The sequence below is a fragment of the Triturus cristatus genome, chromosome 9, assembly GCF_964204655.1.
Source record: "Triturus cristatus chromosome 9, aTriCri1.1, whole genome shotgun sequence".
In the NCBI taxonomy this organism is placed as follows: Eukaryota; Metazoa; Chordata; class Amphibia; order Caudata; family Salamandridae; genus Triturus; species Triturus cristatus.
The window spans coordinates 1090115204-1090259382 of NC_140592.1; the positions used below are offsets into that span (position 1 = coordinate 1090115204).

The following is a 144179-nucleotide window of genomic DNA, read 5'->3' on the forward strand; positions in this document are numbered from 1 at the left end:
ATAACCGCTCCTGGCACTAAATCAATACGGCAATCGTAATGCCTGTGTGGGGGGGGGGGGGGTCTCTGCTGTTTTCTCACATAACACGTCTTGATATTCTAGATACCAAGCAGGTAGCTGTACATTTGTTTCTGCGGCAGTCGCTACTGTATGTGCATTCCCTGGGCTAATTACTGTCCTATACTCTTCGTTATTACAGTGTTCTCTACACCATGGACCACTAAACTCCACCCTGTTGTTCCTCCAATCAATACCCGGGTTATGTAACCTCAACCAAGGAAGGCCCAGAATTACCCCGCATTGAGGTGCTTTAATAACATTGAAACGCAGCCGATCTGTATGCCCTTCCCCACAACTCATTTGCAAGTTATCTGTATGGTACTAAATAGGGCCTGTACTTAATGTCTTTCCATCCACAGCCAAAACCTCTTCAGGGGTGTCTTTGGCAATCAACTCTAGGCCTAACTGCCTGGCAGTCCCGTGGTTCATAAACAACCCCGTGGCGCCAGAATCGACCATGGCCTCACTGGTCTGCCATCCTCTAGGAGTCTTGAGTTTAACTGTTAAAAACAAATGTTGAGATGACAAGGCAAGTGCATTCATGGTAGAAGGGATGTGAAACCCACCCAAGGATTTCCCTTCTGTTTTCCTTGGGTGTATCAGTTTTCCTGCGGGCCCTCAAAGTACATTCCTGACACCCTTTTAACCCCTACGCTAGTTCGGGGTTTGGCCATGCATTCCCGAACGAAATAGCCCTTTTTTCCGCAATACATGCATAGGCCTGTCTGTCGCCTGCTTTCTCTTTCAGCTTGGGTCAGTGGGGCTCTAACTGTGCCTATATCCATAGGTTCTACTACTGGTGCAATCCCCACCCCAGGCCCCCTATTTTTCTCAAATCGCATAGTCTGGCGCTCTACTCTCTTCCTATCCCCTCTGCGTTCCCCCATAGGATAATCCAACCGTAAAGTGAGGTTGATATGGTCTATACAGGTGGAGGGTTGAGGGTCTATCTGGGCTAACACGTCTTTCATGTCATCCCTCAGCCCTTGATAAAAGAGAGCAGCCCGTTTTTCTTCTGGCCATTGGGTTTCTGCTACCAAACATTGGAAGGTGTTGATGTACACCACCAATTCCTTGTTACCCTGCTTAAGGTCTAGCAGTTCTCTGTCTGCCGAGAAGGAAGCCGCCCTACGGTCGAACACTGTTTCGAATTCTTTCCGAAACGCTTCCCAATCATACAAAAGTGGGTCGTCACGACGCACATATGGTACCCCCCATTGGGCCGCGTCTCCTGTCAGATATGAAATCATAAAGGCCACTCTAGCTTGATTAGTGGGAAAGGCCTTGGGTTTACAAGAAAAATGTAATAACACCTGTCATATGAAAACTTGCACTTTAGAAGCCTCCCCAAAGAACCGCTCAGGGGCTGCCAAAGGAATGGGCGTGGGCATCTCCACCGTAAAAGGGGAGGGGACAGAGGAGGTTCCAAACTGAAAAGTGCTCCCACCCAAACCTCTACCTGACTGTGCGTCAAAGGGATTTCTTTGTAGCCTATTAACTGTTTCCTGCAAGACTGCGGTTTCCGCCCTAGAAGCCGCTATTTCCACCCTGGAATCTGTGATCTCCTGTTGTAGTGCTCCTAACGTGGCTATGTGACGGGGGGGGCAGCGCACTCCTATTTATTCGAGATAGAAAATAGATTTTGTCACTTGTGACTAAGGTGCTGCAGTGGTATGCTCGCTGTCAATCGAGCATAATGTCTGAAATAAAAAGAAACTAACCATGCGGTAGTTGCCACTGCGCATAGTGCTGGGGGTGACTATGACCCTTGATTATTAATCACCTTTTCAAATGCAAAGTAATCAAACAAATCAATTGAATTCAGAAAACATATATTAATTCATATATGTAAACCATTTCCACACATATACATATAGTTCATTTTTTTACAGAACACATCACTTGTAGTGCATCCTAATACTGATACACTTATGTCAGTAAATGACATAAGTGACAGGGATCATATACAATTGAGGCCTCCGTGGGTTAGTAGTCGATAAGTAAAGGCGTGTGGCGTCATTTATCCATTCGTTGTCACATGCCACCTTAAGGAGGTTATTAAGCATATCTTGAAGTTGGGCAGTAGGATCAAAAGGAAGTAACATATAAGTGTTGGTGTCCGCAACATGTGATGATACTTTGAGATGATAATACTCAGTATCCATAACCACTATGGCCCCTCCTTTGTCAGCAGGTTGCAAAGTAATCGATGGATTGTTGGCCAGGTTTTGAATGATATTGCGGTCGTACTTGGAAACATTACTGTAGTTTTTTGGTCGATTATTACGTTTTTACCATGGTGCACGACTTTATTTGGTGGCGTGGTTCTTTCCGCCTTCATTTCAGCACAGTAAATTGTTGTAATCATACACTCCATAAACTGGGTCTTGTTTCACTACTGATGTAGTGTGGCTAATAATGTTGAATCATTTGTAATGGCTTTCAGTGGGTACAACCAGTATGTGTTTGATTATCAGTAATGTCAATTATTATTGTGTTTTTGTCTTTAGATTGCCCCTGACGAAGGGACGTGCCGGTCCCGAAATGCATTGGGCTCATCTTTATCCTCTCATGTACTAAACTGTGTTAAACAATAATATACCTTGTTCATTTACTGACATAAGTGTAACAGTATTAGGATGCACTGCAAGTGATGTGTTCTGTAAAAAAATGAACTATATGTATATGTGTGAAAATGATTTACATATATGAATTAATATATGTTTTCTGAATTCAATTGATTTGTTTGATTACTTTGCATTTGAAAAGGTGATTAATAATCAAGCGTCATAGTCACCCCCAGCACTGTGCACAGTGGCAACTACCGCATGGTTAGTTTCTTTTTCTTCCTAACGTGGCTATGACATACTCCAAGGTGGCCATCGTAACAACAAACCGACCGGGAGAGGTACATTTAAGTAGGCAGATTATTCTGTCAAGGTCCCTCGGAGGCCTCTCAGGATCGGTTTGTTGCTCAATTGGGGTCCACCTATTGACAACCTCAATCTCCGTGTTGCTATAAAAGCACGGACATTAGAGGGGGTCAATCGGGGGAAGGAAAGGAAGGGAACAGCGGGGAGGGAGACCTGTGGAGAAAAAATGGTGATTAAAACACTAGACGAGTGGCACCCCTTCAGTTTATCTCACGCCTTCCTTGTGGCAACACAGCTGTATCTACCTGTAAAGTAAAAGAACTCTTTGGTGGCAGCTACAAATAGAAGGACGATTGTATCATCATCAGACCCTCTAAGGCTACCTGGTTTTGTCTGTTAGTTCGTACCACATGTAAGTAATACTCAGCAGAGAATTTTGAACAAATAAACATTCACCGTGCTGTTGTTACAAAAACTCCGTTACAAGGCATACCTTACCCACCATAAAGCGTGTGACTGGGGGCCTCACAAGGGAAGAAGGGATTAAGATATATTCTCAGCACCTCTCATAGCTCCCCTGCTAAGACGAAACAATACACACATAAAACACTTATGGGTGGATGAATGCATTCATTGGTCATGCATCGTAGTCACAATAACGTGGAATATAGATATACCACCTGATAGGGATATATAACATTCACTGTCCCAAAAGAGAAATCGCTTAGTTTGAAGAAAAAGATGTGCCGTAGATTCTATAGCCGCAATGTTGCGGAAGTGCAGCTCTTGCTAGATCCTTTATTAGAATTTGACTCTAGGCGGTGTCATTGACACCCGTATTCAAAGTATCTGAGTTTTCTGCTCAGCTGTGATATCAAAATAGCGCTGTATGTAAGACAACCAAGGAATGACTCTAGGCGGGGTCTTTAAAGTAATTCAACACAGCGGTGCGAGCCGATAACGCTGTGTAGCATGAAATGACTCTAGGCAGTGTCACCGACACCCTTACCCCACTAGGGTGTTCTGCGGCAGAGATGCGTATTTTCCTCGGCGTTCCTCATCGAGTCAGGAATAATCTGCCCCGTACCTTCGGCGTCTCCGACTTATGTAGCCGGCCGGACCCTCGCTACGTCACTTCCTGTGCGTCGCGAGGGAGGCCGGGAAGGGTAGTGCGGATCGGCGGTCCTCCAAAACTCACATCTCGCGGAGATGGAGCACGGTTCTCAGCCAAAAGGCGCCGTGGTTCGTGTGCCGTATGGATCGTGCAGCGGGCGAGACTTGGCACACGACAGACTATTCGAGGCGTTCTGGCTTGAGATCTTCATGTGGAAGGAGATCTCGTTCTCCTTGGAGATCAGTGTTGAGATCTTCCAGCAGTCGTCATAGGTGGAGGACCAGCAGAGACCCTGGAAAAAGAGTACGTTTGTGAGAAGTCTGACCCCGGGCTTCTTTGTGGAACTCTCCAATGCAGGGCTCTCCAATGCAGGGCTCTCCAACGAGTAGCTCGAGAGCTACTGGTAGCTCACCAGTACCTTCAAAGTAGCCCTCTGAGGTGAAGTCAAGTCCAGAATCAATTAATTTCAGAATAGATGCCTATTAAAGAAGGCAGCACTGATCATCTCAAGACCCTAAGAGTGGAAGCCAGCCAAACTTATCTCAGTAACTCATACTAGCACTCAAACACACACTGTGCCAGCTTATAGGACCTGCTACATGACAGTCTGTATCCAATCTCAATATAAATAAGCCACAAGGAGATTGACCATGTTGCAGTCCCTCCTTTATCAGTCACAACATGTGTGTGAACAGTGCACCATCAAAAAAGTATGGCAGCAGTAGCCTGAGCTGTAATCAGTGCTGACCCACCAAAGTGCAGGACTGCAGGAGTCAGAGTGAAAATGTGTCAGATGCATGATCAGCTCAAGACCTGAGGAGAACAGGGTATGATCCAGACCAGAGAAAATTAAGAGATTCATCAACATTTATGTGTGTGCCCATAATAAACACTATTGCTTCTTGAAACTATGCCTGGTGCCAAGAACCACCAAGTATATATGCTAGCCCCATCATAAGAGTGTTAGATTTGGCATAATTGTGTCCATTCCTGACATAATAGTGCCAATGGCATAGTTATGGTCATCCTTGACTATTTCAGTATTTTTGGTCTAGCTGTGGTATGCTGGCAGCCATCATAGACCTACTCTGAGCATGACTGGCCTATATGTACCTGTTCCTGGCATATTAATAGCTATGACTGATATGTGGTCTTATTGTTGATCCTTCTGGTTTCCAGCCTTGGCGCAACTGTGACCCTAGTATAATGGTGGGCATTACTGGCATAATCCAGCCATCCGTGGTGCTATGGTGAGCATCCATTATGATATAATGGGGTAACCCACAATTGTCCACGGACCTGGGCATTGATTGGTATAGGAAACAACGGTCCTAGACTTCTTTAAAGCTACAATTCATTTATGAAAAACATTCATTAGTCAAAGGGCATCCGGTACATATAGAATTAACATTGTATCATTAATGTACCACCATTTTCTTTACAATGCAAACAAGTATATCCGCAAAAGACACAAAGGCACAAGTATCGCTCCAATAGTGACTGTTTATTATTTAGTTACTTTTATAACAGATCACCATATTCAATGCTCCAAATAGAGAAAGAGGTTGCTCCAAGGGGAGTGTGAAGAAGGAAAGTGCTCGTGAGGTAGGAGGGGAATCCAAAAGGCAAATTCAATAACCAATTACACATTGTGGTATCCTTAGTAAAACTGGATGTGGTTCATAGTGGCACCAGTTTTACAGATAGGCCAGTCCCTTATGGATTTACAAATATTCATTTCATGGTTTTCTGATGATGCACAGAGAACATTCTTCTGTGAAAAGGCAGGCTGGGATGATATCAGGTACAGGCCCACTGGGGGGGGGAAGAGTGTCGACGTTTCGACCCTGGTGCAATGAAGGTAATTTATATCCTCTGCAGGCGGGTCTTCCCCAGGGGCTGTATCCTGACTGTACCTCACCCTAGGTTGCGTCCCCTCCCCCCGTCCGAACTTTCTCCCAGCATTTCTGCTGGTAACCGCACTTGGTATACTTGGGTGGTAACTACAGAAAATCTTGCTTTGGGTGGTCATAGTGTAGTAGTCACTATTTTACAGGTATAAATTTGCTAGTAGCTCAGGAAGACTTTCCTTGAGCAAAAGTAGCTCACTACAGAAAAGGTTGGAGACCCCTTCTCCAATGTGTGACACTATGCAACCATTTTGGAGATAGATTAATAGGAGACGTTTGCTTTTCTGGAACCGGAGAGACCTCTGGTGTGATCTGTACAATTCTGATGCCTGGGGAGGAGGGTGTTTCTCTCGACATCGACATTCTGGATTTCAACATCGATCTCAGTCTTCCCTCTGCCTCAGTCGATGGCGAGGGAATCCTTGGAGTCGTGATGGCCATCGCCGCCATAGGATTCTTCGGAGACGAAATCGCCATTCGCGGCTTCTTTGACAGCGGTGAGAGCTGCCGAGGGGTAAGACTCGACATCGGGCCTCTCAACGCCAAATGTCGACCTGGAGGCGGCAACACAGATGCTCTTGACGCTGATCACCTATGTCCCGTCAGCATTCTAGATGTTGACATGCGCCTCAACGACAGCAATGCTCTCGACACCGACCGTCTATGCTCCGACAGAGGTGGAGTTCTGGACACAGACTGCTGCAGACTAGTCGCTGAGTGGCAATGAGGTGACTTTCAACGTTGAGCCTAGTCCGCTTTTCGGTGTCTATTTGCACTTGGCAGGTCTTACGTCTTTCGAACCTGCTACTGCGAGGGGTCTCTATTTCGACTTGTCTTCCGTCGACGGAGGCGCTGATTGCCTCGATGGAGACTTTCCCTTCGACTTCACTGCATGTCACCTATGCTTCTCCGACATTAATCATGACACGAAGGAGAACAATCAGGTACTTGCCTCAACGGAAATATTTTTTGTCAACGGCGAGGCACAGCGATGTCTTCTCTGTTTGCCCCTGTGCTCTGGTTTGTCACGAGAGGAGGGCTCTTTGAAAACATGGCTGCCCCCAAGGCCACTTGTTGATTCCTTTTCCCTTTCCTGCAAGGTATGCAGCTTGATCTTCTCTTTGTCTCTAAGTGTCCTCTTGGAAAAGCGATGCCAGTAGGAACACTTGTCAGAATTGTGCAAAGATGGTAAACACACAATACAGACGGAGTGTGGATCCGATTTACCCATCTTCTTCCCACAGGAAAGGCATTTACTGAATAATACTGCATTTCTGACAGGATCCTAACAGTAGGAGCCGGAAAAAAGAACTGACCCGTTACCCGTGGGGCATGATGGGAACAGGGAGGTCTTGGATGTCTTAAAGGCACGGTGTCAGTTTATTACTGTTGTGGTTTTATCTATGCAGCCTATAGGCAATTGCCTGCTATTACTTGCCTTTTTCTTTGAAAATAAAAGGCTATGTTGAAACACTAAAGGAGCGCATGTTCTATTTTACAGACATGCTATATGGATTTATTTTTGTTTTAAATGAAAAATCCAATGCAATTTTGGCATCTTAGCCTATTGAATGGTTTTAGGCTGCAGGTTTATGTGTATATATCTATATATATATATATATATAAATGTATGCTTGAAGGTAGCACACACATGTTTTTGGCTAAGCATACATATATTTATATATATATGAATTTTGTATATGCGCCGGGGTCCTCGCACGTGGGTGGGACAATTCAGTGCTTATGACTATTGATGAGTATCCCCTGGAAGAGAATTATCAGTTACTCTCTATGCTTAGCACTCCAGTCAATAGCCAAAATACTCTTATAGCATTTAAGTACTTTAGTTGAAATTAACATAATTCCCTAGTTCAAAGGGATTTAGCAAGGGTTAGTCAACCCTTTATATTGTTATGGCTTTGGCATTACTGGTCCACAGGGCACTGATTCCAGGTTAATAACCATTTTATTTCACTTTTTCCAATCTTACCAATGTTTTGGATTGCATGAATCCATTACTCTGGACCAAGATGTTAAATATGGGACCTCCCAAAAATCTAATCAACGTGATTGTAGATCTCGACTTAGATATGTGGGCCTGCACCACTTCTAAAGACATGAATCAAACAAGCATTGACAAAGCCAATCGGTCTTGTGTTTGGGATATATTGCTTTGCCAATGGTTTTTGCCATGCTGCATATCATCCTGGAAGCGAAGCCGCATGATTAATAAACAAGAAATAAGTATACACAGCCAGCTGCGTCATTATGTAAATGTACAAAATAACACAAGAGTATTTTTGTTTACTGATCCGAGTTGGATAGGTAAATCAAAAAAAGTTAACTCAAGCAAGTGAGAAGGACAGAACGAGGGGGGGGGGGGGGGAAGAACGAGGGTGGGGGAAAGAACACAGGTGAGGGAAGTTACACTGACGGAGCAATAACCGACGGAGAAGAAGCAACAGGAGGGTGTAGACTTGTGAAGCTAATCAGTCCTTGGATGTTTGCTTCTCAAATACATTTTGCAATAGTATAACTAAAGTGAGGTCAACCACTCTCGCTTGCCATCCGCAGTCTCCATTACCTGATCGGCTGGGCATCTCTAAGAAGTCTGCTAATGGGATAGCACATGATTTGCTGAAAGTAACTTAAAGTATCAGTAATATAATAAAGGCACTCTTTGTGGGGCCACACCAGCAACTTTGACTATTTTGAACAATATATCTCTAGCATCTATAATGTCTGAAACGTGATTCAGTGATCAGTCAGAGCCAGACATCTCACTCACATGGTTGTCTGCACTTACCATTTTGTAGAAATAAAGTTCTGGACAGCGAAAGCAATTGAGTACAAGCATTGGCATAGCCAATAGGTCTCACCTTTGGGACCTTATATGTGTTTAGCCATGCAACAGTTGATGTTGTTGGACCAAAGATATTGTGCTGGATAACCAAACACTTATAAGTTCACAAAGACGAGACCTATTGGCTGTGCCTAAACCCTCTACTACAGCCGCTAGAGGTGTGGTGGGGGTTGCACGGAGCCAATTGGCTGATAAGGCACTAAAATGTTGACTCTTGTGAGCTTCGTCTGTCTTCAGGTTTGCAGAACATAAAGAGCTGAGGCGTGTAGGCCTACAGCTGACAACTGAGCCAAGTGCGTGAAGGAGACAGATGATTGAATGAATAAAATGTGGAAAACCAGAAAAGTAGAGGCATCAAACAGATAAGAGGTACAGAAAAAGATAAGAAAGTAAAAATCAAAGAGGGAAGAAAAGAAAAAGATTGCTAAATATAAATGGTGAAATGAGGAAGGGAAAAAAGGAAGGAACGAGGAAGGATACAAGTATGAATTGAAGGATAAAACAAAGAAATGTGAAGAGTGGAAGGAAGTGTGAAACAAAAGAAGGGTGCAAAGAAGGAAGAGTGGAAGGAAGAATTAAAATAGGGACAGAAAGAAAGGGGGTTGGAGGAAAACAAAGAAGGGTGAAAGAAGGTTTGGAAAGATGGAAGGACTAGTGAAAGGATGGATGAATGAAAAGAGGACTGGAAGACTGCTGGAACAAAAGGATGAATGGAAGGGTGGAAAGATGGAAGAGTGCATAGAAGGGAGTTGTGTGGCTGGATGAGTTGAGAATGGAAGGAAGAAAGGATGGGCGAATGGATGAACAGAGAAAGGAAGACTGGGAGGATTGATAAGAGGACAGGAAGGAGGGAAGGGTGAAAGGATGAATGAGTGAATAGATGGATATTAGGTGAAAGGATAATAGAAGAGAAAGTGATCGATAGAAAAATGTGTGGGTGGATGGAAAGGTGAAATAGTGGATAAATGGGTCGTGGATTGATGAACAGATGATTGAAGAAAAGGATTAATAGGTGAATGGGAGGGAAAAGGATGGATGGGTGTATGAAGTGGAAAGGACGAATGGATTAATTGATGAAAGGAAGGGTGGAAGGGAAGTTTTGTAAGGAGGATTGGGCTAGCTTGCTGTGCTCGCTGTCATTGGACATATGATTCAAAGTGGTAGGTATCTTAATTGTATGCCACTTTCTTGGTTTAGAGTGAAAGTATCTTGTAGTCAGGACCGGCTTTAGCACTGGTGGTGCCCTGTGCGACAAAGATGGTTGGCGTCCCCCACAAACTCCCTCACTGCCAACCTTTCACAGTGCCCCCTCAAGTCTCCATAATCACTCTCTCGCACATGTATTTATTTAGTTGTATGGTACCTCCTATACCACTGTAGGGTGTCAGAGCACTTTACATCTCACACACACTACACAGAGAAAATCAATCATATGTGTGTAAATCAGTGTATAGGAAATGTTACATAAGCCAGAAGACTACAAGGTGTAGGAGTCACATGTCATCCATACTGGTAGACATTTTAGTTTAAGAGTGCTTGGTCTGGAGAAGCACAGACTCCTAATCGAAATCATAACCCCATGGTTTGGGGTTACATTTAATAATAGAGATTTTTTTATTCTTACCAAAATGAACCCTTTTTGAAACATTAGAATTATGAAAGACAGAGGAAAAATTATAATGTTCTACTCTATATCTTGCAGTGTGCATGTAGCTCTTTGATAGTTATTAGCTCACTGTTCCATGTTAGGATTTTAACATCTACACTGCCAGTAACAAAAGGCTCCCTCTGTCAAAAGCACTGACTGATTTAAAATATATGCACTTTCTGATCTGCATGGTACACATTCTTGGCAGCAGGCATATAAACCCTCTGTGCTACCATACAATGAGTTAAAACTTCCACTAGACAAAACGCCTTCTCTCTCCAGGAAGAACATTTCTCACCGTAGTTATCTTGACATTTTTATTGCTGTATGAGAATTGCCGGAGGCTAGCAATGCAGCAGCAGGTGCTTTTAAAGCTATAAAATACTTCCAAGGACGGCGCCCCCTTGAAGAGTCAGCACCCGGCCGGCCCTGCTTGTAGTTACTGTGAAGCAAAATCTCGCAGGGGCAAAAAGGTAAGTAAACTAAGAAACTTTGCAAACTTCACAAATAAAAAAAAATTGCAAGTTCTGCTAGGTGTAGGAAATTGCACAGTTGTAAGTAGCATCTCGTTGGTGACTAGGAGTGGTTAGTGCAAACGTTTATTTATTGAATTTTAAAAAAAGGGTACATTTAGCACAGTGTGCACTATAGAAATGAAATGGTCAATTGAACCAAGACAATAATATACCAAGAACGGTTCATGAAGCCGGGGCTGGCATGTGTGCCTTCTGAACAGAGTGGATAGAAGACAAATGTAAGTAAGCAATGAGAAGCGCGAGATTTCAAACCACTGAACTGAGTAGACAAAGCACCACAAGCCTTGACAAAGCCAAAAGGTTTCGCAGATGGGAGAGCTATTGGCTTTGTCATGGTCTTTTACCCATGTTGTACAGCAGCATGGCTGCCGTGTAGCATGACTGAAAGAAAAAACAAAAGTGGTATAATGCGGGCAGTGCTGGCTGTGTAATAACTTTTGTCAAAGCACTACAGTGCAGCACTGAGCTATTTTTTAAATAATTTTCATCCATGCAGCATGGCTAATAGTTATGGGAAAAGTGCTATGACGGCAGGCACTGTTTATTATGTTATTAGAGCAAAGGTTTGAAACACGTGTAGAAGGTGTTAAAAGCACAATAGACTCAGAGGAACCGTTGGGCGAGAGAATCTATAGAAAAATAAACCACAGTGAAGGACATGAGATATCCAGACTCGTCCAGATGTAGAAATGGCCACCACAACTGTGAGAAATATGGTGAGCAAACAGGAAATGATCCTTCAGATGTTTAGCCACAAGAACAAATGGTAAACCCCGCTTAGCAACATACTAACAACCAGAGACCCTACAGAAAACAAAATGTAAGTCAGGATACACAAACGAGATATAAACTTAAGACCCTGGAAAAAAAATCTGCAGTCTGGCCACAAGAAAAATTCATCACAAAAAGTGAAAGAATGTGAAAGCTCCATAAAACCTGAAACCGCATTACAAAAAGGAAGTTAACACGTGGGGCCAAAGTGAAAGTGATCGCGGGGAAAAAATGCTACCACCGGCCACAGCTTGCAGTGCATGTGCGTGAGTGGTGCGTGAGTGGTGCGCGCGTAGCAGTAATCACGCCATATGGTGCCTCTGCTCAAGCGCGCGCCCGCGCACATGCACTGCAAGCCGTGGCTGGCGGTAGCATTTTTTGAAGCCCTTACTTAATGTCTCGCCAGACCAGCGCAAGCACTGGGTCAGGTGAGACCTAAAAAACTATGTGTTGTAAACCGCTCAAAGCCCACTCAATGAAAATAGGCGGTGTGACATCCTCTGAAACATAGCAATTATTATAAGCCCAACAGCCTCAAAATCAATATTGACCTTTGTTATTTACTGTCGCAAGGATATTTTCATTTCAAATTGAATTTATGAACTACTGTACCTGTAACGTGGGATGTCAGAATTCATAGTTCTACCCGATTTCAATTTATAACATGGTATCTACTAGTAAACAAATTGAGGAATTGCTTACTTTGTATAATGGAGTCTGTATCTGTCATGCAAGTAGAGAAACCTGAATTCCAGTGTTTTGCCCAAGTTCTGAATAAGCCACTCTAGTTCAGTGACATGACAGAAGACAGACGAGCTGAAAAACGCAGATAGTATTTAAAAAAACAAAAACTTGTCTGTTTACAAAATGTTCCAAGATAATTATTTAAAGAAACAGCTGACAAAAAGTTGCTAGAAAGTATGCTTGAAATAATCTTAGCCCCCCCATGGATTATTCTGGGCCGCATTTCGGTACTTTTTTTTTTTGCACCCACAGACATAGGCCAGCCATATGAAAAATCTGCCTTAGCCCAACCACATAAGTGAAAGCTCAGCCCAGACTGTTAGGCCATGTCCACCTGCAAGGCTACACAAGCAACCTTGTTTGGACTAATCTGTGGGGTACAGCTGGAGTCCTATGGTACAGCGAGCTATGGGGCCCCATGCTTGAACATACTCACTGCACTTATTGTGTCTCACTGGGATGAACAATAAAAAGCGAATGATGGAATGTTTCAAATAATCTCAGTGACTCCCCATCACATTTCAGTCCATCTTTTTATTTTCTCACTATGGCCAATAGGCCTCAACCCCGCTGCAAGAGCAGACAATTATCAGAGAGTGTGACGAATTCACGAATTTAGACCTATCACTTTATGGCTTTGCTCAGTGAAATGAAATTAAAAAGAGCATGAATTATTGTGCGGATTAGAAACTAACATTGTATCCTGAACAACCACCAAATCATTGCTAGAACCACATATTAGAAAACTGTAGCATTGCACTAGCACGAGTTCTTAGAGAGGACTTATTTTCTGGTAAACCAAAAATCTATTCCGATACAGTCGGCTTCACGTAGACTTTGTGGAAGAAAGGAGTCGTTTTTTAGGATGCTCATGTATGTGTCTAATCTTTCTAACCACTAATCAGCAGAGCAGCTTATGAACTCATGAGCCTCACAGAAACACATCATACTGCAAGCAGTTTAACTTGGTTGCTTCGTACTTCATGTGGACAAACAGCACTTTTGTGGATAATTTTACCAACTTTATTAGAGAAATATTTTTATGGTAGAATGCAGTTTTAATCCGCAGTACACAAGAGGTTGGTATTTGAAAACACAAAACACAAATACTGATTCAAATATCGATTCAACAATATGCCAGAGTTGTACACAGGTCCTAAATTGCATTGAGTACACACAATGATGAATGGGCTAAAGTAATTAACTTTTTATCTTCCGACTTTGCCTAGTCTGTAATCTGTTTTGGGGTCTGCAATTACTGCTTGAACAGCTACAATAGCTTCATTAATTTTTGTTTGGAGATCTCGAAGCTCTTCAATGTGGAGTAATCGAAGAATTTGAGCAGCTTCATTAAGAACAGCATCTAGATTGACATTAAATAAAAAAAACAAAATCAGTATTCAACTAAGAATTTATTTAGATAAAGACATTTCCACATCGTGCAGTGCATGCCTAGGATCACATAACCAGAAAAAGAAAGGTTATCTACCTGTAACAATAGTTTGACATACAATACTAATATACATGGTGGGCATCAATCCTGTTATCTAGTGGCTTAGCAAAAAATCTTTTCATGAGCAACAATTATTGTTCATATGCACAGTCAAATCAATTGAGACTTGAAGCGCACAAGGCCCCATATACTTAGTGTTTTCCTCAAATGTTTTATGTTTTAGGTTAATAATGGTTTCAGAATGTAGTGTGCTGCACGCATTTTAACAGCTGTGGAGGTCCAAAATCGTGATAGTTGATGTTTCAACCACTTATAAAAATAAAAAAAATAAAAAACGTAGGTAGTGTCTTCCTCAGGACATGATTAAGCAACACCTTTGGACGCAACGCTCCCATACAAGGCTAAAAATGTCAACAAGCATATGAAGGAAAAGGTGTTTAAGAATTCATGCAGGATGAGCAAACCTGCCTGAAAAACCAATACATTTTGCAAATCTACATCAGTGGCTTGTGCAGATGTTTAAAATAGTAGCACAATGGTAGAATAACTGGGGGGCACCATCCCTATAAATAAGATGTGGCCGAAATGTTGATTATAGACTTTGGATTGTTTTTACAGGCCAGTGTAGGTTAGGAACAGGTCTAAATAACTGAACAGTAGCTCTTCGTTGTTTAGTGCATATACATTCATCGCCTTTTATGTTTTGAATAGTGCGTTACTGCAATTTTTGCTAAGGGGTTTATTACGAGTCTGGCGGTCCGAGAGGAGCTGTGGTCCAACCGCCCTATTAGGACCAGGGCGGTCAGGCCACCCTGGGACCACTGCAACCACCAGAGATCCCTGGCGATGGTGCAATGGTCTTGAGGCTGCAATATGCTTGATGGGGTCGCTGCAGCCCGTCAAGGATATTACAAGTTTCCTCACTGCCACACTTTCCATGGCCGAGCGACGGCCACGAAAAGTGTGGTGGTGAGAAAACAAAGGGGCCCTACAGGTACCCCTGGTGCCTCACACCATGTGGATGCACACAGGGGAGGCACAACATGTGCCCCCCTGTGTGCATGCACAACAGTACCTGCCGTGCTGGTACTGCCTTTGACATTTTCCATTGCAGTGCCTGTGTCATAGGCACCGCATTGGGAACGCCCGCAAGACCAGGAGAAATCTCCCGATCTGCAGGTGGTTTGGTTCCTACACGGGTTTGGCAGTGTGGGAGCGAGGCGGTCCCGCTCCCGCACCGCCAAACTCATAAGGCCCTAAGCCTACATGTAGTATACCACAAGACGAGTGCACCGTCATACTAGCATCCATTTAGCTTGCTACCTTTGAACTCATTAGATTCTACTCTGTCTTAAAATACAAGTGACAAATACCTCACATGCCTGCAGTTATTTGCATGTTTTTTATTGAGATATCTTATAGATGAATATCCAAAGATTGATTGTGTGTTTCTATAGGTTTCTCTTGATAACTATGATTGCCCTCCGTGAATAGTCACTGTACAATGAAAAAGGTCAGACCATGGCCAAGCCCCGGCAATGTCAAATGATGGGGTATTGTACCATAGATGTATTCAGCGGTTCCTCCAGACAGGATCCCGCTAGCCAGATGATTAGGAGAATAGCCCATTTATAATTTTTACTCCAGTTAGTCCAGTTATGGCCAAATACACGTTTCAACATACATGTGCCATGTCCTGCTCCTTCTATTTTATCTAGGAAGGAACAGCAGTGAATGAACTTCCTTTGCTGGCTTTCCCAGACTCCACAACTACCAATCAAGAACTCAACAAGCATAGAACCAACTATAGAAACACTGTGTCGAGGGCAAAACAGGGAGCCAGCTCTGGCAAACAAGTTTCCGACTGAGCAGGAGCGGCACTGGCCAGAAAGAACGGATGGTCTGCTTCTCTGCCATTTTCCTATACGTTAATAGGTGCTCTAGGCCTTGTGAACACTCTCCATTACTCCCGGTTTTTCAGATGCATAGTATTTTCAAACCTTGAAATGGTTTGGGGATACACTCCTAATTCCACATTTCCATTCATTTTAAACATCTTCAATTCCCTGGATTCTTGGACAATCATTTAATAGCAGCTAGAAATGCAGGGGAAAAGACATTGATTTACCTTGAAGGGAAGACTAAACAAGGTGTATAATAAAATACGAATAAACGAGGACTGCCTTTGACTAGGCATGAATGACCATGATTGTTGTAACATTGCCGTCTCTGTACTTGGTTCCATCGAAGTTTGGTAGGGGACTATGTATTTTTGCACAAGACGTTAGCCAAGATTAAAAAACAAAAAAACAAAAAAAAAAGGACAACTTATTTTTCAAATAAAAAGTTTGGTCTTTCGGATTAAAATGTAGTTAAATACTGACTTAACAGATGCTGGAAAACAGTAGAGGAGGTAGAGAAAATACAAGTGACTACTAGTATCCTGAAGGAAACCAGACTCAACCTACAGGCCTAGGGATTCAACAAAATGGACTGAGTCAGAGTTTGATCAATAGTTCGAGTAGATTTGAAAGAAAACCTGTTTGAGAACATATCATGGATGCAGAGTAAATCTATTAGACGGATATTCAGCACTGTAACAAAACATTTTCCTTGAAATCTGTGGGAATAAACCTGAACGATTAAGACTTTCCACAGGGACTACACAATAATCACATACTTAGCTATGACCGTCGTGAAAGGACGCACTTTTTTAATCTCTTAAAGGGCATTACCAAAATCCATACAATTTGCATCAAGTGATAGTATTCGGCGTTAAGAAAAGTCAAAATGATTTTGAATGCAACTTTAAAAAAAACTTTAGCAGGCACGAACAAAATCTCTTACCTCCTGTATCAAAGCCAAGAACATGCTTTTCTAATGCAATAGGCATGCCCTTAAAGAAAGAAGAATATTACAGTTTGGAAACATGTTCAACCTAAAATATGATGTCACTTAAATAGCCTTCAAAAGCTTTTTTTCTTTTTTTTTTTACATTTGTGAAACTCCTTGCAGCATAAAAACTTTATCTGTTAACAGAAATATGGTTTATATAATATTCCAGTCTCAATTCTAAGCTTACATGAAGAACAAACTTACACTTGGTTTAGCGCCAACAGTTGTTTAACAGAAATAACATAAAAGGCAGACTAACGTTGCAGGCAACTTACTACATGCAATGAAATGCCTCTCTCTCTATTGGTCGAATTCAAAAAGCTCATTTTCCATCAGTAGGTGTGAATAGATTCATACATGCTTTGCAGGGGAAAAAAACAAGAAAAAAAAACCACTGTTGCATAAAATGGAGATCTGCTAAGTACATTTTTTTTCTGTTATGCGAGACAGCCTAAAACCTTCTGATGACACCTCTGACTGCAAAGTTTTTTCAAAGATCCCTTCTAATGGAGGGCTTAACCTGCATCTCAGAAAAGACTGATTTTAAAGGAAGGTCTAGTTGAGCATTTACATAAATATTTTTATATGCAAAGGTTTGAAAAGCTATTACAAGTTATATGCAGATTAGATAAATGTATCCATATATCAACTGTAATACTCCTACAGATTCTTCAGTCAAACAAGGAACTAGAATGTAAAGGAATAAGTTGCGGTCAGTGCTGGCTGCGTCACAGTGCTTTTTTCCCTTCTAATTGCTGGGAGAGAGGGCAGGAGGCAACACAATGGGAAGGCATGTGGGAAAGAGACCAAGTGTGAAGAGGCAGCCAGCATACTGTTCTTTTTGTATTGCGGGGTGAGGCGCAGTGGGAGGCAACACCAAAGGGTGGGGGGCAGAAGGCATAACCTATAGAGAGGGAGGGTTCAGGAGGCAACAGGAATAAAGGGAGGAGGCGGGATGCATAACGGGGGGTTGGGGGATGGGAGCAACACACATCGGTGAGCTGCAACACGGATAGAGGGAGGCTAAATGAATTGGGGGAGTGGGAGGCAACATGAATTGGTGGGTGGTAGGCAACAAGGATAGGGTCAGGAGGCAACATGAATTGGTGGGTGGTAGGCAACAAGGATAGGGTCAGGAGGCAACAAGGATAGGGGCAGAAGGCAACACAGCTAGAGGGAGGGGCAGGAGGCAACACAGCTAGAGGGAGGGGCAGGAGCCAACAGATAGAGGGAGGGGCAGGAGGCAACACTGATAGATGGCAACACGGATAGAGAGGGGGCGGGATGCAACACAGAAGAAGGGGGAGGGAGGCAACACGAATAGAGGGAGGGATGGGAGGATACAGGAATAGAAGGAGTGGGGAGCAATATGGATTGGGGAAGGGGCTGGAGGCAACACAGATAGAGGGAGAGGGCGAGAGGCAACAGACAGGTTAACAAATTAGAAGCAAGCAAATTAGAGTGACAATGAAGTTAACAAATGGCAAGCTTAGGCAGGCCCTAAGCTCTGTGTAAGCTAACAGAATGTCTCGGAAGAGTCAGCGCATGCAAGGTCTCAGGTGACACTAAATAAAGGGCGGACCATGCGACGTTCCCATACTGCACCCACACATTCAACCTCAACCTCCTTCACATCGGTTACCCAAAAGACCTGTGGTAGAGAGAGATGACGACTCCGCCCAGTCTTGCCCAGTTTAAACATGGGGAAGCAAGTCACTTGACACATTTGATTATGGGTTCATTTATTATGTGGCACTGCCATAGATTACTGTGATTATTTAGCCTAGAATGCATAAGTGATGAACACAATTATTCAGACACCCTAACTCCAGCATTAGTAAACAGGTTAACTCAAGGATTAACAAGAAAACCTACCTCTTTGGACTGATTTGCCTTTGTCACAGCTTCCGGACTCAGACGTTCATGTACAAGGATTCGAATTGCCTGAAGAGAAATACAAAAGGTTAAGCAACTATTTGTAGTACTAAAAAGAAAAACACTGTCAACCTAAAGAAACCCAATAGTTGCCAAACTGTTGGTGCTCAAGCCAAGAACTATTGGAACTAATACCCCTGAATTTATTTATGCTAGTTTTTCTTTTTTATGCTAATGTTCACATTAAAGCCTCGTTTCATGGGGCTGGTTTGAGGTACACTTTTGGTATTCCCTGTGGTAGTAACCAGGACCAATATAAAAAATATATAACATTTTGCAAACCCACGTCATGTAGACTCATCGTACTGGCTCTGATCATCTACCGGCTGGACTACAGGAACTCCCTATACCTAAGGTCCCCACACTATGTTAAAAAGCCGCTCCAGAGCTTCCAAAATGCACCCGCCCACCACCTTCTCAAAATTCCCAGGCACCTGTCCACAAGGAGGGCTTTGGCTGACCATCACTGGCTCCCAATAGAGCAGCGGATGCGGTTGAAAGCTCTTTGCATCACTCATAGGTCCTCCCACAGCAATGGACCCCAAAAACTAAGTGCTCTCATTGAACCATACAATCCCGGAAGGTTCGAAAGATCCCCTACTTCTCTCTTTGCAACAACATAAAAAATGCACAGATCCACATGGGGTGGCTACTCCTTTAAGTCCCTTGCGCCTGAACTATTAAATTCCCTGCCACTCGAACTGCGTCAAATAGAATGTGAATCTGCCTTCAGGCAGTCTTTGAAGACAAGGCTATTTGTCAAATAGTTCTCTCATCAGCACTCAGGGAGATCAGTTCTAAGTTCTGCTGGTTAGGGTTAGCGCTAGGAAGCCGTGCGCTCTACAAATCCATTAGATTAGATGGAACAAGCTTGAGAGGAGGCGACTGTCTGAAAAGAATACCAAAAAAAAGATTTACACTTCTTTTGAGCTTTCTGAAAATGGGATTTTCAAAATTAGATAATATTTTTTTTTAATAAAATAAAGCAAAAGCTCTCAATTTTAGATCCCTGCAATGTCTTGTTTATGCTATTTCCGTTTGTGAAACTAATAATATATATGTTGTCCCAATGTTTTGACTTACAACATAATCCAATTTGACAGCTTTTCTGAGACTCGGGTACAGTTTACACAGCAGAGCCAGAGCCTACATATTTTTCCACATGGGCTAAAAGCATTCTTCATAAACCATCCGGAAAAAAAAAAACAATCTGAAACAGAATGACTGCAGCACATCTCAGAAAAAATACAGATGACTGAATTACAGATCGGCCACTGAGCTACAGCCCAATAATGCAGCATACCGCTACAAATGTAAGAAAAGACATTGAAGTCTTATCACGGTCCTATCCAACGATGCTACCAACGAAAATGGTTAAGATGTATAGGTGTTATTGGGTCACGGGATAAGGAAACTGCCATAACAGCAGCAAATGTAAGCTCGACTTCAACAAGATTTATAAACCCAATTCCACAAATGACAGATTTGTAGTTTCCCAGCAGATTTAACCTTCACCCATGGAACTAAGGAAATTACATTTCTGATAAAGGGACATTTAGGGAACCATGGAATTGGTTTTATAGATTGTTTCTACAATTATTTCAAACTCAAAATGTTGTAGGACATGCAATATGATGCCTATAACACTATCTCCTATTGACGTACGAAAAGTGCCTGAACTCACTGTTGACAGCTTACATTCAAGCACCCTGTGTTCGCTTACCGAGGTTATGTCACATACTAGTGTGTGTGTTCTCGCAGGAGAAAAAAAGCATATGACCGTGTGCCCACATTCTCTCCTCACTCCTGACATACGACATGCTAACACTTTACCTCAGTTCCTGCAATCTTCTGCAGACACGAGAGGACGCATTGAATTTGTGTAAAAAAAACAAAAAAACAACATCATAGCATTAAGGTGCAAATGTGAATACCAGGTGACCACCCATCAAATGAATGAGTGACGAGGAACTGCCACTCAAGAACCTACGCATGTACGCAGACCAATGTGCAATCGAGGGACTGTCCAAGAGAATACTCTGCCAGGAAGGAAAATACCATATGGTTCATAGCAATTTGAGATGCAATACATTTTGGGGTATTGTAGGTTCCATGCAGAGCAGATAATCAAATTGCAAACTAGTACTAGGGGATCAGCTGGTGTGGGCGTGGTGAGCGTGGAAGCTCTGCTGTCGTCGCTGTTGCCGCTGAGAGAAGCGTGGAGAGGTTTGAATGCCGCCACCAGCCCTCTTGGCAGCACAGTCATCTTGCCGAGTCCCGCAGCACCCCTTGTGACGTGCATCGGGTGTGCAGCAAGTGGTCCGGCGAGCAAGGTCCGGGTGCTCTGTCGTCAGCTCAGGACGCCACCGGGATAGGATTGGGATGCAGACCCGGAGTCAATTAGGCTCTGGGCCTGGGGCCCCCAGCACAAGGTTCAGCTCACCCAAAAACCCGAAACACCAGGAGGAGGCACGCTGCAACGCACAGCAGGCAGGCAAGTGGGGTACCTTTGAGCGTGAGAGCGCGGCCGCCCTTAGCGGCGGCTGCTGAGTGAAGTGCCCGGGTGTGACCGCGGAGGCGGCCCAACTAGGTTGGGTGCAGCTTGCGGCACCCCAGGGTGCCCTGTTCTGCGTCCTCCATCACTCCCAGCCCACGCCACAGTCATCCTTCACTGCCACACCCCCCAGGTACCCGGGCCCTCGCAGTAGCCAGACGTCACCCCCTTAGGGGGGTCTCGCTGCCTTCAACCTCAACTTCAACCGGAAACTTAATACACCCTACACACCACCCCCGCTGTCGTTCCTCAGTCACCCTGCAGTCTCCTTTTGTTGCTGCTTCATCTGTTCTAGTTTTTTCTCCGCTAACGGCAGTGGTTGGAGTGTAGGTCCCGTAGGCCGCTGTTCAGTTCATTCCTGATTCATTCGTCGAGTAATTTGTCGATCCATTCTATTACTCTCTCCAACTGCTAACTGCCAACGGCCAACTCTTTAACCCCGGGCCTTCACCTGCCGCCAGCCGTCACAGACCTATCGAACTGCACATGGCACCTGCTAAATCCAAGTGTTCTGTTAAAGTGCCAACCAGCACGCAATACCTCAACCAACGACTGCGGATCCTCACCGGGAGTCTCCTAGAAGTCCAACCCCCGAGGTTGGTGAGCACTAATCGGGTAGGAGGTCAAGGAGAACAAGAGGAGGGGAGAAAAAAGATAAAAAACCACAACCAATACCCAAAAGGCAAAGGAGGACCTCCCGCCCACCGATACAGACCAGATTAGTAACTCTCCTGGAATGAACCTCTCAGCCCAAGGTGTACCAAACAAAGAAGATAAAAAAGTATGGCAAGTGCCAACAGGAGCAACTTTAATAACAGCAAGTGTCGAGTCAACCATTGCAAAAAGTGGTACAGAGTCTGCTCCACACGTCAACAATGAAGGAAGCAAGAACGCTACTCTCTTAGCCCCAACCAGGCACTACTCATGCCCAAATAGCAGAAAACGGGCGTTGATTACCGATTTCTTAATAGTAGCCATCAAAACTACTGAGAAAAACCGGGGCCACAACGATCCCAAGTCCTCTAAAAGTATAAATCTAACCAATAACATCCCAGACCCCCGAAGTTAGACCGATAAGATTCCTCCTTGCAACACAGGTTTTAATAGCCGCAAAAACAAAAAGGAAAGTATCTCAGGTCACGGATGACAAACAGAGCAGTCCCAAGCCTGCAACTTCTAACAATCAACGTTCTTTACCCCCAGGAAACCTGTCAAAGTTTTAACCCCCCAAGTCACCGAGGCACTAATTCATTGCCGTTTGCCCTCTTTAGACTCCCAATTCCATCTGCAACAACAAATTTCACCCAGAAATAACGGACACAACAGACACAACAAAGGTAACTCAACATCAGATGAATACAAATATCCTGAGTCCTTTTGGTGAGCCATACATGCCCTCGGGAGTCCCATCCCAAGATGTCCAGGGGTTCACGAAACTGAACACCAATAATCAAGATAAGTTTGACTCATCATTCTTTTCCTTGGAAATGAATCATCAACTTGGCCGGGAACTCTGTCAGTCCAAACCACACGTCCAGACCCATATTACATTAAAAAACTTGGAAACTACGATGTCACCCTCACAAAAATACGATCAACCCAGCAGGATTCAGGGCTCCTTGGGCGACTCATCACCGGAGTTTACATCCCACCTGGAACAACTTGTTCGTTCGTCATTTGCAGAACCAAGTAGCTCCCCAACATCTTCAGTTTGGCTGCACCTGTTAAACACCATGGACACTTTTGGTAAAGCGATGAACTATCACGCAGATAAATTAGATACGCAAGTCGATCTATTAAATATCTTAGCAACTCATGTTCAGGGGGTCGAACAGAAGTTGCTTAACTTTAAGGAGATGATTATGAAGATGCAGCGAGATCGAGAAAAATTCCAAATTTGCCACGGTCATTGTACTCAAATAATTGATAAATTAGCAACAGTTCCAATCTTACTGACATAAATACTGGGGACAACCAATCCAATCCAGTCCGCAACATCCACTGAGAAAGAAAACGAAGTATCAAGAGAAGTGGATATGGTATGCCCCAGCCCTTCTAGGGGCCAAAATACAACTGAAATGGGGACGAACTCCGCTCAAGCACGCTCATTTTCACCAAAACCACCTATTGTATCTGGGAATTCAGGAGTTCTGGACACTTTACTCACTGGCCAACACAAGGCATCACCTGCAAAGCAATTTAAAGCACTTAAGCCACTAACAAAGCGGGAAAGAAAACGCCAGAGAAAGGACAGAAAAAGCAAACAAATCAACTCAATCGCCGTTATGACCGAGCAGGACAGGAACCAAAGTGAAGATAACATAACCCAAAATATCCAGGAAGCAGTAAGCATTAATGAGCCACTGACTCCATTAATCAATATCTAGTAGACAGAATCAAGACAAAAGGGAGCAATCTCCGCCAGAAAATGTTTACAGCTTATTTAAGCCTTCTGCAAGGAAATGGAAAAAGAGCTCAAACACTCCGGTTACACAAATCGCGAAACCCATATCGACATCAGGGCGCATTACGCCAGAAGCCAGTACTACCCGCCTGACAGAGGCCACTTTGGTAACGACAAATGATGGCAAAGAAAGATGTAACACAGAAACAACTCATAATTATGGGTCAGGAGGCAATGAAGTTACATACGTAAGGAACAACTAAATCTACTCACATAACATACATGTTCTCCCGAACCCATCTCCGACTTACTCGGAGCACATAGCAGTGGGTAAAGTTACTGTAAGGAGCCCAGGTTATGAGCCGCAGCATGACCTTCCTAACAACAACAACAAACTGGATTTCATCCCCCACTATGTCTCAAGGGGAACTCATGATATCCTCAACATTAGTGTATTACTTAAACTATTCAAAGTCCTTCCCTCCTTGAGCCACATTAACACAAGAAACCTAGAAAGCATTGAGTTCAAACAAAACTCTTACCTCACTGGTCAAGAAATCACCACAGTTACATGTTTTTATAACTCCTTTATTGAGTAGATCTGGCAGCAGAAGGACTCATTTGCCAAATGGCGTATTGAGTTAATAAAGGTCGCACCTCCCCATTACCCAAGCCCGCTGCACCCGTCAAACCATACAGAGTGCCTGTTAAAGGGAGCCAAAAGTCTGAATCATCCCAGTTCAGTGAAGGGCACAGATTATACAGCAAGGAAAATCACCATCACCTTTGCTCACCCAGAGGCAACCAAGCCTCTGGGTTCCCGACAGTCGAACACAGCTGGAATTACCTTCAAAATGGCATGAAGAAATTCATCAATAGCCCTTAGATCAAATCCGGGTAGTAACATCTACTCATGGAATGTGTACGGCCTATGCACAAAATTAGAAGAACCAGATTTCATGGAATTTATCATCAAGTATAACATTCTTCTCTTCCAAGAAACATGGCAAATAAATCCCTCACCGATAGTAGGCTACAAAGAATTTTTGAATCCAGCTAAGAGAGCCACAAAATACAGGAGAGCAAGAGGGGGCCTTTCTATTTTTATTTCAACAGACATCCCATGGCATGCTTCCGCCATAGAGCTGGACTCTTCCTGGATGTTATGCATTAAACTGGAGTATCCGCCTTTTAACAGTCTGTTAATACTGAACATCTATATTCTTCCCGCATCCAAACAAGAGGTCAAGAACTGAGAAACAAATAGCTACATTAGTAACACTCAAACTTGCCTACCTCGTGATTTTAACATGAATTTACTGCATGACACCAAAAAACGTACAACAGGCCACCCACTAGCCCCCAATCGACGTGATACACACGGCAAGAGATGTGCAGCCCGTCTAGATGACCTTTCAATGTGCGTGCTTAACGGACGAGGCCAGACAGATTGCCCTGCAGCATTCACAAGGGTAACTCAAAAAACAGGATCAACCATAGACTACACATTTACAGACAAGAATCTTCTTACCCACATCTCGAATTTTCAAATAATTGACAGGGCGAAAAGCGACCACCTACCGCAAACCTTCACGCTGCAAAGAAATATTGCAAAACCAGCCAAAGACAACGCGGTGTCCTTACCAACTCAAAGCTACAATCAAACACTTCATCTGGAAAAGTGAATGCATTGACGATATCATGAGTACATGCATTAGTCTTCTGGAGAGACTCAAATCAGTACCACTGTGTATAAAGGCCAGGGAGTCTTTTATTCATGAACTAAACAACAAATTTCTAAATCAGGCCAGCGGCCGTAAAGTCGGAAGACAAACAAGGGCAGCTTAGTTTACTAACAGCTTGAGGAAACAAAAGCAACAATTGAATAAATACCAACATTAATTACGAACCCGGGGTCCAGAATCCTCCCAGGAAATTCTGTCCGTAATATCCAGAACAAGAAAAGAACTAAAACGGGACATTAGGGTGGCCAAGAAAATGAACATACCTGGGCGAAACTCCTCCGCGCCAGCAAACAAAGACTCTAAACTCTTCAGGAAAAACATCAACCAACTAACAAAAGGCAGGTACCGACATTACAATTCTGACATAATGGAGGACACCTGGAGAGCTCACATCGAACTCCTATACAATGTAATTCCATCCCCAGGCACCCCAAACCAAGGAATACCAATAAGGAAGGGGGATTCCAGTGCAGGCCTAGTTCATGACACCCCAAACTCAGAAACACCCAAATTCTCCCCGCGGATTTCACAAGAGCAAGTCCTCAAAATCATTAAAAAAAAAACATTTCTCATATCACAAAAAGTATTACTTGACGCTGCTGCGGTTGGGGGCATACCCCACAAAGGACCTCGCAACGAAATGGAAACACATGGCCAACCAAAGAATGCCGCCTCTGCGGACAGGGGGACAAGTCATTATTACATCGCCTATGCATCTGCCCTGCACTATTAGAAATCCGGAAAACTGTCCTACGGGAGGCATTAAGGAAGGCACAAATAAGAACATGCAGAGCGGCAGTTATAAAATGCCTTGGAGGATCGTCGATTCAACTGTCCTGCAGAGCCACAAACTTCTGGAAAACTGTGGCAAAAGAAATGGACAAAATAGTGAATTAATCCAAGTATCTTCAAAATAACCCGTTTACAGTTTCCCAATTGCACCGATTACAATTTTTAACATTTCTTACTCTACTAACTGTACTCTATTATACTTTTTAAACTCCTAAACTGCCTAGTTGCTTATCGTCCTAGGACACGATTTTGTTGCATTTATCTTTTTTTTCCCTCTTTTCTTCTTTTTAAATTTTTTTTTTTTTAATACACCAGGTTTTTAAATGTTGATTCAATGTCTTATGTACCATGGTGGTATTCCCACCCTTTTACGATTTTAACGAAATCAAATAAAAGTATTTTTGACTTGAACTAGTACTTGAAGGCCCATTTTCAGGTGAAGACAAATATAGGAATCCTTTCTCTTCTGGTGGAGGGTGTTGGCAGTGTTTTTAGCCTGATTACCCTTTGATGTGGCAGTGTTATTTCAGTCCCCCTCCTTCTGCCAGGCAACCCTTCAGGGCTGGGCTCCCCATAGCTGCAGCTGTGCCCATCTGAAACGAAGGAGGCAACTGAATGGGCACTGTATTGCTTTGCACCCTTTATGTAGAGCTTCCTACCCTCTTGTAGGGTGTCGAAGCGCACTATCAGATGAGTTTAGTAAGAGTCCTATGGGGATTTGTACTTTGTTTTCAAGAACACTGTATGCCGAAGATGGCCGTCAAGTAGACTCCCAACAGTCAGAGCCTACGCCTTCATTATTATGCTATATAATCCTGACAGGAAAGGGGCTGAGCAGACTCCCTGCATAACCAGGACACCGGGGATGCACATGGTGTGGTCGCTGCCCACATAAAAGCAGCAACAGGTAGTGAGGCGCCTTGAAGAGGGGAGTTCGGCACCCCTGGAGACCGCCTCATGGAGCTGGTAATTCGCAGATGACAGGAAAAAAGACGCAGTTGCAAGAGACTTACCCATGTTGGACAAGAGAGGCAGAGGTTTGCCTGGGAACCTGGGGCGGAAGCGCAGTCAGCAGGTGAGCTGGCAAGAAATACTGAAGAGCGACCGAAGAGATGTCGACTGCGGTCCCGGTGAGTGGGGGATGGCAGGCTGCATTGCCAACATGCTGCTGGGGCCTCCAAGGTGGCTTGGGAGGGTTCTTTGCCAGGCGGCAGTCTGCCGCAGTCCTGCCTATTGTGGTGTCTGAGGCCCTGGTCACTGTTCAACACGGTGCACCACGAAAAGTGAAGAGCGCTGTCCGAGGGCCAGTGTGACTGGATCACCAACTACTGAAAATGTCAAACTTCCCCATGGGAAAGCTGCGCCCCCACTGAGCGGGGACTCCAGCGGAGCGGATGTAAAAGATTTGGGCAGGCCAGCGGGGGATCGCGGAGCAAGCATATGAAAGACCTCGAAAACAAAGGCTGAGGAAGACACTGAAAGGCACATAAAAGTCCATCGGGTGCAGGCAACTCTTTTTTTTGGACATGACCCGACGGTGGTATGAGTGCAACCCAGTACATGGGGTTCTGCGAACCCTGGCAAGGAATCTCGAGAAGAGACAGCATGGGTGGCCTTAGAGGGCAGAGGTGCATGGATTTTGGCCTTTGACCTTCACATGTGCATTTCTGCGTCGAGGCAGAGTGAGCAGAGCATCCAAAACACAGTTGCACAGTAAGAGGCCAAGTCAGGCAAGAGTCTGTAACAGATCAAAGGCCGAAACACAGGCTCGGGCCTATTCTGGTCAACTGTGAGAGAAACCAGATCAGGCCTAGAGCAGAAAAGTGATACGGTAACATCTGGCCCAACGCTCTTGAGGGGAGACTCATAAAATGTCAGAACAAGTGCTTACTGAGTAATACAGGTAAAGTGAAAATCCTCAGGAGCACTATTCTAAGCCTACATTTTCTGACACGACTGTCTGCGGTGAAGGTGGCAGATGCAGGGGATGGTGGAGAGGTGAGGCACTCATGGCACAATAATATTCATGTGGTAGGAATCCCAGAGCCGGAGGGAGGGGAGCGTAGACGTGGAACTCTATGTTGAAGACTTGATCCTTAATGTGCTGCAGCTGAAGGGCTATTGGCATTGTTCTCTGTTGACATAGCGCAAAGGGCTTGGGTACGGCCACCCAGACCTGTGGTGCTCCCAAGAGCTAGCACTGCCTCTAGCTTCACCTTCAGAGACCGGGATACAAGCTTCTGAAACCAGCAAAAGTGGGCAGCTGGTAATATCGGGGGCCAAGATCATGATGTTCACAGACTTTATTTAGGATGTCCAACAGCAGTGCTGCACTGTTTAAAGTAGTGTAGCGTGAACTTTGGAAGAGGGAAATTAGATGCATCATGCTCCTCCTGCCATGCCCGAGAGTGATAACCAGCAGGAACAGGCTACATTTTCTTTCTCCAATGGCGGTGTGGTAATGGCTTAAAGGCGGAACCGTGGTGCAAGGGAGGAAGGACCATGCAGAGATGGCCGATGGTGGAGAAGAGAGAAAGTATGGAGAGGGGTGATTCTGCTGTGGCTTCCCTGGAGCCGTGCATGACTGAGTATGGTGATCACAGACAACCTGTGCAAGTCAGAGAACAGTTGACACGTTTCATATGGACATAGGATCTTGGTGAGCCTGTGTGCTAATGAATGACACATCTGATCACCTGGAAAGGGACTGAAAGATGAAGCCGTAGTACCAATGGATTAGGAGAATCAGAGCATTATCTACTTTTGTGACTGACGCTTTAGCTGTGCTATTTTTATTGACCATTACCCACTGACTGCAGTATTTTATGAGTAGACTGGGGCAATCTGCAAAATAGTATTTTGATGGGAGGAAAAACAGGGGTGGGTGTGTCTGCTCCCTCCATGTTAACAGGAGGGACACTGTTTAAGGCAGGCAAAGGCGGTCGGTATGGAACGTACAAGTGCGGGAATGTTTCCGAATAGTGTAGTGCTCTACCCTCTATAGTATTAGTCTCGAGTTGCAGGATGGTTTGAGTGACCGGTACAAAACCACCATTGGTATACTCCCACAGAAACGAATGACAGTGCTCCTGTAACTCTAGGGCCTATGGTAGCTTTACATGAAATCTGTAGAACTAGACAGACAACTGATGGATTCTGAAAAGCAGGCAGGGAGACAGACTATGGTTAACAGGGAGAAACATAGGTAAAAACAGGAACATTATTAAAAGGTACACCATTTAGCTTTACCACATAGGCTTAAGTGGGAAATATGGCGGGTAAGTTGCTGCACTGAATCAGTAAAAGAGAGGAAGGGTCTAGATGGATCATTGCTGAGAGATATAAACGGGTTGGTATGATGTGTGATTGAATTAACATATGCGGCGCAGCTTGAGTCGTCTTATTCCACTCATTTCAATGTAGGTGAGGAGATCAGGGATGATTATAACAGGACAATATCGACTCCAATGGTGCTCCCAGATTAAATGGCTTGTTGGGAGGAGGATATTACCCTCTCACATGGCAATAACCACGCTTAAAAAGTGCCAAGACCCTCGGCACAAATGGCTTTGCAGTGGAGTTCTACAAAAGAATCGGAGGGAGTATTTCTGGGCCTCTTATCTGTATGTTCCAAGAAGTTAAACAGTAAGGCATTTTCTCCCAGACCTCATTATGACTGTTATTGTGATAATTGTAGTGTTCATACTATCTATGGGCATGCATACTACTGCGTGCCCATAGATAGTATGAACACTACAATTATCACAATAACAGTAACTTAGGTACTTCAATAATGAAGGAAGGGAAGCCACCAGCGAATATCCCTCACATAGACCAATCTTGTTTATTGAACTCCACAGTGAAGATCCTTGCTAAAATACCTAAAATATTAGCAAATAGGCTGCATTGGGTGACACCCTCCCTCAGAGCTATAGAGCAATCCTGTTTTATGCCCTATGGATCGCCCAACTTGAATTTGAAACACGTGGGTGAAGACGAGGCAGGCTGGCTATAGATGCTTCCCTAGATGCCAAAAATGTATTGGATTACATTGAGTAGCTGCTCCTATTAAAAATTCAAGAGAATGGGATTTGGTCCCAATTTCTGTGGATGGGTAAAGCCTCAGTATAGGGCCAGTTAGCATGGATCAAGCTGAACAGGGTGGTTGTAAGATCTTTCCAACTGGCAACGGGTTCCAGGCAGGAGTGCGCACAAGAAAACAAGTTACTTACCTGTAACTTTGGTTCCCCAGTATTGGTAACTTTCATAGATTCTCATGCTTTGTATCATTCCCGTCGCCGGAATGGGAGCCTCGGTAACAAAAATATATATATATACATATGTATAACCATAGAAACAAAAGAGAAAAAATAGGCCTAGGCCTCATCTCATTTTGTAGTATATCACCCTCTTTGTGTAAAAGAGCCCAAACTTTTGCCAGGACCAATCAGCACAGCCTCTCCCTCTGGAACCTTCCTGAGAGAGCTCAGAGCCTCAGATTTTCGTAGCCGTTGTGCCAACAGCCACTACCTTAGTAAACCGGCAGAGCTTTCCCAGGGGAGGTGGGTGGGCGCATGAGAATCTATGAAAGTTACCAATACTGGGGAACCAAAGTTACAGGTAAGTAACTTGTTTTCTTACCCCAGTATTGGAACTTTCATAGATTCTCATGCTTTGTATCAGAATAGCAAGCAGTAAATCACGACAAGCACATTTCGGAAAACACATGGCTTTACAAGATCATCTCAGTGTACATGATAAACAACCATTACTGAAACCAAATGTGCTTACCAGGATGGAGGGATTGTAGGGAAAGCTCACCTCTCATTGAAAAAGATTCCGGAGGACTGCTTGACCAACCGCAGCGTCAGCTCGTCCCACCGATTCCAGGCAGTAGTGCTTCGTGAAGGTGTGTACACTGCTCCACGTTGCTGCCCTGCAAATGTCCTTGATCGCCACTCCAGCAAAGAGAGCCACTGAAGACGCCATCGCTCTCGTAGAATGAGCCCGGGCCCTTTTATCCAAAGGTTTGCCCGCAGCCTGATGACAGTACTGAATTGCACTGGAGATCCAGCGGGAAATGCCACTCTTTGCGAGCGGCAACCCCTTCCGTGGTGCACTGTAGGCAATAAATAGCTGAGTAGACTTCCTGAAAGAGCGTGTGCGCTCGAGGTAGAATTTCAGGCATCTTTGGACATCCAAAGAATGCAAAGTTCGTTCCGCTTGTGTGGAAGGACGCGGAAAAAAGGAGTTCAAAATTAAGGGTTCATTCAAATGAAACTCCGAAGGCACCTTCGGGATGAATTTTGGGTTGGTTCTTAAAATCATCACATCTCTCTTGAACTGCAGAAAAGGCTCCACTATAGAGAGAGCCTGGAGTTCACTAACCCTCCTAGCTGAAGTTAATGCCAAGAGAAGGGCTAGTTTCCACGATAGGTACTTCAAGTCCGCCTTGTGAATAGGCTCAAAGGGCGCTTTCATCAGTTGAGCCAGTACTAGGTTAAGCTGCCAGATAGGAGGGGGTGGTCGGACCGGAGGAAACATCCGAAATAACCTCTTAAGGAACTGCTTAACAATCCTTGCGGACCATAGAGATGGCCCCGATGTCTTCCGTCGAAAGCGGGATATGGCAGCCAGATGTACCTTGATCGAAGAGTGCGCCAGACCTGATTTAGCCAGAGACAGGATGTAAGGCAAAACCTGATGTGGCAGGGATTTGTAAGGATGGAGTTTATTCCTCTGGCACCACAGACAAAATCTCTTCCATTTTGCCCTGTAGGTCTTATTAGTGCTTGGTGCCCGCGCCTGAGATAAAACATCCCTGCACTCCTTGGACAGATTCAGATGGCGGAATTCTCTGTGTTCAGGAGCCACGCTGACAAGTGAAGTGACTCCGGATCCGGATGGAGCACCTGCCCCTGATCTCGCGACAACAGAGATGGAATCAGTGGCAAGCGAATCGGGCGATCCTGGGAGAGAAGCAGGAGTTCCGTGTACCAGAACTGTCGCACCCATGCTGGAGCAATGAGAATCATCTTGCATGGTTCCGCCCTGACTTTCCTGAGAACTCGAGGAATGAGGGGAATTGGAGGAAAGGCGTAGCAAAATGCGCCGAACCAAGCAAATCGAAAGGGCATTCCCCAGAGACCCTGGCTGGGGAACCTTGCTTGCGTAAAATTGGCACTTGGCGTTCTCCGGGGACGCAAAGAGGTCTATGGTCGGAGTACCCCATCTCTTGAACACTGTCTCCAGCGTGGCCTGATCCAACTCCCACTCGTAAGTCACTTCCGTCTGTCGACTTAGGGCATCCGCTGTGATGTTGAGACACCCTGCTAGGTGCTCGGCTTGCAGAGTGATCTTGTGAGAGATCGCAAAATCCCAGCTCATCTGAGCTTCTTTGGACAGAGTCCGCGACCTTGTTCCCCCTTGCTTGTTGATATAGTGCATGGCCGTCGTGTTGTCTGTCCGGACCAGCACTGCACGATTCTGAAGTCTGGGAAGGAACGCCAGCAAGGCTAAGTGAATGGCCTTCAGCTCCAAGAGATTGATATGGCGTAGTCTGTCTGCTGGACTCCAGTGACCGCTGACTTGAAGCTCCTGGAGGACAGCTCCCCATCCTTCTAGGGAAGCATCTGTGGTCACCACCATAGGAGAAGGAGAGATCCGGAACGTTAATCCTCCTGCGATGTTCTCCTTCACCAGCCACCATTTGCAGGCTTTGCGCATGGCAGACGTTATCCACACCCTGTCGTTGAACGAGCCTTCTGCCTGGCGCCATTGTTTGTCCAACTCCTCCTGTAGAGGACGCATGTGAAGCCTGCAATGCGGTATTAAAGGTATGCAGGATGAGATTGATCCGAGCAAGGACTTGTACTGTCGAACCGATACATGTCTCTTGTGCAGTATTTGACGAGCGGAAGTGGTCAGTTTGCCCTGACGCTCCTCCGACGGACGAGCCGTGCATCGTTTCGTGTCCAGAATAGCCCCAAGGAACTTCCGTGACCTGGAGGGTATCAGCTCCGACTTGGACACATTGAGCTGAAGACCCAAATGGGCGAACAATCGTATGCAAGTTGATACAGCCTGAGACGTTGCCCTGAACGACGGAGCCTTGACGAGCCAGTCGTCCAAGTACGGGAACACTTCCAAGGACTGCTTTCTTAGAAAAGCAGCGACTGGTGCCAGCATCTTCGTGAAAATTCGGGGTGCCGACCGAAGGCCAAACGGGAGCACCTTGAACTGGAAATGGCTCTTGCCTACTGTGAAGCGTAGGTATTGCCTGTGAGCTGGGTGGATCGGAACATGACAGTATGCATCCTCTAAATCCAGGGACGCCAGAAAATCTCCCGGATTGAGTAGTCGTAGAATATCCTGGAGAGTGACCATCCTGAAAGAGAGCTTGATGAGATAGGTGTTGAGCTCCCTGAGGTCTAGTATAGGACGCCATGCATCCTCCGTCTTCCGAACCAGGAAGAACCTGGAATAAAACCCCTTGCCCCTTTGCGAAAGCGGCACGGGCTCTATCGCCCCCTTGATGATAAGTTGGTGGGCTTCGAGATGTAATAGTCGGAGATGTTTCGATGCACGAGCGTCCGGAGCTCTTGTTGGAGGAAGATCGTGGAACTCCAACGTATGGCCACTCTGAACGATATTCAAGACCCAACGGTCTGATGTTAAACGCACCCAGCTGTCCAGACAAAAAGATATCCTGCCCCCGACCGGTGTTTGTGGTAGGGGAGGAACAGTAGCCAGAGCCAGGAGGCCACTATTGCCTCTTGGCGTTGTCTCGTCCCTGACGATTCTGACGTCCTCTCTGGGACTGTCGAGAGAAAGACGCAGACTGTCTTTGGCGCTGGCCGGAGTATTGACCTTTATAGGACTGTCCTGATTGTGTGGAATATTGACGTTGGTTTCCTCTGTAATTAGAAAACCCCCGACCACGTGCCCCTTTGAATGGCACTTTGCGATAGTTCAAAGATCCTAAGGACTTAGCTGTGTCGGTGTCCTTTTTGATGCTTTGGAGGGCGTCATCCACATGCTTACCAAAAAGCATCTCCCCGTCAAAGGAGAGGTCCAAGATCTTATTCTGGACCTCCTGGCGAAACCAGGTCGCCTTCAACCAGCCTTGACGGCGCAAGACCGCTGACCCTGCCAAGGCCCTGAAAGCAGTGGAAGCAATGTCCATCGCACAGTCAATGACTTCCGAAGAGCATCTTTCCCCTTCCATCAGAACCTGCTTGGCTTCCTCTGGACTCGAGTCTGGTAGCTGGTCCATGAACGGCTCCATATCACACCACATCTGGCGGTCGTACCTGCCCAGAATAGCCAGAGAATTAGCTGCACGCACCAACAAGCTGGCCATGGTGGAGAATCTTTTACCCACATTGTCCAGCCTTCTGCCTTCTTTATCTGGAGGCGTGGTTAATGGAGTGGACGGATTTTTTGACTTGCTTTGTGCGGCTTGTGATATAACGGAATCCGGCTTAGGTTGTCCTAGAAGACACGCAGGACTGCCCTCAGGGGCCTTGTATTTCTTCTCCAGCCGGGGAAGAACCGGAATGACCGTCGCTGGATTTTGCATCGTCTTAATTCCCTCATCCCAGACATGTTCTATTATGGGAATTGATCTGACCGACTTCTTATACTGAGCTTTAAAGTCATATAGGAAGCAGTCGGACTGCTCCATTGTAAGGGGCAGACCAAACCTCTTGGATGCCCGTTCCATCAAATTATGGAAACCACCAATGTCTGCTGGAGGCGATATATTTGTCTCTCGGCCCACAGCATCAGGATCCTGCGTATCATCAGGGTCCCCATCAGGATCCCCTGGATCTGTAAGAGGAATCACCTGTCCCTCGTCGTCCTCGTCCGTATCCACATCTTGTGTGTCTCGATCGGCAGGTTCCGAACCTGAAGGTTGGGGAACCACTAAGGGTACCACCGGTGAAGTGGTACGAGGTATGTCCCTTGGCAGAGGTGGCAAGTCCATTGCCATGTCACGTGGCACCACCGATGTAGAAGGACGCACCGGAGTGCGATCCGGTAATGTCGGAAAACGAGATTTATAGTCTTGCAGCATCAGTTGCAAATCCGTCACTAAAGCCACTGGCAAGGCAATCATATCCTGCCTCAGAGAGCGGGGGTGTACTTCCTGTGTGAAGGTTTGCCGCCCCTCCTGCACCTCCGGACCATAAAACTCCTCCGTATCTGTGTCCTGCTGTTTGACATTCAGGTCTGAAGGGCTGTATGCGTCCCCATACTGCCCATCCTCTTCATCCTCCTCCGAGTCCTCGAGAAGCATGGATGGTGGCAAAGGCGTGACCCGCCTAGGAGAAGTCATGTCCGGCGTAATCTTTAATCTTTGGATGGCAAATCCTGAATTTTTCGTCGTCGACGGTCCCGTCGACGGAGTCGATGGCAAAGGGATTCCCAGCGTCGACGAACTCGACGACATCGTCGACTGAAAGGTAACTGTCGACGACGGGGCTAGAATCGTCGTCGACGATGAGGCCGCCGACAGTTCTGAAATAGTCGTCGACGGAGCAGTCGTTGACGGAGCCGTCGTCGACGGAGCTTTCTTCTTTGTCGACGGAGCATGTTTCATCGTCGGCGGAGCACCCGTCGACGGTCTCGTCGACGAACTCGTCGTCAGCAACATCGACGAACTCGTCGTCGTCGTCGTCATCGTCGACGTGGTCTTCGTCGTCGACACCGCCGTCGAAGACGAGAAAGTAGCCGTCGTAGACGATGAAGTAGATATCGTCGACGGTCTCGTCGACGACCCCATGGAAACAGTCTTAACTATGGAGATCGTCGTCGACGTACCTGCTTTAGCCTGCGTCGACGGACGCGGTTTCTTCACTGGAATTGACTGAGGAGTATCTGCAGCATGTTTTTTCACAGATTTCTCCTTCTGGGACGGAGGAGAAGATGTGGCAACCTCCTCCTTGTCCTTAAGGGCTACGTCCACAGCAGCAGCCCGTCCCTGCCTCTCCTTTACACTGCTGTGAGGAGATTTTATGGGACCAGCCTCCTCAGACCTGTCAGAGATCCCGTGAGGGGCTTTGAGAGGGGGTTCCACAGAGGTGGAGGGAAGATGACCTACCCCTCTTCTTAGATCTCCTGGAGGAGGTACCAGAGATAGATTCCTCCTCATCCGAAGAGAGGACCTCCGTCCTGGTCTTTAGCTTCTGCAGCCACGTCAGCAAGCGACCCTCTCTGTCTCTCAAGGTCTTGGTCGAGAAGGTCTGACAAATTTTACAGTCTGTGGCCTTGTGTTCCGGGTACAGGCAGTATATGCAGTTTTCATGCTTATCTTCCACAAACAGGCTCTTCTTCCCACAAGAAGCACAAGATCTGAATAAAGCTTTCTTCTCCTTTTCTGACATTCTGTCACAAAAGATGGCAATAAAGATAACCAGAAGTAAAATTCTGATAAACTGAGCAGAGCTCAGTGGAGACTCCCTAGCACAACGTGCGGTAGAAAAATCTGAGGCTCTGAGCTCTCTCAGGAAGGTTCCAGAGGGTGAGGCTGTGCTGATTGGTCCTGGCAAAAGTTTTGGCTCTTTTACACAAAGAGGGTGATATACTACAGAATGAGATGAGGCCTAGGCCTATTTTTTCTCTTTTGTTTCTATGGTTATACATATGTATATATATTTTTGTTACCGAGGCTCCCATTCCAGCGACGGGGAATGATACAAAGCATGAGAATCTATGAAAGTTCCAATACTGGGGTAAACCCCTATCCTCTTTGCCATGGCTACTGGACTGTTGGCAAGCTGGATATGGGGAGATCAAATACTAGGAGGCCTTAGATGGCATGGGGAAGCCTGTATCCATCTACATGCTGATGAACTGCTCTTGTATTTTGCGGATCCGATGACCCACCTGGGCAGGGCCATGGAAATGACTATAGTGTTTGGAGATTACTCTGAGTTCAAGGTGAACTGGTCGAACTCCATTATCAACTCCCTTGCTGACTGAATACACATGGATGGGTACCATGTTCCACTTCATATATCCCCCAAGGGGGATATACATCACTAGGAATGAGACTGTATTCATGAAAAATAATTTGACAGCTGCCCTCCTAAAGCTTAGGTAAGATGGGTCAAACTAGAGAACACTATCCTTGTTGCTGAAAGGTCGAGCAGCACTATGGCAAATGGTTGCATTTCTTAGGTGCCTATACTTATAACAAAGTGTGGTATTCTGGGTTTCTGATGTTTTCAGTAAAGTAGATACACAACTTGCCGTACTGTGGTATGGGGAAGCCCCCAGTATATCCCTCGGGAAGCTGAACAGGGGACTGTATGATGGGGTATTGGACGGCCAGACTTGAGGAGGTATTATTAGGCCTTTCAGATCATAGTGGTGAAAGACTGGAGTTTTGCAAAGCTAGGGGAACCATCCATTCACATTGCTAGATTTGTTGTGGGGGTCTGATGGTTATGCAGCAAGCTTTATTGGAAAAAAGAAGAAAGAGGATCTTCCGAAGACCATGCATGCGGTGTTGAAAGCCAGGTGGGTAGCCCACCAGTCAGTGGAGTAGAAAGGGAACATTGCATATGAAACTCCCATATGGGATAGCAAATTATGAATGGCGTGAGGAGATTGAAAGGGTTCATGAAAGGGGACACAATACGAGTATCTAAATTGGGTGATTTCTGGGAGGGAAACGTATGAAAAAGCTTGAAACCCTTAAACATTTTAGATTCTGCCAGTTCGTATTCAATTTTACCCATGTTCACATGGACATGTGGGTCACTTGTATCTCCAGACAATATTCAATTTTAAGCATATAAGGGACCTATTGGAGATACAGGATAGCTCTCCCCTTAAATAGAAGTTACTTTGTTCAGAACTCCAGAACAAACGCATAGAACCATATTAGATAATGCTACAGATGATATATGAAAGTTGAAGGACAAGTGGGAAGAAGATCTTTAACAGAAGATGTACACTGGAAAGAAGCATGCCAGTTTCCACATTCAGGGGTATTTTGGCTGGCTTCGAATTGGTTCAACCAGTTCCTTTAGTCTCTACTATGCATTATGCCTACTACACATAGCCAACCTTTGCATTGTGAATACTACACAAGAAAACAGATGGGGAAAACACCCTATGTCGTCAGGGGTGTGGGCAGGACGGTATGTTTCTTTATGCTCTGGGGCTGCCTTGGTTAAGGTTTTTTCGGAACGGGGCAGTTTGCAGTGATGCAGGATGAACCCCTGGAAGTAGACCCCAGGACGGTGATGTTAGGCACGGGTGTGAGACTTCCCTGCTCAATATACGATAAACCTTTCTATAACGTGGGTTTTGGTGGCAGCCAAAAGGGATGTGGTGAGAATATGAGGTTGTAATTCCATTTCCAACCCTAGTTCCCCCTGAGATGTTTAATGACTGGTACAACAACACGGATTGGTGCATAATAGCAGAAAAGGTAACATGTGAGAATTAGATTTCCCAGGAAAAGGACTAAAATGTTGGGGAGATATGAATACCACAAATGGGAATGAGAGAGAGGGAAGTGGCTCGCCCGAACGCCATGCTAAGGTAGGTATTTGCAATGTTATGCACAATATGGTTATTTAAACTGAAATAATGTGGCATGTGCAATACTGGGAGGGATGATTGACAGTGAAAGGCGACCAGAAGGAAGGTTTGTTAAAAGAGGTGGGCCAGCGGTAGTTTTCTGAAAGACTGGTCGTCACTGAGCACCACAACCAAACAAAGTAACACAAAGTGCCAACCTTCAACATCATCAAGTAGTCATCATGGCGCTGAATCTGCAGTAGATTAGCCAAGGCCATCACACCCGCCTTGAAGTCAGGATTAGCAACTGTAAGAGATGATGAGATATACATTTAGTCGTCAGACTCTAAAATACACAGAAATTATACAGTGACATTCGTTTATCAGATGGTATAATTCGACATGTGTGAAATTGTAGCCAAGTCACGGTTTCCCAGCATTACATGCCAAGGAAACGCATTGCAACAATCCAAAAATAAAATACAATAACAAAAATACCAACAGCATGCAAATACAAATTTGAATAGGATATTGAACACGAATTTGTATGCCTAGACAAGAATCGAAGAGAGAACTGTTATCTTGTGGGGCAAAGCATGGGGGAAGAAAGGGGGGGAGGCAGGGAAGGAGGTAGAGTTAGGCGGTGTAGAAAGGGAGGGCAAAAGGGATGGAGGGAACAACAATGGAAAAGTATAGACAGAGGGATGAGAGGGAGGTGGAGGGGTACTTTTATGCTTGCTTCATTGTAATGTTCATCTAAGACGCAATAAAGTGCTTTCTTGGAAACACTTATTTGCCCATGTAGAGTCAGCCAAATCTCTACAGTGTATACATGGAGCTGGGATTACTGATTATCAAACAAGCAAGCTGGCCTACAACAGAAGGACATTAAAGTATCATATAACTGATGTCGGTAAAAGCAGTCAGTGTTTGTCATAATCTTTAAATGACTAAAGAAGAGGCAAAACGACATACAATAAGTTCAAGCACAATAAAATGTAGCATAAAATTAAAAGAAAAGAATTAAACATGATGTTGGAAAAACAGCAATAATATTGACCCTCAAGCAAAATGAGCCACTAACGAGTAAAATCTATACATTCTGAATATTGGTAAATGAGAGCCGCAAAAATGCAGATGCCAGTAGAATCAATCAATCAAACAGAGCATTTATAAAGCGTACTACTCACCCGTGAGGGTCTCAAGGGGTGTGTGTGTGGGGGGGGGGGGGGGGGGGGGTGGTGGGAGGTAGGGTGCTGCTACTGCTCGAACAGCCAGGTCTTGAGTAGCCTCCTGAAGGTAAGTAGTAAAGTCTGTCCTATTCCCTAGAGATGCTTCTTTGAGGCCATGATCGAGGGGGAGCCACAGTGGCTTCTACAAAATTGGGAAAACGTGCAACATGTCACTTTTCTGATGCTATTCGGGTTTCTGCAACATCATGTCTCATTGACAAGGGGAGTACTGTTTAGTACTGATGAAAAAGCTTTCAGTTAAATAAAGTGTGAAAGAAAAGCTCCTCTATAGCAAGATATGGTGTTGTGTGTGTAGATTTATAGAAAATGACTTGCTGAGACCTGGGTAACAATTGTTTAAATGTTCTAGTTATTTGAAGTCCATGCACCTGATCATTTCCTAAATTGCAGGATTCGCTTTTTAACAGATCAATGAAACAACAGCTGTCGGATTGCCAGTTTTTAGGATGAATCTTGGATTTAACCACTAGATGGCATTATTTTACAACTCAAGTGACTCAGCAATGGTGATGTTTACCCTTCATGTTACTCGTAATCTTATCCAGGTCTTCCAATTTCTACACTCCCCATAACTTTGCTCCATCACACACTTTGCACAGTGCATACTGCAACACATTATCGTCGGAAAATAATACCTCTATGCATTTTTACATCTGTTGTTCCTGCTGATATTTTATTTCCTGGTTTTATAGTGTGCTCATATGGCCAAAGAATGCTACGAGCACATGCGTAAAAGCGGGGAAAGACAGCTGATAGGTTACAATCATTGAAAAAGGAGGAAAAGAGATGCGATTTCAGGTGCTTTAAAAATGTCTGATATTGGTATTGAAAGATTTAGAGGGAATAAGTTCTAAAAGAAAGAGCCTGGAGTGGCCAGAGACTTTCTCCCAAAACAATTTCAATTTTTACAGGAGCTGTCAGGCGCACGACAGACATGGCCAGAAAAGCCTGGAGCCACCCTATTTGAACCTTAGACTGCCATACAGCAAGCAGGCCCATGGGTGAGTTTTCAGCACTCTACAGACTGCTGCAAAAGCCTCCATGAACTCCAGGAATTGAATGACTAGGCTTCGTGACTCATTTGAAATGATAAGGAAGCAATCTTGAGTGAATAATTGTTGATGGCAGCAAGAGAAACATATCCGAATTCGAGAACAACAAGAAGGCAACAATGAAAACTACTGGAGGAGCCAGATCTGAACGCAGAAAACCAGCAAAAGAAAACTACAATAAACCGAATGGAAAAGGATCCCGGGAGTACAGGAACCGGTACAGCCAGGTACCAAGACGAGGAAAAGCCACTATGTAGAACTGAAGCTGCTTGACTGAAGATACACAGTTGCGAATCACCCAAGACAGGCCTGGGAGGGCGCCTTTTGTAGTGTATCAGAAGCGAAGCAGAACCTCTTCGCCAGGACGCACGTGCAAACAACCACTGTCGCCGTCTGTCCCCATTAGCTACGAAAGAAAATTCCAGAAGGTTCCAGAGTCCAACATTGTGCTGCCATCAGGAATATCTTTAGTAAGTGGGATATTTTTGCCATACTCCGATGATACTTGCCAGAAGCAATGTGAAGGAGGCCTGAGGCGCCTGATCCGAAGGAATGAAACAGAAAATAATTGAAGAAGCAGCACACAGCTGTAGCCTGGAAAGACTTGCATACTGGGGTCGAGGATTTGAAATCAACCTTTTATTCACAGGCATCTAGTGGAGTTTTTCAAGCCATACATGACCCAGGTCGCAAACTTATGTGCTCTTTTTAGCTTACTCAAGATATTGGCTGAAAATACCCCATAAACTCTATTGCAGTTTTACGCATGTGAAGCAATCCTGAACTTCACGTGTTCTCTTCTTGAGAGTATGAATGTAGCAGTAGCATGTGACTGATAGCCAATGTTGTGGGTGTTGCTCAAGAAACCGATAAGATGGGCGATCCTTGCGGCACACTTACAGGCCAGATGAGCATTTTGATAGAAGCTGAGGAGTTTGATGGGTGCAGTTTGAGAGGAATGATCTGAACCTGCGGTTCTGAACCTTTTGACTTTTTGACCCCCACTGAATTCAGTATGGAAAACTGGGGTGCACGGCATAAGCAATTCTACTATTGGAACCAAAAACAATACAGAGAAATACAAAAACTAGTATACATCAAACAGATCAATAAATTATTACATATTTTACTTAACTCACAAAATAAAATATACACACATTGAAAGTTTAATTTTAATGGGAAGATTGGAGCTTTTCAAAACGTGGCTTTATTTCGAAAAGACAGTGATCTACACTCTAGCTTATCACGTTCTTTTGATCCCAACCCATGCTCTCTTTTTGTGGGCGCGTACCAGTGAGACCACCAACTGTCTATACTAGGTTCGGTTTGCTGCACTTGCTCTGTTCCTACAAATCAAGTAAGCACTACCAACTTAATTCTGGTCTCCAATTTCTTATCACCTCATGTTTACAGGGCAGTTGAAAAATGCAAAATGTTAGATTCTGCTTTTTTATGTATACATCCGTTGGTAATCTGCTAAAATGTATTTACTTTTCTACACAGTTGCAGTCTCCCAGGAATCCACGGTCCCCAGGTTAAGAAATGCAGATCTAAACCACTGGCACATAACTCAAAAGAGGTTTCCATTCAGGAAAGTAGAGTGTTCAGGTGAACTACAGCAAGGGTAACAGACAGGTTGAAGCTTTTTCCATCTCAAAAATCTGCTTAATCAGGTGATGTAATGTGTCCCCTATCAGCTAGACTTTTTTGGAATGAAAATGAGCGATCTTTATAAATCGTGTACTAGACAAAGTCTTGCAGATTTTCTGAGTGGGAAGGGCAGAAGGTGCTATTATTTATCTCAACAGTCTTCACTTTAAGTATCTAGGAAGTACGGAAGGGGCAGCCATTAGGTGGTATTCAAACCTGGGACATACAGATTATATTTTTAGCTAGTGCTTAATTGTTGCTGCTGTTCATGGCAATGAAGTCTGGTGGAGGCCGCCATTGACCGTGTTTGCCACTGCACAAATGTGCCAAGAGACCGACTCACTGATTCTCCAAAGCCCTAGCCAAACCCACCTTTCACTGCTTGAAAAATCATTCTGCTGGGTAGGTTAATCTGGGGTGGAGCATACACTTGCACGTTCGGTCATCTGTCCGGCCATGAACTCCGCACCAGTCGAGACAGCTGCGACAGCCTGCCCCCATCTTGTCTGTCCCCACATGCCCCTCCATTTGAATCAGGGTACCAAGGTGGTAGGCCATGGTGTGTTCAACAACAGATACGGCTTCAGTACTTGCTTACTACATCAAATCAAAGGTGTGCTGCAGACCATTGGGGGGGGGGGGAGAGAAGAGAGGAGAAAGGAAGAAAGGAAGAAAGAGAGAAAGAGAGAAAGAGAGAAAGAGAGAAAGAGAGAAAGAGAGAAAGAGAGAGAGAGAGAAAGAGAGAAAGAGAGAAAGAGAGAGAGAGAGAAAGAGAGAGAGAGAGAAAGAGAGAAAGAGAGAAAGAGAGAAAGAGAGAAAGAGAGAAAGAGAAGGAGAAGGAGAAGGAGAAGGAGAAGGAGAAGGAGGAGAAGGAGAAGGAGAAGGAGAAGGAGAAGGAGAAGGAGAAGGAGAAGGAGAAGGAGAAGGAGAAGGAGAAGGAGAAGGAGAAGGAGAAGGAGAAGGAGAAGGAGAAGGAGAAGGAGAAGGAGAAGGAGAAGGAGAAGGAGAAGGAGAAGGAGAAGGAGAAGGAGAAGGAGAAGGAGAAAGAGAAGGAGAAAGAGAAGGAGAAAGAGAGAAAGAGAGAAAGAGAGAAAGAGAGAAAGAGAAAGAGAAGGAGAAGGAGAAAGAGAAGGAGAAAGAGAAAGAGAAGGAGAAAGAGAAGGAGAAAGAGAAGGAGAAAGAGAAGGAGAAAGAGAAGGAGAAAGAGAAGGAGAAAGAGAAGGAGAAAGAGAAAGAGAAGGAGAAAGAGAAGGAGAAAGAGAAGGAGAAAGAGAAGGAGAAAGAGAAGGAGAAAGAGAAGGAGAAAGAGAGAGAGAGAGAGAGAGAGAGAGAGAGAGAGAGAGAGAGAAAGGAGAGAGGAGAGAGAAAGGAGAGAGAGAGAGAGAAAGAGAAAGAGAAAGAGAAAGAGAGAAAGAGAGAAAGAGAAAGAGAGAATTCTAGCAGTCTTGTACCTCTAGATTTGTAATCAGTTTTTAACATGGAGAGTTGTTCTCCTCGACTTTCTAATCCAAGGGTATCCACTGCAGGACAAAGATGCCTAGAATCATTCTGCTATTTTCCAAAATCAATCGGACATGAATGCAGCCCGTCTGGCGTTTCACTGGATACCCCTTGCTCTATCTTGATGAGGTGCTTGCTTGACTGCTCAGAAAAGGCTTCAACCCGATCCATCAGCATGGTCATCTCCGATGTCTTGGAAAACCACACTTCCTGTGCACCTTTAGTTCTCTATCTAAAGGGGTCCTAGTGCTCCTCTTACTTTCACTAAGTATTTTCCCTCCTACACTTGCTCTAGAATTGAAGTATGTCTTCATGTCGATCGATACAAATTTGCTTTCCCTTTTAGACGTTTGGATCATGGGTTACTTTTGCATCTAACCCTAAAACGGGATGTATTCTTTTCACTCTTTTTTTAATTCCTCTGTTCTTACTCATTTCGGTTTTCACGTTTGACGGGACATTTTTCATGGTATCTTTGCAACTTTTGCTGGCTACCACTAGATGGTGATCGTGGAAGCCAGCAAAAGTGGCAAAGATACCATGAACAAGCATTGGCATAGCCAATAGGTCTCGCCTTTGGGACCTTATAAGTGTTTAGCCATGCAACAGTTAATGTGGTTGCAGTAAGGATATTGTGCTGCATAACTAAATACTTATAAGGTCCCAAAGGCGAGACCTATTGGGTATGCCAATGTTTGTTTTTTAAAATCAGCAGCGGGCCAGTGGCACATGGGGCTGTGTGGGAGGATTAATGCGGGGGGGGGGGGGCAGGGTTGAAAACAATTGCAGAGGTACTCCGTTTTCCACAGACAACACTTTTTTAACCAGTTGATGCCCAATGACAGCTTAAGTGGTTTAAGTTTTTACTCGGTTGCGGAGTATGCATGTATGTTAGTTGAAAGATAACTATACAAGTAGATGAACAGCAATTGAGAACTATAGTGTGGATGTACACATTCCATGTATTTCCTGAGTTTTGATGGAGCTGTGTTACTCACACTGCCCAGGATCAACATTTGCCGGTTTTCGAGTGAGGAAGTACTGAAAGGAGGAGGGACGAACACAGATTCAGGTATTGTGGTAGGGGAATAATACAACCCCAAGACATAAAGGATGACTACTGCACCACAAAATGAATAGAGGGGCGATCACCCTGGATGGGATTTCCATTAAAACCAGTTACAGAGGGGGATATTCATCTTATACATAGATAAAAGCCCTGATGAAGTTCAACTTCGACTGAACGAAACACGTTGGCTGTAACCTTGGCTGTTTTGAGGAAAAATACTTAAGTTCAATAAAGGAATGAATGAATATAAGAAGGAACTGTGGACTTTTCGTTGACTGCGTGCACCATTCTTTAATTTGTCTTTAAGCATTTCTGCTCAGCAGTGGCATCAAGAAACGGCTGATGCGCACCACTCTCTAATTGAAGGGAATTGTGTGGGATGAGCTGTTCCAAAGGTCTGCCGTTGCATCCGGTGATTACAAGACATCTACTTATCACCATATTCATACTGTAGCGGTGTGCTGTTTTTCTCCAATGTCGTATAGCGGCCAGTGCTATTTATTGAGATCTCACAATACAATGCATTTTTTTTTTTTATTGATGCAGGCTTTAAAAAGGTATTCATGATAGATTTAACCTCACTGTGAGATATTTCGGATTAACTCAGCTAATGCTAACAAAAGCTCTCATGTTTAGTACCACACAACGCAGTATGTCCTTAAATATTAAGCGGTTTGTAAAAGAGATCAAGCTCTTTTACTCTGGCTGGAAAAAGACTGATAAAACAAACTATCAGTAAAGGCCCAGCACAATCTGCACACTGAGGTAACATTGCCGTACTTGGGTACTGCAGAGTCCACCATCCACCCCGAAGATAATTTCTACTGCACGCCAAAATGTGCACTCTGAGGAGGTTTTACTGACTGCAGACTCAACTTCAGATTAGGCCCAAGATTTTTTTTTTTTTTTTTTTTTTTACACAGATGCCATTTTGCGTATTTCCCAGTATTTCGGGCTACGACTGATAGGCGAATTTCACAACATTACGCCACGCCGTAATTAAGATGTTGCTTGGGTAAAAGTCCTACCACAAGAGCATGGAAACAATGCGAACAACTCAAACACGAGCGGCTGTTATTCGCATTAAATGCAATTTTGTGCTTTACTTCAGCCCCGAATGCTTTCTCTTGTCCAAAATATATGCAGGGGCACTTGTCACACTCTATACAAATGCCGGATTGGGATTTCATGTATTGTTTTTTCTGGAATGTATGCAAAGGAAATTACACAAATTTCACACAGATCAACTTCAGATCTGGCTTCCAAGATGGAGAGTTGACTGGCAACAGTGGTGACTGACCAGCTTCTTCCCCACTTTGTCACTCACTCAGAGCCTCTCTGCAGGTCCTACCTCCAAACCATTGGCATTCATTCGCAGTGTGTGATAATTAAGGCCTGAGGAACGGGGTGTGTTGTGTTTATTAACGGGGTAAATTCTCTGTTCAGCCAAATGGACTTCCGAAGCCATATTACTCGCACCTGCACATCGACCAGGGAAAAAATCTGGAAGCTTATCACGCAGCTTAAGAGGAAGGACTCCCCAAAAGATCCAAAAATAAAAGTGCCTGGCGCGCGCTGCATCCGACGGCACAAGGTTATACCTACCTGTCGGCGGTTCACCCCACTATGTCCCGCTTGGACTACATCTTCATTACCCATACTTATCTACATAGGGTGTCTCAGGCGGCGATACTACCCAGAGGCCTTTCGGATCACTCGCCGACACAGATACATTTGCGCCTGCTGACTCGTAGGGCGCCGTACCGGTGGCGGATGTCGCCATGGCTCCTCAGGGATGCAGACTATAGTGAAGCTCTTAGCCAGGCGGTCACAGACTACGTTCAGCATAACGCGGGTACGGCGTCCTCACCGGCGGTCTTCTGGGAAGCCCTGAAGCCCGTGCTCCGGGGTGTGGATATAAGCTTCCGAACGCATGCTAAGGCGGCCCGGCGGGCGGATATTGAGGAGCTGGAGGCCCAGCAGGCGCGGTTGCAGGCGCGGCTCCTCCAGTCTTCGGATCCCACTATCCGGCGGAATCTGCTGCACGTCCAGCGTCAACTGGGCCAGTTGCTGACGGATAATGCTAAGGCGGCGTGGCTCGCCACCCAATACCGTATCTATCAATGGGGGGACAAGTCCAGCCAGATGCTGCACCGGCTGTGCCAGTCTCGAGATGCCCAGACACAGGTCCCGTTCCTTCGAGCGGGTGACGGTAGCCTCCACACCTCCCCAGAGGCGGTAGCGCAAACGTTTGCGGCCTATTATCGAGATTTATATGCGAAGCGAGAGCCCCTTGACGAGGCGCTCATTGATGCGTTCCTCTCTGATATTCCCTCCGTACGCTTGACTGATGCCCACAGGGATGCGCTGGACGAGCCCATCACGCTGGATGAGCTTCGCACCGCGATGACCAATTTGCGTCCGGGCCGGGCCCCCGGACCCAACGGCTTTCCGGGTGATTTTTTCGGGCCTCGTGCGACGACATTGGGCCCGCACCTTTTTGCGGCTCTGGCAGACGCAGTGGACCACGCCATTCTTCCCCTTGACTGGCGCCACGCCGACATCGTAGTCTTTCTGAAACCGGGCAGGCCCCCGGAGGATCCGGGCTCGTATCGACCTATCTCGCTCTTAAACGTTGAGCCGAAACTGCTAGGGAAGGTCCTGGCAGATAAGCTGCGGACGTGCATCTCTACCCTAGTCCGGCCCGACCAATCCGGGTTCATGCCCAATCGGTCGACCCGACATAATATACGCCGGCTTCACAATGTCATCGCCGAGGCCGGGCGCGTGGATCGGCCCACCGCTCTGCTCCAGGCGGATATTGATAAAGCCTTCGACTCCCTTAGTTGGACCTACCTGTTCAAGCTGCTTGGGGCGGTAAACTTGGGGCCCCGATTCTTGGCATATACGCGTCTGCTGTATACGGACATCTCGGCGTCGGTTAGGGTGGCGGGCGCCTGTTCCCCTTCGTTTCCGATCAAACGGGGGACGCGGCAGGGGTGCCCGCTGTCCCCTCTGCTGTTCGCGTTGGCAATCGAGCCATTGGCGGCGTGGTCCCGCTACGATCCGGTCCTTCGGGGTATGGACTAGCCCTCGGGCCACTCTGATCGCATCGCGCTATATGCCGATGATGTCATCTTCTTTATGGTGGACCCGTGGGCCTCTGGGCCCCGGGTGCTTGAGCTTCTGCGGGTGTTCGGCGAGACGTCGGGCCTCGTGGCTGACCCGGCTAAGTCCACTCTGTTTCCCCTGTATGGTGACCAGAGAAGCCAGGCTTGGGCCTCTCAATTAGTGCTGGCCCCGGACCATATCAAATACCTAGGAGTGCGGGTCACCCGCACACCGGATCTTGCTTGGACTCTGAATATTGCGCCTCTGCTGACCCAAGTCCGCAATGAAACTAGGGTGTGGTTGCATCTTCCACTCTCCCTCTACGGCCGATCGGCCATTTTCAAGATGGTGACATTACCGCGTCTCTTGTACCATCTCCAACACTACCCCTTCCAGGTGCCCCAGGCGTGGTTCCGCCAGCTGAATGCACTTTTGAATTAATTCCTCTGGCATGGCGGGCCGGTGAGGGTGACCGTGGCGACGTGTGTGCAGTCTACCTACTGCGGGGGCATAGCGGTGGCGGACGTTCAGGCATAATACAGGGCCGCGCATCTCCTAGTCATAAATGACTGGTGGTATGCCTCCCCCGCGGATCCAGCCTACGCATTGGACCGGGCCGCATTGGCGGAGAAGCCTCTGCTGCATTTTCTTTATAGCCGTTCCTCGCTGGACCGGTTGCCCCCTGCGTGTGCTACGGTGATCCGGATCTGGCGGCAATCGGTCATCTCTATTGGCTGGCGCGGCAGGCTTACGCAGGCCACCCCATTGTGCGAGGGTACCCTGCTCAAGGAGACGGCAAGTCTGGAGGGCTTTCGCTATTGGGACATGATAGGGATCTCCTCGCTGGGGGATGTAATGAAGGGAGTGTCGCTTAAGTCGTTTCAGATGCTGCAGGCCGATTTTGAGCTGCATAAATCCCAGTTTCACAAATATCTCCAGTTGCGGCATGCCCTCACACCTAGCATCCAGCACCTAGACACTCTGCCGGAGTTCCACCCGCTAGAGGGTAGACTGTTGATGGGAGACCCCGGGGATCACAAAATTCGCCGGATTTATCAGACTCTGACAACCTTCATGAACACTACCCTAGATAATACCAAGGAGGCGTGGCAGCGCGATATTCCCGCGCTCACGGAGGATGACTGGGCAGACGCTATAGCGGGTCCGCGATATGCTGCGGTGGCCACCAAATACCAGTTTATACAATTCAAATATTACACCCGGCACCGCCTTTGGCGCATGCACTTAATTGGGTCCCCCACGTGTCTCCGTTGCGGTGATGGGGACGGTACATTCTTGCATACGGAGTGGGACTGTGGGCGGCTGCGCCCGTTCTGGACGGCGGTTCTATCCTGCCTGGGGGGGGTGCTGGGTTGGGAGCTTCCCCCCGATCCCCGCTTAACACTGTTGCATTGTACCGAGGAGATAGGGGGCAACATCTATAAGCGGCACCTTCTGTTTTTGGGTTTGACGCTGGCCAAGCGAGATATTGCCCAGCATTGGAAGTCTTCTGCCCCGCCCCCGGTTCAGGCCTGGAAGAAAGCACTAGATCGCTGCATGTCTGCGGAAGAGGCGGTATTCTTGGCAAGGGGTTGTCCGAATAAGCATGGCAAAGTCTGGAAGAGATGGGCGCGATATCGGGTATCGTGTTGTCTGTGCGGGAGGATGCAGTGCCCTTGGACCCAATAGAGAGGCTAATCAGAGCCCCGGTGGGTTCCCCTTCGGGGCCCCGGGCCCTATGCATTGTGGATGAGTAGTCGGAATATGGAGCTCATGCGGATAGGAAATATTGCATATCTGCGTTGGACTGTGGGTTGGTGTGATGTGCGGGTGGAGGGGGAGGGTTTGGGGGTCTGATGTTCTGCAGACCGGGGGGGGGGGGGTCTAAACAAGGATGCCACCTCTCACTGTTCTTTTCTTCATCTTGGTACCATGTATGGGGACAAATTCCCCGGTGTCCTTAAAAATGCCAATAAAGTTTGTTGTCAAAAAAAAAAAAGTGAGTCCCATCTGCCCTGGCCATGCCCAGGATTCTGGTTAAACACAAGCAGTAATGCCCAAGGCTTTAAGTGGGATGAACAAAATGGGGAGGGGGGGGGGGGGGGGGGGGGGGGGAGTCTCTCAAAGGGGCGTGGCTTTAAAACACTTACGCTAAAAATCTGTGTTTAGCATAGTGTGCCGCCCAACTTGTATTTTGCTGTTTCTGTCATTGCATCCAGACATGTGATACAACAAGTAACATCATACCTACAACAAGGCAGGACTATTGGCTTGGTCAATGGTTATTAGTTGCATAAGGTAAATAAGCTGCAACTAAGGCTTGTTACATATAATATTGAAAAAGCTTCCAATTAAAGCCCTGGTGACCCACAATATTGCTGCTCCTGCGTTGCAGAAAGAGAAGGGAAATCCAGAAAGAAAATTACTCTTTAAAGGATTTCCCCTCCCCCGCAACGCTCACCTGGCATGACCTCATGCCATACCTTCTCCACTAGTGGGAAGGGAGCAGTGTGGCAGGCACATCAATGTGCCTGCTGTCTCGAAACGGGTCTCTATCGGGCTGTTTTGCGCCCTGGCACTTTTTTCCGGACTGCAGTGACAGCAAACTGCTGTCACTGCAGTCCGGGAAAAAAACGGACCGCCTGTGCCAGGGCTCAAAACAGAGCCCGATAGAGACCCGTTTTGAGGCCCCTTTAAAAACACTGCCGGTGCTCAGACCCCTTGAGACCCGGCCCACTTAAAGCCTTGGTAATGCCATTTAATTGACGGACATCCTCCTCAACATCACATCCCATGTCACCAGGGCACAAGTCCTAAAACCAGCTAGGCAACATACAAAACAGATCTGAACACAGAGGACCCTCCCTGAAGAGATGTGCATTCTGTCTGCATAGTCTGACAATTAGGGCCCGGGCCTTAAGTGGGCCGTGTCCTACCGGTGCTAAAAAGTGCTGAGACGGGTCCCTATAGGGCTCTTTATTTTTATCCTCACCCTCAGGGCTCAAACAGATACTCTTAACTCTGCAGCAGTACCAGCCTTCACTGCCTTACATGTAACTTCAAAGAGACTCTTTGTAGTTCTTTTAATCTGATCATTTCAGAACTGAATCATTTTCAATATTCTATACAACGAAGCCATACTTGTTGCTTATTTATCTTATACAACTAACAACCATTGGCAAAGCCAATAGTCCTGGCTTGTTTTAGGTGTAATTTTACTTGTATTACATATCTGGATGCAATGAGGATGTGGTCTTAGGCTAGACTGCCGACTTTGGAGCTGGGAAACCAGGGGTCGACTCCACATCCTGCGATTCTGGGCAAATCACTTAATCTCCCTGTGATTACCCCACTAAATGAATGTGTCCTTGTGTAAGTAACCAGTGCTCATGTAAAGAGCTCCAATACCTTCCGGTCGAGTTCACGCAATATAAATCTGCAAAAAAACCAACAAAAAAAATGACGGAAGTCGCAAATTACCAGTCGGGCGGCACTCAATACTAAGCACAGATTTTTAATTTGCAAGTTTTAAGCCACGCCCTTAGTTACATAGGCCACGCCCCTTTGGGAGACCCCCTCGTTTTTCATCACAAAGTCCTGACTAGGGGTGCCTCTGGTTTTCATGCCTTTGGCCTGACCAGTGATTCCGTATCAAGCTCAGAGCAGCCTCCAGCTAGGGCAGGGCAGAGCCGGCAGGTGGGGTGGTGCTGGTAAAGAGCTTGCGCTGCGGAGGTGGGATGGGCAGGGGTGGATCGTGCTCTAGGGCGGCCCTGTGCCTTTAAGCGGAGCCACACCTGTCTGCTATTGATGCTGCTGGCGGGCCGGGGTTCCTGCTTCCTCCTGCCTATGCCGTCCCAGCCGCTCCTGGCATCCCCCAGCCTGCTACCCGCACTCCCCTCCCTCGCAGCCCCTTCACAACGCCCCCGCTGTCCGCTCAAGATCACACCATGACTGGGGTAGCGGCCGCTCTGGCCAAGGAGCGGGCTCTGGCCGGTGGCCTGGGCACCAACGAGCAGGCAATCAAGTACTTGCGGCAGGACTTCGAGTCGCTGCGCGCAGAGTGCCTGCAGTCGGTCCAGCTCTTCAAGGACATCTCGTTTCCGGCCATTGCCTCCTCCCTGGGCTTGAAGGAGCTGGGACCCAGCTCCTCCAAGGTGCAGGGCGTGAAGTGGAAGCGGCCCACGGTAAGTCAGGCTCTGACGGCACTTCATGGAGGGAGGGGCCACGGCTACCTGTAGGCAGCGGAGGACGATTATGTGGAGAGAGTGTACGAGGAAGGCAGCAGGGTGGGGACTTGGAAAGTGAGGAGCAGAGACTCGGCGAGTGTCCCGAAGTGAGGGGCTCAAACTGTTAGATGGGGAGAGTTCAGTAGTGAGTGCGGGAGGCCGTGAGGGGGGGGGGAAGTAGTGAAAAGGAGAGGGACTGTGGAGTGTGAAGGGGAGGGCAGTGTGAGACTAGGACAACAAGCCAGGTGCCTCCTGCTGAAGGGGGGGGGACAAAAAAAAGATTAGGAGAGGAGGAGGCAGCAGGGGGAAGGGGGAGAGGAGGGGGCCAGCGCCTGTTTCCCTTACGGGAGCGAGCAGGAACCATATGTTTGTAATTAACACATGGTTTTAAAGCTCGCTCCCGCAAGGGAATTGCCAGACGTGCACACGTTGCATTCAAAGCAATGCAATGCGTGCACGTTTTTGGCAGCAAAGCTGAAGCGATTGCTAAAGGTCTTTTCCTATGCAGCGCAGCATAGGCTGTTAAAGAAAGTAGAAAATGCAAGGTTTTTCCTCTTGTGAACTTAAAGTCTTCCCGTCTTTGCGAGTCTCCTCCTTAAAACGGGGTAGCATGGCCTAGGGCACGCTGACGGGTAGGCGATGGCATGATGTTGAGTGGTTCAAGGCCTAAAAGCCATAGAAAATGGTGGATGAAAAGGGTTCAAGTGTGGCAGAGTAGTGATTGCTGGCTGAGAATGTGCAAAAGCAAAGTTTCATACGTATTGTGTGAACCTGTGCCCAAACAACCATAGTGCCCCTCCCTCCTACACCCCACTGGACCTAATTGGGGGGGGAACATAGAGACCCTCAGGGAGCCAGGCAGAGCCACCTGCAAAGTCCAATCCATGTTCAGCTACCAATTGTCTCTTGCAGCTTTTTATGTCCTTTTAGCCACATAGGAGGTCAGCCAACTGTCCCTTGGAATTCACTTCTTTGCCATGGGTTCAAAGGGAAGCAGGTCCAATCCTTCATGGCACCTCTCAGGTCACAGGCAACAGGTCCAGTCCTTTTCTATTCTTCAAGAGGGCCATAAAGTGTTATGTGAAGTTGCTTGTGAGGGCTGGGGGGAGGGGAAACGAACACCCTTCTCTTCCATTGTGCAGAGCCTGTGTGCCCCCAGGCCAGGGTAAGAAACAGTCTCTCTGGTCACTGAAAACCGGTTCAGGCAGTAGCTTTCCTACCACTGGGTTTGGTGCTAGCCTGACTATGGGGACAACAGCTAGGGATTTCCAAATGTCACCTAACATTTGTTTGAGACAGGGAAGGTCCCTTTGACTTTACTTATTTTCCTGGGCCCACCCTAAGGGGACTTCCTGCCATGGGAAGAAAACACCTCCTCGCTGCCCAAGCCAGTTACTGTTCATGGAGCAGTTTTCACACCTCTTTCACGCCTAATTCCAACCAAGTTTGGGCAAGCCGGGCAGTTGCCTGAGAGCTAATGCACTAGCCTCCAACAACTTCAGGCAGGGGAACTGTCATTTTTTTAAAGTTACATTTTCCATACATTTAACTAAAATTCGACATACAGCCTATGGCATCGCAGACCACTGCATTCTGCTGAACAGGCTAGGAGTCTGGTGTTGGTTAAGAAAGAAAGCCTACGATTAGGTTTGATCCTTTCATCCATAAAGTACACATCAGAACCTCTTAAGAAAACTCTTAAAAGATTTCTGTGCAGTGATCCACTGGGACCATTCTACAGTTCTCTTCAGCTGTTAAACCCAGTCTCTTTCACAATTACAGGACCAGCATCAAATATACTTCCACATGTAGGATGGGGATACCAAGACCTACATCCTCCTGTGGAAAGAATCCAAGAATTTAACATACAGCCTAGCCCATATATAACACTGAATGAGGGAAACCTTTCTGTGTCTTGAGTGAGAAAAATACTGAAATCCTAACTCTGCATGCTCCTGACACATTTGTCTCGCTCTGAAATGTTGGAACATACCCCATCACCACTCATAATGGCAAGAGCATGGGTATTATTTCCGGTCCAGCTCTCATATTCATCATATAAATGCTGTGGTCACAGTGCACAACTTTTGGGGTTATGGAAAAAGCTCACCACCAAAATAATCTCAAAAAGAGACCATGAAATGGGAAGATTAGAAGACTACAATGTACTGTTTTCTGGCCTCCCTAACAAGGTAATAAGCAAACTACAAAGCATTTCACAATCAAGCCAGCTGCCAGAATTTGCCTGAATCAAGGAGCATGCCCATGTCGAATATACACTAAAACCACTCCACTAAAACACCCAAATAAAAAGAAACAATTAAACAAATTAACAAAGTTTCTAAATGAAACACAGAGCGCGGCCTTGAAGGGAGTCATCCTGTAAAAAAAAAAAAAAATTGAAAGAAGAGAGATTCTAACAGTGAATAGTCCTACTGCAATGCACAAGCTCCAAAATCTGACAGGAGAGGGCCCTGTCTGACGGATGGGAAAACACTAGTGGAGGGATTTCTATTATGCTTTGTAACCATCAGAACCTCTAATCAAAACTCTCAAAGACGGTGCACCATTTTTTACTTTTGTGCGTGGTAGTCGCACATCAGCGTCTGGTATTTAGTTGTAGGTTTACATTTTGGCATTCATGTGCAATTTTACTTTTGACTATGCAGAATGTTACACCTCCACCTTTCATTTTGTCCAACCCTGGAGAACCACCTATTAGGTGGGCTAAGAGGAAAAAGGTCTTGACGCATTATGCACGTTGTGTGGTGTCTAGCTGAGTGCTGAGAGGAAGAATTCCTTGTTGCTGCATTGCTTGGGACCTGGGGGCCAAGAGGTCTTTGAACATTTGCCGGACTTAACTGGTAGTGAATCTGATAGTCAAACATAACTCAAATTCATTTAGGTTAAGTTGGATAAGCACTACCTACCGAAAGTAAGTACTATCTTGGAGCGCTACCATTTCGATAGCCGTATGCAAAGGGCGCAGGAGTCCGTTGAATCTTATGTCACAGACTTCCGTAAGTTGGGGACTACTTGCAAGTTTGAAGGCCTACTGGAAGAGCAAATACACTATTAGTTTATGTTAGGTTGTAACTGAGAACATAAAAGGTGCCCTGTGGCAGAAGGACAATCCAACATTAGATAAGATACTGTTGGTGGCCAAGCATATTGAACACTCCCTGGCCTGTTTGCAAGTACTGAAGAAAGATAATGGCGGAGGTTTCTCCGAGAAGGTGCAAGCTATAGCTTGGACCTCCATTAAAAAGTTGGGCAACTCATCAGCAAAATTGGGCAATTCCCCCTCTGCTGACAACAGGAAGGTGATTTAAGGGAAGTGCTTTCGGTGTGGAAGCAGTGGACACCTAGCAAATAAGTATTGTGCCACCTTTTCAGTAAAGTGTAGCAGTTGTGGCAAGATTGGTCACTTCGCTACGTACTGCAAATCATCTAAAACAACTAAACGTGTGAAGGAGGTGGGGAATGATGAGAGTAGTAACTGACTGTGAATATGAGGAGTGACTTGCTACTTTTGCTCTTGCATGCAAAGTTTCTGGCGAGATAAAGCTCTTTGTGGATTTAAGGGGTCTTAATAAGAACGTTGTTGATGATAGGCATCCGCTCCCTAACATTGCGGATATGCTTGCGTCGCTCGATGGTGCTGCCGTCTTTTCAACACTGGATGTCAGTGCGGCATACCATCAAATTAAATTAGATGACAACTACATCATACTTACCTTTTTTTAATACTCCTTTTGGCATGTTCAAATTCACACTGTTACATTTTGCGCTAAACTCAGCTAACTCCGTGTTTCAGAGGGCCATGGAAGACGTCTTGGGTGGTGTTCCGGGGGTGAAGATCTATCAAGATTACATCTTAGTGTTTGGCACAACTAAGGAACAGGACGACAGGATCAGGCAGGTGTAGGGTAGGTTTGAGAGAGAATAAATGAAGGTTTAATCTCTCAGAGAGAGTATCTTGTACATGTACCTACCAAGGATGGTGTCAAACCCAAGAATCAACTGCTAAAGACCATCAAGGAACTTCCCACTGAGTTGTAGAGATAACCAGGTCACCTTTCTGGGTATTGCTGAGTGTTATAAGTTTGTGCACGGGTTGGCTAGTCACATTTACATCATTGGAAAGCTCTTGAAGAAGGGAGTCAAGTATGCTTGGCGCGATCATTGTAATTCTGAATTTCAAGACATCAAGAATACTCTACACAATGCTTCCTCTTTGCAAAGTAGAGACACCGGGAGGCAATCAATCCTGGTTACGGATGCTAGTGCAAAAAGTTTAGGTGCAGTCTTGAAACTAGTCAGTGAAGGAAGGGAGGGAGGAAACTGATGTTTCTCTCCAGGACTTTAGTGGACCCTGAGAATCACTACTCTGTGATTGAGAAGGAAGCTCTTTGTATATTCTAGGCTCCTGAGAATCACTACTCTGTGATTGAGAAGGAAGCTAGTATAAACAATCAGGAACCTGAAGAAGTTCCTCTGAAGAAATTTACTTTACAAAGGGACTGGATGCCACTTCCTCTCGCATTTGTAAGTGGGTGGTTGCGTTACAGGAGTATGACTTTAGGGTAAACTATATTCCTGGGACTGACAACAAGATAGCGGACTGTTTGTCAAGGCGTATTTCTGCTTGAACAGAGGTTGAGTGTGATCCGAAGGGAGACCTGTAGGATATGGAGAGCGATAGCGTTTGTGAAGTCACTGAAGGGGTGATCAACTAAGAAGTTTGGAAAGAGTTGTTGGCAGAAGGCTTGGTGTTACGGGGCGGGGGGTCCTCAAACAGATGTTGAATGGCTGGCCTTGTAAGAAGGTTATGAGTGATGATGGCCGAAAGCATTGGAATGTACACGATGAGCTTTCTGTAAAAGATGGTCTCCTCGGGAGGGGTACGCGTTTAGTGCCCCAAGACAAGTGCAGGGACAGATCGTCCAATTTGGGTAACAAGGACACCAAGGAATTTCCTAAACTAAGGAAGAAATTAGATTGTACTTTTGGTGGCCTGGAATTAATGTGCAGGTTGGGAGAGTGGTACAGGATTGTTTGGAGGGCATCTCTAGTGACAAGGTGTGCGACACTAGGGTTCAACCTATGATCAAGACAAAGACCAGTGAAAGCCTAGCAGGAAGTAGCTCTGGATATTTTGGGGCTGGTGACCTAGAAGGCTGGACAGTATTATGTTTTAGCCTTGCCTCAAAATTTATTCAAGATGGCCGGAGACTTGCGTTACTCAAGATATAGAATCATGGAAAGTGATTGAATTCTTTGATGATCTATTCAATAGGAAAGGTCTACCGGAGTGTATTTTGACATATAATGGTGTCCAGTTGGTTTCCAAGGAAATGGAAGCATTCTTGTCTGAGCGTGGTATCAGTCACAAAAATGTTCTCTCTATCATCCTGAGACAAAAGGGGTGGTGTCGAGGGTTAACAGGGTCCTGAAGGAGTCTATACAAAAAACAAAGCCTCAGAACAGGGACTGGAGGGCAAAGACTGTTGAAAGTGTGAACCTGTACTGTCTCACTACCCATACCATCACTAACAAGATGCTGTTCCAGTTGTTTAAGGGGTCAAGAAGCTATCACAATGATGTATTACGGGTGGATGAAGTGTAAAGATGTGGGCAAAAACTTGAACACAAGTGAGTGGGAGGTGATTAAAAATGAGAAGGTGGAAAAGCGCAAGCTCAACTTTGATGCAAGACATGCTGTCTCTTTCACCAAGTTAAAGGCAGGAGATATGGTGAGGGCGAGGAGTCCTCAAAACAGAGCTCTTACACATTTTCAGCACCTTTCAAAATGAATACATTATTTCACAGCGCTGTCAAATTAAGTGATAATTGTATATAGAATTTAAGCAGGGTGGTGGTTGTCCTTATTGGGGCCAAAGATCAGGTGGGTGTAAGGAGTGAGAAACAGGTCTCTTCTCCTTTAAGAAGTGGACATGCAATCTTTTTGTCCTAAACACTTAAAAGATTTTATTTGAAGTATGCCACTATATTGGTGTCCCCTTAAAATCTTTACTAATAGCTACTGTTCCTTGGGGTATGCAAAAATTTCATTTCTAACTTGAACTGCTTTTATCTCTACAGAAAGCTTTGTAGAGTGTTTTTTGACTTAGTTACCATATCTATTGCATTGTTTTATTAGTGTATATTAAGCTTTTGATTGTTATGTATTGTAACATTAATGTTTCAGTGCTTATTTATTGCTGTCAAGTTTAATGGGACGGTGTGTGGTATCCTGTCTGTACAGGCTGAGGGTAGAATGTTAACCGTAGAATGTTGAGTGTTAAACTAGAATATTGGGGGAGTTGGAATTGTATGGGCGAATTACCTTCGTGCAACCGCTATGGATGAGACGTTTCCTGAATACTTGTTCTACAAATAAATCATCCCTCCTACATGACGTCTGAGCCTCCTCTTCTACAGTCCAATATATCTGTGTGGATGAAATTAATATGAGCATACACAAGTAGCTAAAATTCAACCTTGTGCTGGGGCAAGATCTGTACCCAAGTTTGTAATATGAATAAAAAGCGAGATAAAGAATAATTGCCTCTATTCATGTACTGTTAAAATCCATGCTTAGCACTGTTAAATGTTTAAGAGGAAAAAAGATACTACGCTCCGTCTACATTTCTGGGATCCTCCTAGCACATTCAACATACTGAGTTATACAGGCTGGTGTCAGATGAACACGTTACTAACCTTTGGTGACTCCTCATCTGGTAGAAACTATCTACCCGCAGATTCCTTACTGTAGGATCATCCCCAGGCGTTAGACTGGATCCGGAGCTTTTTCGTGAGCAGTACCCCTGTGCGTCGGTAGGTAGTGTTTGCTCCACATGACGTCATCCGTCTGGAAGTAACATCTACGTGGCTATTTAAGCAGCACCTAGGCATGCAGACGCCATGTACTTTTCACGACTTTCCACGCCAGAAGTGCGGAACCACAAACTACACTGGTGTGAAAACTAGAGACCTGAAAGGAGAAAGCCCTGTTCCCTAGGAATCAGTTAGGGCAGGGAGGATTGGGAGTCGGTAAGGAATCTGGGGATAGATAGTCTCTCTACCTCTCTTACCTTAGATAATCAAGAAATACCTCCCTGGAGGAGGTTGTGCAGACCAATTTCACACAAGGAAATCCTGCAGGACCGAACGGGCAAAATGCCCAGCTCCATGGGCCTGACTGTCCAGACAGTAGTGTTTGGTAAATGTGTGCAGAGAAGCCCATGTAGCTGCCTGGCAGATGTCCAGGACAGGAACTCCGTGAGCTAAAGCACCAGTGGCAGCTTAAGCTCTGGTGGAATGAGCACGCAAACCCTCAGCGGTTTGTTTCCAAGCCAATGCATCGCAGATGTTTGTACAGCATTGATCCATTGCAAGATGGTCCTTTCCTGTACTGTCCATCCTTTCTTCACTCCGACATACTTCACGAAGAGTTGGTTGTCAACCAGGAACTCCTTTGTGAGGTCAAGGTAGAACAACAACGCTCTTTTTGGGTCCAGATGGTGAAGTAGCTCCTCTACGAAGGAGGGATTAGCTGAAGCGTAAAAAAGTAGGCAGATATATGGTTTGGCCTGCATGAAAGAGTGACCACTTTTGGAAATTCTCGTACGAAGCACCAGTTTGTCTGGGTAGATGTTAAGATAAGGAGGCTTGGATGACAAAGCCTGAAGCTCAGTGACCCTTCAGGCAGATGTTATAGCCACGAGAAAGGCATTCTTGATGGGAAGGAGCCCGAGTGGACAATTGTGCAGATGCTCAAACCAAACGCACATAAGGAAAGTGGGGACGAGATTGAGGCCCCACTGGGGGATAATGAAAGGATTAGGAGGGAACATATGTTGCAAACCTTTCAAAAATCAATTTTCAGTAGGAGAATGGAAAAGGGAAGGCTGGTCAGGTAACTGGAAAAAAGCAGAGATTGCAGAAAGATCATCCTCAGTGTCCAAAGTAGAGCCTTGCTGAACAAGAGAAAGAACGAACAGGAGAACATGAGAAAGAGGGGGCAGAAAGGGGATCAATGAGTCTTTCAGAATACCAAGCCACAAACTTTGCCCAACGGCAAGCGGAAACCGTCTTAGTAGAGGGATGCCTGGCTGCCAAGATAACATTACAGACCTCGGGCGGTAGGTCGAAAGCGGTCAACTTTCGCCGCTCAATCTCCACACACGAAGGCAGAGAGTTGACAGGTTTGGGTGGAGAACCCTCCACTGTTGCTGCAACAGAAGATCCTCCCGAAAGAGCAGCCTGATCGGAAGACCGATGGCTATGTTTTAACAGCTCGTGATACAGACTCTTCGTGTGCAATTCGTCACCACAAGGATGACTTGGGCCTGGTCATTCCTGATCTTCTTGATAACTCTGGGAAGGAGTGGTATGAGCAGAAGGGCGTACAGGAGGCCTGAGCTCTACTTGAGAAGAGAGCTGCCTTGGAAACTCCAGTACGCAGAACTGCTGACATTCCACGTTCTCGTGGGTGGTAAACAGATCTAATCAAGGCTCTTCACACTGCTGAAAGACCTTGCACCATCTTCGGATGGAGACGCCATTCATGATACGCAAGGCATCTTCGGTTGAGTTAGTCCATTTTTGCGTTCAGAGAACCTGTCAGATGTTGAACCACCTGTGAAATGGCCTGCTGTTCCAGCCATGTCCCGAGACACAAGGCCTCTCGACGAAAAGTCCATGACCCCACCCCGCCCGTTGCAGGACAACATGGCGGGGAAGGGACCATGAACACTTGCACTAGCTTTTCCTGGACGGAGGGAAGAAAGACTTTCAATGCCTATCAGGTAGCTAGGACCTCCAACAGGTTGATGTGGTGTTCGGATTCTGCTGGAGACCAGAGTCCTCTGATCTACCCCACTCTCAGATGTCCACCCCATCCCAGGAGTGACGCATCTATCACTACTGTCAGATCTGGTAGGGGGAAGGGAGAGGGGTGTGCTGCTAACCCAATCGTGTTCGTAAGCCATCAGAGCAGGTCCTTCGCAGTTTCCTCTGAGATATGGACCATGTCGGAGAGATTCCCCTGATGCTGCGCCCGCTGTAACTTCAAGTCCCACTGCAGAGCCTGCACATGCCAACGAGTATGTGTCACAAGGAGGATGCAGGAGGCCATGAGGCCCAGCAGCCTCAGAGTAAGTCCCACCAAGATGCAGGATAGAGGCTAAAACATCGGTATAGCCGAATATTCTGGACTTGCTGCTCGGGAGGATAGGTCCAAAACTGCACTGTGTCCAGAACAGTTCTAATGAAAGGGAGCAATAGAGGGAGTCAGGTGTGGCTCCTGCACGTTGATAGTGAACCCCAGCGAATGCAGGAGATCCGCCGCAGTCTGGAAGTGGGAGACGGCAGTCTGGGGCAAGCCACCTTCAACAGCCAGTCGCCGAATTAGGGGAAAGTCTGGGACCCCTAATCTCCACAGAAGGTCTAGCACCTCTAATCTGTGCAGAAGAGCTGCACCACTGCTACAACCTTGGTGAACACCAGAGGGGTGCTGGTGAGGCCCAAGGGGAGCAAAGGAAGTGTTTGTGGCCCACTGTGAAACGCATTCGAACGCCTGTGGGCAGGCAGGACGGGAATGTGGAAATGTGTCCTGCAACAATACCATCCAGTCTCCCGGATCCAGGGCAAACAGGACCTAAGCAAGAGTGAGCATTTTGAATTTCTTCTTCTGGAGGAAGAAATTTAAGGGTTGAGGATAGGACGAAGGCCTCCAACCTTCATGGGAGCGTGAAAGTTGGGGGAATAGCAACCACAAATTACTAATGGCGCTGGCACTCTGTGGCTCATTTGGCAAACAAGCTATCACTTCCTGGTGGAGAAAGGAAAGGTCGTCTTCCGCCAGCCTGTCGTAAGTAGGTGGCAAGGAGGTTGGGGTAGTCTTGAAGGGGAGGGAGTACCCCTTTTGGACAATCTACAAAACCCACCTGTCCGATGCTATGGACTGCCAGCGAGGCAGGTGATCGATAATCCTGCTGACCACTGGGGGCGCATGATGGTAAATGGGCAGACGAGGAGGTTTGGAGGCTTAAGCTGCTGAGGGTGCGGGGGGAGGTGAAGGGTTGGGGGGGGGTGGACTGACCAAACCGCTGTCTCCCCGACCCGGAAGGCACCATGGCCACGCAGAGGCTAGAAAGTTTGCGCACCGGGGTTGCTGGGAGGGTAAGGAAGCCGCTGTACGCCCCTTCTTTGGCCACGAAAGTAGCAAAAGCTGGATTGAGAGTGATGAGGGGCCATAGAAACCTGTATGTAGCCCTGCTGTCCTTCAAGTGCCGAATTCCGCCTGGTCTCTGAAGAGACAGAAGCCATCAAAGGGCATGTCCATGAGTAAGAACTGGAAATCCCAAGAAAAGCCAGTAGTCCTCAACCAGGTGTGGCATCGCAGAGCCACTGTAGACGAAACCGCTCAGCCTAGTGAGTCAGTGGTGTCTAGCCCACAATGAATGGTGAACTTAGCTGCACTCCTCCAGTCGGCAACAGCCAGGGAGAGCACCGGCCAGGCCTTCGATGGGATCATCGGCAGCACCTGCACAACCATATACCAAAGGGCATGGGAACAGCGGGCCAAAAGCCACGCAGTGTTCACAGACCACAGTGCCAGGCTGGCGGAAGAAAACATCTTGCACAAATTGTCTAGCCTCTTGGAATCCCTGTCTGGGAGTGTGGTAGAGAATGTGCCAGGATTTACTTGGGACAATGAGGCTTGGACAGCCAAGCTCTCAGGGTAGGGTGCTGGGTGAGGATGTTTGGGTCCCCAGGGGTAGAGCAGTGGCGGCGGGCAATTGTCTTATTTACAGGAGCCCCTGTGTTTGGCTTGGCCCAGATCCCAAGTAGGAGGTCCATCAGGGCTTCGTTGAAATAAAGTAGTGGTTTGAGGGGGGCATTCCCGGTTGCAGAACCTCTTTCAAGACATTCGTCTTGACCAACACTGAGGGTAGGCTAAGGTAAAAGACCTCAGCCACCGTCTGCACCACTATGGCGAATGACACTCCCTCCTCCATATCCAGGGTTGGGGGAGAAAGCATACGAGTATCTGGAGAAGTGTACAGTCCACTGGCTTCACCCAGATCCTCACACTAGTCCAGGCTTCCATCCTAATAAAGAGATATTCCTCAGGGTCCAGCAACCCCTCGCAATCCTAGCAACGGAAGACCGCCCCGCCCCCCAGCTCCGTGTCGGAGTCAGTGATAATGATGGGACCGCCGGAAGCATCAGCCTTGCCACTGCAGGGGAAGGACGGGATGGTACGACGACGCCAGTCCAGATCCTTCCGTGGATCCCTGGGACCTGACTGCGCCAGAGCCACTGGCATGAATCCAGAAGGGGCCCCTCCCGAACCCGCAGACCCCGAAGGCGCACCTGCTTAAACAGGCCAGCCAAATCTGAGGTGCACGGACTCATAACATTCTCTGAGTTGGGCAGGGGTAGCATCTGCCTCGGGGAGGCAAAGCGTGGAGTTGGCCGAGGCGCTGGCTCAACCGAAGAGCGAGGCAACGAGTGGGGATGCTCCCTCGTCTTGTCAGCAGACGTAAAGTCGAAACACGCTTTTTCTATTTTTTCTGGTGTGACTTCGACTTACCCAAATGGCTCAAGAACCTTAGGCTTCGCAATTGTTCCTAGGACCTTCCTCTCAGCCGTTACCTCGATCGTCATAGTGCTGCACGTAGAGACGTCAGAAGCTTGAGGGATCGGTCCCTCAAGGCCTTCCGATGCATGCCGCGGCAGTCAGGCAGGACTTTGGGTCATAGTCCAACTCGAGGCAGCAGAGGCAAACAAGATGCAGATCCCACATCAACATCAGTCATGACAGAAGCCGCAGGGCTTGAAGCTAGCCTTCTTAGATGCCATTTCTGCCACAACAGGAGGTAAGATCTCAAAAAGACTTTGGCAAAATGTCGAAAAAACCTAATCAAAAATGACTAAGGCATAGCTCTTCCCTAATCTGCGCTTGCTGTGCAGACAGAAAAGAAATGATGTCAATGCACCTGGGTGGCGCATATACAGGCACCGCAAATGTCACTTCTGGCGCGGACGACGCCACCCAGAGCCGTACAATGCCACCTACCCATGCACAATGGGTACTGCTCACAAAATATTTCCAGATCCAGTCTGACGCCTGGGGATAATTCTAAGGTGAGGAATTTGCGGCTAGAAGTCTCTACCAGATAATGATAAATGTATTATTTAATGCAGAAGTTTCAGAAATCCCTAGTGGAACCATACACAAACTAACCAACCACAGACTGAATATGCTGTTTTCTAAATAACAACTGAATTTGGGATTACTTTGGTGAGAGTTTGCTTTTAAATCATATTTTAAGGTGAGAGTTTGCTTTTAAATCATATTTTAACTAAATGAGAAAATATTACTTGAATTTGACCAGTATAATATGAATAGAAGTGCTTTGGATGAAGTTGAAAATGAAATGCAAAGATAAACAAGCCACCTTAGGAAACAGTTTGGAATGTTTCCAACCATGGCGGCACGTTACTGTTCTAATCTGTGCAACAAACATATTTATTAAGACAAGCAACATTCTTCTGCCATTTTTCAGCAAAGGAGAAGTAAGAAGTGTACACTGGGCTATCCTTAATGCGATTTACCAAGATTTTGTTAGTGTGGAATATGGTAAAGGTGACACAGGCCAGCTTAATGAGAGCATATTGTGTGAGCAATAAAAGTTTGTAAAATGTGATTAAAAATAAGGCATGCTCACGAAAATGCTCGATCTGACAAAGCTAACTTCTGTACCTAGTAATGGGAGCTATAGTGTCCTGCCTCCTGCTGGTGCCTTATCTACCCACTTCTGTAAACTGGAGTTCCGAAATGTTTTTATGATCATACGCAGTCCAGGATGAAGCAAGGATTCAGAGCACTGATAAGTACACTTCGAATAGCTGGAGACTGCCATATCCAAGACCTGCGCCTAGCTGTGTAAAGGAATTGTGAGATGGACCCTACCCAGAAGATACCTGCCCAATTTGCAGGACTAAATGTGCATGTGCAATATCTGTAAAATCGGACGAGGATCTGGACGATTTGGCCCATCATATGGCTTTTTCGATCATTGTTGGTCTCTTTGCCTCTTATTAGTTTTTCCCCTCTTCACTCACCACCTCACTGCAAGCTTCTAGAAGCCCTTTCTGAGCTCTGGTAGGGTTGGGCGTATAGCCGATGCATACTTATGATACTTAGCATCCAGAATTAGCTGTTGGGAGGCACCTTCCCAATCCTTGAATATAGTGATTTTTTTGGAGACTGGTAGTCTTCGGTAAATCTGTTCTTTTCAGCATTCCCTGTTTCTGTATTTGTACCTCCTAGTGGTCTTTAACTTTCCTTCTTGGTTTTGGATATAGTCCTACAAGACAGGGATGCATTTCAGAGAGGACATGGTCAATCCTACATCTTTTCTTCAAAATGCTTCTTGCATTGGTCTGGATTTCGGAAGCCCTACAGTGTGTAAAGTCTGTTCTCTGGGACCTTGGTTGTGAGAGGTAACAGAGCCGTAACCTGCGTTGATACCATTGTTTGCCACTGGTGTTCAATACAAAGGCACTTCGAACTGGATAATCAAGGTACTTATATTGGGCACATGGCTCTCTCAGGATAGCGAGTTCACGCAAGACTTGTTCCACGAAGAGCAGGAGGTTAGACACCAAGATTCAGTACGACATAGTAAATATTATTCAATCAATGTCCAATCAGTGCTTTGCCTTTCAAGAAAACCAAAATAACTTTTACTAAATACAGGTGGGTAATGGAACACATTTCGATAAAATAAGCACACAAATCAGTTAAGCGGCTCAGATACAATACAAATGTTTTTATAGCTCCTTGCCGCTAGAAGCAGAATTCTCTTAACATTAGTCATGGGGCACGGATAGCTTAGACGATGTGGTTTGGACAGTCCTAGAGATTGTTGAGAACACTAGGGTCTCAAATATTTTACAAGCACATTTTTAAAAAAAGGGGGCTTAAAGTGAACAACAAAACTGTGCAGGGACTCTGGACCCCACCAAGCTCCTGAAGCAACCTTGAATAAAACACGACAATTCACTGAGCTGAAACCCCTGCAACTGAAATTAGCTACAGCAGGAATATGGAGCCAACAACAATGCCAGCAACACTCACAAGCTGTGACTCTTCTCCAATCTTGGAGTCTGGTAATTGGTTGTCACTTGCCATCTAGGACCACTTTGAACTGGTCCTAGGTGTGATGTAGATTGTACTTGGGCAAAGGTCACTTTGCCTTGGAAATGACAACAACAAGAAACAGTGATGGGTGGGTTCACACAAGGCAAGCCAAAGCTTGCTTGAACAAATAAAATGGGCTGGTGTTCCCCTGCACTCATCAGGTGCACAGGTTTCTGAGTAAGGGACTGGGTAGGTATACATGAATATTGAACGCCAGGGATGGGCACAGTCAACCCTCTAAAACGAAATGGACCCCATTATATTGGACCTGTACACATCCCCGCCACAAAGACACGCTATATGCAAGTCTAGGACATGACGAAGGCACTAGAACCCCGTTATGCTGACCAGGTGGACCTTTTACAGGGAGAGACATTAGGCAGGAGGGATACAAGTGGAAAACCCTAAACACCCTGGACACTAATCACACTGCCATCATTGCCAGGCACTGCAAGACCTGGATTAGAAGCAGTACCCACTCTCATTTTGATTGTCCCCAGTCATCAGAACACAGCTGATGATGGGATGAGCAGTCCTACCTGAATTGCCAGTCATGGTACTCTCCGAGTGGAAACAAAAGCAACCCCACAAAGGTTTAGGCCTGATAGAGCCTCGTACATTCGGTGAAACTTGAGTTCTATGGCACGGAGAACACAGCACTCCTCTCTGGGCATACTCGTGTCGCACTTAGGAAACACTGACATATGCACCTCTGTGGCATTTCATAATTAGCATACATGCAGTGCAGGAAAACACTGCATGCTATGAAGGAGATTTTTCCCCACTGCAGTGGGGCTTACAGTGCAATGAATAGAGTCCAGTTGAAAATGTGGATGGCCTTAATGAGGGGATACAGAGTATAGTTGAGAGCATGTGGATTACGGCTAAACATGCCTTAGTGGCTTCAGAGTTAAGAGCGCCTATAGCACTGGACAAGAATGAACATATGTGCAGGCATGCTCCTCTTCCTGAATAATGGCAGCTTCTTACAATACACAAGGAACATGGCGCTGCTCTACCAGAAAGATCTTTATTTTGATGCTTAAACATTGCCTTATTAAACGTATCCAACCTTGCCTCATTCCACAATTATTTACGTATTGTGTAGCTCTATAAACAGTCTAGAAATTGTAGCTAAACTTCTTTGTTGCTTACTTGTCCCTCCCTAATGTCGGTTATGCCACAACAACCTAAAGCAAGATTAAGAAACATCTTCTTTGTCAAGTCTGGCAATTATAATGTATTGCTTCTTTGTTACTTAATGTTAGAATTAATTTAAGTAAAAAAAAACCTTTGAATATAAGTGCTACAGGTAAATTAAAATAATTTAGGCAAATCAAAACCTATGTAGAGAAAGAGCTTACAACTTTCCTTTGGGCTCTTCGGGTCATAGAAACAATCCAGGTGAAAAAGATAACAAAATGCTAATGACAAGCTACATTAAAGTACTTAACTTGCTAACACCATCAATTCAATCAAGGTAAAATGAAAGAAAACGGTATCAAAAGCATCAAAGTCAGAGGTCACATTATTTCATAGTCTTCAAATCACAATGCAGAAAATGAAGTTTAGTCAAAACGTTAATGATCAGCTATCACTAGGATTAATCAACAGTATACTTACCATCTAGATTTAGGAGTGGCTCCACAGTTTTTGGTGCATTGTCACCATTAGCAGGTGTGGCGTTCTTGTATTTATCAGCTAACAAATCAAACACAAAATTGGAGTGAAATTAGATAGGACTTGCTGTTAAGTAAAAGACAACTGAAGCAACATTTCAGAAAAAAAAAGTAACATGAGTGTTTCTAAAAAGATGCTCTAAGTGATTGGGGTCACAGCAACAGCCCTCTCCTTAGCGGTGACCCTGCATTAGAAATACAGCAAACTTGCCTCGATTAGAGGGTTTAACTTTTTCCAAAGTTTTAGCAAAATAAACACAACTTCAAGATAGGAAATAGCAAAATACTACACAAGGCATTTAAGAGTCAATTACACATCGTCTAAATTAAATGCCTTCAGAATAATATAGTGCATATTTAAAAATGTTTAGGAGAATTAAGGAATACACAAATGTAGGGAAATCTCAGATGCACAATGCGGATCATGCCAAATGAGTATTCACCCTAGAACCTCAAGATCACCGCCTGTGGCATCCTACGTTGCGGACTCCTCAAAAGACACGCATTCCAATGCCTTCCATGAATAGCTAAGTTAGCATACTGAAACTCATGAAAGCAACCTCAAAAACAAAAGAACAAAAACTAGTATGCCTTTATCAAATATCTCTTCACAACTTCAGTCCTTACCTCCAGATCAACACAAGAACCAGAACCTTCCCAGTACACCTGGAAACGTTCTGAATCCTTGCTTCAGAATATAAATTCTACCCAGCATCCTCACTAACCCGCAAATTACGGGATATCCCCCAAAGACCCGTCTTTGCAATGTTCAGTGAAGAGCAACGTTAAGATCATGCCAACTGCACAATCTCTTTCAAGACTAGTAGATTAACAAATTATTGACCTTAGTTAACACCATCTCTGGGGGATACTTTAATTTCAGATTCTTCACCTTTTGGTTTTGGATATCAGGTGTTCTAGCAATGGCTACTGCACACCAGCTGGTGGTGCCATCGGACTCCGTAGTGACTTTGTACCAGCTTACGCACCACACCTATCTGCTGACATCAGTTTATCATGAAGTTTTCGTCTCCCTCACATGCAGATCAAAAGTGGCAGATTGGAGGTGATAAACTTCCATATTTAATTTCGGACCTTTTTAGAATTCCAGGAGCCCACTCAACAGAAAGTGGTAGGAGGGCAATGAGGAATATGCAGTAAAATAAGCATTGGCAAAGGTAAGCAACTTGTTTTTCTGATGGATATTTCTAATTAGGGAGTCTTCACCTTTTGAATAGATACCAAAGCAGTGCCTCCCAAAAGGTGGAGAGTTTGAGGCGTGGACTCCCACCAAGAAGACCTGGAGGACCGAGAGGACGCAATGGTCCTCTCTAGCAACTTAACTCTCAACTCTTGGGAAACGCATGAAGAGACACCCATGTAGCATCCTGGCAGGTGTCCAATAATGAGCACCTCTGGTTTGTGACATTGTGGAAGCTTTGGCTCTGGTGCAATGAACCCGTGGCACTCTGGAGTGCTTTCTTGGCCACGGAACAGAATGTTTTTATGCACAGGATAATCCCCCTGGACTGGGTTTGTTTCTGCATAGTCGTTCCCTTCTTAACTGAGGCAAAGCCCACAAAAAGCTGGACATGGACTTTGTACTCCTTTGTGCCCTCAATGAAAAAACTAAGGAGTGCAAGGACCAACTGAGGCATAATGATAGTGGTCAGTGGGAACACGAACAATGGTCATGTTAGAAAGTTCATTACAACTGGTGACTTGAATAATGACGGTAAACTTAAAAATATTATGAGGACCAACAAATAACCTTTAACTGTGCCCAGTGAAAGGCTTTGCTTGGTCAGACAGAGCACAAACAACAAATCATCAGATAGTGATCAACTACATGAACGAATCCATCAACTTCGTCCAATGACACAAACATAGATTTGGTAGAAGGGCGCCTCTGCACAGTACCATCCACAACTTCAGCAGGTGAATCGAAACCACTCAATTGCCGCCACTCAATTTGCCCACATAGAGGTGTAGGTTGTGGAATTTTCTGAGATAGGAGGTATTCCCGAAAATCTAGATAGGTCAGGAAGGAGAAAACTCACGCTCAACTGATGAAGGAATAAAGCTCCAAGGAGCCTCAAGAATGGAAACTCCAGTATACAGTAGTCTTGACACTGCATTTTCTAAGCAGTGGTGAAAAGATCCCACTGGGCCAAGATTCCTTGAGCCCCTGCCAGATGAAGACACTCTTAGCCAACTGACACAGTATCCACTACTCCACACCATCCTGTTTTTTTTGCAATACCACTTGGCAGTTGTACTGTCTGTCAGGACTTGAACTGCTCCCCTAGATGGATAGGATGAAGGCTCTAGAGGTTCATGTGGAGCGTATGCTCCAGTGGAAACCAAAGACCCTGTGTAGCCACTTGAAATGAAATGAAAAGTTGATTTGTATAGCGCGGCTGCTGCCCGAGGGCGTCCAAGCGCTGAGTAGAGGGCAAAGTACTCTGAGGAGGGGGTGAGGTGCTTAGTTTCTGAAAAGGAGGGTTTTTAGTTCTTTGCGGAATGAGGAGAGAGTCTGATTGGATCTTAAAGAGGGGGGAAGGGAGTTCCAAAGCTTGGAGCGTTGAGCTCGAAGGACCTGCCACCGGCCCTAGATCTTTTGATTCGGGGAACTGTGGCAAGGCAGGCGTTAGATGATCGGAGCTGTTTGCCGGGGTGGTATGGAGTGAGAAGGGGATGGTTGATCTGGGGGCCAGCTCTGTAGAAGGCTTGGTGGGAGATACAGAGGGCCTTGAATTTTATTCTTTCCCCGACAGGGAGCCAGTGGAGAGATCGAATCCCTGCCTTGAGTGATTCTCTGCGGGGTATCTGTAATAGTGTCCTGGCTGCACAGTTCTGGGTCCGTTGAAGTTTTTCTAATACATATTCTGGTGCTCCTAGGTAGAGGGCATTGTTGAAATCAAGCCTAGATTGAATGAGGCCCTGAATGACGATTTGTTTGGCTTCGAGGGGTAGGATAGGGAGGATTTTTTTCAGCATTCAAATCAATCCGAAGCAAGTTGCTGAGGTCTTGGTTGCCTGGGTATTAAGAGTCAGGGATTTATCAAGCCAGACTCCTAAGCTCTTAATGTCCTCCTTTGGAGATGGGGGTGGGCCCAAACTGGGGGGCCATAGCTGTGCAATGGTAGTTGGGGAAGGGGGGCCGAGGAGCAAGATCTCGGTTTTGTCCCCATTCAGTTTTAGAGAGGATGCCGTCATCCAGCTTTTTATCTCTTCCATGCAGGATGCCATGTTGACTTGTGGGAGCCTGCTGTTCTTCTGTGCCAGGGAGACCACGAGCTGGGTATCGTCCGCATATGATATGATCTTGATACCATATTGACGAACGATCCCAGCCAGCGGTCTCATGTAGACATCAAACAGCGTGGGGCTCAGGGAGGAGCCCTGTGGCACCCCGCAGCTCAGAGGTTTGCTGGTGGAGCAGGAGTCCCAGATGCTTGACCCAACTCGGAGGTGGTGCATTTGACCCCACAGTAAGCTCTGGATGTGTTGGGGAGAACGACCTGTAACCGAACAGGTTGGGGTCCACCTGCCACCACTGAAGGTCCTGGTCTGTCTCTTTCAAAATGCAGATGCTTCCCGGAGGACAACTGTGGTGTTAATCCCATGGAAGGCAAAGGATCTACTGCAATATTTGCAGAGGGCATGTGGGACAAGTAGGATGTAAGTACCAGGAGTGCAAGAAGCCTCTGAATCGCCTGTGCTAGAATCCAAACTGAGCCTGAAACATGGAGATGATAACCTTAATGTTTCAGACTTCCTGCATGACTGGGTCTTTGGGTTGATGATGGAAAACCCCTGGAATAACAAGAACATAATTGTCACTGTAGGTGGTCAAAGTCTGACTGTGGTAAGCCTGTCTACAGAAGCCAGTCATCAAGGTATGGAAATGTATTAACCTCTGACCGGAGAAGATGGGCAGCAACCATCACCTTCATGAACTCTCACGGAGCAGAGGTAAAACCAAAAGGTAGAACAGCATATTGCAAATGCTCTAATGGCACCACAAACAGAGGGTAACATCTTTGGGAGACTGCCGGAGAAATACATGAAAGTATGAGTTCTGCAAGTCCAAGTCCCCAGATCCTGGGCAGAAATGATATGAGCTAGTCAGCATTTTGAATTTGTCATCTAGTAGAAAGGCGTTCAGATGCATGCATCTAAAATGGACTTAGACCTCTTTCTTTTTGTGCAACAATAAATAGTGGGAGTTACATCCCTAGTCCGTCTCCACTCTGGGACTATCTAATGGCCACTTTGGCAAGAGGGATTGAACTTCTGGAAGGATGGCAACATGATTGCTGAAGTCTGAGTGAAAACAGGTGGGATGCGAGGGGTGAGGTTGTGAAGCAGGGGGGATAATACCTCTGAACAACTGGCAACGTCTAACGATCAGATGTAATGGCATGCCAGCCAGATAAGAAAAACACAAAATTATTTCCCACTACTGGTCAACATTACCAGAGGAGGAGAAATCAGAGTGGCTTGGTTGCAGGGGGCGCAACTGAGGAAGAGGAGGAAGGTTGCTGTCCCTGTAGAGGTGCAAGACCTCTGGTACCACTAGGTCCTATTGAGCCACGAAAGGGCTGTACAAAGCTGCAGCACAGATTGCGAGGGCTTTCTTTGGTGATAGTGGAGACCCTGTGAGAATCCTCTGAACTTGCATACAGCTCGTGGAACTGACCAGTTGCACCACCGGATCATGCTGTGCCTGGCTGTTCTTGAAGCATTCTAACACAGCCTTTTCATGAAAATGTTCGGACCACCGAGAGGCTTGTCTATCAGGAGATCAACACGCTCCCAGAAACTTTTTTGGTGCATTCATATTAGTTTATTTATTTTGAGTTTTATGTAATGCGAACGTGACCCAAGGGGGTATCAGCGTGCTTTAGAAATTATCAGGATGAGAGAAAACAAGCAAAAACAGAAGATAATAAGTAATACCAACAGCCAAAATAACAATACAGGACGTAGTGCTACCAAGGTGGGGGCGGGGGGATGGGAAGAACTACCTCGAGTCCCACATAAAGAAACATAATAGGCCACAGGACAGACAGATCGCAAGTGCAGCCAGTGTGAATTGTCACTGCCGAGGAGTAGAGGTCCGGTGAGCTAGAGCAGGCATTTGTTCATCAATAGCACTTTCACTTGTTTTTTGAAAGACACCAGTGAAGGGATAGCTCGGTTTTCAGAAGGTAGGAAATTCCAGATTTTTGGAGCAATGCCAGAGAAGGCCCGATTGTAAGTTTTCTTCTTAAATTTCTGTGGTTTCAATAGTAAGGATGTAGTGCACCATATAGTTCCAGTTTTTGTGCACTGTACCTCGGGGTGTTGGAGTGTAAGGCTTTGTGTGTCATGTAGGAAATTTTTAACTGAATTCTTGCTGCTTATCTAGGCACTTCCCGATTTGTCGAGTCAACTTCTACATTTCATTTTCCTCTCAGCTTAAAATTCTACAGGTAAATTGTATCTTAATCTTTAAGCTACACAACCTTTTCTGGGCGAACTTCTGTAACCTGCATGAACCAGCACATAACCCATTAGCAAAATAAAGTGCCCCATGGGCTCTTGGGGCAAGTTCACTCTACATAAACATCCATAATAGGTATACATTTGTACACAGAACTATTACAGTTGGTTCAAACGGAAACATAAGAAGGGGAAAAGTCATCATTGAACACAAATATACCCATGAGTGATAAAACTTTAACAATTATGCGAATGGAATCCCACCACACGAATATTCAATTTTTTTTGTCCTTACTCAAGTAGAGACCAACTTAATAAAAGAGCAAGAAAAATAGCATGTGCCTAAACCGAAAGTATAAACACTTTCGAAAAGACAATGTAGACCTGATTAAAAAAAAATATATAATTGTTAAACTCTTATAAACTCTTAGCAAGTGTCTGATTATTTGCTAAAGAGAAGAAAATAATAAAAATGATAAAAAGGGATGACATCGAAAGCTTTTCTTGATTGGCACGACTTACTCACTCCGCAGTTGATATTGGTAACATGCTCTATGATTCACATTTATCCAGAATAATGCCTTGGCCACAGTTGTCACATCCCCCACCATTTCACATTTTAACATTTTCCTAAATCTTTAACCCAAAAGAGATCCAATAACAGAAGTTCATTGCTTTGGGGGTAAGTTCTCCCATTTTACACATTCCCCTTCATGTACTATGGTAGCTATCCAATACCGTAGAAACAAAACTAGCAACATTTTAGTCACCAATCTCAAGTGTAGGGCAATGGTAGCTTATTACACTTCTTGATGGTTATGTTACATGCAGCTGCATACATACAATTATTCACCACAATTAGGAACATCATGATTTGTTTCTGCTATCATAAATAACAGTGCAATGTAACACTGAGGAGAAGCAATCGTTAGACTTCTTAGTTTATGCTCTGCGTGGATAATTGCTCAGAAATACCTTCAAGATCCCGTTCTACCCTGTGTCATTTAACAGACAATAATAAGCAATTTAGCCTGGAAAAAAATATTTCAAAGAGACCTCACCTATTCCAGTGACAACTAAAATTCCCCCAAAACTTGCAAGCCATATCAAAACTGTTTAATCATCAAGTGTATTATTCACCTCAAAAATGGCAAACATGTTCTTTCAGTTTCATCATCATCTTATATCATGCCCACTTAAGATAAAACCAGAACAGAAATGCCCTTACCATTATCACCATACTCTAGTCGAACTGCCAAGCCAAGAAGCCAGTCAATGGATTCCTGCCGCTCCTGCACTTTGAAAGGACAATTCACATCCTTTAGATACTGTAAAAAAAAGCAAACAAGAGTTTACATGTATTTGTTATTCTGCTTCCAATACCGTTTCACCTAAGCTGCTTCACAACACTACCACTTGCATTCTACAAACCAAATGATCTAGGATGCTACAACTCGTTTAGTGGATGGTTTCTGACTGTCTCTGCTGACCTAAGTAAATTATAGAAAAATTTAAAGTCATATCACAAAATTGGGGTTTCCACATTGGTAAAACTGGTTCCGCGGGCAAATGCACTTAAGTCTTCTCCTGCTACTTTTTCTGACAAGGCAGACAACTTTGGCGTAGGATTTAAACTCGGCCAACACAACAGGGAGCGGTCCATTAAACCATGCTGGCCTTACTTAATATGATATATTTGTTCAATATATGTATTAGATATTTAATATAGAAAGCTACTCAAATGTATATTCATTGTTATGTAATGTAATTTATAGAGCGCGTTATCACCAACCGGTCTCTAAGCGCTTTCAGAGGGTGTACCTAATCGTGTGGTGGGGGAAAGGCAGAGGTTACATGATGCCCCATGCTTCTGAGAAGACAACTGTTTTCAGCTTTTTCCTGAAGAGGAGGAGGTTTCCTTCCTTCCGTAGGTTACCCGGCAGACTATTCCACACCGGAGGGATGGTTGAGGAAAAAGTTCTGCCTCCGATGGTGGACCAATTGAATAGGGGGCAACATGTCTCGATTGACTGATATATGAATAAAATTATTATTATTTTTTTTAAACAGAAGCGCACACACATCCCATAACATATGGCCAAAATGTTGTAAAACATTCAGCAAATAGAGGAAAAAAAGAGATTCAGGGCCTGGAGCAGTGTGAGGACATGGTATGGACAATGGTATTTCAAAATAACAGCCTTGTTGCCATTAATGACAAGGGGATTACAATATGCTATTGTATTTTTCTAGGTAGGGTTTTTTTTTTTAAAGAAGTCAATTATAAAACTACTTCTCATGCAAGGCGCATCTGGTGAGGTTCTTATAGACAGAAGAGGATGTTTTAGTTTAGTATGGAATTTTAAAGGGTTTGCTAATGGTGTGGAAAGTGAATACGTATGAGAGTGTAGATAATGTGTGTCGAAATCAATGAGTTGTAAACGAAAACGTTCACAAACAGTGTAGGGTATTTAGAAGCTTCTGTCCATAAGATCATGCCTATAGAGGGATCTATTACGGTTACTGACAAGCTATGCAATACAGAGTTTGGTTTTAGGTGAGTGCTACCAATGAACTCGAGAGAAAGTTCGAGGAGAAAATATTGAGCAGATTTTCAGCATGAGTGACTGGCTTCTTTAGGTGTGTTTGTCTAATTTGGAAGTCTCATCATGTGTCTTCTGGTACACCATTTTCTGTTTCCAAATATCAGTGCTTTAGAAGACAAGTGTTTTCAGCCCTCTGGAGCTAATCTCAACCTGCCACCAGGTCAGACTGCAGTCTGATTCACACGGACTGTAGGAAGTTGGCTCTTAATAGTATATCAAACAGAGGTATTCTGTGCAACGAGGCCAGTTATTCCCTTCGGAGTGCACAGGGGCTTGTTCTAGCAACCCCAAGGTGCTCTTTTAGGGGCTAGCGTGGTTGAGCAGCCTTAGGCTTATCAAAGAGGTGTTTTAGACATCTGCAATACACACACACAGACAATAAATGATGGTACTTTACAATGACTTACAGGACCAGTCATCTGGACTTCAGGCATGTATGGGGCAAGGTCCAGGGCAGCATTAGGCCTGGGCGTAGTTCGCGAAGTTCCGCGAGTAGCGGAGAGCAGCGCGAACTGCAGTTTGTGCTGGTATTCCTGACGCTTGGGTAGAAATTTTACCAGAGCGGCAGCTTGCGAACTTACTGTTCGCGGAAAAAACTCCACTGTACATCACGAAGCAGAGTTTTCTGCACTCCGCAAACTCTGCAGAGTGCGAAGTGCAGAAAACTCCGCAAATGGAGCGAAGTTCACTGCCTAGGCAGCACAGGTCTTGCAATGCTCAGGGACAAGGGTCACCTTTGGTCCCCTTCTCCACGGGCCAGGGACGAAAGGGTGCAGAGGCGCTTTGAGGCGTCGGGTTTTAGATTCCAGAGACACTCGCATTCAGGGGTCTGCACAAAGAGGATGCAGGCGGTATTGAGGAGTTCCCTCTTGTCAAAAAGATGGTGGGCTTCTTCACGGGAGAGCGGAGGGACCTTGCTGCCACAGTTGGCCCCCTTCAACTCAGGGTTGGAGCGACGGGTACAGTGGTACTGGCCGGTGTTGAGTTTATGCGGTCCTGGAGTCCTCACAGTTCTTTCTTTGGTAGTTGCAGGATGCATGGGAACAGCTCTGCTGCTCCACATGAGTTCCTGGGTCTTTGTAGAAGTGCTGGCAGTCCTCCCAGGCTCTAGCAAGGCGAGTCAATTTTGCGCAATTGTTGGGAATAGGCGAACAGGCTGGCAGGGTTGGCGCCAAGTTAGTTATTTTTTTCCTCAGTTCTGGTTTCTCACTGCTTTTCTGTCCTTTTGAGTGAGCATGATCGGAACTAGTGCCATGGTCTCCCCTAAAAAGTAGATTATGGGGCGTTAGGGGAGAGTAGGGAAGTAGCCAATGGGCTACTGACCTCTGGGGTCACTATGCCTCCTATATGACCACTTCCTGTGGTGGAACTAGCGCGAGAGGGGAAAACCCCTCCTGACTAGTTTATTATCCTGCCTGTCCTAGTGCCAAATGGGCCTGGGACAGGGAGCAGCATTTCTCCGGTCTAGGGAAGCCTTGGGTTGCATATCAAATGTGGCAGAGGCCTTTTTGAAGCCTCCTGCCTTGATATGCTGATCACTTAGCCATCCTGCTAGGAGGAGGTGACACCTCCGGCCGGAGCAGGCACTGATCCTGCCCTCTGAAAGCATGTGCTCTCAACTGCAGGGTGGCAGAAACCGGCCTGTGGTGGTAGGCTGGTCCACACCAGTCAGCCAGCACACTAGTAGCCGGTATGCTTTCAAAGGGCATCTCCTGGGTGCCCTCTTGGCTTATGTAAATAAATCCATCAGTGGAATCAGTTAGGGTTTATCAATACAAGATATTTAATACCAAACATCCCTAGTTTCAGGTCGGAAAAGAAAATCTGTTTTCCCCGAAAGGTTGTTGGCCGGATGGTGAGGTAACTCCTCCCAATACCATCACATCAGTCCGGAACTTAGGCATTAAATTCGACAATCAGCTGTCCTTCAAACAACAAGCTGTTGCGGTAGCTGGCACATGTTTTCACATAACCAAAACCTTGAGAAAGTTCTTTGATCTCCTGCCGTTGTCAGCTAGGAAAACTGTTGCAGTAGCCTTGATCACTTCTAGGCTGGACTACTGCAACAGTTTATATGCAGGAGCCAACAGATCGGTACTCCACAGACTACAAATGGTCCAACATGCAGCTGCCCGCCTAGTATTAGGCTGGCCCCGTAGATCATCAGCTTCTGCAGCAATGGATGCATTACACTGGTTACCAATTGCAAAGAGAATTCTTTTTAAGGTCCTCTTGATTACCTTTAGGGCTTTTCACCATCGAGGCCCTAAATATCTAACCCAGGGTTTTAGGCGATACAATCCGGTACGCTGTCTAAGATCTGTGGGCCAAAACCTGCTGGTTATCCCTAAATTTAAGCTGACAACTAAAGGTGGCAAATCTGTCTTCGTGTTGGGTGCTAAAGCCTGGAACAAGCTTCCCTTTTCCTTACGTTCCTTGTCGGATGAAACCCAATACAGGAAAGCATTAAAAACTTGGGTATACTCTATGTCCGATTCAGCTTGTATAGCAATGGTCTGAGATGTAGTGTGCTGCACGTAATCTGTGTCTACTCCCCCCCCCCTTCTCGTACATCTGAGCTGGGTGAGCGCCAAGATACTCCCTGGAGTGGTAGCAGCGCTATAGAAGTAGTTTTTACATTACATTACATTACAGTGAAGCCATCATGTAGATGGGAACTCGTAAACACCGGTATCCAGCACATTTTCTAAGAATGGTTTCCCTGTTCACTTGTAATATCTAAGAATCGACTAAGGCATCACAGGGGCATATCTGCTCATAACGATACGGCCACACATGTAGAGTGGTGCACCCTACCTTAGGGCTGTAAGGGTGACTAACCTATACTGCATGCAATGTCTGTAGGCATGGCACACAGGAGGTGTACCATGTTGAGTCTTCACTTTTCTCTGCACAATGGCAGGCAGCCTGCAATGGCAGTTTGCATCCTGGTGCTGATGGGCCTCTTAGGGTGGCACAATACATGCTGCAACCCTTAGGGACCAGGGGTATCATTTACATGGGACTTACAGGGGTGCTAAAAGGTATTGCCAATTGAGAGAACAAACTGACAGTTTTAGGGAAAGCGATCTTGCACCGGGGACCTGAATAGCAGGAGCCCAGTGCACTTCTGTCAAAACTGCATCAGATGCAAGGCAAAAAGTGGGGGCTGACCAAGTCAAAAAGGGACACTTTCTTACAGAGTGGTGTTGTATCGCAGTGTGGAGTATCCGAGTGGAGCAGCGTGTTTTACAATGTAGTGGCACGTTAAACAGTAGAGCTGAGTGTCATGAAATGGAGTGTGGTGAAGTGGGGTGACACTGAGCAGAGTGGCATAGAATGTAGCAGAATGTTGTGGAGTGGAGTGGCATAGAGGAGTTCAGCGGAGTAGAGTGTCATATAGTTCAGTGTTGTCGACTTTAGGGTCGTTCAGTAGAGTGCGAAGAGTCTCGTACAGTCTAGTATTATACAGTGGAGTAACATTTTTGGAGAGCACATTGCATGGTAGAGTGGCGAGTTATAGTTAGTGTTGTCTGGTTAGCGAGCTGAAAAGAGTGTGTAAAGAGGTAAGCTACTTATAACATTTTGAAAATGGTGGATAAATTTTAAATGAAAGTTATAACTATAACTTTATCATTATGAAAGTTTGTGTAGTTTAAACTTGGTTTGTATAGGGAAAAAAATGAGTTTTCCTAACTATAACTAAGCTTTAATCTTCGTTTTTTCCATTGAATTTCAATGTGTTTTTCTTTAAATTTTAATTAAAATGTTTAACAAACCGTAGCTTTCAGTGTCACAAGCGGAGAGTTGGTTTGTGGAGTGTTGTACAGTACAGTGGAGAAGAGTGTTGTAAAGTCTATTGTCAGACTGAAGCATTGCAGATTGGAATAGAGTGGAATGTAGTAGTGTATCGTACAGTATAGCAGCATGGTGTCTCATTGTGGAGTCAAGTACTGTAGACTGTAGCAGCAAGTTGTACAATGGAATGGCGTGTCAAACAGTAGAACAGGGTGTCGTAGACTGCCAGAGTGGAGAAGAATGTTTTGAAGTGGAGTAGGGTGAAGTAGAGTGTCGGAGTGGAGTATCATTAAGCGGAGTGTCCTAGAGTACAGTGGAAGAGTGTGTCGTAAAGTGGAGTGCTGTGTCATATAGTGAAGTGGCGTATCGTAGGGAGAAGTTAAGTGGCGTGTTGTTGAGTGCCATACAGTGTAGTAGAGTGGATGGGCATAGAGTGTAGTACAGTATTGTAGGGTGGAGTTGCATACAGTGGAGTAGAGTGTTGGACAGTGGAGCTTAAATATAGCTCAGTGGCATAGAGTGGGATAAATTGAGTAAAGTGGAGTACACTGCAATGAGGAGAGGAAACAAGAGTGGAGTGGTATGTCGTAGAGTGGAGTGGCGTAGAATACAATCGAGTAAAGTGTCATAAATTGTAGTACTGTGTAGTACACTTAAGTGTAGTGGAGTGTCATCCAGTACTGGAACGTGATGTAGACTACAGTAGAGTGGTGAACAGCACAGTGTTGTAGTGTGGTATAGTGAATTGGCATATATTGTTATAGAGTACAATGGCAGTCAGTGGCATAGAGTGGTCTACTGTATCAGAATGGCGTAAAGTGGGGTGCAGTAGCAAAAAGAAAAAGATGGGTACAGTGTTGTGTAGTGGACTAGAGTATCGTCAAGTAGAGTGTTGTACAGTGGCATACAGTATAGTACAGCATTATACAATGGAGTGAAGGATACAGACAGGAGTAAAGTGTCAGAGTGGCATTCAGTGTAGGAGAGTGTCATAAAGTGGAGCTGCATAGATTACAGTAGTTTGTGAACAGTCGAGGTGCGTAGAGTGGATTGATGCGTAGTAGTGTAGAGTGAGGTAAAGTCTCATACAGTAGAGTTGAGTGGAACAGAATAACAGTGTGGAGTAAAGCACAATAGAGTGTATTGTGTGCCGTAGAGTGGGATAACGTGGAGTGTACTGGTGTAATGTAGATAGTAAACTGTTATAAATTGGAGTGGGGTCTTGTACAAGTAGAGTGAAGTGCTGTATAGAAAAGTATCATAATGGAATACAGTATTTTACATTGGAGTATACGGGTACAGAGTGGAGTATAGAGTTGGACAGTGGAGAGTACGGGAATAGAGTGGAGTAGAATGTTGTGGAGAGCCATGAAGTGTGGTAGACTTATAGAGTGGAGTTATATAGAGTGGAGTTGTATAGAGTAAGTGTCATACCATTGAGTGGCAGGAGTTTAGTGGCATACACTGCAGTGGCGTAGAGTGGATTACCGAAAAGTGGAGTAGCATACAGAGGTATACTGTACAGTGGAATGCAGAAATGTGGAGCGGTGTACAGTGGAGTGGCTTAGAGTGGAATAGGGTATAGTGGATTAGCATTGAGTGGGGAGGCATACATTGATGTAGGGTAGAGTAGAGTCGAGGAAACTGTCATAAATTGGAGTGGCATCTAATTCATTACAGTGATGTGCTGTGTTGTACAGTGTTGGAAACTGACAGTGTACTACAGTGTATATTGAACAGTGGAGTGTACGGGGATAGAGTGGAGGAAAGTCTAGTAGAGTGGCACAGAGTGTAGTAGAGTTTTGTAGTTTGGAGTTATATAGAGTGGAGGAGAGTACACTGGAGTAGTGTACAGTGGCTAAGCGTTAAGTGGAGGGGTGTAGAGTAATAGTGTAGTAGCGTGCAGTGGAGTAGTTTAGACTAGAGTGGTGTATTGTGGGGTAGAGTATAATAGCATACAGTGGAGTGGAGTCAAGTGGAATATCATACAGTAGAGAGGCAAAGATGGAAGCAGCGAACAATGTAACAGCATAGATCGGAGTGGAGTACAGTGGAACAGTATTGAGTGGAGTACAGTGGAGTGGTGGAGAGTGGAATAGCATAGAGTAGAGTGGCGCACAGTTTAGTGGGGCAGAGTGAAATAGCATGCAGGGGAGTGGAGTCCAATGGACTAGCACAGAATGGAGAGGTATAGATTAGATTGGCGTACACTGAAGCATAGAATGCAGAGGTGTAGAGTAGATAGGCGTACACTGAAGTAGCATGGAGTGGCATACAGCGGAATGGCGTAGACTGGAATAGCATATAGTGGAGTAGCATACAGTCTAGTGAAGTGGTGTAGACTTGAGTGGCGTACACTGGAATAGGGTAGAGTGTAATAGCATACACTGGAGTGAAATACAGCGGAGTGGTGTACTGCCATGAGATCAGTTTGTTTGATTAAACAGCAAGTAAAGGTTTTGACACTGTTAAAGCTCAAGGTGTAAAGCACAAGAGTTAAAGGTAAGCAGTGAGACATTTCACTTTTTACTCACACACTGATCCCTTGGAATACAAACACACTGACCCAAGAACTCTAGTTATGTGCAACTCAGAAAAAGTGTATCAAGTGTGCATAACCTTCTGCAGATGACCTTCTGATTCAACAAAAAGAAGGTTGTGCACATGGGTCATGCACAGCACCAGGGGAAGAGGTGTGGCGCCGCGGCCAGGGCGACTGACTCCAGAATCTGGGGATCACAGTTCGATCCCCAGCACCGGCGGCAGATTAGCCCAGCACCATGTGACTCTGGGCAATAGCTGGCTTAATCTTCCCGACAGCCCCCAGCGCCTAGAGACCCTTAGGGGCGATTGTTCGTGCTTTACAAATGTGGATTATTATTATATCACCAAGAAGCTACGTAGCACACAATCAATGGTAATGCATTCAATATAGCCTCCAGCCTTTTTCATCTACTGAGTCCAAGAAATGAACACTTCAAACATAAAAGCACTACATTTTAAAGAAATAATGCCTCACCGTACCTTTTCATAATGACTGGGCCATTCACTACTGTTTATGTTTCGCAAATTTCCTCGTTCTTCAATCTTATAGTGCCTGATTTTCTGATCTTCGAGCCAGACTAAGAAGTTTCTAAATTCAGTTTCATCTGTTAAATAGAGTGAAGATGTAGAAAATAACTGCATTAGCCAGTCATCCTTAAGACACATTGGTTCAAATTTGAGGGCAAACCAGTACATACACACACATCAGTGCAGGACAATTAAGAAGCGGAGTATGTGTTAGAGCAGGTGTATCCAACCAGTTGCTCGCAAGCCATCAGTAGCTCGCAGAAACCTGCAGAGTAGCTCCCAGCCTTGAGTTCATTTTAAACTAAGAACAGCAATAAATAAGTGTTGCATTTTCCTTTGAAAGTTAAGGAAAGGCTATGTTTATTTGACATGATTATCAGGGTGCAGAAATCAGAGCCTGATAATGAGCAGTGCTCCAATCAGATATATTACTCATATGGGTCACAGAGGTTCAGAACTGAACCACTAAGGTATTGAATTCTTAAATAAAAGTTGTTCTTAACTCAATATTGTAGCATGAGAACAAAATGATATTTATGAATTCTATCAAATGAGAGAAAATTAAAATGGAGAGTTAACGTAATCATTAAGTTTACTCTTCTATTTAATTTTCTCCCTGTTCAAAGAGTCATTTACACACAGCAGGCCTCTTGCCCCCAGTGGCTGGTAGACACACTGCCATAATAATAACTGAAAAATACAGCCTTGTTTTTTTTTTTAATTAAATGGGAGAAGTTTAAAGTGCAGGAAAATGTTCCATCAAGTGCAGAAAAATGTTTCCTGTTACAAACATTTTTCTGCACTTAAAATTTTTCCCATTTAAAAAAATGGCTGTATGTTTGTGTTGTACATGTAGCGGTGCCACATATGACAAAAGGTATGCCCTGTGCCACAAGTAAATACAACACAGGCTCTCAGCCACCCATACACATATTCCATTCAGTCACACACATGTTCATACTTTACACTCACTGACACACATGCAAGACATATCATAGTAGCCCCTAGTCACAGTATATTGAACTCCATGGACATTAGGTTTAAAGTCAATGAAGCTGGGCGAGGGGGTGTCTGACAACAATGAGAATTACTTGGCATGCAGTAGCTCATGACGATTTTCACTGATCAGAAGTAGCTCTCATTACAGAAAGATCGGAGACCCCTGCCTTAGAGTGAATTAACATATGATAGATAGAAAGACTTGAACACTTCATGTAACATACTACTGTAGGAATATTATTCATCATTTTTAATAAATAGTTAAATATCCAACTCTGCACAGGATGAAAAAATGTAAGCTTATCCTATAGAAAATTAAAACATTCAGGCTTCCATTTCGAATACTATAGAAATACCCTACTGGTATTTCGGCTCCTGGAGGTACAGATACTTTGTGATTTGGACAGTTGTAAAGTAGATTCCCTGTAACGTTTAGCACTCATTATTAAACGACATTAGCATTCCCCAATTAGTACTTGGTTGCAGAGTGTAAACACCGTGTATTGTAGACGTAACCCAGATTTGAAATGCACAAGGATACTGCAGCATCCCATGTGTGTCGTGATTTACTGCGGTACTGGCTCTGCTCAGAATATCCTGTAATGAAGCAGGCAGGTAAGGTAACAGAATGGCAGAAATAACAGAACCAGCTGATGGAGCTGAAACTCTTTATGGGAGAAGAGGGAGAAATTACTTATTTTATAGAATAAACTATCTTGCTAGTAGGTTATGTCACCAGTCCTGAGGCGGAATCCGGGACTCGAGATTCCCATTTTTTTTTAGAACTTTGCTGGTATTGCTGCTATAAATACTTTACTGAGCGTGTGTGTTTTTAATTGTGATTTTAATACTTTTAATCGCGCATTTGCACAACCCAGGCTCGAACCTGTGAGATCGTCCTTTCCGGTCCCGCCATTCAGTGTGAGGAAAACGAGCTGGGCGAGCAGTCTAGTGCTCCGCCCCGCCCCCCGCCTGCATAAAATGACTCCCTGGCCCAGGAAGCGCAGCGGACGAGCGCAGCGGGCGCGCCGCCGGCGTGCCGAAGGCGCGCCAAAGGCAAGCCCGTCTGCACTCGTCCGCGCCGAGCCCGCGCCCATAGCCAGAACCCCTGTCCGGCTAATTAAAAACTCTTCATCAAGGCTTGTCTACAACCGCGACACCTTATTGATGATTGGCCGTAACATTGACACAAAATATTGCCCTACTAGAGCCATGGAGGATGTCCTCCCGCTCTTCCCCTATCAATGTTCTAACTGTAAGCAGACCCTCCCCGAGATACTCTGGCAATCTTTGCCTACCCTCAAGGTTCCACACGATACTATAGGGACAAATGAACTGCATGCTACTCAATGCCAGATCTCTGGTAAAACACAGCACTGAACTGGCTGAGCTTATCCTTGACTCCAAGGTCATGATCGCCTTCATAACTGAGTCCTGGACAGACGCTGCATCAGGCCCAGACATTGTCATCGCTACTCCCCCAAACTATGTCTGTCTTACACGGAACAGAGAAAAGAAGAAAGGTGGTGGTCTGGCCATTATTTATCATAAATCCCTTAGCGGGATAGTACAGCCAGACGTAACTGACCTCATTTTTAATTTTATCCTCTGTGATCATCAGACTCTTAGAGGCTGCCTACTCTACAGGCCCCCTGGGGCCAAAGCACCTTTTCTCTCAGCCTTGAGTAGCCTGTTAGAAGAAGCTATTTGTGCCAGCTCCTTCACACTACTTGGAGATTTTAATTTTCATCTGGAGAATTGTAGGGACCCGGACACTCAAGATCTCCTAGAACTGCTACAGGGAGTAGAACTGAAACTAGTCCGAGGTCCGACTCATAAAGCAGGGCATACCCTTGATGGCATCTTTTCCAATATTCCTAACATAGAGGTTACGTCTGTTCAACCGATCTCCTGGTCGGATCATGCTGCTGTTCATTTTAATATAAGCCTTACCCCCCCCCTAGACTAAACAAAGCTAAATCTGCCCCTAAAATATTGAGGAAATGGAAAAACATAGAAGGCAAGACTTTAGAGGATCTTCTGAAAGCCTCTATAAAGCCCCCTACAAAAGACATAGAGGAAGCAGCCACAGACTACACGAGCTGGCTGGAGGCTGCCTGTATGCAACTTGCCCCCCCAACTATTATACATTCCACTCGGACAAGCCCCTCTGCCCCTTGGTTCTCTGAACAAGTCAGAGACCATAAAACCCGCTGCAAAAAACTAGAAAGACTATGGCGAAAAAATTACAAGGTAGAGGATAAAAAACGGCTTAACGCAGAGTTGAGAGCATACAAGGAGACAATTCACATGGCTAAATGTGAGTTCTTTTCCAAACGGATCAAAGAAGCGAAAAACTCCCCTAAGGAATTATTCTACACAATCTCCTCCCTGGCAGCCCCCAAATCAGTAGAAATACCTCCTAGTCGCCAACTATGCGAAGATCTAGCCAAATTCTTCCTAAATAAAGTAGAGAAGATTTTCCATCCTTTGAACAATGAAAATAGGATTAATGCCTCTGACTCACTCACTCCAGATATGTATCAGGAGCCCAATAGTAAATTGGACATATTAGAGAACTTCTCACCCATTAGCGAGGAAGAGGTATTCAAAGGACTTATGAGAATAAAATCAGGCTCCCCACATGACCCCTGCCCAACCGCAATTGCCATACTAGCTCCCTCCACCATCGCCTCGGGTCTTACCCCCATGTTCAATAACATGCTGGACAGGGGAGAATTTCCCCTACGCTGGAAACAGGCCTCTATCCTACACGTCCTAAAAAAAGACAATTTAGATCCCACGGATTTAAATAATTTTCGACCCATTGCCCGACTACCCCTCCCAGCCAAAATCATGGAGGGCTTACTAAATAGACAGCTCAGTTTCTTCCTGAGATCAGGAGAGAGACTGGACTCTTCACAGCATGGATTCAGGGCTGGACACAGCACTGAATCGGCCTTGATCAAATCAGCTGAAGATATCAGAAGGGTGCTGGACATGGGGGGTAGAGCCGCCCTGATCCTGCTGGACCTATCTGCGGCCTTCGATACGGTCCACCATAACATCTTGGTGGACCGTCTGAGGGCCAGTGGGATTCGGGGAAAGGCCCTTGACATCTTGCAGGCCTTTTTATCCGGCAGGACGCAGTTGGTGGCCTTGGGGGACTTCGAATCCGAGCCTTTTGTGCTCCCCTGCGGAGTCCCCCAGGGGTCTTCCCTGAGCCCGACTCTTTTTAATGCCTACGTCTCGACATTGGCACCAGTTATCAGATCCTTCGGATTTAATCTCACATCCTGCGCGAACGACACTCAGATTGTGGTGTCACTGCGTCAGGGAGAATTGGATAGCACAGCAGACAGGTTCAGATGCTGCATGCGGGAGGTGAGCAAATGGATGTCAGAAAACTGCCCGAAGCTTAATTCGGCTAAAACAGAGGTGCTACTGTTTGGTTCATGTGAGAACTTCTGATCCCCTCGCTGGTGGCCAGAAGAAATGGGGGCTCCCCTTGCTCCGGTCTCGAAGGTAAAAAATTTAGGGGTCCTGATGGATGACTCTCTCTCCTTCAGGCCACATATCAACGCACTGGCCTCGACCACCCATTATGCTCTCAAAACCATACGGAAAGTCCTGCCCTTTTTCCCAGTAGAACACAAGAAGACAGTAGTGACCAGTCTGGTGGTGTCCCGGCTGGATTATTGTAATGGTCTGCTGCTGAATGCTCAGCAGGGACTCTTGAACAAACTTCAAATCCTGCAGAATGCAGCAGCACGCCTGATTACAGGCACCCCCAAGTTCTCCTCAGTAGCCCAGGACTGTGTAAAATTACACTGGCTGCCTGTTAGGAAAAGAATCGCCTTTAAGTCACTCTGCGTGATTTTTAAGGCTCTGCACGGCCTAGGCCCCCAGTGTATGACCCCTCTTTTCCAATGGTACAAACCTGCCCGAGCTCTAAGATCTGCCGAACAGGGCCTGGCAGTAGTCCCCAGAGTTAGGAAAGCTCGTTGGGGAGGCAGAAGTCTCTCCCTGGGAGCCGCTAAGACATGGAACTCGCTGCCTTCCAACCTTAGACAGATCCCCGACTTGCTCACATTCAGAAGGGCCTTTAAAACCTGGCTTTTCTCACACTAACTCTCTTTCCCACGCCTCCTAGTGATCATTCAGCGCCAGGACACCTCCGGGTAACAGTGCGCTTTAAAAATGCCCAAAATAAATAAATAAATAAATAAATAAATAAATCTTATATCATTCATTATAAAGGTTCATGCAAACCAGCGAGGGGTTCCATAACCATCTAGAGAGACAAGGCCAAAAGCAGACTCCACTTATAAAGTCAGGGAACTCCCCTGTGACTTGCAATATTCTTTTAATGTATAGCAGAGAGTACGTAATTCATTATAACACACAATCACACTATTACTCTCCCAAAAAGGCTTACGTCTGTGGTGTTTTGCTCTTTCCAATTTAAGCAATAGTATGGTTGCAGATATGTAGAATGAATGTGGAGTATATAGAATATTAAAAACACCAAAATTTAGTTAGTAATCTGCAAAAAACCTATTATAAGCAGTTTAATTTAAAGCACTTTAAAAATGTTTTTAAAAACCTGTCTCTTTACATATTTGCTTGCATGAAGAGAGAGAGTCCTTCTGTGTAGTCAACTGCTGAACAATCTTAACACACTCCTGTGTACATTTTCTGTCAGCTAATAAATGTTCAAAAATGAAAAGTTATTCCTTTTTCATTGTTAAAACATCAGTTCTATTTTTGCTCTTTAACATTATGACAGCATAACTCCAATGCAATAAGTTATTATATAGCAGAGTAGCTACTTCATTTTCTTATTAAGGGTGACCAAGTTAGTCAGAACAATATTAATGAGAACACTGGAGACATGTTTTCATACATATGTTGCAAACTTCTGTGCAGTACAAAACAAATGAAAAAAACAGCAGACACATTCCTAAAACTGCCTAATAAAACAGAGTACGTTTTTAGGTCTCGCTGAGTCAGTGCGCATGCGCTGCTCGGAGAGACTTTAGTAGGTGAGTTTCGAAAGTGCTGCTGGCTGGCGACAAGCTTGCGTTCACGCGAGCGTGCATGCGAGAACAGCCAGCCTTCAGCGCCATCTGTCTTTCCTCTTGCTTGCTCCCTGCCGCCGCCCCTCCCCCCACCTTCACGCTTACAAGCTTTCGGGATTCTCCCAGTGGGTGCATCTCCGTCAGGCAATATCACGCCCACCTTAAATGCTAACGATTATTTTATTGTAGCAAACAGCGCGATATAACACAAGCATTGTACAAAAATAGAGGTTCAGGTAGCAAACAGCATGTAAACACCGGAATCAGACCACACACGAGAATGCGGTCACGAGCTTGCATAATGTTACATGAGCTTCCTGTAGCAAACAGCAAAATTGAATAAACAGGCATAATGTAGCAAACAGACTTGCCAGAATAACTAATCAGGACATAACACACCAACAGCATGTCTGGAGATAAGCAAGATTATAATGCATGCATCCAATATTTACATTTGATTTGCCATTTCCTAATAAATGCTCCTTTCAGGGGGCTGGCTGGTATGCAACAGACGCATAGGGGAGTGCTGAAGTCATCAACTTTAATGCATGTTTGGACACACGTTTTTGCAGGAGTATTGCTACAAAGACAATAACAGAAAGAGGACCACCTCTCAAAATAGAAACATACTGAAGGAAGGGCTCTGTTGTCTGCAGGAGACTACCTTTAACCCTTCCAGTGACGCACATTCTGTGTTGCCCACGTTTGCCTGTCACACACACACACACACACACAACCACAACTACAACCACACACACAACCACACCCACTCCCACCCACAACCACACACCCACCCACACACAACCACATACAAAGGGAGGAGACAACTGCAGCAGGACCTTCGGCTCGATCAGGACAGCAGAACCACCAGAAAAGGAACCCCTCGGCATGACCTGGGCAGCAAGAAGTTGTCACTGGAGACATCGTGATCCTATGAACAATAGTGTCATCAATGATCTAATCCAAACTGTAAACTGTGGCAAATAACATCCCTATATATTGCAGTACAACAAAAACAGCAACAAGCATTGGCATAGCCAATAGGTCTCGTCTTTGGGACCTTATAAGTGTTTTGCCATGCAACAGTTGTTGTTGCACCAAGGATATTGAGCTGCATAACTAAATGCTTATAAAGGTCCCAAAAGCGAGACCTATTGGCTATGCCAACGCTTGTTGTCTTTAGGCAGCAGCCATAATTTTGGGTAGCTCATGAGTGGGACCTACTCAACTAGTAAGACTTGGGTAAGAATGCTTAGACTTCAAGTAATGAAGATTGCTAATTACCACCCTCCCAACCCCTCCCCCAATAAATCTTCACTAATGCTAGGTTGGAACGAAGGCTGTTGGATCAGCAGAAAACACAGGAGCAAAATGTTTGCTTAGGTTATGTAATTCAATAAACATCTTTGCAGAAACTGCTCCTTTAAAGCTGTAAACCTAATTTGCCATGCTTGTCCTTGCCAACTCATTAGCATGTGAAACCTTTGATTTTGCAGTACCAACCCTTTTTTACCCACTCTGCAAGAGAGTGCATACATTATGCAAACATGCCACATTACTTCCTCTTGTGAATCGCCAGCTATTCATTACAGATCTGAACGGGTGCAATTCATTTGGGTTCCTAAAAAAGGCTTTGTTTGTTGGGCCACATGTTTACTGCAAAGTGTTGAGCCAACCAGACAATACAAAACCTATTCCTGTGAGAAAAAGTGGGATTTCAAACCATTATTCTGGGCCAAGCATTACATCAGAAAATTGCTGGTGCCTAGAAATTGGCAACAGTTCACCCCAAAAACAGACGCATTTAAGACAGTGCAAGCATTTATGCAGAGTTGCATAGCTGGCACCTGGGATGGTGTTCTGCTAGTTCTTTCACATGTTTAAAATGATGTCATATTGCACTGGATAATTAATAAAGTGATAGCCCACAAAACGTCAAACCTGCTGCCTCAAAGACAAGGAACATTAGTGAATGCGATGGTCGTTTTATGAGATATGTAGTAATCTCGGCACTTGCTGATTAGAATGCTGCTGTTTCACATCATGATCAAGTTATGTGGCTATCGAGTAGAGCTATAGCCGAGATGTGGCCTCAATCACCAGTGTTGTCTCATGTACCGTTTCCGCATGTGAAAGGGTTGGTAATGTACCTCCGGACAGCTCAAAAGCTATCAGAATAGCTAAGATAAATCTCCAATTCATCCACCACAGTTTACATTTGTATTTTACTTGTTTTATAAACAGGCAACTCGTGACCAACAGCCATTTCAATGAGCTGGCGAGTTTAGAAAATACAATCCCCTAGTTGATTCACAGAATGAGTAAAAAGGAACAATGTTTTCTTATGATTACCAACTACTACCATAGGTGGGATTTAATTGCTCTCATGGGGGCCAAATGCAATGGATTAACAGGTTTTTCTTTTTTTACTGAACGTTAATGAGCTTGTTTGGCCCGAACATATAATGGCAGGGTCTACCATTGCTCAACTCCCAACATCCAAAGTGATCCGCCTCCTACTGTCTTATGTTTAAATCGGTCCAGGACAAGCAAGCAGACCTTGCTAGATCTCAGATTGCTGCTGCATAGACAATTTAGGAACAGAGACTAAGAACTTTGGCCCACACCCGAGTTGCTGTATTCTCTCTGCTGTTCGGAGCCAGTGCAAGTCTATGATAGCCGAACAATATGGCATGATTTCTTTGTTAAGGCAGAATTGTGCTGCTTAGTTTTAGTTTCAAGATCTCCTTCTTTGAGTCACAAGCATAGATGATGTTAAATCAATAACCACATCAGAGGACTGACAAGTTCAATATGGCTGTGTGCCTGCTGCGATGAAGGGTCATTCTCAGCAACATACCAGTTTATGAGGTCACTGTTGTACTTCGGTGGCTAAAGGAAAGTTCAGCATCAAGTCATGCTGCAAGGTTTGCCATGTAGCTGTCCATCAGTGAACTTCCAACTGCACATACCTTTTGGAAATTATCTTATTAATTCCTCTCCATAATACTAATGACTCCCTCTGTCTTAAAGGTATTAAAAAGTTGCCCTGCTAAAAACAAAGTGCCAAAGACACATAGTTGGCTATGTACTGCCCCTCAATAACTTATCCTTATTGCCACATCAACATACATGTTAGTACGAAAAAAAGTTAGCTTTAACATACAACACTTACATGGGTATTACACTGCATCAAGCCTGCATATTTTTTTGCCCGACGATGTTACTGAAGAGACCAGTCTACTCAGGCCAGGCAAAAAGGACAACTATACAAATAAGTGGAAATAAATAGAGGTCTAAGACCTTTACACATGCATTCTTACACAAACACACACCTACCTAATATCACTGACATGATAGAACATGTAGTACTTTTCATATTAGCATACACAAATCATTACAGAACAATACACTGGACAAGCTGATCTTCAATGTCCAAACAAAAATGGAAAGGTTTCTCAGCCTCTAAAAGCTCTGTCTTTTGGCTCTGCTAGGGCAAGGACTGTGCAAATCCCTGTAACTATGGTCCCTTGCCTGCCTCATGTGTGGCACATGTATAAAGAGTGATTGCTTGTTGTCTGTGGCTCATTTTTAAAAAACATAAGTGTCGGAGCTCTCGTCAGGAGGCAGCTTGCACCAGCCCATTTTTCCTGTTAGTGGTGCCTAAAATAGAACCATCTACTAACCATGAAAATAGGGAGGAAATGTAGCCTAATGGTCAGAGCTGCCGACTTCGAAGCTGGGAAACCAGGTTTGAATCTCTGCATCGGATCAACATTCTGTGATTCTGGACAAATCATTAAATCTCCCATTATAGGAATTTGTCCTTAACTGGTGCTCATGAAAAGCGCCGGTGTTCATGATTAAATGTGGGTGCCGAGTCCTGGAAACCACCGGCTCAAATTAAGCACTGTTTGTTGTACACTTAGTGAATGGTGGAGTTTATTTGGCTTCCCTGCACCTGCAGTACAAGATAGCATCTTTATTCTGTGAAGCTTTTGCTACCAGGAAGTCTTCTCCAGAACGTGTATTTTACATTGTGGATTTGGGAGGGGGATGCGACTAATTGTTTTCCTCAGTGTAGGCATTCCCCTTTCTCAGTAAAGCCCCTCCAGTCGCCTATTTCTGTGGTGGTGTTTGTTCTCTATGCAAGTAGAACAGAAGGGGAGGTCAGTCAAAGCTTTCATTATCAGCTGGACCATTCTGGGACAATAAAGAAATATTTGCATGCACATGGTACTGGACTGCAAAGAGAGGAGGCTTCGACCCGATAAAAACCTAGTTAACGGTTGATTCGACAAGTAGAACTCAGGAGACTTACATGGCCCATGACATTCCTGTTGCCAGATAACCAGGAAAAAAAAGACAAAAGAAAGCATCGTCTGGGTCATGGACTGCATCACTGTCTTTCTTACCCAAGCCTAACCTATCCCACACTTAAAGAAAGCATGCAATGCTTCTTCACAATTTCATAAGACTCAAGAGTAACGTGCCTTCATGTCACTGGAGTGGGGTTAGGTCTGTTAGGTGCACAGAGTTAAATGATTCTGGAATCATCTAAACTAAGCTTCCTAGCCCAAGTTACCAATGTACTAATTACTAATTTTTAGGTCTCGCCTGAGCCAGCGCATGCGCTGCTCTACGAGACATTTAGTAACGGGCTTTTAAAAGTGCTACCACAGCTTTTGCTGGCCTAGCTTTCAGCGCCCGATCAGGCACCATCTGGAGCGCGATCACGTTCACTTTTGACATTGCTGCGCGCAGACAACTCACGTGCTTTTTGTTTTTTTATTCCTTTTTGCGCGCGCATATAACGCCCGGGCTTGTTCAAGCACACAATCTGCCGTGAGTGTGGCATTGCAGCAACAACATTCACAGCCTGCAGTGTGAGCAGCAGGTGAGTGCGCCTCCTTGGGCATAAGTGGTCACTCTTATGCCTGTATGGTGAGTTGGGCGCTCCTGTCGGTGCTGTTGTCTGGGTGCCACCCTAGGCCGGAGTATTAGGGGCCAGGCTGCTTGAGTGACTTGAGTGAGTAAATGTCCCTTAGAGTTTGGACATGCACGTTACGAAAGCCCCAGGATGATTTACCTCACCCTAGCTCTCGCGCCCCAGAGTCCTGGAACTCTTGTGCAGCGACCGGCCGTGCTGAGCGGCCAAGTACTAGTTATCACTTCCTCTAATGTCCGCATTTACCCTCCCAGGCCCCACTGGTTTGTAAGAGCACGTACTGCGCAATCAAGGAATAACCCCCATCCAACTCCCCCACCTTAGCCATTTTACTTCTGTTCTGCATTTGTTGGCCTGTGTGTTTTTATAGCGCCAACTACACCAAAAATCTCAAAACCTCTGCTATCAGTGCAGGTATACGTATGTGGTCACCCCCATTTACAAATGTTTATATCGAAAATAAAACTTTGCTTAGATAAGGCATGTAAACTGCAGATTGTTGTAGGATTGCCAGATCTTGCCTACATCATTGAAACCCCATGTTGTTAGTTGCCTTTGCTTGCTGCGTTTGACCGAATTTAATTTTAAAGGGGCCATTTCAGAGAAAGCAAGGACTTGATAAGCAAGGTAATTAAAGACTCCCATCTCCCAGAAGAATTATTGCTTCTTTTCATGGAGCGGCCAAGGTTTGAATGGGCATCAACATTCCACTGCCTTCTGCTCCAAAGTGTGAGACCAGGTTGGATTTCGGCCTGTTTCACTCACTTTCCCATGTGTTCCCAGTTCTGTAAACATTGGTAACCATGGGAACAAAAAGACGCCCTTCGGGAAAAATGTGCAGATGTTGCTGTATTTGCAGCATTCCATGCATGTTTTCCATGGGAGTTCGGCTGCTCTTATTTTAATGGGGTATCCGGGGACACTCAAAACAGCACAAAGCCTAAATGTCTCCAGAACCAGTTGAAGATCTGTCTAGCTGGCCAGGTAACCATTCATTTTCTAGGCATGTATGCATTTTTTCAAGAGTAAACAAGCATTGGCATAGCCAATAGGTCTCGCCTTTGGGACCTTGTAAGTGTTTAGCCATGCAACAGTTGTTGTTGCACCAAAGAAATTGTACTGCATATATAAATACTTATAAGGTCCCAAAAGCGAGACCTATTGGCTATGCCAATGCTTGTTCTTTGTAAAGAAATAGATGCTTGTTTCTATTTCTTTACCTTTGGTATAATCGCGGCACCGGCGCTTTATTTTTAACACTAAAAGTAAAGCGCCGGTGCCCGATTATAGCAAAAGTAAAGAAATAGAAACAAGCATCTATTTCTTTACAAAGACGAGTGGCAGAAGAATGGGCTGGAAAAAGGGGAATAACAGGAAGAGGCAAAGAATGAAGGTGGAGATACTGGACTGTGAAACGAGGCAGGTGAGGACTGTTCTTGGCATATCTTGATGTAGCGCCTTCATGAAGTACAGTACCCGTGACGGAGACATATAGCGGCTGCGCGCATTCACGCACACATGCACGCAGGCTTTAGGCCAGAGGCTGCAGCACTTTGAAAATCCCCTTACAAAAATTCGAATAACAGCGCATGCGCTGTTCTAGGCTCGACCTAAAAACAGCACTGCCGAGGGACTGCACAACTGGGCATTAACTTCTAAGTGACTATACCTTTAACCCTATTGTGGTGTTAGGTACTAGATGTACACTTTTCACACATGCCACTTCCCATACTGTAGCAGTCACTCAGCACTAGTCTTCCGTGCATGCCCAGATGTGTGCTCATCCCCACTAATTCTCAGTGACTGCTCAGATCTGCCACTCATGACTCAGTAATCTGAAAGGCATGCTCAGATTTGCCCCATCGCTTTGCAATGTATCAGGGTGTGAGACTCTTGTGCAATTAAGAACAATTGATTACAGACAAATGGACAGGCACAGTAGCTTTAAGTGCAAAAACAACAGTTGCTGGACAGAATGCAGAACAATGTCATACATTCAACCCAGTACAGAGATCTGGGCCTAAATCCATCGTTTTTTTGCTCACCATGCCGTTTCAGTTTGAACCCAGCCATAGGCAAATCAGTCTTGACCCTGTGCCTCATGGGAACTGTCCAGCCCGAATTGCCAAGGCACAGTAGCTTTAAAGCATCCGCCCACACGCTATGTTCCTCGTGACTTTACGTTTATTTATTTTTTTACACTAAGTCTATGGAAGGGCATGGAGACTGTAGTATTTCATCATTCACTGAGACGCCAAATATCAAATGGGAACAAGTTCTGTACTCTTTACTCCACCTGAATGCTACGTAAATTCCATAAGAGCTCAATTAGAGGTGCCGTCGCACTTATGAGGGTAATGTTGACATCTCACTTAATAGGATTCCCATTTTTGGAACCATATACTTTTGTCACTCTATAGCAATTTACACAAAACCTGTCAGCAACGGCATGCATTCCTCCTTCACTAAAGTAATCAAATTTGGTTCAGATTGCTAAAACCAATCAAAATGTATAAGGGAGGGGCATAAAAACGTGACTTTATAAAAAGAACTTGTTTCGTCCAGTGCTTTTTTGGTAGATGTAAGCAAATGTGTGAGCGGTCAGTGAGCCATGCACCAGTTATATAAATATCCGGATATGTTCATGATTCTCAAAATAGAGTATTTTTTAAATGTATTTTTATTGATTTTCAGAGACAACAAACATGGTGCATACAATGCATGCAGTTCAGTACGTTAATACTCGTATCCGTATCACAAGTGAGCAGTAAACATAATATATCATAACCTATGGTGGCGCCCAGGGCTTTAAGTGGTATGAAAAAATGAGGGGGTCTCTCAAAGGGACGTGGCTAATGTAATTTAGGGCGTGGCTTAAAACACATAAGCTAAAAATCTGTGCTTAGCATAGTGTGCCACCCGACTTGTATTTTGCTGCTTCTGTCATTGCATCCAGATCATACCTAAAACAAGTCAGGACTATTGGCTTTGTTAATGGTTGTTAGTTGCATAAGATAAATAAGCAGCAACTATGGCTTGTATATAATATTGAAAAAGCTTCCACTAAAAGCCCTGGTGACCCAAGAGAACGCTGCTGCTCCTGAGTTTCAAAAAGGTGTGTCAATTTGCAGTGTGCGCTATTCCATAGGGTCCCCTCTCACTCGCAACAGCGGTCGGAGTCTTGTGTTTTAAAAAGCAGACACATGGGAGATGTAAGAAGCAAGAATTTTCCTTCCCCTACAACCCTCCCCTGGCATGACGTCATGCTGTAACTTCTCCACTAGTGAGAAGTGAGCAGTGTGAGCACGCGCATATCGATGTCACTGCAGTCCCGAAAAAAATGAACCGCTTGTGCTAGGGCACAAAACATAGCCCGATAGAGACCCGTTTAGAGCCCCCTTTAAACCAGCATTGGCATAGCCAATAGGTCTCGCTTTTGGGGCCTTATAAGTATTTAGTTATGCAGCACAATATCCTTGGTGCAACAACATCAACTGTTGCGAGACCTATTGGCTATGCCAATGCTGGTTTAAGATTGTGACTCAGAAATCTCAATGTAGTCAGTCATTCACTCTCACTCTGTTGTGGGCATAGGCTTATTTAATTAATTGCATTTATTTATAACTCGGTTTAAATGTTGGTCTTTTTTCTTTCTCCTAATGAACCAACCGTTTGATATGTCCAGCTTTCTAGCTCAGGCGGTTGTAGGGGTATTTCCATTTAAAGTAGAGACAGAATCATATACCTAAAGTCTCAGTGCAAACTGGTGAAGCCATGACCTCAGTGGGCGCCTTTGTCACGAGAAAAAAAAAAATCACAAATGTACGTAACAGATTCTGAAATCTAGTCCCTGAACTATTAGTCGCTATTGGGACTCCATAGTTTGCTCACGCCAACTACTGAATCTGTCCCCATTAAAACAATCACAATGACTTGGGTGCCTAACTCCAGAGACTATGGACTGTGTCTCAACAGAAACTGGTGATTATACCTTGATCAGTATTGACTTTTTGACTAGATCTTCATGACACCAAGACCTCATTGGCATAGTGTTCTTGACGACTGGGGTGACTTACTGGGCTTTGGAGACTGTGGCAAAATATTTTTTCCCATGAATACCAAAAACCTCAGCAGCTAAGACTTAAGACCAAGGGGAAGTCCAATACACTACCCAATAGTGGACTTGTAAAAAAATTAGTCAGGAAGTCCTTGTATCTAAATCTGATACACAACCTGGCGAGCCCAGCAGGAGTTTTGCAAGCAACAAAATACCGGTTGAGTCAAAGATCCCAGAGTCAATATGAGCATAGCACTAAGATACAGGTGTTCATTTGAGTTTTAACTTCTCTATCAATCAACATGTAATACAAATCTGTTTCTTGACAAATAAAGCAAAGCCTGGACTATGGAGTTAATATTCTTTACTATGCCATTTGTGTAAATAACTCCTGCCATCTCCTATACAAAGCCTTTAGTACTTACCTTGCAACCTACAGACAAGAGTCGAAAGAGATTAATCTGGTTATCGAACTGGAGTGCAACAGTATTGTGACAATGGGTAACCAAAGGTAAACGACAATATTCACTAAGCATCCTTGTTAGTACCATCAGACTTCATAAAACTCAAAAGGAAGGACATCCCACTCAAAACGGCTTAATATATATCAAAGCAGGCGGTCAAGATGTGGTATGCATGTGTTTGCTTTATACTGTATTTATACACGCTGCTCATATTATTATAAAGGTATTTATAGTATAGTGTTGTGCTTGCACATTTTGTCTTGCTCTAGTAACTAGCATTCTTTGTTTAGAAGCTTTAGAGGCTTCTGCATTTGGACATAGGGGATTCATTCTAGAGGTTAGCTGTTTGAGCTACTCATTTAATTGTGTGCCAATATGCAGTTAATAAACATATACATTTAAAAGAACGCAGTGGAACAAGAGTTTTATTTGTGAACCCTAACATGTTGGCAACAAGGAGGAGGAGAGATGCTACCTTGCCAGAGCCTATCAGTTCATTTTTTGGCTCACGACGTGTGGCGAGTTGCTGTTTATTGTAGTCTCCATTCACGATCCAGCTGTGATTTAGTACCGCAGAGTATAAATCTTGGGAGTCCAGACTCTGCAATCCGGCACAGTGTTATTTCTCTGGAGCTTGCGCAGAACCTGACACGGAGTCAGCGATCTTGTGCGAGATCTCAATGACGCGCAGTTAAGGCAGGAGCGCTTAAGACATTGCCTAGAGAATATGTGCCGCCATTTTGTTACCGTGACTTTTTGACGAGTTAGTCAGGCATATTTAATGGGTCATTTTTTGTTGTTGCTAATTTGCGTGCATGCATCGTGGCGCCATTTTTCTTTAAAGGTGATACTAAAGAATTTGTCACAGGAGTGTTCACCATGGGGATAGAAATTTGTAGAGACGTTTTTTAACATAGAAAAACATGCCCGCGTTTAGTAAATTTGCACGATGGTTTGGTTGTTGTATATCTCGATCGAGGGTGTTGGTAGATAGTCAGCTGGCTCCCCCGGAAGGTACCTCAAGTAAGGATATGTACATAAAATACGGTATTTCTCCCTTAAAATTCATTATGGCATAAATACACGTCCAAGGATAAAGAGACTCAGTGGCCCATATATGGTTCTTTTGAATCTCACAAAATTGAGGCTGTATAAATACAGCTCTTTAGACGAAGGTCGCGACAAGCTATGTAATGCAGTCTTCCACCCCCAATCAGCAGGCTTGTGGAAAGATACAATGCCACGATCAAATCCAAACTAGCCAAAATAGTAGAAACTACGGGGCTAAAATGGCCAGATGCGCTACCACTGGCCCTTCTATCAATAAGATCTGTCCCGCATTCCCGCACCTCATTGACTCCGTATGAGGTGGTCTTTGGACGCCCAATGAACATCTGGGGCGCACACCCTGCTACCACATTGTCCGATTCACCTTGTGAATTGTTGAGTGATTATTTGTCCGTACTTACACAAACTTTGTCTTCCATTCATCAGCAGGTCCAGGAAGCATTGCCTGATCGATCCACCGGGCCGGGACTTGCCATCCGACCGGCCACTTCGTTATGGTAAACAACTTTGCTCGAAAGAAGACACTGGAACCCCGGTGGAAAGGGCCCCTGCTAGTCCTTCTGACCACTAGAACGGCAATGCGAGTGGAAGGCAAGAAATCCTGGATCCATGCTGTACACTGCCGGAAGATCCCCAGCATCACTCAAACTGATCCTACCTTGTCCACCTACAAGGAAGTTCTAACGTGCGACCCCCCCCTGTGTGTGGTCTCCCAGCACCAGAACTGGAATTATTCAAAGATAACACCGTGCCAACTAAAGAAAGATACAACCTACGCCCACGCACGGCCTCTGGAGCTCCAGCGACCAGACAGGGGAGGAGAGCCAGAAGTCGCAGGGCGGTAGTATTATCTGGAAGGGTGGATTGGTACTCCAGGTAGCGGGGTACTGAGAAGCCTAGCCAGGAGAAGCAACCACCAGCTACCGGCAACGCGTAGGGCTCACCTTTTCTCTCCAACAGCTGCACAGCCCAAAAGAAGACTGATTATGACAAACAAAGAAACCATGGAACTTTCCAACAAGAAGATAGCACTATGTAACAAACTGCATAATAACAGGTCAATAGCTTTGACGACAGTTCTCCTCCTCACTATTATCTTTGGCATCCTCTTCTGGATCCTAGAGGAAGGGGCACCAGCCAAGGATACCATATTGCCCACTGATGCCACGCCTCCTGAACATTCCCATGTCCCCTTATCTCCAAAATAGGCGACAAGAGTTTTGGAACAACACCTTCATCCAAATGTTGAATCAACATAATGAGGTATTGAATAAAATGAACTGTTGGGTCTGTGGTCTCCTGCCTCACTCCACGGAGAATAACATTCCCTTCCTCCCTTACTCTTACTCTATACACGCCTCTTGCGCTGCCTGGATGTCGCTCATCATGGGCGCCCATCGGTCCAGCTGCCATGCCGACATCACTCTCCAACAATTGCAAGATGAGTTCTGGCAGAACAAAACGGGCAATCCTGTTTGTCCAAAGAACAATTCTACACGCATGTCTGAGGATGAGAAGGAGGAAATGTTGGTATTAGACTCTACCAGTAGAATACGCTTCTCCAGCTTCAAAGCAAGGACACTCGCCAAGCGGACCCCACCGCTAGCTGTTGTTCGCATTCCTGGACTAATGTGTATCAGAGGCTTAGGTATGGAGTACGTTGGGGACAGCTCTTGTGTCGTGACAACTCTGAATACGACATCTCCACCGCCCCTTGTTGCCTCCCCAAACACCTACTTCGTGTGTGGAACAAAGGCCTACACTTGGCTTCACGAGAACTGGGGAGGCACATGTTACATAGCTTTCCTCCTTCCCCCTGTCTACATTGCTTCTCCTCTTCATCATCGCGCCCGCCGCAGCAACGATGTGGGTGAACAAACAAGACACAACCTCTCAACAATTCCTGGATGCCATGAAGGGCATCCTTCCCTTCTGGGGACCAATGGCAAACAGCGAAGCCATTCGCCACCTCACCAGAGTCATGGAAGCCACCGTCAACATCACAGCTGGTATTTTGGCCAACATCACTGCGGAGCTCCAAGCGGTACGCCTCGTCACTCTACAAAATCGCATGGTCCTTGATGTCATCCTAGCTGACCACGGAGGAGCATGTCGCATCATCGGCACCAGCTGTTGCGTGTATGTTCCGGATCATTCATCATCTGTCTACGAGGCTATTTCCACACTCCATCGAATAGCCTCTGACCTCCATCAAGATACAGACCCATGGTCCCTTGGTTCTTGGATATGGCAACTTCGGCTGACATGGGGATGGAAGGTTCTAATGATCATCCCGATACCTCTTGCCCTGGTTCTCTTCGGTTGCCTTTGCCTTCAATGTGGTCCTCCAGTCTGTGGCCTCTGCGCAAATGCTATCAAGTCAGTCCCCGTAAATGCACAGGTCAAGAACGATAAAATAAGGACTGAACGTGAGACACAGCTATTGATGAACATTGCAATTGACTAAAAAAAAAAAATGGTTTCGCTTATGGCAAAAGGAGGGACTGTGGAAAAGTAGGTCTGTTATCTTGCCATTCACTCCGCCATTTTGTGCTATACCTTTCATGACTGACCTTCTCTCTCTTTCACGATCACTCTGGAGCTCCACTTTTGACCTCCCACATTCCTGCACGGACACTCACACCCTGTTCGTGCTTTGACCTGCCACAAACTGACCAGCCCATGCTCAACCAGTCGGACAGGGAGTTTCCCAGATGTTTATCGTCCTCACCCTGCACACTATGCCCTGCAGGTGTCCAACAGCTACCATCTGCAGGCCTATCAGATTGACCTCTGCTTGCTGTGTAATCATTCCTCTCGCCTGTGCCCTGCAGGGGTCCAACAACTACCATATGCGGACTTATCTGATCGGACTTTACTTGTCGTATAAACATGCTTTTCGCCTACACCCTGCAGGGGCCTGAGATGAGGGGCACTGGTGGTGGGTGGTAGTGAGGGCATCCAAGGAGGATGTCAATAGGAGGAGAGGCTATGGAGAAATGAGGGGCACTGAGAGAGGGTGGCAGTGAAGAAATCTGAGAAGAAGGTCATGAGGAAGAGGGGATTTGGAGAGAGATGGGGCGATGTTGGAGGGTGGTGGTGAGGGAATCCAAGGATGAGGTCATGGGGGAGGGTGGGAGAGAAACTGAGAGATGAGGGGCACTGGTGGAGGGTGGTCGTGAGGGAATCCGAAGAGGGGCTATGGACAGATGGAGTGCACAGTTGAAATGTGGTAGTAAAGGTATCTACAAAGAAAGAGGTCAGTGGTGGGATGCCAATAAATAACTCTTCACATGCTCTGTATACACACAGAAGCAATCCTTGTATCATAGTGACTGTTTGCAAGTAGATATGATGTATATGGCTCGCAGACTACCTCCAGAAGCGACAAATTGGGCCGATAGTGGCCCACCCGAATGTAACGCAAAGACCTGGAACCAGAGGTCCTACAAATGGGAAACGCCGAACCCTGTGTTGGTGTCCCATTCGTTTCAACGATTTAGTGGGTAAATATTCCCACCTAGACGAAATTTGGTCGCCGTGAATGGTATACTCCGTAATAGAACGGGCGACACGATTCTCACTTTAGAATAGGGTTATCTTAGACACATTATAGATAGCGTGATGTTTGAATGGGTGTGAAGCAAATGATTAATTGCTGCATAATTTGGAGTTATTTGACTGGATTCGAAGCATATACTGCACATTAATCCTATTTAGTTCTATTTCACTGTTGGTTGAGAGAGTAACCTGACTCAATACAAAAGATTTGAAGTAGGGCCAATGACATTTACAGCTGCCAACGTAAGGTAGACTCACGATTGTCCATGCATCCCTGCCACGTGCAGACTGCGCCGAAGTGAGTCTGTGAAGCTGTAGCCACACAGTGGTGTGTGCAAGAGGTAGACGGCTAGAATCGGCCCTATCCGGACCCACCGTTGCTTTATGTTACCGCACCGGATACTTTTCCACCGCTACGTCCTACTACGGTCTCACCTTTGCAGTTGAACCCTGATGGGTTGTGGTAATCCAAAGCCTGGAGCTTTCGGCGAAACATGGTCGTACATAAGCGACCGGTTTACTGGAATCACCGGCTGCAGACGCTAACAACGGAGAGCCTGGTGGTTTGACACACGTTGGTGGCTCGGTGCCTCTACATAGAAAGAGAAGCTTGAAGACACTGTCACGAAAGAACCCGAGTACTTAGTAACACGGCGGCCATTTTACAACGGCGTCTACTCCATTTATTTGAATAGAGAGTGGGCACTAATATTGTACGATTCTGGTGAAAGATTTCACACTTTATTCTTAATCTTATTAGTTTGCAATATAACTAGTTTTAGTTAAGAGATGTATTTATTTTCCTAATACTAAACTACTTGATTCACTACATTATTTACATTTCTGTTACACAGTGCTTTTCCATAATATTCTATTAAGACCAATGTTGGGGAAGACGGTTTAAAACCTACATAGATGCGCTAATATTTATCATAAGTCGCCAACCATGATTGCGTTTACCAAGGATTCGACATGGCGTACATTTTCCATTTCCATAGCCGTAATTCTACGTTACTTTAGAGAGCTGCCCAATCACAGCCTGCGGGTGTCTCCAATCAGCACTGAGGACAGACGCCAATTTAACGCGATAGACTGGATTTAAAAAGGGTTTGTCTGATTTCACTCGGTTAGGGATAAATTATTGGCGTGCTTCGCAGGCAGTGATTGTTTGCACTAATAGTGGGCGCGGTACCGTAGTGACCACTACCGGCTACGTTTTTCTCATTTACTCGCGTTGAACAAATGGATACTTTTCGAACGCGAGAAGACGGAGAATATTAGCGTTCTTATGTATGACGTGTCCGATGGTTCTATCATATTTATTTATTTATTTGTACGATTTTATATAGCACGGACATGGCCCGAAGGCATCCGAGCGATTTACAGCAGTAGCATGATACAACAGCAAATTACAATTACAATAATCACTTTCACATAGCTGCCAAGGTTTCAGATTGCTATGTGTGGCATTTTCATAATTTCATTGTAATTATGAGTGACATTTCAACGACTATGAGTGACAATTTATCGCGAGCAAAAATCAAGCAATTATATAGAGAAACATAAATACCAGAAAGTACATTCATGTGAGCAACAAGAAACTCTAAGAAGTAATTTAGTTAATGCGCTTTTATATAGCGCGAACATTACCCGAAGGTGTCAGAGAGCTTTACAAAAGAACTAGTTGCGTTACATAAGTACTTTGGATTAGTTGAGTTATATAAGAGATACAAACGGAACAAATTGCAAATGTGCAAATTGTAAAGTCACACAAGGAAGAGAATACACACAGAATTTTTTTTGCAAATGTACAAGTTTTAAAGTCACTCAAGGAAGAGATACAAACGGATAAACTCATAGGAATGGTAGTAAGTACAAAAGTCTACTACATATACTAGTGGTTAGAGTTATATATAAATATATATACAAATAGTAAATTTACTCATGATTACATTTTACCAGCGATTAGGCTTGGACAATTAAATATTACATATTATATATTACATATTTACGGAGTGAATGGAGAAATAAAACATCAAAAGGGGTAGAGAGAGGTGGGGGGGGGGAGAGTCGATGGCTGAGATTGGCGAGAGGAGAGAGGGGGACCTGAGGGGAGAAAGAGATAGGCTGTCCAGCAAAAGAGAGATGTCTGAAGTTCGGCAGGATGGAGTCCAACGGACCGAAGGACAGGACAAGAATCAACAAAGTGGCGGATCCGGGTCGTGGGCGTCAAAGGAAACCATCACAAAAAGGCAAGATGCACCAAGTCAAGACCCAAAAAACCTGTAGAGCAGAGTTCCATTAAGTAGGGTCAGGGGGGACGCAGCCACAGCTCAGGGAGGACGGAGGTCAGTAGAATTACTCCTGTTTACATGCACAGGCACAGTACCGCGATTGCATCAGGGTTGACGATCAGCACATCATGGAGAGATGAGAACTGGAGCAAGCCTCTGAACAAATAGGGACCAACAGCAAGCGCGGCCGAGGAGCACTCCGCCATCTTGTGCTCAGCAAGCGCTTCTCTGACCTGGGGAGTTTAAGGCTGGTGAGGGGACAGGTCAACGGAGCCCCCTACTGTCAACACCGGAACATCAGGGGAACCCAGGTTCATCAGCAGTGCCCCCGCTCACCGACTGCAAATTGAACTAAAGTACGCTGACCGGGGACCGCCATTGGCAGTGCACCAGCGAGCTGCTCTGCCAATCAATGCTGCCCGTGCTGAGTGGTAGCCTGAGTAAAAGCAACCACGAAAACAAAAAAACATAAGCAAACGCTCACGGTATGTGTGGAGATAAGATCCAGTGTGGAAACCAGCATATTCACACCATGTGTCAATGTTGACAGTAAAGCCCTCCATTACACCATCCCTAAAACAAAGTTATCCTCCAAGCAAACTGATGGCAAACTCGTTATATACAATACAGGTGGAAACAATCCTTTTAAACATGCAGCGGAGTTAATTTACAAACATGTGTCAAGAAATATAAGAAATACGTGACCCTCTGCAGTGAATCATACTGTGCTCACTCACCATGCCTACTATGTGAAAATGATACCAATCATTCGACTCCTCAGTCAATGCACATGAATAGTGATAATCACAACAATTGTAAAAAGCACAAATGTAGTGATTGCTGCCTAGATAAACAATATATTAACTATGACCTTAAACCCGATGATACAGTTCAGACACAAAAGTTTACATGCACCCTATCATTGAAAACAATACAAAAAATAAAAATGAATCAATGCTCCTTGAACAATTATTCGCCATTTGCTGTTGTATAAAGATGAGCAACAGCCTTTCACCGCGTGTGGCACTAATGTCCTCTTACTGGAAAATGCACCACATTCTCGTTACATGATGACTTACGTATTCGTCTCTCCTCCCAGAACCCCTTGAAGCACAACTCCTGGAAGCCCGCCATAAACCACTGTTTGTTTTGTTCTTCTTCTGCAGCCCCCAGGCTGAGGCAGCGTGTCTCTCCCTCAGTGACGACTGGCCCTCTCACAGCAGCCGCATGACCATGCAGCATGCTCCCTCACCAAGTGGCCTTGAGTCGGCTGGCCCGGGCTGATCTGAAGTAATTTGCGGGCAGGCGGCGTGGCCAATAATTAGTAGATTAGTAGGCCTGTCCTGCTCCAGCGTGGGCAGCCCTGCAGGGCAGGGCAGAGTCTGAGGTGCGAATAGCAGTGTGGTGTGAACCAGCGGCCAAGCACAATGATGCCCGGGCCCCTGGCCGGGCCTGCAAACCAGTGAGGCTTAGCAAGCAGTCGAGCCACTCCGCAACAGAGTCTTTACAAAATGTAATAACTCCCTGCGCCCTTTGGTAGCAGGACGTGACGTCACATGCTCCTGTGGGGCTACGGCAAGTCTGAGACTTGTGTCACTCAGCCCCATGGCGCCACGGAAATCAAAGATAGATAAATTGTAGCAGCACTGGCTCAGGCTGCCGGTGTGAGGTTGAACCTGCTCAGCTGCTGGGAGCGCCCCCAAAGCCTGTGGGAAAAGCCAGCGCAGGCACTGGAGCGTGCTGCCAGCTGCCACACAGTTGTTTGCGACAGCAGAAACTACTGCATTATGCGTGACAATGCATTTCAGTGCGGTGATGCGGAGCACCACACTGAAATGCGCTAGTCTAACGCCTGATGCGTGATACTTGGCAGGAATGGGTTCAGACATATTGACTTGGTAGCTGCGACCAGGGCAAATGCAGCCATTGGTCAAGGGACGGACACGGTTCAAACATTGATTAAGATGGTGAGGACATACAATGAAGGTAGTTCCTCTACTGGATAGAGTACTTGGGTGTGGAAGACTGATATGTACGCCTCATAGGCATTACATGCAGTGTATTGGCTTCTTCCTGCTGTTAGTGGAACATGGTTTGCCAGTACCATGTATTTGTATCGCTTGGTGTATTTTTTTTCCTCCCCTTTTTCCAATTTTGTTTTTACATTTTTCATACAGCACAGACCTATTTGCAAGGAGTAGCTGAGCACTTTGTTCAGCTAGCCTATTATATTGCAACATTTTGTTAGCGCTACTCGATGCGGAAAGCTTACCTACATAGTAAGCATGTGGAAATCTGAAATAATTTCTGTTAGCATAAGCTGAAACCATCTTGGTTGTGGAATCCATTTTGTTGGCTTTGTAATCCTCCCATCCTCTGCTGCTCGACTTTTTCCCTGCCTGTGCTGTCTATTTTAGTTGACTTCCTGACTCACCTAAAAGCAATATCCATGCTAAGAGTTTGTAGCTGCCAGAACACCTGGTCTCAGACTCAACTGTCAATCTCTTACTCCTGCTCCCCTCCCACTTTGCTGACTAAGTGATCTCCCATCTGCTCATGTTTGTCGGTAACTATTCCTGTGTAGGCCTGTACCTTCTATTTGTATCTCCATGCTTACCAGTGCAGAAAAAGTTGTATATAAGGCCTGTGTTCTGTGACCTCAATGTACTACCTCAGGCAGCCCTTGAGAGTGCTGAGTGGATGTAGTCCAGCTTCAATGCCAATCTCTATTTTGTTGGTCTATGGACCCATGGACAGAGAAGGGTGACCCCTGAACCGGTGTGCTCATTAAAAAGCACATTTCCACAAGCATGCTACACTGTGTTGTGTTTTTTTATCCTATGTGGGAATTGTTTTCTTGTCGTCTGTAATGACCACCTAGGTGCGATTATTGTGTTACAGGATGCTGCCCTTAGCATTGTGATGAATTAAGAAATATGCTATTGTTTTCAGTAAGCTGTCAGCTTTGAAAAGCTCTGCAGGTCCATTAATGGTATTTCTTTTGATCGTAGTCAACTTTGCTTTTTACTATACAGGGTTGTCCATTCCAAGATATTTTATTTAACATTTATGGTGGTGAGCAGTGTTGCCAAATTGGGCTATTTCCTACACAAATGCGCAAGATTTTCCCCATTTGTGTGGGGGAAAAAGCAAGCAGCGGGTGACCTATTTTTGGGCTGGACTGGGCCGTGTGTGTAGTTTTTTTAAAGGGGATGTGGTGCCCTGTTTAATGTCTCTGGCAGCACTTAAGACACACACATGGCTTGCTCTTTGATCCCTTAGTTCTGCTGGCTGCTCTCTCTTACTCTCTGGCTGCCGAACTCGAGCAGGCTCGGGCCCTCCTTGATCTGCCCGTCCCAACCTCCCCCAGTTCAGGCCCCACCCTTACCTATAAAGCAGCAAGCCACACACAATATTGATAAAAGTAGTGGCGCAGCGCAAATTTGCCCATCCTTTACACGTCACAAATACATCATAACTCCATAACAGATACATAACATGAATATGCATTTGGCACATGATTCTTATATGGTCTAACATTATTGAAATTAAGTGTTGCACTTGACATTATTACTAAAGTGCATTTACTGTAGGACTAATGTATTTACTCAAACTATGGGCCTTATTATGATGGAGGGCGGACCGCCACCAACACGCTGTCGGTGGCGGTCTGCCCAACATCCAGGCCATCGTTACGACCATTGGAATATGATACCGGTAGTCGGAAATGCAGAGGGCAGGGGAAAGACTACCGCCTCAAACAGGATCCAAGATCCCATCGGAGTGGTGGTCGGACTCCTTTCCCTACAATGGAGGCGGTGCCTGCGCAGGCACCGCCATAGGGATTAAGATGATCCTTTCCGACTGGCTTTAACTGCCATGAAAAGGGTAGCAGAGCGCCAATCCTCGTGGACCACTGCTAAGTGGCCTGCTGGGAGCACACGTAGTGCCCCCCCAATATCCATGCACTGTGTGCCAGGCATCACATGCTGCCTGGCACACGGTGCTGGATGTGCACAAAGTGCTTTTTTCTGCTGCAGCCCTTTTCCTGGGTAGCAGTCCTATCCTAATGGGGCAGGTGGTGATCCGACTGACTGCCATCGTAATAAGGCCCTAAGTGTATATCCTTATTACATGAGGTATTAATAAATTATCCATACTTAGTAGACATGTACTCATAAAGTTGAAATTAATCTTTCATAATGTGTGTCTTAATAAATTGAATAATGTTTGCTGTTTAGATAACTGGATAGGAACTATCTTCATATGTGTAGAATTTGATTACTCTTGAAACGACACATGTTTATGTAATCTGTGCACTAATGTTTCTTGTGTTGTATTTAAATGTAGTTCTTAGCACCACTTGCACATAATTATCCAAAGGGTTTAGTGAATGCCCTATGTATTTTTTTTTTTTTTTTTTTTTTTTTTTTTTTAAATCTGTTTTTATTGTTTTAAAGTAAACAAAAAACATTCTTTGGCATGTGACACAACAGGTAATCAAAGAGTTGAGAGCATAGGCAGGGGAGCGCCCCGCAACAGAACCCCCAACCACTGCGCCAGGACTTGCAACCAGTCTTGCGTGCGAGCGCCGCCCTCAGCGGTGCCAACCACAGTCTCGCTGACAGTCTCGTATTGGGCGCAACAGGAGTAACAGCAGGAACCGTGCCGCAACTGGGTTCCGTGACTATGCGTGGGCGCTACCCGCCGCCCCCAGACTATAAAGAACAGGCAAAATGCCCACCAGGCCCAAAGAGTATACAAAACAGAACCCCCAACAATGGCAGCATAAACCGTACAGACAGGCCCAATACCCTCCCGGTTGTCGTCTAGTCCCCCCGCCCCTCCACCCCCCCCCGGGAACCCCCGTGCGTGTGTGTGTATGCGCGCCCCGGGTGCGATCGGCACTATGCAAGTGTGGTCGTCGTGGCGCCAGGGGAGGCAGGAAATAGCCGGGGTATGTCAGCACTGCAGGGGGGCCTCCCCGGTTCCACCCCCGCCCGCGCCAGCGCCGTCCGCTGCCCCCTGCAACTCCTCTTCGCTCTCCGCACCCAGATGCCTGAGCTTCCCCAGCAGCTGCTTCCAGCGGTCCGCCATAGGCTCCCTCCGCAGGCCCAATGTTTCCTCCCTCTGGATGGCGGTCCCCTCAGCCCCGGCCCATGCCCGAAACGAGGCAATCCAAGCCTGCACGCACGGTGGGTCATGTGCTTTCCACCTTTTCGTGATGAGTCGCACCGCCACCACCAGCCCCAGGTCAATGAACCGCGACGCCACCTTGTCTTTGCGCGGTCGCTTAAAGTGGTGTAGTATGTGTTCGGGCCAGTCAAATGGAATGCTACGTCCCACACTCTCTAGTAGCAGCCCACTGACCGATCTCCAGTAGACACCCAACCGTGCGCAGCTCCACAGCATGTGCAGGAGTCCCGCCCCCGGCTCTCCGCACCTAGGGCACACCGCATCTGTGCGGTGAAAGTACCGATTGATTGACTCCGGCGTGAGGTAAGCTCTGTGCACGATAAACAGCTGGATTTGGCGGAATCGCAAGTTTCGGGGTATACGCACTGGGCTCTTGAGTATCCTTTCCCACTCCTTGTTCTCTAGCGGCCTACCCAGGTCCAAATCCCACTTAGCACGGAGGCGGTCCAGGCTGACGGACGTCAGCTCCCTCAGCGAGGCTGCGAACCAGCGTATCAAGTGCCCTCCTCTCCCCATGACATGTAGGTATTGCATGGTCAGATGCAGGGCGGGTTCCGAGGTCATATCTCCCCATCGGGCAGTCATGCTCGCCATTAGCGAGCGGTGTTGCAGGAACCCCCCGGGTGGGAGCCCGTCCTCCGATACCAGGGTCTCGTATGGTACCAGCTCACCCTCCCGGTAGAGGTCTCCCAGCGTGCGCACATCGGCCCCCCACCAGTCCGCCAGCATGTGAGCCGTGAGCACCCCCCCTCCGCTAGGGGAGCCCTCGAGCGGTATCGCCGGCGCATACGGGGTAACAGCACGCGTGAGGAACAAGGCCCTCCGAAAGCACCTGTGCGCCACCTCCAGGAGGAGTGGCAGCGGGCGCGCAACCCTGTGAAGGGGGTGGAAGGACCTCGTTAATTGTTCCAGTGTGTAGGGCGCCAACCCCGAGGCCGTTTCATCTCTGCCTTTATCAGCCAGCCAGCGGGCCACCCATTGTAGTTGAGCGGCCAGATAGTAGTGCTCGAAGCAAGGGGCGGCTAGACCACCTCTGTCTGTTGGCAAATACAATTTCGCAAGCGCCAGCCTGTGCCGGGCACTACCCCAGACAAAGTCCCGCAGCAGTCGACTAAGCTTGCCAAAGAATGCGGGGGAGATGTACATCGGGAGATTGGCGAAGTAGTACAGGAGGCGGGGGAGCATGACCATTTTGGCCAGCGCCACTCTGCCCGTGATCGTCAATGGGAGCGCGCTCCAGAATCGTATCTGCGATCTGAGCGCCGTGACCGCCCTCCCCAGGTTCCCATCAAAGAGGTCGGCCGGGCAGCGGTAGATTTGGATCCCCAGGTAGCGGAAGGTGTCCGCCTTCCATTGGACCAATGTGCCATCCAGGTAGTATCGCGGGTCGTCTATACCGGCGTTAAAGGCATACAGGCATGATTTGGCGGCGTTCACTCGTAACCCTGAAATATCGGCGAACGTCCTCAGCAGCCGCGGCAGCTCCTCCGGGACACTCCCCACATCCTGTACATAGACTAGCAGGTCATCGGCATAGAGCGACACGTGGTGGACTGCGTCCCCCAACTGTAAGCCATCTCCCAGCGTCTCCCGCAGAGCCACAGCCAAGGGCTCAATCGCCAGTGCGAACAAGAGCGGGGAGAGCGGGCACCCCTGCCGTGTACCCCGGCCCACCGGTATCGCCTCCGAGACGTGAGGGCCCAGACGGACGCGGACCGTGGGTCGCCTGTATAACAGGTCGACCATCTGCAGGAATTCCCGGTCCAACCCGTATCGGAGCAGCACCTCGGCTAAGTAACCCCACTCTAGGCTGTCAAATGCCTTTTCTAAGTCCAGGATGAGGCACCCCGCCCTGGGCCACCTGTGCACCGCCTCAGTCGCCACCCTGAAGTATCGCCGGAGGTTCAGGGATGTTGACCGCGCTGGGACAAAACCATTCTGGTCAGCGTGCACCAAGTGGGGGACCACCGGCGCCAGCCGCTCCGCCAGCACTTTGGCGAGGATTTTATAATCCACGTTCAGCATCGCTAAGGGTCGGTAGGAGCCTAGCTCCGTGTGGTCCCTGTCAGGTTTAGGCAGGGAGACCAGGAACGCCTCCTGCATAGAGGGAGGGAGCGACCCTACCTCCAGTGCTGTGTTATAGAGCTCTCTCAGCACTGGCGCCAGGGACTCGCGGTACGCTTTATAATATTCCGCTGGCAGGCCATCCGGCCCCGGCGTCTTCCCAGATGCCATCGATCGGATCGCCTCCTCTATTTCCTCCAGAGAGGGGGGTCCGGTAAGATCCTCATTGTGTGCCGCCGTGACCGCAGGGAGCTGGATAGAGGCCAGAAAGTCCCCAAGAAGCTGCGGGGGGCCAGTCCCCCTCGCGGTGTACAGCTGCCTGTAGTGGTCAGTGAAGGCCCGGTGTATTTCACGCTGTGTATGGACTAGTGTGCCATCCGCTCTGTGGATCGATCCGATGGGGGCACGCCGGTCCTCCTGTCGTATGAGCCAGGCCAGAAGGCGGCCCGCCCTATCCGCTCCAGCATGCGTCCTGGCCGTGTGCGCAGCGTAGTTGTGGCACCGGAGCCGCTCCAGAAGGTCCGCGTGTCTTTCCCGAAGGTCTGCCAGAGTGTGTGAGTGGCGACCCCCTCCCTCTCCCTCCCTCTCATGCCGCAGGAGGTCATTCTCCAAACGCGTCAGAGAGTCCGTGAGGCCCCTTCGTATGTTCCAGGTAGCCCCCATACAGTGGCCACGGATGGTCGCCTTATGGGCTTCCCACTCCACCAGCGCATCGCTCGCCGTTCCTTCGTTCGCTTCAAAGTATGCCAGAATGGCCGTGCCCAGGGAAGATCTAAACTCCAGATCCTCGAGCGCGCTCGGCTGGAGCCGCCAGGTGGGCACCGGCTGCCGCTCCACCACCCAGCTAATCTGGAGCCACAGGGGATTATGGTCTGAGTGCGTGCGGCCTAGATATTCAGAGCGGGCTATGAGCGGGAGTAGCGACTGCGAGCCCACCAACCTGTCCAGGCGGACGTGAAGATCGTGTACCGCCGAATAATAAGAGTATATCTTGGTACTCGGGTGGAGAGTGCGCCACAGGTCCTGCAGCGCCCAATGCGCAAGCCAGTCCCCCAACGCCCTAGCGTTAGACGCCACCACCGCAGCTCGCAGAGGAGGGAAGGATCTGTCCAGTTGAACATCTAGCACCATGTTGAAGTCCCCTCCCAGTAGCCAGGGGAGTCCCGCGTAGGGGTGCAGGACTTGTGTCAGGCGTTCCAGGAAGGACGGCTGATCTACGTTGGGCGCGTATATCGACCCCAGCAAGATCTCCTGCCCGTTCAATTTTCCCCGCACTAGCGTGTACCTGCCCTCGCCGTCCACCACCGCCTCCTCGCATCGGAAGGGGACCCCTGCTCGCACCCATATCAATGTGCCGCGCGCGTGCGCCGAATAAACGGTCCCAAACGTGTGCCCCCTCCACCGCTTGGCAAGCCTGTCTAGTTCTGGTCTTGACATATGCGTCTCCTGCAGGAGAGCGATCCCGACGGAGTGACGCTGTAAGTAGGAGAAGACAGAGTAGCGCTTGGACGGTGTGTGCATGCCCCGTATGTTCCAAGTCATCACATTAGTGTGCGCCATCGTGAAGATAGGAAAACCAGCCGGGCTGGAGGTAGGACAGCCGCACCTGAGGAGGGGGACGAGGGGCCAGCCACCCAACCCAGGGGAACATATAATTGCGCTGCCATGTGATCAGTGTAACTGCCGTAAACAATAGAACAAGAGAACAAAGAGGGGCGTATTCCCAACGGGGCATCCGTCCAAACGTCAAAGGAACCAATTAACTATGCAATGTGTCAGTACAGTGCCTGAGGGGGTACGCGCGAGAGTGTCGACCAGCTGGCGCAATGTCCCCCCTCCCCTATCACCTCTAAGGGAAGGGAAAAGCAGTAGCATATCGTATCGTGAAACTGTCGCGCTGTCTGAGCTCTAGGACGCGGCGGTAGGGACCCCCCACTAGACCGCCCAGCGGTGCGCGCTACTGTCGGGTCTTCCTGCACTACTAGACACCCCCCGCGCTAAGCCCGCGCCCCCAACGGGAGAACCCCCCCGCCCTCAAGGCCCCGTCCCCACTCCAGGTGCCCAGCTGCAGGCCAATCGCGTGGGCATACCCACCCCCGCATGGCGCCCACCTCAGTGCGGTGCAGCAGTGTCTCGTCACGTAATCAAATCGGCGGTCTGCGGGGTCACCACCGGTAAGGCCAGGTCCTCCGATATCATCGTGGATGGGGACGAGGCACCGCTAGTCCCCGGGGCGCTGCTCGCACCAATCTCCATGCATTCTCCACCAGGCGACGTCCCCAGAGTCGCCACCGCGTCAAGGGCCTCCTGCCGCTCCACTCTGATCCTCTCCGGGCTAGGCGCTGTTAGCCCCATCCTCAAGTGCTGTCGGGCCCCTCGCCTCCTGCGCCTCCGGGGTCCTCTCTCCGGGCGGCCATCAGGCGCCGCGCCCGCGGGTCTCTCCCCCTTCCACTGCCCCGTCTCCTCCAGCCAGTTCCAGACATCCTCCGGGGAGTCGAAGAAGCGGGTCCCCTCCTGTGCCACCACTCGCAGGCGGGCCGGGAACAGCAGAGAGTAGGGCAGCGCCAGCTCCCGAAGCTGCCTCTTTACCGCCAGGTAGTTGCTCCTGCGCCGTTGCACCGCCGCCGTGTAGTCAGGGAAGAGCATGACACGGCTACTGCCAACCGTCGGGTCACCAGACTTGCGCGTCTCCCTCAGGATCGCATCGCGGTCGCGATAGTTCAGGAGCCTGAAGAGGAACGGGCGGGGCCGGGCCCCCGGTTTGGGTTGCTGCGCTGGCACCCTGTGTGCGCGCTCTACCACAAAGTGCTGGGATAGCGCCCCCTGCGGCAAGAGGTCCGTCAGCCAGCGCTCGATATACTGCTCCGGGTTCCTGCCTTCGACGCCCTCAGGAAGGCCCACGACACGTACATTATTGCGCCGGGAGCGCCCTTCTGCTTCGTCAACCCGGTCTTCCAATGCATTAACCCTGTCCAACACATCCTGCAGCGCAGCCCCATGGCTGTGAGTGATTGGCTGGAGCTCCCGAAGCATCTGGCCCTGGACTGTGACCCTCTCCGCCAGCTTGCGGTGATCTGCATGGAGCAGCGTGAAGTCGGAGGTGACCTTGTCTATCCTGACTTCTAAGGACTCCCTCGTCTGCTCCAGACTGGCGCCGAGTTTCTCCACTGCCGCGAGCATAACGTCCATCTTGGCCGACAGTGCTGCAGATTGTGGCTCCGCATCTCCTCCTGAGCGGGATTGCGTGTCTACGCTCCCTGTACGAGACTGTCCCTGCTGTGATTTGTCCCGGAGCCGGCCCATCGCGTATTGTTGGGCCGTCGGCATCCGCAGGCCGGATCTCAGTGTCACAGGCGCAGCTCGGTGGCCGCTGCTCCGCTCCTGTACTGCGCACCCCTCCGTGCGGCCGCCTGTGCGGACAATCAGTAGATTCCGAAGTCCTCAGGGCTCCTGGGCCAGTGTGTCGTGCCCCTCTCCCCTGGTCAGTGCTCCACTGTCCTCCTTACCGGCGTGCGCCAGCCCCCAGGACACTCCGTGGCTCCCCTCACCGGTGCCATCCACGGCCAGCCAGGCCTCCGACCTACACCCTCCAGCCGCTCCAGACGGCCCTCAGCTCCCCGCCGCAGCCGCGCGGAGGCAGGCGCTCCGTCCGACGTCGCCGGGTACACCCGATCGGTGCCCGCCGGCAGTCCGCTGTGTGCTCAGATTGGCTCCGGTCCGACGTTTCAGCCACCAGGGGCGGCCGGGGGCCCCTCCCGCCTCCAGCACGCCTCGCACAGCCTCTCAGGGGCGCCCCCACCACTCCGGGTCGCACTACTGTCCTCCTCAGTGAGAACCTACGCCCAGAGGTGCGCTGCCGGTCCACTTAAGATGGCGGCCCTTGCAACGTGGCGCCCGCCGCCGCCCGCATCCATCCACTGGTCCCCGGCAGTAGGCGTCCTCCAGTCACTGGGTCCGCCAGGCCGTCCTATCTCCGTCTCGCTCTGCCCCCGCAGCCTTGAGCCTGTGATTCCGCTCCTCCTCACTCAGGGCGCTCCAGTCCAGGCGCAAGTACAGGCCGCCGCTCACCCCACAGCAAGGGCGCAGACCGCCTCGCGGGCCCCGCAGCTCCCAGCCACTCACTGTTCGTCGGCGCCCCGTTCCGTGTCCTCCGCAGGCCGCACCGCTCACGGGCCGCCCAGGCTGGCTCCCCCGGGGCACAACTCCGCCCGCCGTCGTCCTCGATGTCTTCGCGGGTCGCGCGGCGCAGCCCAGGCCACCGCCTCCACTCCTCTGCACCTCAGCGTACCAGGCACATCGCAGCCTCCGACGGGAGGCCTCCACCGCTTGCACTCCAGGCCTTCCCGAGCACCGCGCTCTCCGTCCTCCGCTCGCCAGACACACCCTCAAGCCGGCGATCGCCGCTAGCGGGCAGCTTCGCCTCGTAGGCTGCCTCGCTGATTGCGGCCAGGAGCGGTCACCTCGCGGCTCCCGGATTTCAGGGGGTGTCCCCGCCGCTGCCCTGCACCCGACCAGCACTATTTAGGTCAGGACTGCCCGCTTCCCAGGATGACTGTCAGGATAAAGCGGGGGTAACGGCCGGAGCCTCAAAGACTTGCGGCCGCCATGTTCGCCAGTTGGCCACGCCCCCTAGTGAATGCCCTATGTAATGTGAATCTAATATACTAGTATTTCATATTTATGTAGGTTTAAATGTGCACAGGCATACTAAATGTGCAGTGTAATACTTTAAATTGACAATTTTAGGCCTATTATTCTTCATGCTGGATTAAAACTGGCAACAGGGCACTACCTTTAACAATCTACCAAGCAGATTACGTCAGGCTTTGGACTCACTAAAAGAGGATGGAGCCATTAATATAAAACCGGCGGACAAAGGGAGCGCCACAGTCCTCCTGGACATCGATGACTATGAGGCCGAATGTGACAAACAACTGAACAAAACCAGATACTGTCGGACCCGACGGAGGAACTTTCCAAACGGATCCGTATTTTGGTGAACGAGGCAAGCACAGAGGGCTGGATTTCCCCTCAAGAGGCGGCCTTCCTGGTTAATGATAACCCGAGGATGCCGTACTTCTACGTCCTTCCAAAGATACATAAAGGGGTGACCCCACCGCCAGGGCGACCAATAGTATCCGGGATCAACTCTCTCCTGGAACCCCTGAGCCAATTTAGCGACCACTTCCTTCGCCCGTTGGTCCAGACCACCACCGCGTACCTCAAGGACACACGAGGTGTGCTAAACTTAATAGAGATCATCAATGAGGAAAATATCAAACCCATTGACCTACTTTTAACCCTGGATGTGGAAGCTCTCTACACGAATATCCCCCAGGATGCTACCATCGAGGTCGTGGGAGACTTACTGCAGGAGGCTGACCTACAATCCAACACCCCAGTGGACTTCATCATTGACCTGATCACCATAGCCTTGAAACAAAACTTCTTCATGTACAAAACGTCGATCTTCCACTAGATACAAGGTACCAGTATGGGCAGCACCTTCGCGCCGAGCCAGCAGGCCTGTGCATGGCATCTTTTGAGACCAGGAACATTTTCTCTGATGACAACCCGTACAAAGAGAACCTCATTACATGGAAGAGGTAGATAGATGACGTCCTGATACTATGGAGAGGAACAAGGACCACATGTGACGCTTTCCTGGAATGGATCAATGAACTCAATCCACACCTCCGGTTTACCGGGACAGTAAGCAAATCAACCATCCCATTCCTGGACCTGAAGATCATCCATTTTTTTCTGCAAAAGTAAATAAAATATATGCCTCCTTTCCCTGCACTCTCACTCCCACCCCTCCGTTAATTCAGGATAAAATCAAGACCTTAGACTCTGCTCCAGCCCCTCCACCTCTGCTCAGTCACTTTCCTTGCATGGATCTCGAAGTATTGGAATCCATGGCTCAGAAAGTAAAATCCGGATCTCCTTCTGATCCGGCACCCTCTGAAGTCATGATGCTGGTCTTTCAGATTGTTGTACCGATCATTAGGAACCTGTTAAATGCCTCCATTGCCTCAGGCATTGTCCCTTCTGCTTGGAAACGGGCGATGGTCCGAGCGCTGATAAAAAAGCCCAATCTGGAACCATCGGACTTTGGGAACTATCGTCCGATTTTCCTGCTCCCCTGGGTGAGTAAGATCGTGGAGAGGTATGTCAATCTCCAGCTGGTCAGCTTCCTTGAGGATAACCAGCTGCTAGACACCACCCAGACAGGGTTCAGGCCTAAGCATGGAACAGAATCCGCCCTCCTAATGGTTATCGAGGAGTCCAGGAAAATCCTTGATCAGGGAGGATCAGTGGCAGTGATCCTCCTTGATCTCAGTGCGGCATTCGACACGGTCTGTCATGCCATCTTACTGAACCGTCTTTCGGATGTCGGCATTGTGGACAAGGCGTGGCTCTGGTTAAAATCGTTTTTGAGCAACAGGTCATTCCAAGTGTTTGATGGACAGACAGTGTCTTCTAGCATTCCCCTAAAGTGCAGAGTCCCGCAGGGCTCCTCATTAAGCCCCGCACTTTTTAACGTCTATATGAGGCCACTGGCTGAGGTAGTTCGTCCGTATGGAGTCAAGATCATATCCTATGCGGACGATACCCAGCTGGTGGTCTCATTAGCGCATGAGGCTCTTCAATCACGATCAGGGGGACTTACCGAATGTCTGGAGGAGGTGAAGACCTGGATGACTCAGTCATCATTAAAACTTAATGGTGACAAAACGGAGCTTATGCTCCTGGGCCCTGCCGACCCTACATTTTTCAACTCACTGTGGCCCCCCTGTCTAGGTCTCCCCCCGGCCCCGAAGGATAACATCAAAAGCCTAGGGGTATGGCTGGATAGGAGTCTCTCACTCAACACCCAGGCCACAAAGCTTTCAGCCACCTGCTTTGGAATACTCAGGACACTGAAGAAAGTTCTTCCTTTGCTCCCAATGGAGGCAAAGCAGATAGCCATACAGGGCCTGATACAATCACGGCTGGACTCCAACAACGTCCTATATCTGGGTGCACCAGAGTACACCTTAAAGAGACTACAGCTGGTACAAAATTGTGCCGCGCGCACTCTGCTGCAGATTCCTTGTAGATTGTCAGTAAAGGCGGCTCTGATCAATCTTCACTGGCTCCCAGTGCGTAAGAGAGTCTCTTTTAAAGCAATGTGTATATGTGTATTGCCCACCAGGCTTTCTGGGATTCGGGTCCTCCAATCACCCGTGATCCAGTAAGCCAGTATCACCCAGGTAGAAATCTGCGTTCTAGTCAGGCCTTCATGGCAGTAGTCCCCAGAGTCACAAGGTCTAGATCTGGCGGAAGGACGTATGCCTTCAACGCCGCCAAGATCTGGAACTCCCTCCCGTTTTATTTGAGATCCAATCCTGATCTCGTTTCCTTCCGTAAACAGTTAAAAACACACCTATTCAATTCCGTTTAATTTAACTCAGTTTCTCTTCTTCTCTTTTGGTTCTCAACCTCTTTATCCTTCGCTGGTTCCTTTTTTAGCGCTTGGACGCCTCAGGGCAGCAATCGCGCTGTTATAAATTCACTTTCATTCATTCATTCATTCATCCTGGAAGGGGGCGAACTCAGGACAACACTACATAGGAAGGCCACGGATTGCAACAGCCTTTTAGACTTCAAATGCCACCATCCCAAGGCCTTACGTGAGAACCTTCCGTATGGCCAGTTCCTGCGGATACGACATAACTGCACCACCATCCATGACTTTGAAACTGAGGCCAACCACCTTGAGAAGAATCTCCTGGACAGACACTACCCGAAGAGAGTAGTGGAAAAGGCAAGAAAACGAGCAAGGAATAACCATAGACAGGCCCTCCTCGAAACAAAAGTAAGAGAACCAAGCAAAACCACATTCACACCGCTATCCAACAGACTGAAGAACATTATCAAACGGAATTGGAAGATCCTCAATACAGACACACTGGACTTGGAACAACCACGGTTTGCATTTAAAAGGACGTCTAACCTGCGAGATACCCTGACACGCCCATTGAACAAGAAAAAGAACCTACAGAACGACACACTCTGGAATCTACCACCTGTTACAGGGCACTATCCGTGTGGCAACTGTAATGTCTGCTCCACCACCACTCAGACAAAAACACTGATTCTTGACGACTACATCTGGGAGCAACGAGGGCACTCTAATTGTAACTCAAAGAACTGCGTATACCTCATCACATGCCCCTGTGGTCTCAGATATATCGGCATGACCGCACGTCTGATCAAGACACGGATAGGCGAACACAAGAGCACCATACGACGAGGAAGGACAGCTACCAAGCTGACTAACCACTACCTAGAGGTGGGCCACAACTGTGAGCAACTGGCGTGGACAGTGCTGGAATCCAGACCCTCCTGGAACACACAAGCCCCTCTACGGCTGGAACAACGCTGGCTGTTTCGTTTACATACCCAGACCAGAGGGCTTACTGATGAAATACCCTGGGTGGAGCTATAACCCTGTACGCAATGTAGATCTGAAACCCAGCACACGCAATCTTATACCTGTATATGACATACATACACCCCCAATCATGAGCAGCAGCTGCTTGGCGCAACACTGAACTCACATCCCCCTATGCATCAGTAACAACTGTTCCCTGATAACACACAAGGGGCATACCATTAGTCACAATACATCTAATGACCCTTACTGAATACGCACACAATGAGTGCACCTCTGATTACCCGGCACAATGAGAGCACCTCTATTACCCTGGGACACGAGATATGTAGAGTTAATAACTTAAACCTTCCTCCAGTATCCGTTGTGCAACTCATAGGAACCAGAACTTTTGCGTGGGGTAACTGCTTCATGGATCACTTTTGCACTCTACATAACACGATCAGGTGCCTTTTAACACTCCTCACCTAGATCTGATATTTGACCCTGTGTCTGGGGCAACTACACTTTACACGCATGCGCGAAAGTGACAGATCCACTGAGCATGCGCACATACGGATGGAGACACTACTGCATGAACATGCGAGTTGAATCAAGGCAATGACTAAGCGCCACACGTATACGAAACAGGAAGTAGAAGATGCCTCTCTCCACTGCCCAGACGACTACTAATAGTAACGCGGAGGCACAAGAAGCATTGTTTGCAGGCAGTCGCTGGTGGAGGGTAGGTGCGTAATGAGCCGGCACCTGACGCAATCGTAAGTAATAACCACCGTCACCATTTACCTGTTCTAATATCTTTAAGGTCTTAATCACTGTCATGCTGTCGTTTTTTGGACTCTCTCCTGTATTTATAGCCAATAGGGTGCGGGCAGCCAGCGGACTAAAGCCTTCGGAGACCTCTCCCATACACGTGATGGTAAGCAGGGCTCTGCCCTCCACTCTGTCTTAGATGTGCCACCTAGACTATACTTCTATCATGCCTGGCAATTACCGACACTGATAACCATTTCAAACTGAACAATTGAGGGTGGTTCCAGCACTGGTTTCGTGCCATACCGACGGAGGCCGCTCGCATCTTCGATTCCTCCCGGGGTAGACGCGCACCAGGCAGGACACCTGATTGTTTCTTTGGGTTTCCTTTCTGCTTGCAGAGACAATCTTTACAGCAATGACCGCCTGGGGTTGGGCAGGGGACCACAGACGCTAGCCATACCGCATGACTACCCCAATGGCATTGCGTCCTAGTGGTACCTCTGCACGCTCCACCAGGTGATTGGCTGCATCTTGGTGTCGCAGCACTATGTATGAATTTCAGTCACATTGTTCAAATGTTCTCTTGTCTAATTATGTTGTCCTGGACGCTACCTCATGTGATGTGCAAAGGTTGAATGGACGTTTTTGCCAAGTGACGTCAGACGCATAAGTCCTCTTTTTTCTTTTTTCTTTTTTTCTTCCCTGTTTCTTTTTTGTCATCCCTGAGTCTTGGGTATATCTACAAGTCGAGATTTACACCACGCATTAGGGAATCTAGCCTTGTGGTCACACACAAGCCACACTACACCTACGTGGGCTACCAATTTCACTCCGGAACCCCACTTTTATTGTGCACAACTATCACATCAGCTAGGTCCTGAAGAAACGCCATTGATTTCTCAGACAAACCAGGCGTGAAACAGGTCGACCTTTTGTTAGTTACACGGGCACATTGAGCCCTATAGTAACTCACCAACCTTTTGGTTTTTTAATCTGCCAGGGGCACCACACTATTAAAAGATTTTCCTTTGGATACCCCTCGGTAGTTTTATTTACCCACCCCTGCACGCACTTCACCACCGTCCCATTGGATCCGCCTCACATACCCGCACTCACCTAACGGCTTTTCTCTTAAAAGATCTCAGCGTAAGGGACCCTTCGGGGGACCCATCGCAGCGCCGGCCCAACGTGGAGCAAAAGCCCGATGATGAAGCATGACATCCTTCGGGGTGTGTGAGGGCAACTAAGAGGCAAGACTTGGCCCTCCCCTTCGGAATTGGATCCTTGATACTGGAGAGATACCTCTGCCTCTCTCTCTTTCATTCTTCTCTCACCTTCTATTCTATTCTTAATCTTTCTATCTCCATTTGTTGAGCAGGTGAGACTATACACCCTCAACTCGGAACAGTGTCCCTAATGATTTAACATATTAATACTGGCTTTATTTTCTGCTAACATGACACTTTTTTAAGGTAGCCACGTGCATTGTTAGGTGAAGAACAGATACTAGAGATAGAGCAAGAGCCTGAGAAAAAGACCTTGACAAAAGAACATTTAGAGCCCTAAGAGTTAACTGAAAGGCCTATTCAGCAACGTTACAACTTGGCCTGTTGGTGAGAAGACTATGTTGTTCCAATGTTCAGGGTGGGATCCTTTGCAATTGTTGCAATCTACAAAGTGAGAAGTGGAGAAAGAAAATAGACTACTAATAATGCGTGCAAAGGGGTGTTGCCCAAGGAGACTCTTGTGTGTTATAAGTTAGTGTTTACACCCTTAGAGAACATATGCTTTTCATATGCCTTTAAGATTCCTTGCAGATCTCTTTCGATTCCCTTTAGAGACTACTCCCTGGACTTTGAGAGCTTCAGACCTCTATGCTTTCCTTGATTCTTTGCTGAGTGTGGCTTTGGCTAACACTTACTTGCCTGACCCAAGAAGACTCTTGACCGAGCTTATGAAATGCTTCCTAATTATTTTTACCTTGCTTATTTCTAATTTCCTATTTCCTTTATGAAAATTCCTAATTTTTTAGGTCCCTTAGATTTTCAGAACCATCCTTTTAGCTTGAACTTTACTTTAGGTGATTAGATTTACCCACGGTTAGACAATGAAATCTGAGACTCTTCTATAAGTCTCAGATTTGTTCACTGATCTTTTGTATTGCTGTGTCTGAACTGCTTGTTTGCTTAATATTGGTCTGCCTCAATGTCTTTCGTAGGTTTTGTCTGCCTGTTGTTCTGTACCTTTGTAGCATGGTGTTGAGTTGCTTATCTGAACTTGATTCTGAATTTGTAATAAACCTTCCTAACCCTAGCTACTGATTCATGGTCCTCATTGTGTAGACAAATGGGTTGCACTGTTAATTTGATTGATGTAAATGTTAACTCCCATGACCTCTCAGTTGGATAAAGAGGTCCATCGGAAGACCAATGGTAAGCGAGTGGGCCCAGAAAACGCTGTTTTTGTAGTTAGATTAAGGTGCGATGAAACGCACCCTCCGCTAACTACTAGTATCATTATTGACAGCGCCCCACAGTGGTGTTTGTGTGCAGGTCTGTCAATATATTGGAGTGCAAGAATGTGCCTCCAATGAGGGCCCTGTTTAAAGAGCAAGAAAATTGCTGATGACCGGCTAACGCTTCGAATCCTGTGCTTCAACTTGTGCCAAGAGAGAACAGGGCTGACCTGCATGCTCCCCCACTTGAATTAGCTGATAAAGAGGCTAAGACTATGGTAGCCATGCCGGTCTACTGATGCCACATGAATGAAACCCAGAAACTAGAGGAATGGAAGGAAGCCCGCTGTCAGAAGGCAAAAGGAGAATTGGGATTAACTGTCATCTTGAAGGACAGAGAGATGAGGACACCTGCCAAAGGTCAGATGATGGGTGATAGGTTAGACAATTTCTTCACTAGGTAGTCAAACCAATCTAATGCTGTCCTACGCAAGACCCACTGTTCTGTCTACCCTGTGACTGGTCACGTTTTTACTTAGCCCTTCCACTGCCTTTCAATGGCACTATCCCAGTATTTGAATTGGAAAAAAAACTGCCCGATGATTCCATAAATCAAGGGCCAATGTGTGGGAAGGGAAAGGGTGTGGATTAATGAGGGAGAGAGTCACTAAACAAAAGTCAGTCAGCTTGTACATTTCTTTCTTTTAATCTGTTGCAAAGAAAATGGCAACGCAGAAAATTATGGCAGTTAATGTGCCTGCTGCAAAGCACATTGTGTGACATGCAGATCACGGATTTGTATTTTATGTAGAGAGGTTACTGCTTTTGACAGAGATATTTGGTTACTTGCACTCAATAAGTTGCAATCCTTCTAATAGACCGCAATGGCATATGAACCGTCATCAAAAAACTACATGCAGACTACAAGTTTGCAAAATCTGTTATTCCAAGTTTGCAAAGTAGGGTTCTTTTAGCTAATAATAAGGCTTTGTTGGTACAGACAGCTCCATCTGCATTGTTAATGTTTTAAATTCTGACTTTGTGCTTCTCCCGAGCATGCACTCTTTACATATTATGTCTACAAGTATGGACAATATGTGACTCCTACAGCTAATACCCTCATTGTCTTATGTAATATTTCCTGTACATTGATTTATGTTCATGTCTGGGGGATTTATAGAGAGCAAAAGTTGTGTTATAGTAAGCACAATTCCTTAAAATTGTGGAGTTACAAAGCAGAACTGATAAGCCAAGTTTTGAGCATTCTTTTCAAAACAGAAACATCCTCAGCAGCCCCCCTGCTGCCAACGATTGAAGAGCATTTCAATTGTTGGCAGCAAGATGAGAATAGGAGCTACCACCCTATTGTTTCCTTCATAACTTGGGGACCACGACCAGAAGAGAATTAGAAAAGCAGTGGCATCTGGGTGGAAGATTGGCAATGGTCCTCTTAGATAGGTCTTGTGGACCAGAGTGATAACAGCTTTATGAGTCATAATAAGTCCCTTGAACCTCACCCACTTTTTGATGGGGATGGGGAGCAAATGCAGCTCTCTCAAATGCGGCTAGATATGCGTCCTTCTGGGCAGCTTTATAAGAAGACGCATTCTGCACTAGCTGCAACCTTCTCAAAAGATAGGCCGGTAGCCCTGAATAGAGGGAATTGGCGTAATCCAGCCTAGAAGTGATCAGTTTCTGGACCACTGGTTTATGGTGAAGGCCGAGAAGAAGATAGAGGACGTCTTTAGGCTCTTTAGAAGTCTGAAAGAGATGCCAACAACACTCTCTATCTGGAGGCAAATGTGGATGCACTGTCAAACATCACTCCCAGGTTGTGTACCGCCAAGGCAAGGGCCAGTGGAGGTGAAACCCTATTGGTCCAGATGGTAATATACCAGCGCAGTGGAGAGGTCCCGAAAAGCAGTATTTTGGTCTTGCTGATATTTCACTGTAAGTTGCTGTTTTGCTTCCAGTGGAAAACAGGCGAAATACAAGGCTTAACATTTCTCAGTGCATTTTTTTTTTTTTTTAATCAAGTTTGAGGAGCAATTGAATATCGTCGTTGTCATAAACTGTACGCCCAATGACTAAACAAGGGACACCAGAGGAGCCGTATAAAAATTAAAGAGTAAAGGACTCAACGCTAACACTTGAGGTACCTCAGAGCCAAGGGGCTTTGATTCAGAGGTGAATGGAGCCATCCGCACAGATTGGAGCCTGTCTGTGAGAAAGAAGCTCAGGTAGGTCAGTGCTGGGCCGCTCTCACCTATGTCCCTAAGACTCTGTCGTAGTAGAGGGAGTAAGATAGTATCAAATGCTACAGATAAATCCAGTACAATAAGGGCTACCTGAGTCCCCTGATCCACCGCCAGCTTGATGGTGTCGGCGACCTCCAACAGCGTGGTTTCGGTGCTGAATCTAGGAAGAAAACCTGATTTAGAGACTTGTATGATTTATTGTCTGTGTGTGTGATGTAAAGCATCCTACACTGGGATGATTAGCGCTTTACAAGAATTAAAAAATGAAATTAGTATTTAAATGGTTATCTATATAATTATTCATACACAGAGATATATATATATCTATATATATATTCACTGAAAAAACCATAGGTTTCACACACGTTATAGTTAGGAATTAGCATTTAAAAAACCTTAGAAATTCAGTGAAAAAACCATAGGTTTCACACATGTTATAGTTAGCTGGACATTTTACTCGTAAAAAACCAATGAAATTGCCCCGTTATAGTTAGTTCAGCTAACTATAACTCGCGCGCCCGCAATGCACTGCTGATGACGTCACATATTACATCACTCATGACATGGTCAGTGACATCACTCATGACATCACTGATGACATCTCAAATGACATCACTGATGACATCATCCAGTGAATGTGTGATTTTCTGAAAATTAAATATGTTTTATATATGTATATCTCAAGGTCAATGGAAGAATAAATGGGTATATAAGTGTCTAAATGGATGATTTGTTTTTGAAAAATTGATTGTGTAACTGACTGATTAAGTGTATCTCTCACTTTGTGTATAAGTGGCTGCATGGGTTGGTGAGTAGCTACATGGGTGTCTATATAGGTTATTAGTTGTTTTTTTGAGTATCAGTCTGAGTGTCTGTATGGTACGGTGGGGGGTATTACGTAGTGCATAGATGCATGAATGAGTGACTCACTGTTTGTATGTGTTGAAGACAGCATGTGTGCAGGACTGTATGGGTGGATGAGTGTGTGTATGGGTGTGTTAGTGAGTGAATGACTGTCTCAATAGTGTCTTCAGGAGTAACTACATATGTTTTAAACTAGTATATGTGACTATTGGTGTATATATGTGAGTATATGTGAGAGGGAGAGATTGAAAGAGTTCCTGTATGAATAAGTATGTGTTTCTATAAGTGATTGTTTAAAAGACTAAGTATGTGTAAGTTTCCGTAGAAGTAAGTATGGTGGTGTGTGTATTACTGTATATGCAAGTAAATGTATGTTTTATTCTTTATTAGCATGAGTGACTATGTGTGTGAGTAACTCTATGGATGAGTGGCATTGTGTAACAGGATGTATAGATGTATGAGTACATATGATGAGTGAGTACATGTATGAGTGACTGTATAGGACTGTTGGTGAATGAGTGGATGTGTATGTGGATCTTAGAATTACTGAAGAGGTTGTTGTAACTGGTATTGGTATGTCCATTGTTTTGAAATTTTTAGTCTCTATTTTTGAATGTGTGTATCAAAGCTTATATTAAGGTGAGAGGAGGTCTGCCACTCTATCACAAGGATGATGTCATCAGTGAGGTCATCAGTGATGTCATTTGAGATGTCATCAGTGATGTCATGAGTGATGTCACTGACCATGTCATGAGTGATGTAATATGTGACGTCATCAGCAGTGCATTGCGGGCGCGCGAGTTATAGTTAGCTGAACTAACTATAACGGGGCAATTTCATTGGTTTTTTACGAGTAAAATGTCCAGCTAACTATAACATGTGTGAAACCTATGGTTTTTTCACTGAATTTCTAAGGTTTTTTAAATGCTAATTCCTAACTATAACGTGTGTGAAACCTATGGTTTTTTCAGTGAATTTCTAAGGTTTTTTAAATGCTAATTCCTAACTATAACGTGTGTGAAACCCATGGTTTTTTCAGTGAATTTGCAAGGTTTTTTAAATGCTAATTCCTAACTATAACGTGTGTGAAACCCATGGTTTTTTCAGTGAATTTGCAAGGTTTTTTAAATGCTATTTTTTTTTTTTATTCTTCATTTTTTTCAAACATATTTTTAATTTAATTTTCTTATCTTTTATAAAGACTATGCTTAAATGTTTAAAATCCTTAAATATTTTTTTTATATATATTTTTTAAAATAAACATGTAAAATTTATTTCCAGATTTTTTTTTTTTTTTTTTTTTTTTTTTTTTTTATAGTACGCGTACCGTAAGCTCACGGTAAGCGTACGGTTTACGCAACGTCCGTAATCTATCTACGCTGCTTGCGCATAGTTACGTACTTTGCGTAGCCGCGCGTACTGCGCGTGGGACGCGTGCGCGCTTACGCAACACGCGCACGTTACGCGGAAGTGCCGGGGAGTGACTGTTATGCGCATGCGCGCAAGCGCGTGTCTTTTTTACGCGCACGCGTACTTTTTGCCGTAAGCGTACCGTAAGCGTACGGTAGGTCATGTGATCATGAAACACAACTTTTGATTGGTTGAAACTACTTTCAGTTCTAGAACTCTCCTACACCACACCCATTCCCCTCATTTCTGCTTGTGATCCCTTGGAAGAAGGAGCTGGTTTGTCTTTGGGATACGATGGCAGAACAGCAGAGCCCTTCTGAGAGTGAGGCTAGCACCAGCAGCACTGTCTTGAGGCAGAGAGCGAGGAAAGTAAAGCCTTCTTATGTTTGGGATTATTTTACTTTTCCAGAAGGCCAGCAAAAGGTGAATGCACCCTTAGTTACTTGCAGGCTGTGTCAGCGTGTACTTTCTAGAGGTAATCCTGACAGGAAGTATTCCTTTGGGAATCATACCATGATCAGACACCTCAAGGATGTACACAAAAGGACACATGGTCATCTTTTTGGAGGTAACTCTTCAGAAAGACGAGCCAGTACATCCACCGCAGCTCAGCCTGGACCATCATCTGCAGGGCAGACTCCTTCTTCTGCAGGTCAGGTGAGCCCTTCATCTGTGGGGGGAGAATCTCCTTTTGCTGGCCCTCTGGAAATTAACCCTCGGTTTGCGAGGGTTGAAGTACGGTGCGCCACTTGTCACGATCTAATTACTTATAGGGAGACCAGTGTTTCCCTGGTGAACAGTAAAATAGATCAGCACACTTGTCGTACCGTCTAATATTCCCAATCTTTCTTTCCTCTGTCCCTGCATGAACACAACGGCTCTTTTAAGAGCCAACCTTATCTTTCATCTTTTTTTTACATATGTTTTTAAAAACTTTTTTTTATTTTTTTTTTACCGTACGCGTACGGTAAGCGTACCTTTTTTATTTTTTTTAAAAAAAACACTAAAAATCATTTATCACATTACATTGACTTACCATACTCACTCAAAAAAATATTTATTCATTTGTTTTTTTAAAAAATAGTTTTTAAAATGGTTGTAGTTTTCGAAAATTTTCTATATCGATCTGAAAAAAAAGAAAAAAGTATTAATATTTTTATAACAATTTATAATACAGTACACATATTTACATTTTTTTCCAAAAAATATTTTTGCCTCTTTTAACAATTGGAAATCACTTTTACAGACTGACACATTATGAAACCACTATTTTTGATTTATTTAATTGCACGTGTCCAAGCTGTTTTTTTTTCAGACCACCACCATGTGCATTCTCTGTGACTGCCTACACTCCACCAAGGGCAACCAGCCTTAGTGATGCTGAATGTATTTGCATTACAGACTTAAACCTGAAAACCCCACTGGCTTGTAAATACTGTGCATGACTATACACGGCAAGGACATGGGTGTGTGCTAACCCTCTGCTTATTCCCCCAAAAATTCGCTCCCCCTTTCCATCTAATGCAACTGTGAAATCACCAGAGCAAGACGCAATAAATCTCTGCCTATAATTCTTCTATGCACACAGAGTCATATTTTCACATTAGTCCCAAAACGAAATTTCTTTGCCAATTTGAAAGCACACTTACTGCTCTTTTTTTTTTCAGGGGCAAGTGTAAATCACTTTTACAAACTGACACATTATGAAACCACCATGTGTAACTACAACAAAAACAATTCCCATTTCTATTATTCATTTCTTAAGTTACCACATACATACCCTCTCAAACTGTAAACTCACCTTTAAAATTAGTTAGTTGTGAAAGAAATGTGACACTCAAACAGCAGATTATCAGAGCCAGGATCTCTGTTGTGTTCACCTCTCTCCTCTCAGCAGAACCAGATAATGGCAAACTTTCCCTCTATTTATCCACACATATACATGTAAGTTTCAAATCTCAGTGCTTCCCCCTTTTTTTCACATGTAATCACACATTGCTATTGGTTGAAAACGAACCCTTTTCCAAAAGTACCCTTCCCCCACCTTGACTTCTGCCTAGTACCCTTCCCCCAACTTGACTTCTGCCTGCTACCATAGCAACAGCTCATGGAACACTGCTGTGTGCAGTTAGGTCAGAAGTTCGACACACAATGTTTCAATTCCACAGAGCAAGAGTGCTTGACTTTTCAAACCTAGCAGCAAATCCATAGTACTGTTCTTTGGTTACACATTTTTTTGTACCAATACAAAACATGCTTCTATTAATTTACACATACAGCCTAGTTTTTTTTCTAGAATGGTATGAAACAGCCAATCAGTTCTTTTTGTTTTGAAAAAAATATGTATGCCTCCATTTCCAAACTGTCTTTCTTTTCATATTGCCATTCTACTGAAAGACACCTCCTGAGTGCATCCAGATCTCCTTTGAAGATGTTCACAGTGTGGATTGTAGGGTACAGCTATGTCTTCTGGAGTGAAAAGTTTGCAGAGAAAACAGATATGGTGAGAGACCTTGCTTTGCCAAATGTAGACATTAAATGGATTGGTCAGAGAGGGTTAAAGTGGCACCAATTGATGCCATTGGTGAAATCCTTCATGCAAATCCAACACCCTGACCTCATAATAGTGCACTGTGGTGGCAATGACCTAGGCACTTTGACTGGGGTAGGTCTGGAAATGCTTATGAAGGACACCTTTGCACAACTGTTTTCACTTTTCCCTAAAACTGCCTTTGTGTTTTCCAACATATGCCAAAGGCAAAAATGGAACTGGTCCAATCATTTCTGTCCACAGATTGACAAAGCAAGAAAGCACGTCAACAAATCTGTTTCTGCTTTCCTCCGTGACTATGGTATGGGTGCCATTTACCACAACAACTTGCGTTACGACATGCAAGACATTTATAGAGGAGATGGTGTGCACTTCAATGATGAAGGGAACAGAGTCTTCCTCTTGAACCTTAGACTCTGCATCGGTACTTACTTGTAGGTACCACTAAAAAAATGACTCCATAAACACAACAGCTCTTTTTAGAGCTCCCTAATTTCTAAACTCTTAAATCTGCTTTTCATTTATTTTTTTTTATTTTTTTTACCGTACGCTTACCGTAAGCTTACCGTACGCGTACCCCGTGATTTTTTTTAAAATCAATAAATATTTTTTTTGTACTTTTCTGTCCATCTTTGACCCCCTTACAATTGTTAGGGGGTCTGTAACTCTCCTCATTGCCCCCTTTCCTTGTTTTCACTCTTTTTTTTCAGAGTGAAATACACAAAATGGCGGCCGCCGCTTCCTGGTTTCGGCCGATTCGAATGTTTACTAAGATCTAAGAGCCAATCAGAATCGCGCTCGCGCACGCCACCGTACGCTTACCGTAAGCGTACGGTAAGCGTACCGTAAGCTGGCTCAGATATATATATTGATTTAAAGGCTATTTTCTCAGAATCTACTGAACAGATTTACACCAAACCTACAAAAGGCACTTCCTTGACCTAGGGACTACCTCTCTGCCAAATTTTGAGTAATTCTGTTCAGCCGTTCGGGCTGTAGCTCGTTCTAAAGGTCCTATGGAAAAATGCATGGGAAAAACGCGTTTTGGGACCCCCCTTTTATCTCAGCCCCCGCTTGACGGATCCCCCCGAGACTTTCAGGGTAGGAGCGGAGCGTAGCGCCCCACCTATTTTGAGAAATTCGCGAGGATTCGTCGACCGGCGCCAAAGTTATTCAAAATAGAATGTTGAGGTTTTCCTATGGAAACGTGGTCCTAACTATAACTAGCTACTGGCGACCGCCAGTAGGTAATATATATATATATATATATATATATATATACATGCATCTCTTACATTGAAGGGGGTAGGTTGAACAACGTCAAAACTGCCCTCCAACTCATAGTTTCTCTAAACTGCTTGTAAAGTGATAGTAAGCTGTGTGCCTTTGCTTCCTTCCTTTGCATTGGCACCTTGGTGTTAGGCCCTAGCTGACTCCCAGCCAGGATGATACTTGAACAAAAGAAGGGCTGACAGTTCTTTAAATCAGGCCTTTGCTTTGTGCCCAGCTGGAAGGGAAAAGAAGAAAGTCCCCTCGCCACCTGCATGTTTCTGCTCTGAACTGAAAGCAGACAACATGTTTGCGCTGCTGAATTGTGTTAAAAAATAAGACCAGGACAAATTCAGTATATTTCACTGGGTCGACTGATTCTAGATCCAGCTCAGAAATGCCAGAACAGGGTTCCGGCAGGATCGCTCTCATATTCTGCATTGTACCGACCTGGAAAGTGAGTTAGTTACCAGTTTATTAGAGCAGCAGTCGCATCAACACCACTCAATTTGTAAAAGTTTGTCTAGCCTTGATTCCACTTTATGCCTATTTCTTCCCACTCCATCCTACAGCTGACTTTTAATATCGCTCTTTTATTTCCCATCTCTGTTTTCTCCCTTTGCCAGTTTCCCAGTCTTCATCTCCCTCTGTCTGTCTCCCTTTCCTTTTTTTTTAAAGACCTTTTTATTCGATACATGGTAAGCAGTGAGCAGACAAGTAGGTCACATAGCGTTATACATCGACAGGGCAGAACAAATATAAATCACACGTTATTAAACAGTACAAATGTTCTCACTCTCCAGTCCCCCTGCATCACACATCTTGGCAGTTGATTCGAGGCGGTTAGAAGGCAAGACATCACAGCTAGCTTAGAAAAGGGGAATGGAGAGGCTCTCTCTATAGTCATTTCATTTCCACCAAATCGTCTTCCATTTCCACGGACATCCACAGCTTCTATAGACCACCTTTTCGGCTAAAATGCACCAGTCCCTCAACAGTGGTTCTTGCGTCACACCCCATAGACACACAATGTTACGTTTTGCTATTGCCAGTCCTAGGGTCATCCATGTTTGTTTGCTGTGGTTTAGGTCAGTTGCATCCCAAATATTTAACAAACACCATTTAGCAGAGGGTGTCATATTACTCCCACACAAGTCATTCATGCTTGCAATCCCAGAAGTGCTGTATCTCGGGGCAGCTCGAAATGATGTGGAAGAAAGTACCCTCTTAGCCGCAGTGTTTACGGCAGCACATGGTGGCATATGCAAAGTAAGACCTGTGGAGAACGTTTTGTCGCACCAAGCAAAAACCAGACTTAATAGCTGCCTCCCTTCGGTATGCAAGGGCTTCAGGCCACTCATCATCCTCCTGGCTCCCCAGGTCTCTCGCCTATTGTTCCCGCAAGTATTTGAGTGTGTCTGTTAAGGTGTTAATCAGTTTTTTGTATGTGAGGGAATTCGCTTTGCAGGTCATGGGGTCATCAAGCCATCTGTATACCGGGGGAGAGGACTCAACGAGTTCTAGTTCACTGGCTAGAGCTGCCTGAAGTGCGTGTCGTACCTGCAGGCATCGGAAGGTCTCAGTTGGGGTTCGCTGGTAGTTGCGCAACAGGGATGACTTCTCCTTCTGACCAAAGATCCCCTACCTTGGAGAATCCAATAAAATCCCATTTACCAAGCTCCGGTTATGTCGCTAGAGTACCCAGCTTCTCCGAGTCCCATAGAGGAGTAGCCCGAGTTTGGTATGTTTTGGGTTGGCATATAAGGCCCTGATATATCTCCCTGGTTGCACATTCTGTCTGTCCATACAAAATGCGGGTTCATCCGCAGGGATATGTACTGAATGATTAATTAAGTGAGTTGCACAGACCAGTAGTATTTTTTAATTTTGAGTAGGGCGATTTCCCCATCATACTCCCGTTTCATTCCACCGATAGCTATTCGTGCCTGACCCCCATCCCAGTGTAGACTTCTGAATTCGCTCTCTATTGCTTTGAAGTAGGTCAGAGGGACTGGATAGGGCATGTTGTGTAGGGTGTAGAGGGTGTAGAGGAAGCGGGGTGGGGCCATCATTATGAAAAGCGTAGTTCTGCCCAGCAGAGATAGTGGCAAGGCTCTCCAGTGCTGGACATCATGCTTTAATCGTGCCAGCTGTGGCTGCAGGTTTTTGGCATAGAACAGATCTCGGTTAGTGGTGACATCGATTCCGAGGTACTGGATTTCATCTGTGGTGATCTCTACCTCGCATCCCTGGGGCAATCGCAGTGTTTGCCCACTCAGGATATAGATCAGGGCTTTTGCCCAGTTAATAGTATAACCTGAATACCCACCAAACTGGGTAAGTATTTTCATTTTTCTGTTTAAGTGCAACAACAGGGTCTGCCATAGAGTAGAATGTTGTCTGCTTAAAGCGCTATTATATCCTCCCAATGCTTAGTCCATTATAGACCTCGGATCAGCAAATCTCTCCTGATCCAGGTTGCCTGGGGTTCTAATAGTGGAGCAAAGATAAGTGGCGAGAGCTGGCTGCCCTGTCTGGTACCCTGTTGGAGTTTAAACACCCGGGAAATTCCCCCATTGAACGTGACTCTCTCCAAGGGTGCAGTGTAAAGGAAGCATATCCACACTGTAGATCATGGGCCAATTCGCACCCTGGCCAAGACTTCAAAGAGATAAGGCCTTTTGATCATGTCGAATGCCATTCGAGCATCAAGGGAGAGGACTAGGGAGTCCTCATGGATCCTGTCAGCCCAGGCTAACACTCCATGAAGGCACCGTAGATTACGAGCAGTACTTTTCCCCGGCATAAAACAGGACTGATCTGAGTGAACCAGTGCGGAGATGACCGGCAGGAGTCGGTAGGCCAGTACTTTAGGTAATATTTTAACTTCGGCATTAAAGAGCGAAATAGGCCTATGCGACGCACATCTATCTGGTGGTCAACCCTGTTTGTGTATCACAACAATGGCGGACAATCTTTGGTCCATAGGGAGTGAGCCCAGTTTCTGACTCTTTGTACATTTGCAACAGGTAGGGGGCGAGTTTAGGAGCAGCAAGCTTATAGAGTTCAATCTGTATGCCGTTAGGGCTCACTGCTTTACCCGAATTTAAGTTGTGTATTGCCCTTATAATTTCCTCTTCAATGAGATCTGCTTCTAAGAGCGCTCTGCCCTCACTTGTGAGGTCAGGGAGCTGTATTTCAGCCAGAAGTTCGTGGGACTGTTCCGCCATAGCACTGCCACCCGCGGAATATACCTGGGTGTAGTATGCAGCGAAGGCCTCCGCTACACCCAGCATGTCTCTCTCTTTTACCGTCCTCATTCTGAATTTCCAGGACCCAATGGTCCGCCCACTCCCCTTTGTCAAGCCATGCAATGAGGCCTCCCGCCTTATCTCCTACCTCATAGAAGTGATGTTGTATTGCTCTATGTCGCGCCCTGGCGTCTTCCGACGCCATCTTTTTTCAGGGTGTGCCTAACGTCTTCTTGGTCTTGGGTCGTTAAGTTAATTTCCAATTCATGTACCTCCTGCTTAACTGCCTCCAATTTAGCCCTTTTGCAGTTCTCTCTTTCTTGTATTTCTCTGTTTTGCTCTGTGTCAAACCCTAAAGAGGTAATATTAGACCTAGTCCAATGAAATGAATTCCAGTGCCCACCAACTGCAACCACAAGCACAAACACCACATACATGTGACTGACCCAACCCCTTGAATTAGTACAAGCCCTCTTGATACAGTAACAGATGTGATATGTAACTTGACTCAATCTGTCTTTGTCTTTCTGTCTGTCAGATTAAGTATGAGAGTTGTGATTTTCAAAGCACAGGCTTGAACCTCACTTCTATTTTTATTTTTGTTTGGATTTTATTCACAGGTGTTTTTCTTGCTAGCCTGTGACATGTCACAGCTAAAGTGTTTCAGAGAATCAGTGCTATGAGGTGTGACTCTTTGTCAGCCCCTTTTAAAAGTACTGTCCTCACATTTGATTAAAATCAGGGATTCCTCCACAGTCCTACCCATGTCCTCAGGCACTGGGCAGTCTGTACAGATCTCATTTTTCCTTCTGTCCAGCCTTCTTCTTGTGGCACAGGACGCTGGTTACTCACCCTATAAAACCTACAGATAGCATAGGTGCCTTTGGTTTTTATGGAATTTATTTGGAATCTGGAGAAAGTGTGCTGGTGGGAGAGGGGTCAAGATGTTTCAGTTCTGGGAATCCAGCTGAGGTTTTTCACAGCCTTTCCAGGATCATGACAGCTATTGAAGGAGGCCGACAGTCTATGATTGAAGTTGTTGTCTGGACATTTTAGATCTTAATGCAGCTCAGAAATAAACATGATTGTGTGTGACTGTATGTAGCAGAAATAGTAAACCGTTAGCATGCAGGGTGAGACGTCTGTTTTGAACACAATGGCGTCAAGGCCTAACTGAGGCTTAGCTGGCATAAGCCATGAAAAGGCACTTTAACAGGTCATAGCAAAACCATTCCATAGGCAAAAGCATCATATATGTGTATACACATAAATTTAAGTGGTAATCCATATTTTGCATATCATTAATAATGAACAATTTTAGAACTGCACATACATTCTCACAAACTCTTCCCCATTATTTTATGATCACTAAATCCCACAATTAGCTATGATACAGTAGACATCACTTTCTCTTTCTTGCAATTCTATACTTCCAACAGTTTTAGGAACCTACTTTTTGCCACAAGCCATACTCTCCTAAAGATTGGACTTCACGAGGAATATTAGTTATGTTTAAGAATTAGGCATTCATAATCATACAGTTAACTGGAATGAAGGGGCAACATTCTGTCAACTTGAAAAGCTTGCAAACACCGCCTCCCGTCACATAATCACTGCATGCATAGCAATTAACTCTGTCAGTTTGTATTACAGAGCCAACTGTGTTAGATGCAAGCCAATGCACAAGCATAGGTAATCTAATTTTCACACCATAGCCACAAAAATAGATGGAATCATAGCTTCTAATACATCTGATACTGTGTTACCAAAACCACGTGTCACTCTCTTCAACCTAGCATCCTCACTCATCTCATTCACATGATAGACTCTAGAAAATACTGAAGCCAGTCTCCTAGTTTCAGTGGATGGCACTGAGTTTCTTTTGTTGGTGCTGTTACCACGTTCACCTAATGAGAGCCAGATTTCACCACCTAAGCTAAACCTTTGCAGTAATCTAAAGCAATGTCATCAGTTATTGACACAATTGATGCTGAAGGTCAAGGGGAAAGTAATCTATCCTCATGACTCTGCCCATTAGCACTTCATGGGGCGAGAGCCTAGTCTTTTTTGTCGGGGGTACTTCTAATGCTTATGAGAACACAAATAATTGGGATCACAATTTTGCCAGCTTGTTTTTGATGGTCCTATTCATTTTCTCTATTGTGCCAGATGATTGAGGACAAAAACTACAATGGAACTTTAGAGTTGAACAAAGCAATTTAAAGATGCTATTTTTAAAGAGTTCCACAGTCTGTATCAATAGGAATTGGCAGATGAAAATGGGGAATCAATTCATAATCTAGATTTTCCTAATAAACTAGGAAGAAAAGTGTTCATTTTATTAAAGAGTTTCAACAAACAAATGATGGACGGAATGCTGACAATGCAGACATTCTCCCCCAGTCAAGAGATCTGGGTTAAATCCATCGTTCTTTTGCCCACTACGCCACCCCAGTTCAGACATGGCCATATGCAAATCAGTCTTGACCCTGTGCCTCATGGGAACAGTCCAGCCCGAACTGCCAAGCCATGTCTTCCCTGGACCGGAATAAAGCATCCTAGGACCGGTTTCTGGCTATCAGCCGTCATCAGCCAAGATAGCTTGACTCCAGTGGCGTAGTGAGCACGGGTCCCACGTCTGGGAATACCCATCCCACTTAGGGCGAAAAGCGTTTCAACAAACAAATGATGGACGGAATGCTGACAATGCAGACATTCTCCCCCAGTCAAGAGATCTGGGTTAAATCCATCGTTCTTTTGCCCACTACGCCACCCCAGTTCAGACATGGCCATATGCAAATCAGTCTTGACCCTGTGCCTCATGGGAACAAAAAAACGATGGATTTAGGCCCAGATCTCTGTACTGGGGTGAATGTATGACATTGTTCTGCATTCTGTCCATCAATTGTTGTTTTTGCATTTGTCACCCCGAGTGGAAAGGGTATGCTCAGACGTGAGTCCCTTGCTCTCCATGCCACTGGAATCAAGCTATCCTGGCTGACGAGGGCTGAAAGCCCGAAACCGGTCCTAGGATGCTTGTTTCCAGTCCAGGGAGGACCTGGCTTGGCAGTTCGGGCTGGACTGTTCCCATGGGGCACAGGGTCAAGACTGATTTGCATATGGCTGGGTTCAAACTGGAATGGCATGGTGAGCAAAAAAACGATGGATTTAGGCCCAGATCTCTGTACTGGGGTGAATGTATGACATTGTTCTGCATTCTGTCCATCAATTGTTGTTTTTGCATTTGTCACCCCGAGTGGAAAGGGTATGCTCAGACGTGAGTCCCTTGCTCTCCATGCCACTGGAATCAAGCTATCCTGGCTGACGAGGGCTGAAAGCCCGAAACCGGTCCTAGGATGCTTGTTTCCAGTCCAGGGAGGACCTGGCTTGGCAGTTCGGGCTGGACTGTTCCCATGGGGCACAGGGTCAAGACTGATTTGCATATGGCTGGGTTCAAACTGGAATGGCATGGTGAGCAAAAAAACGATGGATTTAGGCCCAGATCTCTGTACTGGGGTGAATGTATGACATTGTTCTGCATTCTGTCCATCAATTGTTGTTTTTGCATTTGTCACCCCGAGTGGAAAGGGTATGCTCAGACGTGAGTCCCTTGCTCTCCATGCCACTGGAATCAAGCTATCCTGGCTGACGAGGGCTGAAAGCCCGAAACCGGTCCTAGGATGCTTGTTTCCAGTCCAGGGAGGACCTGGCTTGGCAGTTCGGGCTGGACTGTTCCCATGGGGCACAGGGTCAAGACTGATTTGCATATGGCTGGGTTCAAACTGGAATGGCATGGTGAGCAAAAAAACGATGGATTTAGGCCCAGATCTCTGTACTGGGGTGAATGTATGACATTGTTCTGCATTCTGTCCATCAATTGTTGTTTTTGCATTTTATTAAAGACACATAGGCGAGTATCATGCATTTCTAATCTTGCTTTAATTAGAATTGCAGCAGTCAAGAATGTTGAAAACTACGAATCCCGAGAGGATTAGCAACAGGCTTGCCAACGGGAGCAAAACACGTAATATACACCAAATCCAATAGTGTTACAATACCAAGTATAATGTGCCACTTGACTGCGAACAATTCTTTTTTCTTGTGCGAGAAGATTAAACAGAACCAGACAACAAAGGAAAAATAGACAACACAATAGAAAATGCCAAGGTAAAATTAAAGAGTTCCTGGCAAAAATTCAACAAGGTGAGGCCACAGTAAATATCCTGAGAAACAGGAAAAGGGTCCTTAGCATGTGTTGCAGCAGAAGGGGAGGTTGAAGATCCTCCTTGACTGATGATGTCCTTAAAAGGAAGTAGCTGGCAATGCTGGAGTCGCTGTCAGGGGGGGAAGAAACAGAAATTCTCAAGGGTTGAGGTAGGATAATACTTGCCTCGGTGTCTTTAATAAAATCAAGACTTCCCCTTATAATTTACTAGGAAAATCGACATTTTATGTCAAGACCGGTGTCACCTTTTATGCTTGTTTATAGTATGTTAACCTCCATAGAAGTTGGAGTATGAACAGGTTTGCAGTAGAACATTCTAAAAACATTATCGCTAGACCAGTCGGCCAATCTCAGAATTTCCTCTAGCCTGGAACATGCCCAGAAAGCTTTAGAGGCCATGGCAGCCCAGGAAGAATGAGCTCCAAACACAGAGGTATCAATACTTGCCAAAGACATAACCCCCCTGACCCAACGAGCGAGGGTGGTAGCTGAAATGGGCTTGTGAGGTTTCCGAAAGGAAATGAGTTGGGAATGAGAGAACTTTCTGAGATCAAGAGTCTGCTGTTAATCTATTTTAAGACACTGACCAACACAAAGTTTTGGTTGATTAGGAAAATAAGAATAGAATACTGTGTTCAAATTTGTCTTAGTACGCTTGTTAACAGTGAACATCGCTCCTGTAGGAGTGTATGGGCGAGAAGAAACATCTGATGCCTTCACATCCGACAACCGTTTGATAGATATAAAACATAACAGCATAATAAGTTTTGCACAAAGAATTTTTAGAGATAGTTTCATTCTCAAACCAAGAAATAAACATATTCTGAACAATATTAACATCCCACAATTTGTTATACTTTGGTAAAGAAGTAACGGAAAATGTTACTCCCTTTAACAGACGACAAATAGGCAGATGTTGGTATCCAACTGGTTTGTATCAATACGGGGATGGCTCATGGAAATTGCCGATGGTCCTGTGTGACTTACCCCCGCTGGCTTTAGCTGCCAAACAATTTACAATATGAATTATATCCGCTGAAAACTGATCAATACATTTTCCCAAACAGCAGGTTGACCATAGAGCCCAAGCAGACTAGTGGTGTCTGAGACCCATGCTTTGTTAATGAATTCAGCAGATTCTTGTGAAATGAAAAGGAGAAATTCATGGAACCTGCTATTATCAAGGCCGAGAGAATTAGGGAATTGTCGAGCACCAGGTTGTGAGGGTTGCCCGCAGGCTTCAGAAGAAGAATGGAAAAGCATGGGAGAAGTTTGAGAAGGGGAGGAGACCAAACTTGAGATTGCCAAAACAGAACTGCTATGACGAGGATAGCTTGCTGGCGCCTGATCAGAGCCAGAACCTTGTTGATCATGAGGAACGAAGGGAACGCATAATTGACTGAGAGGGACCAGTATTGTAAAAAGGCATCTGTAGCTAAGGCTAGAGGGTTCGGTCTCCAACTCAAGAAACAAGGCATATGACTGTTGAGCCGAGAAGCAAACAGATCGATACTGAAAGGAAACCATTTGAGACAGGGACTGGAACACTGAAGGATGAAGTCTCCAATTCAGTAATCCTGAATACGACAGGAGTGCCAGTCTGCAATAGAGCTGAGAGTGTCTGGTAATTTTTCTGCTCAAACTGAGATCTTGTTGAGCAGGCAGAATTCCCAAAAGTTTTTGGCCAATCTCCTGTCTCCAATTGCTGTAATCCTGAAGGTGACAGAAGTGCCGGCCTGCAATAGAGCAGCAAGCGTCTGGTAAATTTTCTGCTTAAACTGAGGTCTTGTTGAGCAGGCAGAATTCCCAAAAGTTTTTTGCCAACTCTGCTAAAGGTTTGGATTTGGTTCCTCCTAGATGATTGATGTAGCGAAGCGCGGAGACATTGTCCATGTGGAGAAGAATGTAGCACTGAACCCTGTCTTTTGAAAGACTTTGAATTGCAAGGGAGCATCTCTAAACAGTTGATGGGCAATTTGGACTCCTCAGACGGCCAAGTACTTCCAGTCGATATGTGACCACAATGGGCGCGACAACCCATCCGGCTTGCATCTGATTCTAATACAAGATCAGGGCTGATGCAAAGATGTCTTACCGTTCCAGGCATCTATATATTTGATCCACCATTGAAGATCTAAGAGAGGCTCTGGGTCGATGTCGATGTTGATAGAATCGGAATAGGCCAAGCTGTTCCACAGATGATGGATTTTAAGACGCTGAAGGGCCCGATAGTAAAGTGGACCCAGAAAGATGGCCTGATTGGAGGAAAAGGGAAGGCCTAGTACCCTCACAAATGACCTGAGGGAGATTTGTGAACTGTGAAGTGTGTGAAGAATTTCTGCTTTCATAGACCTTACTTTTTGAGGAGGGCTGTTCGCAGTCAAGTGGGACATTATGCTTGGTACTGTAACGCTGTTGATATGGTGTATATTATGTGTTTTGTTCCCATTGGCTAGCATGTCGCTAAGCCTCTTGGGATTTGTAATTTTCAATGTTCTGGACTGTTGCTGCTATTCAAATTAAAGCAAGATTAGAAAAGCATAATAGGAGCCTACGTACGGATCTTAACAAAATTAATAACTCAATAACAAGAGTTTGGCAACTGTTATGCTGTCACATCTACAGTTTGAATAAGCCTCAATTTATTTAAAGCATAAGCAGATAATTACAAGAACATATTTAAGGCCACTAGAAAACTGGCATCTCAATGAAGTCTTGTAAATGGTCCCTCTAATTTACCAATATGATTCACAATAATAATGGTTCTTTTTCTCTGATTATTTCTCTTGACAAATGACAAGTCTTTGACACAAATATTCTGCAACCCCCTCTAAATTTGGTATGAAACCAGTTCTTTTAAAAAAAGTTCTGCTCAATGAGTCCCTCCCTATGTGTATTTGGCCATTCAAATAATGGGCCATTGAATGTAACATAGAATGATGAAGAACATATTCATATTCAGGAGTAATCCAAATGTCATTGATACTTTTCATAAAACCCAACACTTCCCATTTCTGCTTTTCATCTGATATCTCCTCATGGAGATCCTTCTATTCACCTAGTATGGACTGAATTGGGTTTAACAGAAAACAATTTACATGATTTCTACCTTCAGCAAAACTTTCAATTGATTCATTATGTTCTGATTCCTATACTGCGATTTCCTTGTTTGTGAAGTGCACAGTATTTTGCCTCTTGATCAGAATACGTACCACTGTGACCATCAGACAGACACCAGCCCTGGTCACACACCCGTCCCTCGAGTAATCTGCAGGGACTCCTTTTTTCTGGTCTTGAAGGGCTTGGAAGTACACATTTTCTACACATAGGATGTGGTTTCCTCTGTCTGAAACTTCAGAGCTGGTTTGGAGCCGTTCCCTTTTCGAGTGTCTTCATGCTGGTCTCCA

General features: G+C 46.0%; 1 protein-coding gene across 5 annotated transcripts; it reads right to left on the minus strand.

Annotated features, from left to right (window-relative positions):
• Positions 1–13519: 13519 nt before the first annotated feature.
• On the minus strand, positions 13520–104393 carry LOC146799405 (tRNA-splicing ligase complex subunit RTRAF-like). Of its 5 annotated transcripts, none has more exons than XM_085626951.1 (9): positions 104175–104391; positions 90454–90572; positions 83514–83638; positions 75314–75413; positions 68540–68617; positions 39053–39141; positions 18743–18811; positions 16820–16868; positions 13520–13882 (listed from the first exon to the last, which is right to left on the minus strand). In XM_085626951.1, the coding sequence occupies exons 1-9, from the start codon at positions 104243–104245 to the stop codon at positions 13728–13730; spliced, it is 855 nt and encodes a 284-aa protein (XP_085483077.1). In that variant the 5' UTR covers positions 104246–104391; the 3' UTR covers positions 13520–13727. The 5 variants fall into 5 exon arrangements, with proteins under 5 accessions (XP_085483077.1, XP_085483078.1, XP_085483080.1 ...); XM_085626952.1 differs by having other exon boundaries at positions 90481–90572; positions 104175–104390; XM_085626954.1 differs by lacking the exon at positions 90454–90572 and having other exon boundaries at positions 104175–104393.
• Positions 104394–144179: the final 39786 nt, after the last annotated feature.

Coding starts and splice junctions, on each gene's coding strand:
- LOC146799405 (XM_085626951.1), bottom strand. CDS start 104,245: ATGTACGACCATGTTTCGCCGAAAGCTCCAGGCTTTGGATTACCACAA. Junction 83,639..90,453: donor TGCAGTTGTCTCCTCCCTTT/GTATGTGGTTGT, acceptor TCTATTTAACAG/ATGAAACTGAATTTAGAAAC. Junction 13,883..16,819: donor TCTTGGCTTTGATACAGGAG/GTAAGAGATTTT, acceptor ATGTCAATCTAG/ATGCTGTTCTTAATGAAGCT.